The 144179-nt window shown below is 25.5% G+C and overlaps 28 protein-coding genes across 28 annotated transcripts; 10 read left to right on the forward strand and 18 right to left on the reverse strand.

The window, feature by feature from the left end:
- Window positions 1-2711: 2711 nt before the first annotated feature.
- Window positions 2712-3086, forward strand: OCT59_024299 (uncharacterized protein; the record flags this gene model as incomplete). The annotated part of the gene is made up of 2 exons (XM_025325230.1): window positions 2712-2724; window positions 2797-3086. 2 exons carry the CDS (start codon window positions 2712-2714, stop codon window positions 3084-3086), a joined length of 303 nt encoding a protein of 100 aa, XP_025182173.1.
- A 6386-nt stretch (window positions 3087-9472) lies between these two features.
- Window positions 9473-11428, reverse strand: OCT59_024300 (uncharacterized protein; the record flags this gene model as incomplete). The annotated part of the gene is made up of 5 exons (XM_025331799.2): window positions 9473-10296; window positions 10371-10728; window positions 10803-10975; window positions 11060-11123; window positions 11201-11428. 5 exons carry the CDS (start codon window positions 11426-11428, stop codon window positions 9473-9475), a joined length of 1647 nt encoding a protein of 548 aa, XP_025182174.2.
- A 1874-nt stretch (window positions 11429-13302) lies between these two features.
- Window positions 13303-15313, reverse strand: OCT59_024301 (uncharacterized protein; the record flags this gene model as incomplete). Its single annotated transcript, XM_025331800.2, has 5 exons — window positions 13303-14111; window positions 14190-14550; window positions 14636-14820; window positions 14921-14984; window positions 15068-15313. The coding sequence occupies 5 exons, from the start codon at window positions 15311-15313 to the stop codon at window positions 13303-13305; spliced, it is 1665 nt and encodes a 554-aa protein (XP_025182175.1).
- Window positions 15314-17405: 2092 nt separating this feature from the next.
- OCT59_024302 (uncharacterized protein) lies at window positions 17406-19314 on the reverse strand (the record flags this gene model as incomplete). Its single annotated transcript, XM_066135333.1, has 5 exons — window positions 17406-18124; window positions 18219-18579; window positions 18662-18846; window positions 18921-18984; window positions 19069-19314. 5 exons carry the CDS (start codon window positions 19312-19314, stop codon window positions 17406-17408), a joined length of 1575 nt encoding a protein of 524 aa, XP_065991365.1.
- Window positions 19315-20791: 1477 nt separating this feature from the next.
- On the reverse strand, window positions 20792-22991 carry OCT59_024303 (uncharacterized protein; the record flags this gene model as incomplete). Its single annotated transcript, XM_025325231.2, has 5 exons — window positions 20792-21806; window positions 21878-22229; window positions 22317-22504; window positions 22591-22654; window positions 22746-22991. 5 exons carry the CDS (start codon window positions 22989-22991, stop codon window positions 21001-21003), a joined length of 1656 nt encoding a protein of 551 aa, XP_025182177.1. The 3' UTR covers window positions 20792-21000.
- A 3856-nt stretch (window positions 22992-26847) lies between these two features.
- OCT59_024304 (uncharacterized protein) lies at window positions 26848-27925 on the reverse strand (the record flags this gene model as incomplete). Its single annotated transcript, XM_066135334.1, has 1 exon — window positions 26848-27925. The coding sequence occupies one exon, from the start codon at window positions 27923-27925 to the stop codon at window positions 26909-26911; it is 1017 nt and encodes a 338-aa protein (XP_065991366.1). The 3' UTR covers window positions 26848-26908.
- Window positions 27926-32572: 4647 nt separating this feature from the next.
- On the reverse strand, window positions 32573-32906 carry OCT59_024305 (uncharacterized protein; the record flags this gene model as incomplete). The annotated part of the gene is made up of 2 exons (XM_066135335.1): window positions 32573-32632; window positions 32718-32906. The coding sequence occupies 2 exons, from the start codon at window positions 32904-32906 to the stop codon at window positions 32573-32575; spliced, it is 249 nt and encodes an 82-aa protein (XP_065991367.1).
- Window positions 32907-33747: 841 nt separating this feature from the next.
- On the reverse strand, window positions 33748-34913 carry OCT59_024306 (uncharacterized protein). The gene has a single exon (XM_066135336.1). The coding sequence runs from the start codon at window positions 34869-34871 to the stop codon at window positions 33879-33881; it is 993 nt and encodes a 330-aa protein (XP_065991368.1). The 5' UTR covers window positions 34872-34913; the 3' UTR covers window positions 33748-33878.
- Window positions 34914-37944: 3031 nt separating this feature from the next.
- OCT59_024307 (uncharacterized protein) lies at window positions 37945-40462 on the reverse strand (the record flags this gene model as incomplete). The annotated part of the gene is made up of 5 exons (XM_025325232.2): window positions 37945-39277; window positions 39358-39709; window positions 39803-39984; window positions 40064-40136; window positions 40217-40462. The coding sequence occupies 5 exons, from the start codon at window positions 40460-40462 to the stop codon at window positions 38187-38189; spliced, it is 1944 nt and encodes a 647-aa protein (XP_025182178.1). The 3' UTR covers window positions 37945-38186.
- A 4430-nt stretch (window positions 40463-44892) lies between these two features.
- Window positions 44893-47198, reverse strand: OCT59_024308 (uncharacterized protein; the record flags this gene model as incomplete). The annotated part of the gene is made up of 5 exons (XM_025334386.2): window positions 44893-46022; window positions 46104-46458; window positions 46537-46721; window positions 46798-46870; window positions 46953-47198. The coding sequence occupies 5 exons, from the start codon at window positions 47196-47198 to the stop codon at window positions 44893-44895; spliced, it is 1989 nt and encodes a 662-aa protein (XP_025182179.1).
- A 4379-nt stretch (window positions 47199-51577) lies between these two features.
- On the forward strand, window positions 51578-53858 carry OCT59_024309 (uncharacterized protein; the record flags this gene model as incomplete). Its single annotated transcript, XM_066135338.1, has 5 exons — window positions 51578-51805; window positions 51889-51964; window positions 52052-52230; window positions 52309-52669; window positions 52738-53858. The coding sequence occupies 5 exons, from the start codon at window positions 51578-51580 to the stop codon at window positions 53856-53858; spliced, it is 1965 nt and encodes a 654-aa protein (XP_065991369.1).
- Window positions 53859-59994: 6136 nt separating this feature from the next.
- OCT59_024310 (uncharacterized protein) lies at window positions 59995-61103 on the reverse strand (the record flags this gene model as incomplete). Its single annotated transcript, XM_066135339.1, has 1 exon — window positions 59995-61103. The coding sequence occupies one exon, from the start codon at window positions 61101-61103 to the stop codon at window positions 60003-60005; it is 1101 nt and encodes a 366-aa protein (XP_065991370.1). The 3' UTR covers window positions 59995-60002.
- A 1152-nt stretch (window positions 61104-62255) lies between these two features.
- Window positions 62256-64569, reverse strand: OCT59_024311 (uncharacterized protein; the record flags this gene model as incomplete). The annotated part of the gene is made up of 6 exons (XM_066135340.1): window positions 62256-62380; window positions 62705-63388; window positions 63474-63825; window positions 63904-64085; window positions 64164-64236; window positions 64324-64569. The coding sequence occupies 6 exons, from the start codon at window positions 64567-64569 to the stop codon at window positions 62256-62258; spliced, it is 1662 nt and encodes a 553-aa protein (XP_065991371.1).
- Window positions 64570-72191: 7622 nt separating this feature from the next.
- OCT59_024312 (uncharacterized protein) lies at window positions 72192-73319 on the forward strand (the record flags this gene model as incomplete). Its single annotated transcript, XM_066135341.1, has 1 exon — window positions 72192-73319. The coding sequence occupies one exon, from the start codon at window positions 72192-72194 to the stop codon at window positions 73317-73319; it is 1128 nt and encodes a 375-aa protein (XP_065991372.1).
- A 2268-nt stretch (window positions 73320-75587) lies between these two features.
- Window positions 75588-76697, forward strand: OCT59_024313 (uncharacterized protein; the record flags this gene model as incomplete). The annotated part of the gene is made up of 1 exon (XM_066135342.1): window positions 75588-76697. One exon carries the CDS (start codon window positions 75588-75590, stop codon window positions 76695-76697), a length of 1110 nt encoding a protein of 369 aa, XP_065991373.1.
- Window positions 76698-80829: 4132 nt separating this feature from the next.
- On the reverse strand, window positions 80830-81057 carry OCT59_024314 (uncharacterized protein; the record flags this gene model as incomplete). Its single annotated transcript, XM_025331801.2, has 1 exon — window positions 80830-81057. The coding sequence occupies one exon, from the start codon at window positions 81055-81057 to the stop codon at window positions 80830-80832; it is 228 nt and encodes a 75-aa protein (XP_025182183.2).
- Window positions 81058-84867: 3810 nt separating this feature from the next.
- Window positions 84868-86985, forward strand: OCT59_024315 (uncharacterized protein; the record flags this gene model as incomplete). The annotated part of the gene is made up of 4 exons (XM_066135343.1): window positions 84868-84892; window positions 84975-85077; window positions 86292-86549; window positions 86880-86985. The coding sequence occupies 4 exons, from the start codon at window positions 84868-84870 to the stop codon at window positions 86983-86985; spliced, it is 492 nt and encodes a 163-aa protein (XP_065991374.1).
- Window positions 86986-87083: 98 nt separating this feature from the next.
- Window positions 87084-87464, forward strand: OCT59_024316 (uncharacterized protein; the record flags this gene model as incomplete). Its single annotated transcript, XM_066135344.1, has 1 exon — window positions 87084-87464. One exon carries the CDS (start codon window positions 87084-87086, stop codon window positions 87462-87464), a length of 381 nt encoding a protein of 126 aa, XP_065991375.1.
- A 1416-nt stretch (window positions 87465-88880) lies between these two features.
- OCT59_024317 (uncharacterized protein) lies at window positions 88881-89990 on the reverse strand (the record flags this gene model as incomplete). Its single annotated transcript, XM_066135346.1, has 1 exon — window positions 88881-89990. The coding sequence occupies one exon, from the start codon at window positions 89988-89990 to the stop codon at window positions 88881-88883; it is 1110 nt and encodes a 369-aa protein (XP_065991376.1).
- A 5578-nt stretch (window positions 89991-95568) lies between these two features.
- On the forward strand, window positions 95569-96612 carry OCT59_024318 (uncharacterized protein; the record flags this gene model as incomplete). Its single annotated transcript, XM_066135347.1, has 9 exons — window positions 95569-95665; window positions 95747-95758; window positions 95830-95871; window positions 95945-95992; window positions 96078-96132; window positions 96238-96257; window positions 96331-96390; window positions 96458-96526; window positions 96602-96612. The coding sequence occupies 9 exons, from the start codon at window positions 95569-95571 to the stop codon at window positions 96610-96612; spliced, it is 414 nt and encodes a 137-aa protein (XP_065991377.1).
- A 2015-nt stretch (window positions 96613-98627) lies between these two features.
- Window positions 98628-99728, reverse strand: OCT59_024319 (uncharacterized protein; the record flags this gene model as incomplete). The annotated part of the gene is made up of 1 exon (XM_066135348.1): window positions 98628-99728. The coding sequence occupies one exon, from the start codon at window positions 99726-99728 to the stop codon at window positions 98628-98630; it is 1101 nt and encodes a 366-aa protein (XP_065991378.1).
- Window positions 99729-104624: 4896 nt separating this feature from the next.
- Window positions 104625-108114, forward strand: OCT59_024320 (uncharacterized protein; the record flags this gene model as incomplete). The annotated part of the gene is made up of 19 exons (XM_066135349.1): window positions 104625-104654; window positions 104831-104951; window positions 105023-105048; window positions 105197-105228; window positions 105988-106021; window positions 106101-106134; window positions 106214-106225; window positions 106341-106360; window positions 106439-106461; window positions 106553-106588; window positions 106667-106700; window positions 106782-106801; window positions 106999-107032; window positions 107534-107569; window positions 107650-107658; window positions 107762-107796; window positions 107867-107897; window positions 107976-108008; window positions 108085-108114. 19 exons carry the CDS (start codon window positions 104625-104627, stop codon window positions 108112-108114), a joined length of 630 nt encoding a protein of 209 aa, XP_065991379.1.
- Window positions 108115-111815: 3701 nt separating this feature from the next.
- Window positions 111816-112163, forward strand: OCT59_024321 (uncharacterized protein; the record flags this gene model as incomplete). The annotated part of the gene is made up of 2 exons (XM_066135350.1): window positions 111816-112019; window positions 112140-112163. 2 exons carry the CDS (start codon window positions 111816-111818, stop codon window positions 112161-112163), a joined length of 228 nt encoding a protein of 75 aa, XP_065991380.1.
- Window positions 112164-113410: 1247 nt separating this feature from the next.
- On the reverse strand, window positions 113411-113915 carry OCT59_024322 (uncharacterized protein; the record flags this gene model as incomplete). Its single annotated transcript, XM_066135351.1, has 3 exons — window positions 113411-113544; window positions 113678-113719; window positions 113861-113915. The coding sequence occupies 3 exons, from the start codon at window positions 113913-113915 to the stop codon at window positions 113411-113413; spliced, it is 231 nt and encodes a 76-aa protein (XP_065991381.1).
- Window positions 113916-119019: 5104 nt separating this feature from the next.
- On the reverse strand, window positions 119020-120103 carry OCT59_024323 (uncharacterized protein; the record flags this gene model as incomplete). The annotated part of the gene is made up of 9 exons (XM_025315750.2): window positions 119020-119030; window positions 119105-119173; window positions 119235-119294; window positions 119368-119412; window positions 119505-119555; window positions 119656-119688; window positions 119759-119800; window positions 119875-119886; window positions 119965-120103. The coding sequence occupies 9 exons, from the start codon at window positions 120101-120103 to the stop codon at window positions 119020-119022; spliced, it is 462 nt and encodes a 153-aa protein (XP_025182188.2).
- Window positions 120104-129525: 9422 nt separating this feature from the next.
- Window positions 129526-130086, reverse strand: OCT59_024324 (uncharacterized protein; the record flags this gene model as incomplete). The annotated part of the gene is made up of 2 exons (XM_066135352.1): window positions 129526-129827; window positions 129993-130086. 2 exons carry the CDS (start codon window positions 130084-130086, stop codon window positions 129526-129528), a joined length of 396 nt encoding a protein of 131 aa, XP_065991382.1.
- Window positions 130087-134155: 4069 nt separating this feature from the next.
- OCT59_024325 (uncharacterized protein) lies at window positions 134156-136298 on the forward strand (the record flags this gene model as incomplete). Its single annotated transcript, XM_066135353.1, has 8 exons — window positions 134156-134377; window positions 134510-134590; window positions 134828-134982; window positions 135052-135217; window positions 135293-135363; window positions 135437-135556; window positions 135629-135921; window positions 135997-136298. 8 exons carry the CDS (start codon window positions 134156-134158, stop codon window positions 136296-136298), a joined length of 1410 nt encoding a protein of 469 aa, XP_065991383.1.
- Window positions 136299-140648: 4350 nt separating this feature from the next.
- OCT59_024326 (uncharacterized protein) lies at window positions 140649-142285 on the reverse strand (the record flags this gene model as incomplete). The annotated part of the gene is made up of 3 exons (XM_066135354.1): window positions 140649-140857; window positions 140934-142187; window positions 142246-142285. The coding sequence occupies 3 exons, from the start codon at window positions 142283-142285 to the stop codon at window positions 140649-140651; spliced, it is 1503 nt and encodes a 500-aa protein (XP_065991384.1).
- Window positions 142286-144179: the final 1894 nt, after the last annotated feature.

Raw genomic sequence — 144179 nt, forward strand, 5'->3', positions numbered from 1 at the left:
ACACTGATTGACAAAAGATCTAACCTTATACTCCATGGGGTCCATAGGGTGATGGGGTGTCATGGGGTACGGAATTGATAAAAAAAAAGGAACGATTTTTTATGGAAAATTGTACAACTATGAAAATTATCCCGGGTTACACATGTAAATATGTAATATAATATAATAAACTAACTCTAGTAAACTATTTCTTAACTAAAAATGTAATTTCTCAAATTCTAAACTAAATCATATCTAATCTATGAATCATTAATTAAAATAATTAATGAGGCACTTTTTCATCATAAAAAAAGGCAAAAAGAATCGAATAAGAAAATTATGTATGGAATTACGTGGGTAATTTTCTAAAAAGTATTCGCTTCTTATTTAAATATTTTCCCTATGCCTTCGAGATCTTAATTGAATATCTCATTGTTGGAACCAATAAAATTACGTTACCCAAAATTATAACCAACTTAAAATAACACATAAATTAAAATTCACAAACACATTTACAAAAGAATAGTTTAACGTCAAATTTCGAACGTTCTACCCCAATTGTTGATCATTCCGGACCGCAGTAAATAAAAATACTATAACTAAATATAATACTGCGCCTTATATTTTCGCAAACTAAATTTAAAACGGGTACAACCGGTTTGACCCGTTTCAACCGATTTTTACAAAGCAACCATTATTTCAGCCAAATTCATAATTCTGGGTCAATTTTTTTTATACGTCAATTTAACAAATTCCGAATTAGGAATTTTCATGTCGATCACAAATGATCACGTGATACTGGTTCAAAAAAAAAAAAAAAAAAAAATATGAACACGGTTCAAACCGAATCATTGTTGGACCGAATTTACAACCGGTTTGTGCAACCGGTTCAAACTCCAGTTCCTTCGCCGGAATGGCTTTGGCGAAATGTCCTTCGGTAAAATGTTTATTCGGGAAAATAGCATTTCGATGAAACATCCTTTCGGCGAAATTTGCTTCAGCAAAATGGGCTTCTGCGAATTGGACTTCAGCGAAAAGTCCGGATACTCCTAACAGCCTAACCCTAATTCGTTTCATATTTATGATTATGTGTACAAAACGTCTAAAAAGGCACCATTTTGTCCGATTTATGAAACAAAAATTAAGAGAATGGTGCTTTTTTAGACATTTATTACATGAGCACAAATATACATTTCGTTTTTACTGTTATCACTTTTTAAACCGTTTTTGATAAGATTTCTGATCATTAACCGGAACATATTTTATTAATGTTTTTACAGCTGATTTCATAATATTATACTACACTCCAAAATTAGCGTATAATTTTTATTTTATATCAAGCTTTACCGAATATTTCTGAGTTCTTTAAGCGTCCCGTACATTATGAAATCAGCTGTAAATTCGGAAACACTGCTGCATATTTACTTTATACGGAATGTACAAAATAAATTGGTTTTAATAAATGCTTTTTTCGGAAAGGGTAAATTAACAACAGCTAACAAATATACACCATATTTCTTAAAAATAAGAGAAAATCTGATTATCAATAATAAATAGTTAAAAACTGATTTCTTTGTAATGTATCGGTTATGTTATATTTTGCTAATTAACAGATTATATTTTCATTTGTTGATATGGTATGAATTATATGATAATTAGGCGTAAACTGTATTTTTGTTTAAATCGTGTTTAACTATTCACAAAAAAAAACTAACTTCGAAATCACGAAGTGAAATATGCATATTTGTGGGAACGTTTCTTAATTGTAATCAAATAATTTAGTAAGGAACTATTAAGGTAATATTAATGTCGGTAAAATGCTGTCAGTTATCGTAAAACTAAAATCATTTAAATGAGTATAAAAAAATTTTGATATCCTAAATATAGTAAAATTCATAAATAATTGAGTAAAATAAATAATAAGATATTTGGGAGACTATCAATAGGCAATAGATAAGGAGTAGATTTATTTTTAATATTTTCGGTTATTAGGCTAACTTTATTCACGTGGCAAGATTGACCACCTCCTATTTCTTAAAAAAAGACAATAATAAATAATAATAAGAATAGATTATTAAATTAAATTTAATTATTTGATAGGTAATAGTTATTTCACGGGAGTCATGAATATCAATGATTTTCACGGCTTGCGCCGTGAAATCATGATATTTATACGACACGTGAAATAACTCTTATCTCGTGGAGACTAACGTCCAGTGATGGGAAAGAGTGGGAAAGGTATAAACAAACTATAAAAACACGTGAGCATGAAAAATATAATCAGAAAAATTACAGGCATGAATATATCATCAAAAAATCACTGGCGACCAATTAGTAAACATGAGATAGTTATTATTTAACTAATATATTACTATGATAAATATATTTTTTTAAAATGAACCCTATACTCCTTTGATCGGATGTGCGAATTTTTTTGTCAATTAAAGATTGATTTAAACGAACAAATCGAATCAAGTCAAGTCATAGCTCTTGGCAGAAAATCATTGAAAATCTAGGTTTTGAGATTATATATAACCACTGCCACCAAAATTTTGTTTTACAGAATCAACTTACTACGCTTAGAAAAAGAAGCAGAGATTAAATAAAACTTTAAAGTCCCAAATTGACAACTACCCAAACTACTACTCTCTCAGGTCTATCGAACAACATTAACTAATATGAAACTTAAAAGCTTTTACCTTCTTACTGTCCTTTTCATGTGTTTCTATATAATGGACATTAAAGGTAAAGTCCTTACATTCAATATGTTTTCCATTTTCTTTTCTAATGATTCAACTTTTTTGGTTTAATGTATAGCATATAATTCCATCACGGGTTTGGAAATGTTTCTCTGCAGTTGTAGAATTTGGATAGAGGATACAAATGGTTATCGCATAGCCGGTGACTCAAACTACCATGATTGTACTTACAATACCCACGGCGAAGAATATACAAATATTAATTTTCCAAACCAAACGTACTCAGTTCATGCTAAAGTTCAAGGTAGTCTCAGGAAACAGAAAATACGAGGACCTTTTAATGAAAATACCTGTTTTAGTATACATGGCAGTGTTGATAAGTGGGGATTTGATCAAAAATCTTGTTAATCGTTTATTTGGATATTATCTCAGTATGTTGAAGATGTGAACCAATTAAATCTGTTTCTCTAGTTGTATAATTAATTATTTTCTAGAAATATGACATCATTAATAATTAATACAAAAATTTTTAATTTTTCGGAAAATTATTTACCAAAAAATTTTACCGAAATTTCTCTGTGGCAAATTTAATGTAATGTAATTCAAAACTATAATCAAATTACTCATAATCATAACTTACATATTTTTTATTATTATTTGCGAAAAACATATACCCGAATATTCAACTTTAGTAAAAATGTAAAATTTTCATTGATGAAAGATATGAACTTGGGTTTGCTACTGACAATAATATGTGATAAATTGAAGACTTCTTTATTATGTTAAATGTTACAACAAAAGGTATTATATTCGATAAGATATAATATATTATTTACAGATAGACTATATACTTTTAAATTTAAAGAACTAAAAATAGGTATTAGAAATAGCAGGATTCATCTGATTCATCTTAGTTATTATTGAAAATATTTTTTTTTTCTACTATTAAAATGTTATTGCAATGGTCACGAATATCCTAAAAATATTTATTATACTGGCGTGACGAATCAGATACTTATGAAAAATCGAAAAACGGAGGTGAGTAGAAATAAGACACGTGATTTTTCGTGCTTTTTTTTTCAGGTTTACGCTAAGAAATTAATATACAGTATACGTTATTATTTAAAGTCAATTGTGCTTTTACTAGAGGTAAAATTTTAAATTTCCAGTGTAGTTTATTTAAAATACAAATTCAAAAAAAATTCCATAATTTATCCTTAATTTATTTAGTTAACGATTGACTTTTGGCGAAACAACACACAAAATCTTAATTGATGCCCTATAAAAAAAGAAAATTCGGAATTTGTCCTGAAAAGTATGGAAAATGTCCGGAAATTTTCCGTGCGTCCGGAAAACATTTGGAAACGGTCACGTTTTGGAACACTTTCCGGACGCACAAATTCCAGACATTTTCTTGACACTCCAGAATTTGTCCAGAATTTGTCCAGAATCGAGCGTCCGGAAAATGTTCCAAAACGTGACCGTTTCCGAATGTTTTCCGGACGCACGGAAAATTTCCGGACATTTTCCATACTTTTCAGGACAAATTCCGAATTTTCTTTTTTTATAGGGATGACGCAGTAATTTAACTATCATTCACGTGTTTCGATTTTTAATATATGAACAATTTTTAAAATTCGATTCCAGTAATTATCGATTGAGATTAAACAATAGATCAGGTATATACGGCGACGAAGTCGCCGCTAGACTGTCTAAAACTTTTATAAGTTATTGTTTATAGTAACAAAGTTTTATAGCTTTTTTAATATAATTTATTAATCAGCAATCTAAGAAAATTACAAAAAAAATTGTTTAACAATAGTAAGTTTCAAAATTAATGAAAAATCGGAAAAAATATTATTAATTAGGTTGTTTTTTTTTAAAAAAAAAAATTGGTAAATCCGCCTAAAATTGGTTACGAATTGGAAAGAGTCGGGTTGGTTAGTTAAAAAAATCTGGTAAAATCGGTAAAATCCGTCTGAGTTATAAGAATTGGAAAAAGTTGGATTGTTTAAGCTCAAATTTGGTAAAATCCACCTAAAACTGAATAAAATTCGGATAAAATTGCTATTAGTTAGCAATAATAGTCTATACTGCTGTATGTCTGAACTATCATAATGCTTGATCCATTACAACCATTCATTTCGAGCTAATATCTATCCAAGTTTTATTTAGTAAAACATTTCATTAGTAATTAAAAATAAATTAGTTAATTCAATGTTTGTTATTTACCAAATTGCCGCAGTTATAACATCTATCTGTTGTTAGCTGTCCATTTCGAGATAAGTATTCTGATCCAAGTTCTTATTTAGCTAGATAATAAATATTTCATTAGTAATTAGTAAATTAATTCAGGACTTAATCCTAACCTAATCTAATCCTAAACTATAAAAGTCTGTTTGTGTTCTAATAAACTCAAATTTATTTATTACGTCACTTACTAAAATAACGCAGTATAAGATTCTTTCCGTTCAATCAGTACCTTCCTTATTCCTTCCGTTCCAAAGCTTCAAGTCCAAACCTAAAATAGCAGATAAAGAAAAGGAGGGTATCGATTGATTAGTAATATTCAAAATGAAAAAAATAAATAAATAATAAAAAAGGTTAAACAGAACATTTGTCACCTACCCGTATTATTCCATTTTGATCAGTACCTTCCATTTCTGAAGCTACAAGTCTGAACCTAAAATAGCAATGAAGAAAAGAAATGGGTCAATTAGTATTAATATTCGAAATAGAAAAAAAATAATTATTAAACGGAACAATTGTAATCTATCCGTATTGTTCTATTTTGATCAGTACCTTCTATTCCGAAGCTCCAAGACTGAACCTAAAATAGAAATGAATAAAAAGATAGGGAAATTAGTTCAAAATGAAAAAAAAACAACAAAAAAAGTTGATTAGTAATATTCAAAATGGAAAGAGACTAATATTTTTAATCAACATATATAGTGATATATATGATAAATTATGATCATAAAGTATATTATATAAATAAGTAGAGATATGAATAAAAAATCTATAGTTTATTTTAGTAAAACAATGAATAGCGACTATATGTTGAATAAATTTTTTTTACATTTAAACGCTTTTATTGTAGTATAACTTGTACTTTTATAAAAACAGTAATATCATATGACTTATACTGTTATCTAATACAAAAAATGATCAACATACGCGTAATGGATATGGCGCGTAAACAATCTACTAATCACAATGACTCACAGTAAAATATCTATAAAAACCTCATATTTATTTTTCAGAAGTTTTTTTCTCCTTATAATATTTATTATCTTTTTAGTTTTCAAAAGTTTTCTCCTTTTAATATTTATTATTATCTTTAAATATTATACAACCACCCTCCATCAACGCTTGTTACTACATAACTCTCATAACTCTCATAATTAAATATTTTCGCGTCGCTTTGTCACCTATCACGCGTTTTTTATTTACAGCTACTGTCCAATAGTTATTATAACTTTCTTGAACTTATCAGTTATTATATTTATGTAAGATTTCATTCTTATCCTTTCTACAAAAGCCTTGGAAGATTTCTACTTAAATGTCAATAAAGATAATTTTATTGGGCTTTTTTTGTTATTTTGGTAAGTGGAAATGACTAAGCTGGGATGTATAAGGGATTTGTGCACCTAGAGTGCTCTGGTTATCCTCCTCTTCTAGAAGTCTGGTTACCTTAAATGAGAAAAATAATACTCAAGCTATGTCGCAGACTTCTGTATGTGGGGCCCTTCCCTTTGGTGGTGGGTCTCATGTCTTATTATCAATGTGATAGTACCTCTGCACGAGTTTGATCACTCACGATATATCGTTAATGTCAGTTGATAGTGGGCGTGGGGGCTTGAATCTGTCTTTTCTACAAAGCTTACTTAGAGTACTCGAGTCTTCTAATATATTTTTATTATTTATTTTTAGGTAATAAATAACTTATTCTAACAAGAAAGTTTGGAAATCTTCTTAAAATCTGGACGCCCAGATGATTAATTTCGTTTTTGTATTTTATTTTCAAATAATGTGAGATTTTTATTTTCACAATTTATGCATGATATTTTAGAAAATTAATTTCTCGTGAGTTATTAATTTCTCTAGTTTGATAGAAAGATTGCAAGCTTCTCTTTTGAATGAAAACGTGAAATCAGGTTGCTGCCTGCGGTAATTATAGTAGCCAAAAAATTTATAATCATTTGCTGGTGTATTTAAAAATTAATCAGATATTTTTGTCATAATTGTAAAAAAAAAGAATATTACGTGTAAGAAAAAAAAGACAATAGATTATACTTATAATAAAACTGTTGTACTATCAAAATTATGATTTTTGCATTAATAAAATGTAGTTACCTTTGTTAAGAAATAATAATGGCAATATTGCGTCAAAGTGGATGTTCAAACTGTATTATATCGATCAAAATCATTCGTATTCTTCTCATCAATCATAATTATTAATATTTTTTTTTTTTTAAAAAAAAACTGTAACGCATCTTTATTAAGAAATCACGTGATAACCTATAACAGAGTACATCGAGCTAAAAGACACATTACAAAAATTATAAATTATTTGGCTGTCCGGCTTCACATAAAATAAAATAAAATAAAATACAAAAATTATAAAATAAATACTAAACCTGTCCTAAGTTGACCTAACTAATGCTAAAACTAATTGAATAAAGAGCTACATAAGATCTACTAATGTAAAGAATACTTGTTAAAAACTTCGTCGTTCTCCAGACTTGGTTTGTATAATTATTAATATAAAAATTATATTGAGACATTTGATTTTATATTACATGTTCATCATCGGGATTAGTTAAGTCATATTTCGGTCAACTGTACAACCGAAAAATTGATTTAAATATGTTTAATTCTATTATTATTACAATATTTATAATATTTACAATCTAAACTAGCTAAATTCTTTATTTAAAAACTATTTAATAATACAGGTTGTTATTGTTACATATTTATGTAATATTTGCATATAATTCAAATAAAAATATTAATATTATTAAAAAAAAGATTGAAAAAAAACCGAAAAAAAAAATTAATAATATTATAAAAAATTATTAGGTTTGAAAAAAAAAAAATTAAAAAAATTAATATTAAGGAAAAAGGTTTCAACCTTATGCTGCGGTCGATTGCATCATTTCAAAAGGATGAAAAAATAATGTGATTAATAAGAAAAAATCAAACTTTATTCGATAAAATAACGCTAAATTTTCTGTTTAATAGAATTTGCTTATAGTTGAAATATTAGTGACAAATTCTTTAAATTTCACATGAAAAATTGCAGAATTTTTGTCTTATTCAAAGAATGAAATTAGTGAATTCACTCATCACTCTAAAGAAGGAATTTTAAAAGTGACAAATTCTATTTGATCTTTAGTGGATATTTTTGACAATTCACTATTGTAAGTAAAAATTTCATTATATTGATTAGCTGATAATATTTAAATACCAACAATAACGATAATTATTATTTTAATACAATAAAAAGAAATTGGATATTTTTGACTCCAGTATTACTATTGATGCAATTTGGAATAGTAATATTTGTATTAGACTATTAGGTAATGATTAAAGTAAAATTTAATACAATAAATTTTAAATTAACACGAACTGATCATTGTATGCTTAATTTTCTATAATAATAAAATATTATATAAATATTAGATATGGATTTGAAATCTTTAGTATTAACATATCATAGAAATAAAATGCGTAAAGAGTACAACGTTTTAATACCGTATATATAGCATTATTAATGTTAATTTATTTTTAATTTAATAATCCATAGGAATTGTATTGTCTCAATACTTCTACAGTACATTCAGAAAAATTTTGCTTCAATGAGAAAATATATAGTGATTTAAAATTTATTTTTCATATATATGAGAAATAAAAGAATGCATAATGAATAAAATAAAAAATTGTCACAAGATAGTATCGATTAAAAGGTGTCAATTAATAACTTGTAACTTAAAAGTGTACATGTACAATGTGTATATACAGAGGGATAAATTAATTAAATTATGGTTTAGATGTACCATTTTTTTCCAAGGTTCTGAAAAATATAAAAATAATTTTTCAAAAGGCTGATATAATACTAATAATTCCATGTTTCCAGGGGAATCTCCTTATAAAAAGTTAGCTCATAAAAATACTGCATGTTAAAAATCGTTAATTTCTTACCGTTTACATTTACTACACACTGTATTTTTAATTTAATTATTTGATTATAACGTAATTGATTATAATATGGACGCTCAAGAATGAAATTACTCATTAAAAAAATTAAACTGTCATATACAATACTTTAAAATTTCATTAAATTAGATATTCTATTAACGATATTGCATAAAGGTAAAAAAATTAACTAATTAAAATTACATTAATTATTTATTCAGAATTAGCGATAATCTTATATTGCGATGGTAAACTTATTCAACTCTCGTATAAATTATTAGCTTTGTCTGAATTAAAACCTGTCTAATGGAACGGTAATCAAATATATTGATCTAAGCATTGGTTTGATAGACCGTTCATGTAATTTATCTTGTTACTATTCAATAATTTAGTTATTATTCACCTTTTTAAATAACATGGATCTAATTAACCATATTTAAAATCAGTGTAATGAAGTAAAAAAAGTGAGTCATGATATCACAATTACTAAAATTTTAAAATTTTGGATTTATTTTTAACTAACGTTAAGCATGATATAATAACTATTAAGATATATATCAATTATATGCTTAAAAAGCTATATATATATCGTTTTTTTAATTTTTGAAAAATTTTGCTAATTTATCTTGAGAATATTTGTCTCCTTGTTCAGCAGATTTTTTATACCAATGAATTGCTTGATCTATATCTTTCACAACTCCATCTCCAATTTCATACACTACACCAAGATTATATTGAGCTATACTACTACCTAAATTTGCAGCATTTTTATAATATTCATATGCCATTTGTTTATCGATACTAGTTCCAATTCCAAAATAATAACAAACTCCTACATTAAGTATTCCAATTGTATCTCCTAAATTTGCAATCTTTTGATGTAGTTCAAATGCTTTTTTCTTATCAACATCAATCCCAATTCCACCTTCATAACAATAACCTAACCAAGTTATTCCGTATACATCACCCAAATTTGCTGCTTTTTGATATAATTCAAATGCTTTTTTTTCATTAACATTGACTTCGATTCCAAACAGAGTAAATATTCCAAGTAAAACAATAGAGTTCGAATTATTCTGATTATTTAATAACCAATTATAAATTTTTTGTGATGTCACATCATGATTATAAAAACAATTAAAAATTTCCTGCTTTACACTATCTTTCAAATCTAAAGTGGTGGCTAGAATGATAATCTTATCAACTAGTATACTAAAATCATTATCAATCAATGACATCGGAGGTCCTATTTCTTTTATATTTATCTTATTAAAATTTTGAATTATTTGAGATAATTCTCCATGTGACGAATTATTAAGTGGTTGACAAAAATTTGACAATTGATTTGAAACAATTGATTGTAGTCTAACAATAACCTCATTTATAATTGGACGATTATCTGGTTCATTATTCCAACAATCTAAAAAGTATTGTAAATATGCAATTTAGTTAACCAAAATAATATTGTTTGTTATAAATTTAAATTATATTTACCAATATAAATTTTTACATAATCCACAGGGGTATTAGCAACAGGTTTTTCTCTAAGGCCTTGCAAAATTCTCAAATCCAAACTAATATTGGATGTATCAGTTGGTTCATTACAAAAAGGTGGCTGACCACTTGATATTTCCCATAAGAGTACACCAATACTATAAATATTGCTCAGTTTATTTAATGTGTACGAATGTATTAGGTTATTATTGTTTCTTTTTTGTTCAAGTATTTTTGGATCAAAATAAGCAACCATATCAAATAATTCCAATTGATTAAATGATTTCTCAATTCGTTTTAATAACCCAAAATCTGCTAATTTTATGATACCTTGATGAACTAATACATTTTTGGAATGCTACAATACATGTGATAAATAATTAAAAAATTAAATTAATATCTCATAATAATTATAATATTCATAACAATTACCAAATCGTGATGTAGAATTCCTTCATCATGTAAATACGATACAGCTCGAGCCAATTGAAGTGCTAAATTTAATTTATCATTCCAAGTAAGATTAATAAAATGTTCTTTCATATAATTTCGAAGGGTACCATTATTAGCATATTCCATTACTAATAAGTACTTTTTCGAATTATCTAAAAGTAATAAAAATAATTATTTTAAGCTTCTAATATTTTTTTTCCTTTTTCTTTTGAAAAGATATTAAATATTCATCATACCTGTTGTTACACCATAAAAACGAGTAATATTCTCATGAGATTTCACTTGGCACTGAAATTTAAACTAAACCATACAGTAAATTAAGTAAATTAGTATTTTAAATTAAAAACATGAATCAATATTTCATATAAAATATTTACTTCATTAATAATTTCATTGACTGTGACACTGTTGAAATTAAAAAAAGATTTCAATGTTAAATGATTGTGAGAATCCTTCCAGTTTGCACGATAGACTTTGCAGGAACTATCAGAACTAACTTGTTGAATATTACTAAAATGGTTATATTCATAATATTTAATAAAATTTTTTGCGAAAGCTTTATCAATCCATTCAGAACTATTTATAACATCGATGTTATTAGACATTTTTGAATGTAAAAAAATTTTCATTTGTAGAAGTGTGGCGTTACCACATTACTAAACCTAGAGTTATTGTTGATCATTTAAAGTTACCTGTATAATTGTGAGCTTGTGACACGTTGTACAAGTTGTACAATGATTTTTTACGTCACATCAAATTAGCATAACATTACAACCAACGACTATAACTTATGAAACTATTGGTCTATGTGAATTTAGTGTTTTAATGGAATTTTATCCAACAGATTTGGCAATTTTTCACCTTTAAGGAAATATATTTTGAGTAACAAAATAATTACACCTACACTAGTTTATATAACTAGATGGGCAATTTGAGTAGAGTTTAAAGAATAATGTTTTGGTTCTAAACTAATTTCTTCTTACTTTTTTCATAGACAGTATATTGCTAATATGGTTATATAAATTTAATAAAAATAAAAGCAATAATTTTTTATTAAACTCAAATAACGAACCTTGTTTTAAATTATGATTTGAAAGAAAAAAGCTTAAAAAATTCAAACTCAAATAATATCTTTTTTTTTTCAAGTATGTAGCAATTGTAGCATATACAGATATTATATTGAGATGGTTAATCAGAAAATAGATGACCCGTTAAGCGGCATATTCGTTAGATAGCGTGACCATCATGACCATCATGATAATCGAAGGAAAAACAATATAAATAAGTATAAATATAATTTAAATCGAGGATTGGGTGATAAGGAATATTTTGAATTACAAGATTAAGCGATACTCAATAAGTTTAGTACATCATTTTAAAAGTATTAAAATCTTTAAAGAACTTTTGTGGGTGATATAACTATAAAAATACACTACTATAATATTTATTAGTAAAAGCAGAAATGTACTAGAGAAGGTAGTAGTTTATAATGGGATCACCCAAGAATCCTGACGTTCATAATATCGACAGTCTATAATCTCGATACCAAAATCCCGATAAGTGCAAATCCCGATTGAATCAAAATCCTGACAGTCACAGAATTCCGATGATCTAAAATCTTGACAGCCAAAATCCTGTTGAGATTCGATCAGATGAATTTGAGATTACTTAATTTTTTTAATGCAATTATTTCTAATTTTAGAAGATAAGGAATAGTTTAGTAATCTAGTAATATACTGTACAGTACATAATCCTTTTAACTAAGTTTTTTCTTTAAATTTCATTAATAATATAGTAACGTTAGTTAATTTGCATTAATATTAAATAAAATTTGCAAATAATTTACATTGGTATTAATAAAATTTACAGATTATATTTTAATTATATTGATAAATTAACCCGTTACTGCGTCACTGCATTTTTAAAATTATGGAAAATTTATATAATTTTTTTTTTTTAAAAAAAAAAACTGTCAGAATTTGTGACTCGGGATTTTATTTCAACGGGATTTGGGTTTGTCAGGATTTTGGTGTCGGGATTGTAGACTGTCGATTTTATGGATGTCAGGAAAACCCGATTATCATAACATTAGTGTTCGCATTTACAAATATTCAAAAACTAAAATAGTCAAATAAAAAATTTCGCTAGTAAACAAATATGCAATGGGAATTGTTTGAATAAACTTTATCTGGAATGAGTTATACCACATACAGTCTATACAGTCTGACATTTTACTCTGATAAATAATTTTATATTTTTCTATCATTAGATTACATGGAAATAAACTAATTTATGCGAAAATATATTTATTTGAAAATCAATTTTCTATGTACATACAGTGTATAATTAAAAAAATGGTTTATATTCTATTATTTATTAATTAATCCGGATGAAATTTCTATTTTACTTGTATGTCAATAAAGTCAATAAAATATATCCTAATAAAAAATCAATAAAATATTAATTATACATATAAACATTATAAAATTTCTGCTAATTTATTTTGAGCATCTTGATCTCCTTGTTCTGCACATTTTTCATACCAGTAAATTGCTTGATTAATATCTTTCACATCTTCTTCATTTTCATACATAAAAGCAAGATTATATTGAGCTATTCTATATCCTAAATTTGCTGACTCTTTATATAATTCAAATGCTTTTTGTTTATTAATAATAGTTCCAATTCCAATATCATAACAATAACCTAGATTATTTATTCCACTTGCACTACCGAAATCTGCAGCCTTCTGATATAATTCAAATGCCTTGTGTTTATCAAAACTAGTTCCAATTCCATCTTCATAACAATTTGCTAAACCATTTATTCCGTATGGATTATCTAAATTTGCAGCCTTTTGATATGATTCAAATGCTTTTTGTTTATTATTGATTTCAATCCCTAAACGACTAAAATCTCCAAGTAAAACAAGAGAATTTGAATTAGTTTGATTATTTAACAACCAATAATAAATTTCTTGTGAATTAATATTACAATAATTAAGATAATTGAGGACTTCCTGCTTTTCTCTTTCTCTTTCTATATTATCAATAAGAACAACTATTTCGTCAACCACTATACTAAAATCATCTTCGTTCAATAACATTGGAGGTTCTATTTCTTTATTATTTATTCTAATAAAATTTTGAATAATTTGAGATAATTTGATACCATGTGACAAATTATTGAGTGCTTGTTCACTTGATAATTGATTTGAAATAATTGATTTTAATTTAACAATAACTTCATTGATAATTGGACGATTATTCGGTTCGTCATTCCAACAATCTAAAAAAATAAATACATATACGGTTCATAATAAATCAATATAGTAAAATTATGTATGTGAGATTAAATTATATTTACCAGTATAAATTTTTATATAATCTTCAGGGGTATTAACGACAGGTTTTTCTCTAAGTCCCTGTAAAATTCTCAAATCCAAACCAATATTTGATATATCGGTTGGTTCATTACAAAAAGGTGGTTGACCACTAGATATTTCCCATAACAGTACGCCAATGCTATAAATATTGCTCTTTTTATTTAATGAGTATGATTGTGTTTGGTGATTATTGATTCTTTTTTGTTCAATTAATTTTGGATCAACATAAGCAATCATATCAAATAATTTTGATTGAATATTAGATAATTCTTCGCTTCTTTTTGATAATCTAAAGTCTGTTAATTTGGCAATACCTTGATGAACTAAAACATTGTTCGAGTGCTATAATTATATATGTGATAAATAAAACAATTAAGTTAATAATGTGTGACAGATAGTGGCTCATTATATGAGATAAGTTAATTACCAGATTATGATGTACAATTCCTTTATCATGTAAATATGATACAGCACTAGCTAGTTGAAGTGCAATATTTAATTTATTGCTCCAATCTAGACTATCAAAATGTTCTTTTAAATAGTTTCGTAGGGTACCACTGTCAGCGTATTCCATTACTAACAAATATTTTTTTGAATTATCATCTTGGTTTTCTTTTAAGAAAGAAAAAAAAAATAATGGAATAATGGATATTAGAAATATAAAATAATATGAATTCTCTTAAGAAAAACAATAACTAAATATTTTTCATACTTATAGTAATACCACAAAAGCGAATAATATTTTCATGAAAATTCATTTCATATAGAAGTTTAAGCTAAACCACGAATAGAATTTTTAAATTAGGAAAATAAAATATCATAAAGGACTAAATTTATTTTATACAAATAATATAATTACTTCATTAACAGTTTCTTTGACTGTGACATTGTTTATATTAGAAAAAGATTTCAACGTTAAATATTTATTAGAACCTTTCCAGTTTGCACGACAAACTTTTTCAAAACTTCCAAAACCAATTTCTTGAATATTTCTAAAATGGTTGTATTCGTAATATTTAAAGTAATTTTTTGAAATAGCATCCTCAATCCAATTAATCTGCTCATCTGAATTTTTAGTGACTTTAATTTCAATGTTATTAGACATTGTTAAGTACAAAAAAAAAAGAAAAAGAATTTGCAAGTAACGCCATTCTTATAAATGTAATGCAGTAACCTGTCGATCATTTGTCATTGAACAATCGGATCACAAAAGATCGGCACTAATGTTACTTCAGCAGGCCAGAATTATATAAATTACCCACTATATAAATGACTTTATACAGTACAAAAGTATTATCATAATTGATTAAATCCGTTAAATTTATACTACTTATACAAAGAACCTGTTTTTTAAAAATATCTAATCGTCTGATTAAAATTTATATTTATTATTTTTTTCCTCGTAATAAATCTTTTTCTATTAGATCAACATAAATTTTATCTTTACTTGACCTTCCGTCAATTTTACTTTTCTTAATAAAGGAATAAAATATGTAAAAATCAAAAGACTTAAAAATAATAATTTACTTTAGCTATTCTCAACGGCCTCTTTTTATTTGATATAAGAAATATCATCTAAAATTTCGAAAAAAATTAGTTTAAATTCTAGAACAAATATAAAGTACATAAATATCTCATAATTAATATTTAAATTTTGGTACAATTTAACCATTTAATAAATTTAATGAAAATTGAAATAATCAAATTACAATTATGCCAATGGTGAGCATCCTTTAAAATTATTTAATTGCCAATCCATCTAAGATCAGCACTTGATGATTACATAATGCAAGCTATCTTTTTAATATACCAAGTACACAACTTTATTACATATTCATTACATACTAACTATCAACTGATCGCATTTATTTTTATGCCCTATACTATACGTCACCATTCAATTCGAGTTTTCCAACATTTTATAAGTAAAAACTTTTTAAAAAATTCAATGACTATTTTATTATAGTTTTCTGTATGTGTTTATGAATTTTTTTGGTATAAAGACGTTTTAATAATTTTAGTGTTTCTTAATCATGCAAAAAACGCAAACATTTGATCACGTGTCTGAGTTTTTTCGGAATAAAAAATCATTTATCGGAATTTTATCCAGAATTTTTTTTACAGGGAAAATAAGGCCACATTTGACGCAAGTACAATGTAACCAACTTTTTTCAATAGTAGGTTTTTCATATAATTATGATACGATTTTTACAGAATATAACGTTTGTGCATATGCATGCAAAACACCCATTTTTAGTATGTACACAGGAAATCTCGATAAATCAGATTAGTTGGTTCCAGTAAAAATATCCGATATATCAAGACATCCGATATATCGAAAAAATCTCGCTAAACCGGATTTATATAAAATATACGAAAAATCCGAAATATTAAGATATCACGTGATTTTTCGTTCAAAATTTTAAAATTCGAAAACGAGCGAAAGATATCCGATATATCAAAAAAGCTTCTTATACCGGATTTTATATGAAAAAGTATGTTAGGATCCGGCATATCAAAATATATATACAGCTATTTCCAAACTTTGATTAAAATATTAAAAAAAAAAGAATGGTAAAATTGTATGCAATATTTGTAAAGAATTTCGGTATAAAATGATTAATTTTGATTATGGTCAAAATTAACCATTTCAGCTGGAATTAAGCATTTTTTTAAAATTACAATAATATAAAGCTATACTAAAATAAAAAGGATACATTAACGCCAAATTTGGAAAGTTCAATATATCAAGATTTTTTTGACATAACTAATATAGAATCAAATCCGACTTATGAAATATCGCGACTTTACTAATAAAATCCGGTATATCGCGATTGTTTTAATATGACAGATTTGGTTCTGGGAGAAAAATCCGAAATAATACCAAATCCGGTTTATCGAAGATCGATTTATCGCGATCGCCTGTGTATAATGATAGTGACGATCTTAGACGATCGGTGATTAAAGAAAACTGTTATTTTTACTTGAATGATAAATACAACTTGGTATACCAGTTATTATAAAGAGTATTTTCTTTATATCTGATAAATTATTTGGCAATTGAATACTAACAAATAATTGTTTATTAATTATAATGCATATTATTTTAGTAAATGTTAAAACATTCAGTTATAATAATCAGAGTATAAATCAATGAAACTATTTAATAAGAATTCCAAAAATTATCAAATATATCATTATTCCTCTAATAGTGCTTCCAACTTATATTGAGCGTCTTGATCTCCTTGTTCTGCACATTTTTTATACCAATATACTGCTTGGTTTATATCTTTTACGCTACCATATCCATTTTCATACATATAAGCAAGATTATATTGAGCTATTTTATAACCTAATTTTGCAGCCTTTCGATATAATTCAAATGCCTTTTGTTTATTGAGATTTGTCCCATTTCCGACTTCATAACAATATGCTAAACTACTAATTCCATATGCATTTCCTAAATTTGAAGCCTTTTGATATAATTCAAATGCCTTTTGTTTATCAATATTTACTTCAATTTTTAAACTAATAAAATCTCCAAGTAAAACAATAGAATTTGAACTAGTCTGATTATATAATAACCAATTATAAATTTGTCGTGGAGTAATGTCATGATTATTAAGGTATTTAAGAATTTCTTCCTTACCACTTTCTTGTTCTATAAAATTATTATAAAGAAGAATAATCAAATCATCAACTATTAAGTGAAAATCATCCTCATTCAATGACATTGATGGTTCTATTTCCTTTATACTTATCTTACTAAAATTTTTATTAAGTTGAAATAATTCTTCATGTAATGAATTATTATTAAGCGGTTGTTCATCTGATAATTTATTTAAAATAAGCGCATTTAATTTAGCAATAACTTCATTGATAATCGAACGATTATCTGGTTCATGATTCCAACAATCTAGAAATATATAAAGTACATACAGTATATAAATAAATAATTAATCAATACCATAATATTGTATATAAATTTAAATTATATTAATTATATTTACCAATATAAATTTTTACATAATCTTCAGGGGTATTAGCGACAGGTTTTTCTCTAAGCCCCTGTAAAATTTTCAAATCCAAACCAATATTTGATATATCAGATGGTTCATTACAAAAAGGTGGTCGACCACTAGATATTTCCCATAAGAGTACACCAACGCTATAAATATTACTCTTTTTATTTAATGAGTATGATTGTGTTTGGTGATTATTGCTTCTTTTTTGTTCAAATAATTTTGGATCAATATAAGCAACCATGCCAAAGAAATTTGATTGAAGATTGGATGATTCTTCAATTCTTTTTGATAATCCAAAATCTGTTAATTTGATGATCCCTTGATGAACTAATACATTGTTCGAGTGCTTTAATTACATGTGAAAAATAAAAAAAAAAATTAAAGCAAATAAATTATACACTATTCATAATAGAAAATAAATTAATTACCAGATTATGATGCACAATTCCTTTATCATGTAAATATGATACGGCACGAGCTAATTGAAGTGCAAGGCTTAACTTATTGTTCCAATCTAGACTATCAAAATTTTCTTTTAAATAGTTTCGAAGTGTACCATTATCGGCATATTCCATCACTAACAAACAATTTTTTGAATCATCATCTTGATTTTCTTTTAAAAGAAAAAGAAAAAATAATATTAGAAATATAAAATAATATTTTTATTTTATTTAAAAAAAGTCATACCTATAGTAATACCATAAAAGAGAATAATATTTTCATGAAAATCCATTTCATATTGATGTTTAACCTAAATTATGAATAAGAATTTCAAATTAAAAATGCAAAATATTATAAATATAAAAATTAATATTGTAAATAAAAAAATGATTACTTCATTAACTATTTCTTTGACTGTTACATTGTTGATATTAGAAAAAGATTTCAACACTAAATATTTATGAGAATCATTCCAGTTTGCACGATAAACTTTTTTAAAACTTCCGAAGCCAATTTCTTGAATATTTCTGAAATGGTTGTATTCGTAATATTTAAAGTAACTTTTTGAAATAGTATCTTCAATCCAATTAACCTGCTCATCTGAATTTTCAGTAACTTTAGGTTCGATGTTATTAGACATTGTTAAGTACAAAAAAAAAAGAAAAAAAAATTGCAAATGGTAACGCCATTCTTGCAGTAATAGTACTTTAAATAGTAACCGTCGATCATTTTTCATTGCACAAAAGACACAGAAGATCGGCACTATTGTTATTATCTCGTCAGGCCAGAGTTATAATTGACATTATACAGATATATATGTTGTGCGTCAGGTGTCGATTTGCGTCAGATGACAGCTGACGCACAACATATATACAAATTTATACCATACATTGTTATACGAATAACCTGTTTCTAAACGTTAACCATCTGTTTGCTGATTCGCTTATTATTTTTTTTTAATGGATCTTTTTCTGCTTGATCACCTCTTTATTAATGATTTTCATTATCTTTTGATTTTTTACATAATCTTTTATATTTTACTCCTCTATTGATATTCATTTTATGTTCTGAGAAGAAAAGTAAAGTCTAAATAACAAAAATCTACTTTAACTGCGAAACCTTAAGGATTTTAAAATTACCAATAAAGAATCCTTAAAGGATTTTTTATATTATATTTTAAAAAATTATAAACCTATATTTTTATTATTATTTTAATGAATAAATAAATAACCAAAATAAAACGGGAACGGAAGTGACTAGCAATTCGCCACATTAAAGTTTGGCAGCATTAAGGGTTTCAACACTACAATAGTGTTAGAGCATAGGAACAGAAGTGACTGGAGACGAAGTAAATAGAATATTAATGTTCACTACTTTATTTTCTATGTTCTAGAATTTAAATTAGAAATAATTGATGTCAATGACTGTCTCATTATGGAATCCTTATGGGTGTTAAAAAAATTAGTGTCATATTAATGCACACTTTGTATACCAATCAAAATATTAAATTTAATAGACAAACATTCTTTTATGTATGAAGCATTCAAATTAGATCATAACATAAAAATCACTGAAATATTATACACTTACAATGGAAGTACCGAAGTACTATGAATATCCAATAATTACTAATATTTAAATTTTGTTACAGTTTATTCATTTAATAAATTTATTATAATAATTTAGAAAATTTAAAGTAACCAAATGAAAATTTAAAGTTATTTTACTATAGTTATGGAATATGCAAATGGGTTTCTTTTTGAAACTATTCATCTAAAATCTGCAGCACTATTACGAAATTTGTATGATTATACAGTGTAAACTCTCTTTTTGCTATATCAAATGTACAATTTTTTTGCTTATTCTATTTATGAATTTTATGATATTTAAATGTTTTAGTAATTTAATGTTACCAATCATGAAAAAACACAATTATGTCTGGACGCGAGTACAATGTAAACAATTTTTTTACAATAGCAAATTTTCGATTTTTTTAGTTTATTCTTTTTCCTTAGATTTTTATATATACGGTATGATTTTTACATAATATAAACAAGTTTATACAGTTATAGTGTTTGTGTATTTGCATGCAAAACATTAAATTTCACTCATTTTTAATATAATGTCTTTGTTTATCAAAGTAAAGTAAAAATTTTCTTTAATCATTGATCCGTCTAACTTGGTATATCAGTTATTATAAAGAGTTTGATAGTTATTTAATATACAATTGTTATTAATTATAATGCATATTACTTTAAATAGTAAATGTCAAAACATTAGTTATTATAATCAAAGTATGGCAAAAAATCAGCATTAAATATATGCATTATTCTAATAGTTCTTCTAACTTAAATTGAGCATCATAATCTCCTTGTTCTGCACATTTTTTATACCAATAAATTGCTTGGTTTATATCTTCTACAACTCCATCTCCATTTTCATACATAAAAGCAAGATTATATTGAGCTATTTTATAACCTAAATTTGCAGCTTTTTGATATAATTCAAATGCCTTTTGTTTATTAACACTAGTTCCATTTCCGACTTCATAACAATATGCCAAGTTATTTATTCCACTTAAAATACCAAAATTTCCAGCTTTTTGATATAATTCAAATGCTTTTTGTTTATCAACATAAGTTCCAGCTCCAACTTCATAACAACTTGCTAAACTACTAATTCCAAATGCATTTCCTAAATTTGCAGCCTTTTGATATATCTCAAATGCCTTTTGTTTATCAACATTTACTTCAATTCCTAAACTAAGAAAATCTCCTAGTAAAACAACAGAATTTGAATTAGTCTGATTATATAACAACCAATTATAAATTTGTTGTGGAGTAATGTCATGATCACTAAGGTAATCAAGAACTTCTTCCTTTCCACTTTCTTGTTCTACATTATCAAGAAGAATAACTAAATCATCAACCACTATTTGAAAATCATTCTCATTCAATGACATTGATGGTTCTATTTCTTTTATACTTATTTTATTAAATTTTTGAATAAGTTGAAATAATTCTTCATGTAATGAAGGTTGTTTACTTGACAATTTATTTAAAATTATTACATTTAATTTAGCAATAACTTCACTAATAATCGGACGATTGTCTGGTTCATGATTCCAACAATCTGAAAAGACATGAAGTACATATATAAATAAATAATTAAAAAATACAATAAATAATTTAAATAATATTTACCAATATAAATTTTTGCATAATCTATAGGAGTATTAGCGACGGGTTTTTCTCTAAGACCATGTAAAATTTTCAAATCCAAACATGTATCAGATGGTTCATTGCAAAAAGGTGACTGACCACTAGATATTTCCCACAAGAGTACACCAATGCTATAAATATTACTCTTTTTGTTTAATAAGTATAATGATGCTTGGTGATTATTGATTCTTTTTTGTTCGAATAATTTTGGATCAATATAAGCAACCATGTCAAAGAAATTTGATTGAAGATTGGATGATTCTTTAATTCTTTTTGATAATCCAAAATCTGTTAATTTGATAATCCCTTGATGAACTAATACATTGTTCGAGTGCTTTAATTAAATGTGAAAATTAAAAAGAAAAAATTAAATTAAAGTAATAAATTATACACTACTTATGATATAATATAAATTAATTACCAAATTATGATGCACAATTTCTTTTTCATGTAAATATGATACGGCACGAGCTAATTGAAGTGCAATATTTAACTTATTGTCCCAATTTAAACTATCAAAATGTTCTTTTAAATAGTTTCGAAGTGTACCATTATCGGCATATTCCATTACTAACAAATAATTTTTTGAATCATCATCTTGGTTTTCTACTAAAAGAAAAAAAAGAATAACATTAGAGATATGAAATAAATTTTTTTTTTCTTAAAAAAAAGTCAATAACTAATAATTATCATACTTATAGTAATACCACAAAAGCGAATAATATTTTCATGGAAATCCATTTCATATTGACGTTTAAGCTAAATCATGAATAAGAATTTTTAAATTAGGGAACGCAATATATCATAAATATAAAAATTAATATTGAAAATACAGTATAAAAATGATTACTTCATTAACGATTTCTTTGGTTGTGACATTATTGATATTAGAAAAAGATTTTAACGTTAAAGGATTACGAGAATCTTTCCAGTTTGCACGATAAACTTTTTTAAAATTCCCGAAACCAATTTCTTGGATATTTCTGAAATGGTTGTATTCGTAATATTTAAAGTAATTTTTTAAAATAGCATCTTCAATCCAATTAACCCGTTCGTCTGAATTTTCAGTGACTTTAATTTCGATGTTATTAGACATTGTATAGCGTAAAAAAGAAAAAAAAAAAAAATTTTTGCAAAAATGGTAACGCCATCCCTTATAAACGTAAATATCCGTCGATCATTTCACAAAGGACACAGAAGATCGACACTAATGTTACTTTCTTTGTCGTCAGCCGGAACTATACAAATAACATAATTATTAGTTAAAATCTACAGATCTTTACATTACTACATTGTATATAGATTTGTTATCCTAATTATTATCGCCGAAGGGCGAAGGTATGATTTCTGAAAAAAATTAACTAAATGTTCGTTCTTATTTTTGTAGGTCCAGAATTTATTATTACTAGATCTGTCAAATTTATACCATATGATATTGTTATGTAACGACCTGTTTCTAAAAGAGTATCTAACCATCTTTCTGTTTAATATTTATTATTCCTCTTTGTAATAAATCTTTTTCGACTAGATCAGCAGAATTTATTAATAAGTTATGCAATATCTGTTTTACACTTTTACATATAAAAATGACATCATGAAACAAATAAAATGTAATAAGATTACCATAGAAATATTATACACAAGTCATTCATTATCTTATAACTAATGAATGTAATTAATTATTTGATAAATTTTTTCATATCAGTTAGAAAATTTAAATAATCAAATTGAATGAAAAGCTATTTTAATTAATGAATAAATCAATTATGGTATCCTTTAAACTATTTAAAGAAAACTTCCAATTGATGTGAATATTTTGATAATTATTTTATTTTGTCTGACAAACTATTTACATATAATTGTTAATACATAGTATTCCAGTAAATATCTAAACGTCATTATAACTCAAGTATAGTACATTAATGAAACTATTATTAACATTCTAATAAGAACTCCAAAATCATTAAGCATATTATTACTCCAATTATATTTAGCGCATTTTTTAAAACAATAAATTGCTTGTTTTATATCTTTTACAGCTTCTTCTTGTTCATACATATTATAAAATAAAGTATTTATTTTTATACTTTTCTTTGTACATAATTAATTAATATGGTTATTAGTAATAATAGTATGCAAGGCAAAGAAGGGAAATAAGCAAGATTTATATTGGGCTATATACATCACCTAAATTTTCACTTTCTGATATACAGTAATTCAAAGTACAATAATTTTCTGAATTATTGATTTGAAATTAATATGAATTTTTCTCATACTTATCTAAAAAAATAAATAATTTACTTGTGAGATTTCATTTGGTGCTGAAGTTTAAGTTAGAATTTTAAATCAGAAACGTGTAAATACAAATGATATAATTACTTTATCTAACGATAATTTTCCAGTTCACAAAAGACTTTTCCGAAACCTCTGTAACCAACTTTTTGAATGATCGAATTTGTAAATTTTAAATGGGTGATATAGATAGACGAGAATTCTATAGATATGTGTGGAAATTTTGACCAAAGAAATCATCTCGAAATAAGTAATAGTGGTAAAAATAAATTAGTAATATTTTTTTAAGCAAAGAAACTCGCATTTTATAGTCTAGAATCCTATCTTCATATATTTCATTTATTACTCTGACCACTCGCCAATGGCAATAATAGATCCGATAGTAAAATTATATCTTATGTTCTAATGCCACGAAAATTTGCCAGATACGAGATTTTAACATCATCATTCGCTTCATACATTTCATCAAAATCATCAATGATACTATTCCAATTGCTTTTCATAAATACCGTAAGGAAATCGGCAGAAGTTATTATACAGTTAGTAAAAAAATTAATTTATCAGTAAAAAATTTATGCGAAAGAAATGTGTGCTACGAAAAAAAAAAGATGATTATCTCAAGCAAATGTGATATGACTATTTTTTTTTTGTTGTACAATATAATATATCCCAAGTCATTGGCTGAGTTTACAGTCACATTATTAAATTAAAAAAAAAAAGTAAATTAATATTGGTAAAAGAACATATATTGCTATATTTCTATATTTTTGCTTTGGACAGTTAGCTACATGATGTAATCAAGCTTTTCCAGTCATTGGATATAGTGACACAGATTTACAGATAATAGAGGTATCATAATAAGTGGATAAATGGATAAACTATAATAAACTATATACTGTGTACATTATTTATTATTTAAAAATAATTAATATTACTTTTAATATGAATCAATAAAATGTATTTTTTCAAATTTTGGCACGTCAGTGGCAAAATTTATAGCCGATAACCTATTATATTTCCCATATTATTACGCGTGTCAGTTATCATCTGATGATATATTTATCGTTATACTATTCAAATGAATATTGCATAAGTAATTTTGTGGTCGTTATCCGACTACGTGTTGAATGGAAGCTGTGCAGGAAGCGACTTACTAATATCCATTTTGACAACATTTATTTTTGTCACTGCATGTCCGTCAGTCCGTGTAATAGTTGATCATTTTTATTCTATCTAGAATATCAATGTAAGCCGAGTATAGATATAAATAAACTGACGATTGACTCGTTTGCACATATATTTTTTTTGATTTATCATATTGTATGGACATAGATAACAGGGTCTTTCACATGAACAAAGATGATTTATGAAAAATAAGATGTAAACAAAATTCGAAACAAAACTTTTCTTAATATCTTAACATCAAAGGTAGGATAGAATAGCGTGAATCAGAGGATCATTATTTCGCATGTATTTTTTCCTTACTAATTTATTTCAAAATCTTGCAATAAATTCGATATTTATACATTTTATGAAAAAATGTTTGAATACATACTGTATTCTCCAAGTATAATTCGTGTTGTCCGTTTCTTTCTTAATATAAAGAAGTCATCAAAAATTTTTTTCATGGGATCACTGTTGTGAAACAAATTAAGATGTGGAACCCGTCAGATGATGAAACTCAAAAATATTGAGTCAATCATTGAAAGTGAAAGCATTTGTGAATCAGTTGTCAAGTGAAGGTTTAGACCTTAAAGGCGTGTACTGATGAAAATAGAGATCATGTGTAAAGAGATATGATATTGATATGACTTTAAACTACAGTAAATCTTTTATTATTTATTTTTTTAGCTAATAATAGACTATTGCATAGCTTATTCTAATATAGAAAAGTTAATACTTAATTTGAGCTTATTACAGTATCGCAAATAATGAAGAATCATGATAGTAAAAGAAATATATTTTAACATACTGTATGTTTACATAAAATCCAAGATTGCAGTTTGCTGTCATAATTTAAGTTTAGCGTTAAATGACTCATTAGTCGATTATCCAGCTAACGCACTTTATTCCAATAATCTTATTAAATGTCTAACGATACTGAAATTTTGCCAATAATAAAGAATCGTGAATTGGTACTTTATTACTTTATCGCAATATTTATCGGAGAATGCTATTGGTCGATATGAGATCATTCTTATAATGATAATAAATTAGTATATTAACATGTTGAAAGTATCTGATTTAAAAAAAAGCATGCATCAATTGAATAATATTCACAATCAATATCGTAAATAATTCTTATTAAAAGACTCTTATTTTTTATAATTTATTAAAATAATTTCTTCTACATAAAAGTTTGAATTTTTTTCGTTTAGATAAAAAAAATGTTCCTCAACATTATCATCTTTCACAAGCTTTATCTTTCAAATATACGGTGACTATTTCGTAAGGTAGCACTAAGAGATAAATGTTAATTATTTAAGCCCAATTGATTTTCAGAAAAAAAAAAAAAATTTTAAATCTTCGAGTTTTATAGTCTTGGCATAACATTATAAAATAAATGGAAATCATATATATAGTTAATTTAATGACCTGCAGAAAAATAACTTAAAGTTTTATTTAATAAGAGATTATATAGAGAACTATATTTACTATTTCGTAAAAATAATAAAAAATAATTTAGCGAATTTAATTGATTTATATTTTACAATTTGTTAATTACAAATTATCAATTTTTTTAAATTTATCTAATTTATGTTGTGCATTTTGAGATCCTTGTTTGGCAGATTTTTTATACCAATAAATTGCATTATCTACATCTTTTGTAATTCCTTTTCCGTACTCATACATAATACCAAGATTATATTGTGCTATCATATTTCCCAAATTTGCTGACTTTTGATAAAATTCAAATGCTTTTTGCTCATCAATATTAGTTCCAATACCTTTTTCATAACAATATCCTAACATTGTTATTCCACCCGAGTATCCTCCTTCAGCTGATTGCTTACACAATTCAAAAGCTTTTTCATAATCTTTTTCAACACCAATTCCATCTTCATAACATAGTCCAAGATTACACATAGCTTTTATATTTCCATTATTTGCAGCTTTTTCATACCAATAAATAGCTTTTTTTAAATCATTTTTAATTCCTATCCCACTATAATATAAGTAACCAATTTTTAATTGTCCATTAGCAAAATCTTCATTAGCCACTTTATCATAATATTTAAACGCTAATTTTTTATTTTTTTTAGTTCCATATCCATATTGATAACATTCACCAACATAAGTTTGTGCTAATATATGATCTTTTTCTGATGCGCTAATAAATAAATTAAATGCTTTCTCATTATTTTTATTTATTTCAATTCCATGATAATTAAAATATCCAAGTAAAAAAATTGGATTTGACCCATTTTGATTATTTATTAACCAATTATAAATTTCTTGTGAATTAGTATTTGAGTTATTAAAATATTCAATAACTTGTTCATTAATTAATTTTCCTTCAATTCCTTTATTTGTCAATTTAAAAATTAAATCATTTACTTTATCAACTATTATATCAAATCCTTTTTCAAACGAAAGTTTTTCTCGTTCATTTGTAGTTGTTATAGGATCAATTTCTTTTATATTCATTTTGTCAAAATATTGAAAAAAATGAGATAATTTTTCTTGTAATTCTGAATTATTGGTACTTAAAATTTGCATTTTCTTATTATTAGACATATTGTAATTGAAAAAGAGTTTTTTTAAAAAAATGATACGATTGAATGTGAGAATGTCAAATGTTAAAAAAAAAATTTTTTTTTTTTTTTTTTTTTTCTGAAACGCCTTTTACGTATTTTATGCGGGTTTTTCTCCGATTGTCACACAGCGCCATCAGTATCACCAAACAAAAATGGTCTATCATCCGACATTAAACACCGCAATTTTGGGAAAAATTATAAATGATCAGAGCTGTGGATTTCCATATTAAGTAATTCCGGCCCATTGCGAAATTTTTCGGACGCTATTAATGACACTGGGTACTCGCTCTGAAACTTTTTAATAATTAAATTTCTTGAAAATATTATAATTTAAATATTTTAAATAGAAACGTTTTCATATGACAAAAGTTTGAAATTTAATCAGCAGCTCACGAATAGTGAATTTGATTTTTTAAATTCTTACAGTATAAATACATAATTATTTTATCAGAAACTGCAGAAACTGTGATCCTATCATTTAATGATGACATCAAATTTGTCATACTTGCGATTTTTGTGATCTAATAAACAACTTAAGATGAGCGATATTTTGATTGTGTTTCACGAACTTTAAATTTGTGTTGCCAACTGCCAAGTATGGATTTTCTATAAACAAAATTTGAAATTTAAACCTTTAAGGTAATCATCGCTGAAATATTTAATAAATATTTTGATTACAAGGATACAATGTACATCGGTAATTATGAATATACTGTAAAATTTGTTAAGTCTTCTTCGATCCTATAAAAAAATGTTCAGAAATAATACAAAATAGAGTACAGTATACATAAAATGTCTATAGAATGTCTATATTGGACTCGGATTTTTTTTGTACATTTTTATATAGTGAGCCCTTTTTGCATATTTTCTATATATTTTATAAACATGATATTTTACATTTAATGATACTGTATATTTTACATTTATTTTACGTAAAAAATCATATCACCTTTAAATAAATCTTAATATTTATATAAATGTTATTAAAATAAATTTATGTAAGCTTTTTATTTTTAATAGTATTCGATGAAAAAATATGAAAAAAATTGATGCCAGTTAACGATCCTTAAAATTGAGATTGATTTAATGAATTCGTTCAGAGTTATCATCAAATGAATTATAACTCAAACTTGATATTTTATATGGCTTAATAAGACCCCGGAAAAGTCTCATATAGGTGAGAATTTACCATTAGATTTAAGCGTCTCTTTCAGGGCCAGAATTATAATAATGTCAGTCAGTATCTAAAGAAGGAATAGTTTTCTGACTAGAATTGTCAAAATTATCCATAAAAAAGAATGATCTACATAATTATTATCTACGCGAAGATTTTTTTTTACATACTAGGCGTAACCCGTCGCTTTGCGCCGGGGATTATACTTGCCCACCAAGTAAGAGACTAATAATAACACACTTACATTTTAATTGTCATGCAGTGTGAATAGGTTTATTAGTTTTTACTATAATAATAATGGCATTAGTAGGGAATAAATGTAATAAATCACATAATTTATATGATTATACAAATAACAATGAATTATGTGTAAGTGTTATACAGTATATGAAATATTATTATTAAATGCAAATTTTATTTATCACACGGAATAAAATGTTGCAGTGCTGTGAAATTTACAAATTCATTACAAAAACAATTTTGTATAAGTAGTTTATTGTTATATTGTTATAAAAAAAATCATTTTTTTTTATCTTAAAAAATTCTATTGTAGCATTAAAAAAAATTACATCCTCTGTTAAAAAAAAATACATATATATTGTTACTATATCTCAAAGAAATTCATTATAGCAATCTATTGTTATAAAAAAAAAAATATCTCACTAATTAATATGAAAAAAAAAAATTCCCAGAAAAAAAATTAATGACGATCTAATGTCATGAAAAAAAAATTCCCCATAAAAATTAATATAGTGATCTATCATCACGAAAAAAAAATATTTGTACAAAAAGTAAATAAATAAGTAATATGTTAGCCTATTATTGAGCTTGATACAACTTAAAAAATAACAATATTATTGATAATAAGAATCGGGGGCGCCGCAACATCGATCCGATCACCGATCCAAACCTAAATGGCGAAAGAATGCATTCGGGAAAAGAAAAATGCAGTTTGAGAGAAAAAAGCCAAACCGAAAAAAGAAAAAGGGAAAAAATTTTTTTTGGATTTGAAAAAAGGCCAACCGAAAAAAAAATAATAAAAATTCGAAAAAATAAAAAACGAAAAAAAAAATTGAAGGAACAAGGAGAAAAATCGGGTTGAAAAAAGAAACCGAAAAGGAATAAGAAAAGAAAAAAGAAAGAAAAAATAAAAAAAAAATTCGAAAGAAAAAGAAAGAAAAATTGGGGTTAAAAGAAAAAGGATAAAGAAAGAAATCGGTTTAGAAAGGGAAATTTTCGAAAAAAAGGACGATAATTCGGTCCAAAATGACCGAAAAAAAAATTCAAAAAAAATTATTAATACGGTCTAAAAAAAGACCAAAAAAAAAAAATAATATAAAAAGAAATCGGTCTTAAAAGACCGAAACAATATTTCGGTTTTGGAAAAAAAACCAAATCTAAATGGGGAAAAAAAAAGACAAAAAAAAATTTCGGTTTAGAAAAAAAAACCAAACCGAAAAAGAAAGAGAAAAAAAAAGGAAAAGAAAAAGGTGTTTCGAAAGAAAAAAAAGAAATTTGAAAAAAAGGAAACAACCGAAAGTAAAGATCGGTTCAAGAAAAAAAAACGAAAATTAAAAAAAGGGGAGCCAAATGATTTAGATCGGTCGGAAAAAATAAATATTTGAAAAAAAAAATTTCATTGGATTAGATGTATAACATGACTTGCCGATCAAGTTGGTCTTAACTATGGATCAACAATTCAAAATTAATTTATACAGGCTAATCTAAACGTTAGTCACACCATTATATGGATTGGGGTAGTATCGATAGTTTATCGTTTCAAGCATATAGTGTATTTATTGTAAATTCACCAATTTATCTTCAAATTAAAGGCGAGTTATTGATTTTTATCAGTTAGTTATGCTTTCAGATCCTAGGTTTCTGAGTTCTGAATTTTCAGTTTCAGTTTTTAGTTAAATTCATTTCAGTATCAAATGTATTTATTATTACTGTTTCACTTAATCGAACAATAATGAATTAATTAAAATATTAAAAAAACGTGTGCTGTTGCTTCTGTTGATGCTTAAATTTTTTTATAACAAAAATATGTTATGTGCAGGTGATGTGTAGATGTTCATTGATACTTATATATAAATTTACTATATATAATAATGTTGACAAAATTTAATGTAGAATAAAATATTGAAAGTAATGAATTTAATACAAAATTTACATATCTGTAAAAACTTAAAATTTCTAAGAAAATTTATTTGATAATAAAATATTTGGAACCTTTATATATAAATCCGAATAAATATAAAATCAAATATAATTATACTTGATAACCTAACTCATTTGTCTCCTTTGAATTTATTAAATCAAAGGAAATCTTAATAAATTTTAGATCTGTAAATTTAAAGTATTTGAAGATATTAGATATATTATATAACAATCCACTTCCATTTTAAGATCTAAATTTAACTAATTTCAATCCATAAGATTAATAATTACGAACCTAGTAGAAAATCTGAGGAGTACGCAATGGAAGCAGGTTATCGTAAGTTTAAAAAAGTATAATTCATATTGTAATTAATATTATTCTGGAAATCATTTGAAGATTAAAATTAGACTTTCCTGATTGTGATACTATTGTGATAAAATAAAAAAATATAATCAGACAAAACAAACTGTCCAAATATAAATTAAAAATATGCAACAGCAGTATTTTCAAAAAAATATGAAGCTCGGGAGAAATTAGAAAATATTTTCATCGGGTGTCAATACTTGGAAGCAATAGATATAGATGGGAAAATTATGGATATACTGTATATTGTGATAAATTCCTGGATTTGTTGATTAAATTAACACCACTCACTCTTTATACAACATTCACATTAATCGATTTAGGTATTTTAATAAGAATCTTTAAAACGTTTTTAATAATTAGAATAGTAAAGATGAAATTCATATCATCGTTTTTATGGAAGTGCATAATTTTATTGAAGAATACAAAATAGAAGGTATAATTTAGTTTAATTATTATGATTATGATTTTGGAATCATGAAATTACATGGCTAGAGTGTATGAAATATATAGATAATTTTACTTGATATAATTCCATATTTTCCATATTCCATCCACTGTTTTATACTTTAGAAATTTAATATCTAAAATTGCTTGTGATCATTTCAATTTTCAATTTAATGATTCACAGCACGTTTTTTATGATGTATGTATGGACTTAAATATTATTTATTCGTATGATAATAAATAAATTTATTATAATTATAAAATAAAAAATAATTATATTGTCAATAAAAAGAAAAAATTTTTTTTACAGATAATAATAAAACATTGCAAGTTGAAATTTTACGTAAGTCAAAATTTAGACTTTATTTTTCACCTATAAAGGGGAATTGAGATATAGTAAAAAATCATAGTATTTATTGTGCAATTAGCATAATCTCTTTTTTATATAAACAGTTATATCACATAACAAATCCTTTCCGAAATTATTCCTCACGTCTTCTTGTACTACTACCTCTTCTTGTGTTGAAGTAAACGTACTCTATCTAAAAAAATTGAAAACATTAGAATTAATCTGATAAAGAAACCAAAGAACTCTTTGGTCTTTTGAACTACACTTCTGCACCTTACTGTCCAAATCAGTTTTCTTAAGGACCTCAACAAAGCGAGATCAATGTTAAATTGAATGTGACTCAAAACTAAATTGTTGATATGAAAGATATTCATGCTACTCCAATAGGAATTTAAGCATATTAGTAATTTTCTATTTTCCAGTTGTGCAACATCAATATCTATAGGCATTGGACCTAAATAGCCCATAGATGTCACTTCGAATTGTCCTCAGTCATTATAAAAGTAATATAAATTGTTTAATTAGCGAGACTTCACCTATAAAAATTTTTGGTACAATTTCATTGGTAATTATGAAAACAATATTAATTAAAAAATTAGTTAAAAAAATTTCTTTGTTAATATTAGGCAGCTATTATAATTTTTCACATGATTTCGTATTTTGTAAGATATTGTATATAACTTTTTTTTTTTATTAAATAAAATTAAAAATGTTAGAGTAAATAGTCATTTATAATAAAATCAACAGCGTATAATAAGAGAAAATATTAAGTAATTATTATTTTCTTTATCTCTTACCATTTTCGACTAATTATTCATAATGACAAAGAATCGATAAACAAGTAATAATTTTTAGGTACTTATTAATAAAAGCATTAAGTAAAGTTAATATTTCAACAAATTGAGGTAATAAAAAGACTATTAACGGATAATTAAAATAATTAAGAAAATTCGTAAAATACTTTTACAGTCACGGAAAACTATTAGCTGTGATGATAAATCAAAATGATATTTAATAATCAATATTGTAAAACAAAAATTCTAATTTCTAGTCTTTATAATTTCATCATTGAAATATTTCTTTTACATAAATTTTAAAATTTTTTGCTTTAGATAAAGTATTATATTAGTACTATCCTCTTTCATGATCTTTTCTTATATATGATTACTATTTCGTAAGGTAGTAGTACTGAGAGGAAGAGTTAATTGTTTTAAGTCCAATTAATTTTTGAAAAAAAAAAATATTTCAATCTCTGAGTTCATAGTCCCAGGATGACATTTTAAAAACTAAAAGGAAAATTATATATGGTTAATTTAATCATAACAAAAAAAATGCTTACTATAAAAATCATTAAAATTTTATTTAATAAGTCATTTTATTTATTATATAGAGTAGTATATTTATTATTTTATAAATTAAAAAATGTTGCAATTTATTGATTACAAATTATTAATTTTTTTGAAGTAATTTAACTTATGTCGTGCATTTTGATATCCTTGTTCGGCAGATTTTTCATACCAATAAATTGCTTTATCAATATCTTTTGTAATTCCTCTTCCAAATTCATACATAATACCAAAATTGTATTGTGCTAACATATTTCCCAAATTTGCTGATTTTTGATATAATTCAAATGCTCTTTCCTGATCAATTTTAGTTCCAATACCTTTTTCATAACAATATCCTAACATTGTTATTCCACCTGAATATCCTGCTTCAGCTGATTTCTTACACAATTCAAAAGCTTTATTATAATCTATTTCAACACCAATTCCTTTTAAATAACACTTGCCAAGATTTGACATTGCCATCATATTTCCATTATTTGCAGCTTTTTCATAATAATAAATAGCCATTTTTATATCCCTTTTAATGCCTATTCCATTATAATATAAGTAACCAATTTTTAATTGTCCATTTGCAAAATTTTTATTAACCACTTTTTCATAATATTTAAAAGCTAATTTTTCATTTCTTATAATTCCATATCCATATTGATAACATTCACCAACATAAGTTTGTGCTAATACATGATCTTTTTCTGATGCATCAATAAATAAATTAAATGCTTTCTTATTATTTTTACTTGTTTCAATTCCAAAATAATTAAAATATCCAAGTAAAAAAATGGAATTTGAACTATTTTGATTATTTGATAACCAATAATAAATTTCTTGTGAATTAGTATTATAACTATTAAAACATTCAATAACTAGTTCATTTATTAATTTTCTTTCAATACCTCTATTTGATAAATTAAAAATTAAATCATTTACTTTATCAATTACTATGTCTAATCCTTTTTCAAACAAAAGTTTCTCTCGTTCATTTGACACTGTTATAGGATCAATTTCTTTTATATTTATTTTGTCAAAATAAGTATTCCATTCATTCGTATTTTCGGTATTTTGCATTTTCTTATTATCAAACATATTGAATAATAATAATAATTGACGATTAAACGTCAAAGTTGTAAAAAAAAAATTTTTTTTTTCATAACCCCTTTTTAAGATCGTCCTCCGACTGTTACACAGCGCCATCAATATCACCAAAACAAAAAAGCCGTCCATCATAAGCCGCAGTACCACAGTAATGCCTTCGCGATCATGTGATTTTTGGAAGTTACACATGCCGGTTACATGTGATTTCGGATAATCATTTCCTGTAGAATTGTAAGATCTTTAAAATTTTATTTGTAAAAAAAAATAAAGTTTTGAACCAATATTCGGTGCAATATTTTGAATTTATGTTCTTTATATTTTTAATATACGGTAATTATTCCCAATGCATCATATTTTTATTACGAGTTATTGGCAATTTGGCATAACTTGACAATTGCACTATAATATCATTCATTTTAATATTTGAAAGAACATTCTTTAACCACAAATGTTGTAACGTCGTATTAGCTTACTATTATGTGACTCTTCTTTTAAATGAGTTTATAAAAAAGGATATAGTGAAGAGAAAGAAAAAAAAAATATAATTGATAATTTGTCTAATTTGATTAAAATGAGATCGATTAGCGGCGTTTATTCACTAACACGTGCGTGAAAGTGTTCGGAGACAAATAATGCGTGACAATTAAGATTTCACATACTCAAAAAAAATTCGTCAATATCATAAACAGTGAAATTCGAAGGGAGTGACATGTGATGAATTAAACCATGATCATGTATGTAATCACAATTTTTGTCGGTGCGACTGGCCCAATAAATTTTTTTTAGCATTGAAAAATTGTCAAAAAGTTATATTTTAAGAAATAATTCGGTGTTTTCAGCTCTTATGAAAATGGTTTTATGGAAATGGTATCTATTATTACTATGTAAAACCTCCCTAATTTTTACAATGTATGTGATTTTTTTTAATTCACTTAGAACTGCGCATACACAATTAAAAATTATCGATATCTAAATTAAGAAAATTCAATTTTATTAGAATTTAGCGAACTTTATGAATTAGTTTTTTGTTTGGCTAATAACAAGAAGTAAAAATTAAGATTCATTGATATAAAAAGTTTTTTTTATTACAATTACTTTTCAAAAATAATATGATAATACTCTTATTATTATAAGAATATGGCAACAGTTTAATTATCTTTATAAATTCCTAATACTTACTTTCCTTTTTTTTAAATATAAATATTTCTTTAAACTAAATCATAGATAGAATTTAATTTAGAAACATGATATGTCATAAAAAATATACTGTGCATGTAATAGTTATTTCACAAGGAACTGTGATTCTGACTCTAGAGTTTGGAATCGATTAAGACGGTTAATCGATTAAGGTATCTCAAAAATCGGTTAATCGATTAAAATTATTCAAACCATAATTCTGGTCAAATTATCTAATGCGGCCCAGAGCTGTAAATTTTTGGTCACGTGTTCTCTGAACTTGGACGAATTTGTATTAATTTTTTAATAATCATAATAATAAAATAAGACTTTCCTAAAACTAAATGTATGATCAAAAGTAATTTGGTGCAATCTGCGGCCAAAAAAAAAAAAATTTAATGTATTTAATATTAATCGATTATTAATCGATTAGGGCCCTTGGTTAATCGATTTAAGGTTTTTTTGGTCGGTTCCAATCTCTAGCTGACTCAATAACTTATATCATGATTCCGTACCATAAAGCCTTTTAATATACTTATTTGAACTAATAATGATAAAATTTATTCCAATATTGATAGACTACTTACCCATCTTTTTAAATAAATAGTATCACCCGTAAGAATATATCTAGAAAAAAAATCAAGAATTTTAATTAGGAACCGTGTGGAATAAAAATTATATAATTACTCCATCAATAATCTATAGCTGAAGTTAAAAAGATTTTAATGCCTAGCTTTCATAATAGACTTCTCCAGAACAATTTTTTTGAATATTGCTAAAATGACTTTGAATTACTTATGATTTTAGGTTTATTGACAATAACCTATAAAAACCAGTTGTAGAAGCATTCGAATGTAAAGAGATTTTTTGCAAGAAACAATTTTTTTGTTAAGACGTCTTATGGTTTATTTATTTATAAATAATGATGTCATTAAATTATAATGATGCATGAACAGTAGTTTTCAATCATATCATAGTATTTATAAACTCTATGCTATATTTTACGAAAGTTTTATTTCATTTCATTTTACTGATTTTTGATTTTTTTTTAACTAAAAATAGAATATTGTATAATTTATTCAGATTTCAGATATAGAAACTTTACAACCTTAATTTGTACTCAGTTGTTGCAATATCACTTATAATAAAAGAAAAACAATGAATATTGAATTTTAATGCATGGTTTATAAAATTTTCGGTATCCAAAGTTTGTGGTTATTAACTTTAAGTGATTATAATTTAGGTTAACATTAAACTGAAGTCTATTAGTCGATTATCTCATTATCTATTTATTCAGTAATTTATGATGAGCGAATAAAAATGCCCAACGATATTATGTTCGCTGAAATTTTGCCAATGGTAAAGACTTGTTAAAAAATATCATATGTTATTTCAATATCATGTTGTAGAATGCTATTAACTTGTATTTAAGATAGAGAAAAATGAAAATTTACATCTAAATATTTTGTAATTTAGACTACTAGCAAAGATAATAAAGTATAGTGGATAATATTAGCGATTTGAAATTACAATTTAAGGAAAAGTGTCATTTTTGAATAATGTTTACAATTAGTAAATATAATACACATAATTTATGATAAAAATATTTTCAACTTGATAATAAATTTCATATTTTATTTAAAGAAAAAGAGTTGCCTTAATACTATTATCTCTCATGTTCTTTTCTTACATATATACAATAATTTCATAAGACAATATTGAGAAATAATCTAGTATTTTTTAAGTTCAATTAATTTTTCAGAAAGAAAATAAGTAATTTCAAATCCTCGTGAATTTTATAATCTTAGAATAACATTTTAATTTAAAAGGAAACAAATATATCAAGTTAATAATAAAAAAAATGTCTATCTATAAAAAGGATAAGAATAAATTTCAATTAGATATTTATTTAAATCATATTTTGCTACAATTAATTTTTTTTTGTTACATTAATTCATCATTGTTTCACATGTAAATTTATGAATTTTTAATATATAAATTGTTACAAAAAATGATGAAATTTTATATATTTTTAGAGTACTATTTTTTACTAATAAACTTAACAAAAGTAATTGATTTAATTGAATTACATTTTATAACGTAATAAAATGAGAATTTATAACTTAGTTATCATATATTTTTTCGAAGTATTTCTAATCTATTCTTTGCATCTTGACCTCCTTGTTCGGCAGATTTTTCATACCAATAAATTGCTTTGTCTATATCTTTTGTAATTCCACTTCCATTTTCATACGTAACACCAAGATTATATTGTGCTACCATATTTCCTAAATCTGCTGATTTTTGGTATAATTCAAATGTTTTTCGCACATCAATTTCAATTCCAATACCATTAAAATAACAATATCCTAACATTGTTATTCCATTTGAATATCCTCCTTCAGCTGATTGCTTGAACAATTTAAAAGCTTTATTATAGTCTTTTTTAACATCATCGCCGTCTTTATAATAATGACCAAGATTATACATAGCTACTATATTTCCATTATTTGCAGCTTTTTCATACCAGTAAAAAGCCTTTTTTACATCTTTTTTAATACCTATTCCAATGCCATAAAAACGACCAATCTCTAATTGCCCTTGTGACAAATTTTTATTAGCCAATTTTTTATAATATTCAAAAGCTAATTTTTTATTTTTTGTAGTTCCATTACCATATTCATAACAATTCCCAACAAAATATTGCGCAAGTATATGATTTTTTTCTGATGCATTAATAAATAACTTAAATGATTTCTCAGCATATATACTTGTCCCAATTCCCCTAAGATTGAAATATGCAAGTAAAAAAATGGAATTTGAACTATTTTGATTATTAGATAACCAATTATAAATTTCTTGCAAATTAGTATTACTATTGTTAAAATATTCAATAAATTGCTTTTCAACTAATTTCCATTCAAACCCTTTATTTAATAATTTAAAAATTAAATCATTTGTTTCATTAACTATACTGTTGAAATCTATTTCAGTTGAAAGTTTCTCTTGCTTATTTGACTCTGCTATAGTATCAATTTCTTTTGTATCCATTTTATTAAAATTATGAATAAGTCGAGATAATTCTCCCTGTGATTCTGAATTATTAATACTTGAAGGGACCTCATTAAATTCATGATTGTTAGATAATTGAGGAGTTTCTTTTAACCAATCAACTACTTGAAATATAGTTGGACGATTATTTGGCTCACCATCCCAACATTCTAAAAGAAGACAAAATACAACTTAAGATTGACTAAAATAACTTCAAATATATAATTAAAATTAAAAATTTTTTACTTACTAGTATAAATTTTTATATATTTATCGGGTGTATCAGGAACAACTGTTTCTCTAAGACCTTGTGAAATTTCCAAAATTAAACTAACATCATAATGTTCACCATCAGCATAAAAAGGAGGCTGTCCACTTGATAATTCCCATAATAATACTCCAATACTGTAAACATCACTTTTTTCGTTTAATGAATACATTTGGTTATTGTTATTTCTTCTCCTGCTAAAACTTTTTGGATCAACATAAGGAATCATCCCAAATAATTTGGATTGAACATTAGATGATGCCCCGATTCTTTTTGATAACCCAAAATCTGCTAATTTGATCGTGTTTTGATGGACTAATATATTGCCAGAGTGCTATTAAAAATGTAAGTAAAGCAAATATATAATTGATGTGAATAATAAAAATAGATTACTACCAACGATGTAAAATAATAATAAATAGATTACCAAGTCACGATGGACAACGCCCTCAATATGTAAGTATGATACAGCGCTGGATAACTGGTACGCCATAAGGTGCTTATCATTCCAAGTAAGTGTACTAAAGGTATTCTTCAAATAGTTTCGAAGACTACCACCGTCTGCATATTCCATTACTAGCATATAATTAATACCGTTATCATGGTTTTCTGAAAATAAAAAAAAAAACATTAAAAATGTACTTTATGAAGAAAATTCAAAATATTACATTTAAAATTATTATAATACCTGATTCAAATTTAGTTATTCCATGACAACGTATTATATTATCATGAAGGTCAACTTCACGTTGAATTTTTAACTAAATAAAAAAATTCAAATTTTAAATAAATTAGACTAATAAAACAAAGAATAAAAAAAAATTATTATATAATAAGTTACCTCACGAACAATTTCTTTCACAGTGATGTTGTCAAGACTAAAAAAAGATTTTAATGCTAAATGTTTTTCTAAATTTTTCCAATTTGCACGGTATACTTTTCCAAAACCTCCAACACCAATTTGTTGAAAGTTACTAAATTGGTTGTATTCGTAAAATTTTAAGTGCTCTTTGGCGATAGCTTCATCAATCCAATTAATCCATTCATTCGAATTTTCAGAGTTTTGCATTTGCTTATTATCAGACATATTGAATAATAATAATAATTGACGATTAAACGTCAAAGCTGTAAAAAAATTTTTTTTTATAACGAAAATGATGACCCCTTTTTTTAAGACCATCCTTTGATTGTCACACAGCGCCATCAGTATCACCAAACAGAAAGGCTGTCCATCATAAGCCGCAGTACCACAGTAACGCCTTCGCGATCATGTGATTTTTGGAAGTTACACAGGCCGGTTACATGTAATTTCGGATAATCATTTTCGGTAGAATTTTGAACCAATATTCGGTGCATTATTTTAACTTCATGTTCTTTATATTTTTAATATAATTACTAGCTGTCATCCGTTGCTTCGCACCGGGACCAATGAGTTTTTTTAAATAGAAAGATTTAGTATTATAATGTAATACTAAGTAATTAAAGAAGTTTTTTGTTTATAATAATTAGGAATTTAATATTGTAATAATTACGTAACAAAAAGTATGTATTAAATTATATTTATAATATTAGAATGATATAAATAATAAATTATTTTTAGAATAATGTAGCTATTTATATTAATGATTTGATGTTTGAGTGTAGAGTGAAATTCGGATTAATTAGGAATTGTGAAAAAATAATTATCAATAAAAATTGATTAATTTTTTAGAAGTATTTTTGAAAAAACTTTAATATTATGAAAATACTACAAATATTAATTAATTATTTCTTATTATTTTTAAACTTATAATCAACTTAGGAAAAATATTTGAACATTTAAATGTATTAGAAATCTGTTCATTTCATTTATTATCATTCTTTTGATACTCATTTTATTCGATAAATTATTAATTTAACTAAACCATTTGAATTAAAATTTTTAATCAAAAATCTGGTGATTATTTAGAGAATTTTGGGTATGGATTTGGTTATAATAGTCTATTATTAAATCAACAATTTCTTCAATTTATTTAATTATAAAATATAGCAAAAATATCAATTTTTTTTTGATTTTTATGAATTTGAAAATCAAACTATTTATCCAGCGTTCAATTTAATTGAAAATCTTAATCATCTTTCTACATGTTATTATTGATTTTTTTAGAAAAAATTAAAAGAAAAAAAAAATTAAAAATAAATTTGGGGGAAAGAAAAAGGATACGAAAAAAAAAATATTTTTAGTTTAGGAAAAAAAATTAAACCTAAACAGGAAAAGAATGAGAAAAAACAAATTTTCGGTTTGAAAAAAAAACTAAACCGAAAGAAGAAAGGAAGAAAAATTTTTTTTCAGTTTGAAGGTAAAATGAAATTGTATTAGTTAATGGATTGGAATGTACACGGATAAATAGATCAGGTGGAGGTATGTCACGGGTTTTAATTATATGGCATGGATTTCAAATTACACAATTCAAATTATTATGCAGAGACTAATCCAAACGTCAGACAAATTTTTAAGTCATATAGTTTTTTAGTTATATAGATTTATCAAAAAATTTATTGATTTAATTACAAAATATCTATATAATTGAAAACAATCTCACAAAAAAAATTCGTTAATATTAAAAAAATTTCACAAATTTATTAGTCGGAAATAATATTGAAAAAATCAAACAAAAAAAGTTCTCACTAAATCGAAAAAAAAATCTCAATAATCAAAAAAAGTTCTCTAAAAAAAAATTTTCACACGAATTTATTAGTTAGAAACAATATCATTGACTAAAAAAAATCTCACAAAAAGCCATAGGACATAGTTCTATAGTCTTGACCAAACCAAAAAAAAAGAATAGACTATTTTTTGGGTTAAAAAAAAATCCAAAATTTTGATAAATTCCGATTAAAAAAAAAATCCCCTGAAAAAAAATCCAATAAGAATAAAAAAATTTTGGTTAAGTTAACCAAAAGAAACAATAATGATAAAAAGAGGGATAAAAAAATTAATAAAAAAAAGACTAAAAAGGTAGTTTCGGTTTTTTGGTATAAACTGAAAAAAATTATTATTATAGAAATGGTTCGTGGTAACTAAAATAGCGGAAATGACCACAAATAATTGCATATACTTTTTTTTGTTAGTATTAATCCATCAGAATAAAAAAAAAAAAATACAGTTAAAATTTTAATTAACTGTAAATGTATTAGTTTAAAGATTTGTTATCGTACTCAGTTAATTATGATATAATTATGATATGATAATTACGAAATAGATCGAACGCACACTTTTCAATGTTACACAATTCAAATTATTTATACAGGGTAATCTAAATATGACAAAATTTTTTTAATATAATTAACAATTCTAATTATTTATACAGGGTAATCTAAATATGACAAAATTTTTTTAATATAATTATTCCCAATACATCGTATTTTTATTACGAGTTATTGGCAATTTGGCATATCTTGACGATTTTTTAGCACTATAATAGGACCCCGAGCTATATATATAGAGGTAAGGTGCAGCCAAAAAAAAATTACTATTAGCTCTACGCATTTTTTCAGGGCCGGAATTATGATAATGCCAGTCAGCGTCTAAAAAAGGAAATAAAATCCGGCCGGAATTATCTATAAAAGGAAAGATCTACATGATTATTTTGGTCAATTCTACGCAAACCCTTACCCTACCTTTTTATGTATAGCTCGGGTCCTACTATAATATCATTACTCATTTTAAAATTTGAAAGAACATTCTTTAACCACAAATGTAGTAACGTCGTATTGGCTTATTATGTGACTCTTCTTTTAAATATGAGTTTATAAAAAAGGATATAGTGAAAAGAAAGGAAAATAAACATAATTGAAAATTTATCTAATTTGATTAAAATAAGATCGATTACCGACACATGTAACCGATCGCTCCCGCGTTATTCACTAACACGTGAAAGTGTTCGGAGACAAATAATGCGTGACAATTAAGATTCACCTACCCAAAAAAAAATTCGTCAATATCATAACAATGAAATTCGAAGGGGAGTGACGCATGATAACTGTAAGTCACGAAAATGGTTGAAAAAGTTCACTTATTGTTTTACTAGTTTACTATATCAAAATTAACATATAATAGACAAATTTCTTTGGCAGATTAACCGAATAAAGCAAATTTTAATCTTAAAGTTTGTAAGTGTTCTTAAGAACCAGTCTATAATTGTTAAAATTAATGTTACATTGTGTTACATATAACTGAAATTTTCGATTTTGACAAAATTTAGGTCGACATTATGAATTTGAATTTCTTTTTTTTAAAAATAATTTAATATCAAATATTTCTTTAAACTAAATCATAGATAAAATTTAATTTAGGAACATGATATGTCATAAAAGATATACTGTGTATGTAATAGTTATTTCACAAGCAACTGTGAATATCAATGGTACATAACTCTGTGAAATGACTTTATATCGTGGTTTCGTAATATAATAATATACTTATTTGACTAATAATGATAGAATTTATTCCAATATTGATAGACTATTTACCTATCTTTTTAAATAAATATCACCCGTGAGAATATCAAGAAAAAAAAATCAAGAATTTTAATTAGGAACCGTGGAATAAAAATAATTTATTTACTCCATCAATAATCTAAGTATAGTTGAAGTGTAAAAGATTTTAATGCCTAATTTTCATAATAGATTCTCTGAAACCTCCAGAATATTTTTTTGAATATTGCTAAAATGACTGTATTCATAATACAGTACTAATAAAGTAATCCTTTGTACTAGTTTCATCAATACTCAAATTAATACACCCATCCGAACTGAATTACCTATGATTTTAGGTTTAGTATTATTGTCAATAACCTACTATAAAAACCAGTTGTAGCAGACATCATTCGAATGTAAACAGATTTTTTGCAAGAAACAATTTTTTGTTAAGATGTCTTATGGTTTATTTATTTATAAAGAATGATGTCATTAAATTGTAATGATGCATGAACAGTATCAGAGTATTTATAATGTGATTTTAATATAACCTTATGTTATATTTTACGAAAGTTTCATTTCATTTCAATTTTACTGATTTTTATTTTATTTTTATTTTTTAACTAAAAATAGAATATTGTATAGCTTATTCAGATTTCAGATATAGAAATTTTGCATGTACTTGTTACAACATCGCAAACAATACCACTTATAATAAAAGAAAACCAAAAAATATTGAATTATAATGCATGTTTTATAAAATATTCATTATCCAAAGATTGTGGTTATTAACTTTAGTGATTATAATTTAGGTTAACATTAAAACTGTAGTCTTATTAGTCGATTATCAGATAATCAATTTATTCAGTAATTTATGATTAGCGAATAAAAATGCCCAACGATATTGTGTTCGCTGAATCATTGTTTCACAAGTAAATTTATGAATTTTTAATATATAAAAATGATGAAATTTTATATATTTTAGAGTGTTTTTTTTTAACAAAAGTACTGCTGATTTACATTTTACAACTTAATAAATGAGAATTTATACTTTAGTTATCATGATTTATTTTTTCGAAGTAATTCTAATTTATTCTTTGCATTTTGATATCCTTGTTTGGCAGATTTTTTATACCAATAATTTGCTTTATCCTTATTTTTTATAATTCCTTTTCCAAATTCATACATAAGACCAAGATTATATTGTGCTAACATATCTCCCAAATTTGCTGATTTTTGATAAAACTCAAATGCTTTTTGCATATTAATTTTAGTTCCAATACCATTTTCATAACAATATCCTAACATCATTATTCCATCTAAATATTCTCCCTCAGCTGATTGTTTAAACAATTCAAAAGCTTTATTTTCATCTTCTTTAACACCCATTCCATTTCTATAACAATTACCAAGATTATGCATAGCTATTATATTTCCATTATTTTTAGCTTTTTCATACCAATAAAAAGCCTTTTTTAGACTTTTTTTAACGCCTATTCCATTTTCATAAAAATAACCAATTTGTGTTTGTCCACGCGAAAGACTTTTATTAGCTGACTTTTTATAATATTCAAAAGCTAATTTTTCATTTTTTGCAGTTCCATTACCATATTCATAACAATTCCCAACAAAATATTGTGCAAGTATATGATTTTTTTCTGACGCATTAATAAATAAATTAAATGCTTTCTCATTATTTTTGCTAATTTCAATTCCCTTATAATCGAAATATCCAAGTAAAAAAATGGAATCTAAATTATTTTGATTTTGATTATTTAATAACCAATTATAAATTTCTTGCAAATTAATATTGTGATTATTAAAATAATCAATAACATTATCTTCTAATAACTGCCAGTCAACTCCTTTATTTAATAATTTAAAAATTAAATCATTTACTTCATAAACTATACTATTAAAATCTATTTCAGTTGATAGTTTCTCTTGCTTATATGACTCTGCTATAGCATAAATTTCTTTTGTACTCATTTTATTAAAATAATTAATAAGTCGGGATAATTCTCCTTGGGATTCTGAATTATTAATACTTGAAGGGATCTTATCAAATTCTTTATTGTTTGATAATTGAGGATTTTCTATTATTATATCGGTTTTTGTAACGATTACTTTTAACCAATCAACCACTTGAAATATAGTTGGACGATTATTTGGCTCACCATCCCAACATTCTAAAAAGAAGACAAAATACAACTTAAGATTAACTAAAATAACTTCAAATATATAATTAAAATTAAAAATTTTTTACTTACTAGTATAAATTTTTATATATTCATCGGGTGTATCAGGAACAACTGTTTCTCTAAGACCTTGTGAAATTTCCAAAATTAAACTAACATCATAATGTTCACCATCAGCATAAAAAGGAGGCTGTCCACTTGATAATTCCCATAATAATACTCCAATACTGTAAACATCACTTTTTTCGTTTAATGAATACATTTGGTTATTATTACTATTTCTTCTTCTGTTAAAACTTTTTGGATCAACATAAGGAACCATACCAAATAATTTGGATTGAAAATTGGATGATGCCCCAATTCTTTTTGATAACCCAAAATCTGCCAATTTGATCGTGTTTTGATGGACTAATATATTGCTTGAATGCTATTAAAAATGTAAAAATTAAATAAGTAAAGTAAATATAACACTACAAACAATAAAAAATAATAATAAATAGATTACCAAGTCACGATGGACAACCCCCTCAACATGCAAGTATGATACAGCGCTGGATAACTGGTACGCCATAAGGTACTTATCATTCCAAGTAAGTTTACTAAAGTTATTCTTCAAATAGTTTCGAAGACTGCCACCGTCTGCATATTCCATTACCAGCATATAATTAATAACGTTACCATGATGGTTTTCTGAAAATAAAAAAAAACATTAAAAATGTACTTTATGAGGAAATTAAAAATATCACATTTAAAATTATTATAATACCTGGTTCAAGTTTTGTTATTCCATGACAACGTATAATATTATCATGAAGGTCAACTTTACGTTGAATTTTCAACTAAATAAATAAATTTAAATTTTTAAATATAATACGCTAATAAAATCAGAGAATAAAAAAAAATTATTATATATTAAGTTACCTCACGAACAATTTCTTTCACAGTGATGTTGTCAAGACTAAAAAAAGATTTTAATGCTAAATGTTTTTCTAAGTTTTTCCAATTTGCACGGTATACTATTCCAAAACTTCCAACACCAATTTGTTGAAAGTTACTAAATTGGTTGTATTCGTAAAATTTTAAGTGCTCTTTGACGATAGCTTCTTCAACCCAGTTAATCCATTCATTCGTATTTTCGGAGTTTTGCTTTTGCTTATTATCAGACATATTGAATAATAATTGACAGAAAAGTTTTTAAAACAAAACGATTGAACGTTAAAGTTGCAAAAAATTTTATTTGTGTAACCAAGTAACGCCTTTTTATGCAGATTATTCACCACAGTATCACCAAACAAAATTACAAAAAATGTCTATCATTAGCCGCAGTACCGCAGTAATGAAATAATATTAATATTGAAACAAGTTATATTTTTAACAAATGAATATATATATTTTCAGTTTTTATGAAAGTTGTTATATTAAACGTTATTCGGCACTTAATAAAATTTTACAACGTACAGTATGTGAATTTTTCATTACACATCCCTTCTGAATGTTGAACCTACAAAAAAAGAATAAAAAGAACGTTAAAATTAAGTATACTGACGACAATCTCAAATTATTAATCATAAACGCCCTATTTGCTTATTAAAAGTAATATGGCAAAGGATCTAAGTCATGATCAAAAATATTCAATAAATTATATAACAATAAATTATAAAATCAACATTATTTTTACTAACATGTTACTAGTACGATGGGCTTAGTTGGCTTTTTCTTTTTTTTTTGTTTTTATATAGTACTTTTTCACAATATAATATATAGAGTTTTTTTTTTTGCAAGTAACGCGCATTTTAGTAATTATAGTGATTTTACAGGTAAATTACAACTATCCATGAAAATAACACTACTATGAATTAATAGGTTGTTCTATCTACTAACCCGTCAAAAGACGGAAGTAGGCACCTACTAATTTGTTCTATCTATTTACTATCTATTTGCTAATCTAAACCGATGCTATGTCTACTTCGTCGATTGAGATACAAATGTTAAAAAGGAAAAATAAATTACATTTTTGAAAACTATAAAAAACAAAACTAAATCATATTCCAATCTATTTCGATACTAGTAAACTATAATTTATATGAATATTTAAATCCTATACCTGTTCCCAAAATTAAAATAAAATCCAATTTTACTTTTCCCAGAAAGGTTTGTTTTATTAAATGATATCGCTATCGTTATCCCTCGTTTTGTATAGGCGGATTTTTTCTCGGACGGTTTTACTTATACCGACGTTTGATAAATAGTTTTTCTGATAAAATGTAATATCACGTGTTGTTTCGGATAAACATTGATCCGGGCAGTTCAAAGATCTTTCCATTTCGTGATTGTGTTGCCGCCGATTTTTTCGGTTTTGATTTTTTCTTTGTTTGAGTTGAAACATCCTAACTAATTTTGTTAAAGATTCTTTTCCAAATTAATAATAGTTTCCTCATTCATTTTTTTGGCACAATTTTATTCGTTCTTTTTCTATTACTTCAGTTTCCAAATGCATAATTTTTCTTTCAGCTCACATGATACCGAATCATCGTTGCTGCGGCGTTCGCTAGGAAGAAAATTTGTGAGAAACTTCGGAATAAGAAGGTGCCAACAAAATATGATTCTAAATTTCGTGTTATTCCTGCTTTGTGGTACATAAGCTTTGGGTCCCAGTATTTTGGCTTCTAGTTCTGTATAATCATCTACGTTAAATTATTTACATTAAAAACTTTTCTTTCAGACCTGTAAACTCATTATAGAGAAGTCGTATATCCTTTCCTTCATTAAAACCATGTCTGATGACATTTTTGTATATAGTTTTGTATATAGTTTTTATATAAAAAATTGTTTTTCTTCCGCTAAAAATTTTGTTCAGAAGATCGGCAGGAAAAGATTTTTTTTTATATCTAGAGTTCCAATCCGCGGATTAATTGATAGACACGTTTCGGCAATTACTATATACGTGTTTAATCAATCATAGAAATCCTTAGCCTATATCCCGATACACGATATAGTAAATTTAAAATTTCTTCAAATATAGAAAAAGAGATAAATTTAATTCGGATTGAAAATCCATCCGACGCAATGAAAATTCAAATTAGATTTCCTCTTTTTTAATTTTAAGCAAACTTTCTAATTTTGTTATTACTCATATATATATTAAGATATAGTCTTAGTATATCTCAAAAAAAATCTTTGCCATCATTATATATAATTTCCGAAATATATCCGTCAATCTACGAATTGGAACTCTAATAATATCGCCTGTTTCCTTCACTATCTTGAACTTTTCTGATCTTCCTTTACAAATATAGAGTCATGCTGATGTGCTCATTTTTTAATATTCAAATGCAGTTATGCAGATTACCGACTTTCAATTTTATATTAATTCAGTATTAAAAAAGAGTACTAGTACTTTGATCACCATTAAAATAACTATATAGGAATATTTACAAGAAATCCTTTTTAAAAAATTTCATTATCAAAAATTTGAAATTTTCCATGCTACTTAGACTTTTGCAGAATAATATTGAAATATAGATTTTATAATTTAGTGGCTCTTTAATTTTTACGATAAATTCTTTTTAGCTATACTTTAGGATTATAAAAAAGGGTTCAACACTAGTGTTAATGCCATATCATTGCAAAAGAGCTGAAATCATTCGAAAGTAATTTATTTACGAAAATGGTCAATTTATGCAGCAATCTTTATTTACTTAATTGTTAAGTTTGAACTTGTGGTTTCGTAGTAATGTTGCTCATTTCTAAAGACAAGTATGATTACGTATATATTATGTGAATTCCAAAAAAGAAATATTTATTCTTTAATAGAAAAATTGCTTATTAGTGATCGAATATGCTAACAACGATGCCCTTCAAGTAAAATATTTAGGACTTTGCTTAAAATCACAAATAATTTAGCGTACAAGTTCGTTGGCTTTTACCCACACCTCTACATCCACACTCATGTACCCACACATACCGCAACATCAAAACCTGTACACCAGTACCTCCACACTAAGAAAGCTTCCGTGAAATATTTAAAAATAATAGATGATGTAAAATGATTTCATTTTATAAATGTTAATTTAAGGTGTAATATGTAAAACTTGTTGATTTGATGCAATTTTTAATTGCTGTAAACCTAGTAAGAAGAAAGTTTGTCTGAGAGGGTAGGATAGACCTTTAACATTAAGTAAATTTAAAAGTTCATGATAAGGCAGGAAAAAAAGCTAAGTTATGAATCAGAAGGAACAATAATTATGATATTTAGCATTTAATAAATTTTTGATCAATTTTAATCAACTGGAAAGTCTAAAAATTACGTACACGTGTTAAAAAAGCCTTTTTTCAGCCAAACAAATTTTACAAGAATTGAGATGAAATAATAATATTTCTAATTCATAAAATTGCTAATACAACATTAAATTGTATTATGGTATATAATAAGTGGTTTAAATTTTAGTAAATAAATTAGTATATAATTGACACCATAATAATTTTAAATGAAATAATATTAGGTTTACGATCATAAAATAAATTATGATAAATTTAAAAAATTACAAAATTAAACAGTAAAGGTGAATTAGTTGTTAAAAAAAACACCTCAGAATATAAAATTCAAGCATAAAACAAGAATAATGAAATTAATATACGGGCAAAGTGATATAATTTCATAATCAATATTGAGATTGAATGAAAATGTATATTACATAATAAGTAAAGCATTTGTATATAATCTTGATTTTTTATATGATATATAAAACAATTAGCAATAGAGTTAGTTAATCATAAAAATATAAGTAATTAGTAATTTCTAAGTGTTAAAAGGATGAATGAAAATAAAGAGATAAACGTAATAAATACGATCATTGATAGACGGTTTGAAATATAAAAACTAGTATCATGCGAAAAGTAATAAGACAGGAATTAGAAGAAAATAAAATAACAATATAAAAAAATATATAGATAACACAATGATTTAAACGGGTAGCAATAGTAAAAATATGTAATCAAAAATGTATTATAAAATATAGTAAGATAAAACCATAATGAAATTTAGCATTGCACATAGGTCATAGAAGATATAGTTAAATTAATTATGATATTTCTCCAATTATATAATTTCTTATAAGTCAATATATAAAAAAATACGTCATTAATATGGGTGGCAAGTATAGATAGGCCAGTTTAAAATTACTTTGAATAATTTTGTCAATATCTACTAAAATATTCATGTTAATAAATCATGTGATGACAAATTCAACAACTAACTGATCTGGGCTTATATATATTATTTCTCCATCTTCATTAAGTATGGATTATGGTTCTATTTTCTAAATAAGTTAACTTTCACTTTGTAACATATCATTACTGCGGCACTGCGGCTAAAAAAATCAAGTGGTTGACAACTTTTTGTTTGTGGCACTGTACGACTATCGGGAATTAAATTGCATAAAAAAATGCTAAAAATAGTTTTTTTTTTTTACAACTTTGAACGTTCAAACTCATCGTTTAAACACTTTTCTGTCAAATTATTACTATTCAATATGTCTGATATCAAAATGCAAGATATCGAGAATAAAAATGAATGGATTAATTGGATTGAAGAAGCCATTCACAAAGAACATATAAAATATTATGAATACAAGGAATTTAATAACTTTCAAGAAATTGGTACCGGAGGTTTTGGTAAAGTGTACCGTGCAAATTGGAAAAATTTAAATAAATGTTTTGCGGTAAAGTCTTTTTTTAGCCTTGACAATATCACCGTAGAAGAAATTATTCGTGAGGTAATTTTTAAATAAAAATTTTTCTTTTTATCATTATAACATTGTTTATTAAAATTTATTTATTAAAATTTGAATTTATTTAGTTAAAAAATCAACGTGAAGTTGATTATCATGATAATATTATTTGTTGTCATGGAATAACGAAATTTGAGTCAGCAGGTATTATAATGATACTTTAATTAATATAATATACGTATTTTATTCATAAAAAATGCATTTTAATTAATTATTTCTTTTGTTCTTTAGAATATCATGTTAGTAATAATTATATGTTAGTAATGGAATATGCTAATAATGGCAGTCTTCGAAGTTATTTGGAAAAAAACTTTGGTAAACTTACATGGGATGATAAATATATTATGGCATACCAGTTAGCTTGCGCTGTGTCATGCTTACATAATAAAGGGATTGTCCATCGTGACCTGGTAATTTATTTATTTTCTTCAATCATTGTCTATAATATAATATTTGCATTACTAAGTTTATATATAACTTTTTAATAGCATTCTGGTAATATATTAGTTCATCAAAACACGATCAAATTGGCGGATTTTGGATTATCAAAAAGAATCGGAGCGTCATCAAATGTTCAATCCAAAATATTTGGAATGGTTCCTTATGTTGATCCAAAAATTTTTAATAGACGAAGAAATATTAATAATCAAACATCTCAAATTTACTCATTAAATGAAAAAAGCGATGTTTACAGTGTTGGCGTATTGTTATGGGAAATATCCAATGGCCAACCTCCCTTTTATGTTGAAGGTGAACGATATGATGTTGGTTTAGCTTTGGAGATTTTACAAGGTCTTAGAGAAACAGTTGTTCCTGATACACCCGAAAATTATGTAGAAATTTATACTAGTAAGTAAATTTTAATTGTAATTACTTAAATATTATTTTTCTAATCTTAAATTACATTTGTTATTTAGAGTGCTGGGATGGTGAACCAGATAATCGTCCAAATATATATCAAGTAGTTGATCGTTTAAAAGAGATGATTACAAAAACAGATGCAATAGCAAATATTCTTCAATCATTAGACAAACATGAATTTAGCAAGGCTTCTTTAAGTATTAATGGTTTAGAATCACAAAGAGAATTATCTCAACTTATTCAAAATTTCAATAAAATTAATACAAAAGAAATTGATCCTATGATAGTTTTAAGTAAACAAGAAAATATTTCAGCTGAAGAAGATTTTAATAGAATAATTGATGAAATAAATGATTTTATTTATAATTTATCAAATAAAAGAATTGAATGGAAATTAATGAAAGGAAAAGTTATTGAATATTTTAATAATTATAACACTTATTCAGAAGAAATATATAATTGGTTATCAAATAATCAAAATAGTCCAAATTCAATTTTTTTATTTGGATATTTTAATCAGTTTGGAATTGCAACAAGTGAGGATTATAAAAAATCTTTCAATTTATTTATTAATGCATCGGATCAAGATCATATATTAGCACAACATTTTGTTGCTGATTGTTACCTAAGTGGAACTGGAACTACAAAAAATAAAAAATTAGGTTTTGAATACTATGAAAAAGTAGCCAATAAAAATTTTGCACGTGGACAATTAGAAATTGGTTATTGTTATGAAAATGGAATAGGTATTAACATAGATATAAAAAAGGCTATTTATTGGTATGAAAGAGCTGCAAATAATGGAAATATGATGGCTATTCATAATCTTTTTGTTCGTTATTTAAGTGGAAATGGTGTTGAAAAAGATCATAACAAAGCATTCGAATTGTCTAAGCAATTAGCTGAAGGAGGAGATTTGGGTGGAATAACTCTGTTAGGAAATTGTTATTATATTGGTATTGGAACTAAAATTGATAAGCAAAAAGCATTTGAATTATATCAAAATGCTGCAAATTTAGGACAAATGATAGCACAACATAATCTGGGTAAGATATATGAAAATGTAGGAGGAATTACAAAAGATATAAACAAAGCAATTTATTGGTATGAAAAAGCTGCCAAACAAGGACATAAACATTCACAAAATGTATTACTAGAAATACTTCAAAATAAATAAAATAAATAAATAATTCATTAAAATTCATTAAAAATACGAAAAATTAATCATTATTATTTTATTAAATTACAGGATTTTAAACGTGATGATAATGCTTTAAAAACGTAAATAAAAAGTTTATTAAATTAGTACCTATTACATAATCATTCTTACACATCATGATCTTTTTTACTTATTAATTTTTATAAATAAAAAATTTATATTTTGTATTTTTTTTTTAATTTTATATATTGTATCAACCTTATTTAAATTAGTCATTAAAAGAAAACTGTTAATAAAAAAAAGTGTAATAATTTTTTTTCTTATAAAAAAAAAAATCACAATTAAAGTCATCCCATTAACACAACATATATTAGTTATTCTGCAGCCGCCAATGAGCATCTTATAAATACAATAAACTATTGATCAAAAATATCAATAATAATTATGCAATGGTAGTTTATTTATACTAGCTTAATAAAAAAATATCAGCATGATGAAAAAAGCATGATCCTATTTGGCTGTAGAATAGCAGCAAATAAAATCCACGTTTATCATTTTTTGATTTATAGCATCTTTGACTTTTTCTATAACTGTATTCAAGTTATTTACCCTATTTCTCGTTCCTTTTTTTCATATTCTTTGATTTTGTTGTGCCTCCCGCTACCAGATTTCGAAGTTTGGAATTTTGTTTTCCCATTAAGTAAAATATCCTCTTTATATATTTCAAAAGCTATACTCTCACTTAGTCTTAAAAGAAGTTCTATTGTTTCCGAGTTTAAAATGTTTTTCGACCAGTACCACCTTTCTTTAGGAAACCAACCGTTTATTGCTCTTAATAACTCTGGCTTCGATTTCTTATTATGTCATTAAAGTTTTTCGAAAGAATATCTTTAACCTTTTGAAAGGTATTACTACGGTTATAGCAAGGCTCCATTTTTTATACTTTTGCATTAACTCTCTAACGCTATTATTGTCTGTCAAATGATAAATCATTGCTTCAAAGGTTACTAATTCCCATTGTCATATGGAGAGAAATCGAATACAAAAATTATAAATCTAAATGACATTTTTATATTAAATCAAAATTTGGGTAACCTATATCATACCTATCCTAATTAAGTAATTTACTAATAGCTTCGTGAAATAATTTTCCATAAACTTCGTCCTTAAAAACAAGCTTTTTTTGAGATCTTTAATTTTAATAACAATAAATATATGTAATTTTGCATGAGAAAAAAGCTTTTGTAAGGTTATCTTGATAGTTATTCAGATAGATTCTCTACAAAATACAAAAAAGCAGATTTTTAATAAAAAAATTTTTTATTTTGATTCAAGCTCCCTCAGCTAATAATAAATATTTTATTGTTTATGACATAATTTTGCAAAGTGAACAACTTTTATTAAGGTAATAGAGCTGGTTATCTAAATAGATTTTTTGGTTATCATTGAGTTCAACTAAAATTTCTCTAATTTTTATTAAAAGAACTAAAGATTTTTATTTACTTGTAGAAATCATATATATTTCGAGTAACACATTCGTTTTACACAAAAAAAACTACCAATTTCTTGCAAGTTTTTAAAAATTAATTTTGTCCAATAATTTAGTATATATTAATAAAATGTTAAAGCTTACTTAAAACGTTTAAATAAGTATTAATGTATTTTATTAAAATTTACTGCTTAAATAATATTTAGTGAATAGTAAAATTATTATGATTAACATATAAAAAAGTAAGTTTTTTTTTGCATTTTACAAAAAATTTATCTGAATAATCACCATTATATCCTTAGAAAATCTTTTTCTTTGTGTAAAAATTACATATATTTTCGTTTTTTAGTTATACTTTTGTTTCTACTTTTAAAAGGTTCTTCGAAAAAGGCGTGATTTTACTTAAAACGCAAAAGAATAAAATAATTATTAAGAAACCGACAAAATGTATAATGGTCTTATCAAATTAGTATGGGCGTAGACGCGTAGTATATTAGATTATGATTACACAATTTCGTTTAAATATCATATGATATGCGACAACTGCGACATCTGAACATTTCATGTGCCATAGTATTTTACGAGATGAAAAGAACATGAAATAGGAAAATTTAAACACCGAATAGGAAAAATTAAGAGGGTTAGAGATAAAAAGCTTTTAAATATCAAACAGCAAGAGCAGAAATATATTTTACAAGGGATGAAAAAAAAAAATTTAATAATGGCGATTTTTCTACAATACTTAGAGACCTCGAAATTAGATGTTACGATGGTACGTGGACTCTAAAATAAAGACGAGAAAGGGATAGATTGCAATTAATCAAAGATATAGAACCGGTTAAATTGTAGCCAAAACAAGTAAAATCATGCAAAGAAATGAAATCATTATGATCAGTATCATAAATATTGCCAAAAATATATGATAATTACATCTTTTCGTAATGAGAACTTATTGATAAAAGTGATAAAAAAAGTTCAAGTTTGAAAAATCAAAGCAATACTAGTTCAAGAAAAAAGAAAAGAAAAGTGTTTTAATTGTATATGTTGTCGAAACTCGGCAATTTTGGAATAATTTCAGGATTTGACCTTCGGCCAATCATTCCAAAACGAAACTCTAGCCGAAAGTTGAAAGTTGGGCCGAAATTTTCCGGCCGGCATTATGCATTTTGGCCCGCATTATAAATTTTGTGTAACATTTTTTCCGTGCTAAGCTTTTATCTGGTGTCACGTGATATATGATTTGGAAAATTGGGCCAGAATTATAAAATAGTTTCGGACATTGATCTCAAGTTTCTGCCAGAGTTTCGTTTCAGATTTTGGAACTTTCGGATTCAGCCATGTTTTCAGCAAGTTTTGGCTACATGTATAGTTTAGTAATATAAAATTCGATTCTCGTTTCAAAATTCAAGTCGTGGATCGAACAATGTTGCGGAATTAGATGATGAAATAGGAGACAACTAATTTTAATTCTTTCAAATAGTTTACAGGATCCAAATTAACGTATTCTCGTAAATGTAAAAGAGTAAAGTTAATGAAGGCATCAAAGAAGTTAGTGAGATAATATTACAAATACAGAGGAAGATATTCAAATATCGATGAAAGACTTAAATACCGTAACCTAAAAATGGGGAGATAGGCAGCCTACCTACAATACCGAACGAGGAAGAAACAAGAAAATGATCGCAAGAATTAGAAGATACGTTTGCAAGATAATACGGAAAAATCAAAAAAAAAAGAAAATTATGGACAAGGGAGGTAGAAAATTTGAAAAAAGTCAAAAACATCATAAAATTAAGAAATCAAAAAGTGTTAGCTAAAATAGTCAATAGAAAATTTATGACAATCGCAGTGTACAATAAGGTACTTCAATTTAAATAGGGTGTCCTCATTTAGTTAATTTAGGTGCATCGGTGGAGAAACCTTATGGCAAGCCGTTCAAGTCAAAAGTCCGCCGCTATTGCAGCAGGTACCTGTTGCTTTCGTGGCAGGTACCTGCTAGATTTGCAGCAGGTACCTGCTGAATTTGCGGCAGGTATCTGCTGGATTTACGGCAGATACCTGCTAGAATTGCGGCAGGTACCTGCTAGATTTGCGGCAGGTACCTGCTGAATTAGCGGCAGGTACCTGCTGAACTTGCAGCAGGTACCTGACAGGTTACAAATATGGTATTTTATTTTTTCTGGGTCAAAAAGATTTTTTTAATTTCCATTTATAGTAATCTACCGAATTATTGGATCCAAGTTAGTTTATTTCTTTTTTCAGAAGTGATCTTCATCTCATAATTCGGCCCATTACTTTAAATTTTGCTAAAATTAATGATATATAAGGAATCTATATTAATTATAAATAAATTTTTGAAAAGATCGTTTAATTGACATTTTACAATAAGCTTAAAAATCAAACTATAAAAGTTATATTATTTATTTTTTATATACTATTATTTTTATTGAAGTTTTGCTTTATATATCATTATTAGTTGAATTTATAAGAGTTATGACAATGGGATTGATATAAAATGAGTCTTTGTCATATTCACACATCTGCTCATAATTGTTTTAGATTTCCTGCCCAAATTCAAAATAAAAATAAATAGTTTATTTATGATTTTTAGCAAATCAACAGACATTTCTATAAAAAAAATATACATATAATTAGCTATCAATAAAGTTAAATTTACTGGAGTTGCTTTTTTTTTAAAAAAAAATATTCCCTATATGTAAATTTTTGTTCATTAATTCTTTTAATAGTTTTGCAAAGATTTCATAATTTAAAATTTTTTTTCTAAATGATCAGAGATTTCCAGCCATAATCCACATATAAGAAAGTTTTTGTGATATTGGTTTTAAAAGAATAATATTAATGATAGTGGCATCAATAAATTTAAACCAATATAGTTAAATTGGGTATATAAATAATAATATTCTGGTAGTGTATTTTGTTATACTAATCATTTAATCAAATTGTAAATTTTAAAATTATTTAAATTGATTTTTATATTGCTCATTTGAATTTAAAAATTTTATAATAATTTATTAGTATTAATTCTTTCATTTATAATTTTTTTATACTTAAAAGTTGAGTTTCAAGTTATTTTTTACATTAAACCTTATTTTAAAAAATACTTTGAATTTACAATATAAATTAAAACTATTAAAGATTTTAGTATTGATTATACGATTAATTCTAGCCAAATTTATAGTGATGGGCAGAATTATGAGATGAAAATCACTTCTGAAAAAAGAAATAAACTAACTTGGATCCAATAATTCGGTAGATTACTATAAATGGAAATCAAAAAAATTTTTTTGACCCAGAAAAAATAAAATACCATATTTGTAACCTGTCAGGTACCTGCTGCAAGTTCAGCAGGTACCTGCCGCAAATCTAGCAGGTACCTGCCGCAAATCTATCAGGTACCTGCCGCAATTCTAGCAGGTATCTGCTGCAATTCTAGCAGGTACCTGCCGTGAATCCAGCAGATACCTGCTGCAAATTCAGCAGGTACCTGCCGCAAATCTAGCAGGTACCTGCCGCAATAGCAGCGGACTTTTGACTTGAACGGCTTGCCATAAAACCTATACCATATAGCGTATAGTCATATAGAACATGTGGTTCGTCCAATTATATACTATATGTACTATGTAGGATTTGAGCTGTTTACGTGTGTCATGTCACAACGTCACAACGTCACATTCTTTGTATTAAATTTATTAAATTTTTCATTAATTTATACATGACACAGCTAATAAAAATTTAACTCAAATATATAAAAAGATTTACTCTTTAACTCAAATGTTTTTATAATAGTATCACTAACTTCTTTTATAGTTATCTGATAATATTATCAGCCCTTTATATTAACTATTGAAAGTAATTAAATACTAATTATTCAGATAATAAAATAAAATATACAAAATTATTTATATAGGAATTCAAAAAATTTTAAATTAGTATTTAAATTTTGTCTAGTGGGATTATGCAATGTATAACGGAAAATTGGTAATGGTTATGATATCTAAATAAGTATTAAAAAGATTTTTAAATTACTAGCCAGTTGAACATCTTATTAATAAATAATATGCAACATCATGTTAATAACATCGTAATAAATTATATTAGCATGTTGAAAGTATCAATTGGCTAAAATCTTAATAATGCTAATAATGTTTACATTATTAATATAGTAAAAAATTCTTTGAACACATGATTTCAATAAACAAAAAATTCTCATTTTGTTAATATTTATTTTGTAATTCAGTTATAAAAAGTATTTTTTTTTTACATAAAGTTTTAAATCTTTTTTTGCTTTAGATAAAAAAAGTATGCCTTAATACTACGATCTTATTTTTCATATATATGATTAGTATTTCATTATTTCTTAAAGTACTAGTACTGAAGTGTTAATTATTCGGTCCATTTAATTTTCAAGAAAAAATAATAACTTCAAATCTTCATGAATTTCATAGTTCTAGAATGACATTTTAAATTAAAAGGAAAATTATACATGTAGTTAATTTAATAATAATAAAAATGCTTGCAGTGAAAAGCTTTATTTGATCTTTTATTTATTATATAGTAGATTAATAGTATCTTATAAATTAAAAAATAATGTAGCAAATTTAATTGATTCACATTTCACAATTTAATTAATTTAATTAGAAATTATTAATTTTTTAAAGCGATTTTATTTTATGTAGTGCATTTTGACATCCTTGGTTGGCAGATTTTTCATACCAATAAATTGCTTGGTCTATATCTTTTGTAAGTCCTTTTCCATATTCATACATAAGACCAAGATTATATTGTGCTATCATACTTCCTAAATTTGCTGATTTTTGATATAATTCAAATGCTTTTTGATGATCAATTTCAATTCCAGTACCATTTTCATAACAATATCCTAACATTGTTGTTGCACGAAGATATCCTTCTTCAGCTGATCGTTTAAACAGTTCAAAAGCTTTATTATAGTCTTTCTCGACACCTTCTCCATTTAAATAACATTTACCTAAATTATGCATAGCCATTATATTTCCATTATTTGCAGCATTTTCATACCAATGAATAGATTTTTTTAAATCTTTTTTAATACCTATTCCATTATAATATAAGTAACCAATTCTTAATTGACCATTTGCAAAATCTTTATTAGCCACTTTTTCATAATATTCAAAAGCTAATTTTTCATTTTTTATAGTTCCATATCCATATTGATAACATTCACCAACATAAGTTTGTGCTAATATATGATCTTTTTCTGATGCATTAGTAAACAAATTAAATGCTTTCTTATTATTTCTGATTATTTCAATTCCATAATAATTAAGATATCCAAGTAAAAAAATGGAATTTGAAACATTTTGATTATTTGATAACCAGGTATAAATTTCTTGTGAATTAACATTATAACTATTAAAATATTCAATAACTCGCTCTTTTGCTACTTTTCCTTCAATTCCTTTATTTAATAATTTAAAAATTAAATCATTTACTTTATCAATTATTATATCAAAACCTTTTTCAAATGAAAGTTTTTCTCGTTCTTTTGATACTGTTATAGGATCAATTTCTTTTATATTTATTTTGTCAAAATGTTGAAAAATTTGAGATAATTTTCCTTGTAATTCTGAATTGTTGGTACTTAAAGTTTCCTCATTAAGTTTTTTATTGCTTGAAAATTGGGCATTTTCTGCTATATCTGTTTTTGTAATTATAGTTTTTTCTTCATTCCAATTAATCCATTCATTCGTATTCGCATTTTCGGTGTCTTGCATTTTCTTATTATCAGACATATAGTAATTTACAAGAAAGTTTTAAAAACAATACGATTGAACGTCAAAAGTTTATTTTTTTTTTGTAACGAAAACAATCCCTTTTAAGTATTTTATGCAGATTGTCACACAGCGCCATCAGTATCACCAAACAAAAAACCGTCTATCATTAGCCGTAGTACCGCAGTAATATTGAACAAGTTAAAGGAAAGATTGCTCTTATAAAAGTTGTTTTATGAAAATATTATCTATTATTATATGGTTTGCAGTAATAATTTAACAACACAAACAACACATGTGATTTTTATAATTCACTTAGAGCTGCTGCATCATAAGCATAACGCACAATTAATGTTATTATCCGAACCATCTTAACTAAACTTTTTATAGCTCTCATAAGCTTTATATTAAATTAATACTAGATCATAAACACGTAACTCCCATCTTTCTCTATAAATATATCAAAAAGTACAATATCTTAATAAACTAACATTATATATAATAATTTTTATAATAGTAATTCGCATATTTAATAGTATCTGATATTATAAGCAAGCTATATTAAGCTTAATGTGCTAGTAATTATTAGCATAACAAATATACAAATGGTGGACTTTAGGCATTATAATATTTGCAATAATTTTACTTACAATATTTCATATGTAATTAATACAATATAACTTGATTTCAAACATTTGGTTGATTATAATTATTATGTTCTACAATATTAGTAATAATTGGTTTTAAAGATATTTGAAAAATTGAAATTTTTAATGACAATATAAATTATCATATTTTTAAGTTAAAATTTATCACAGTACAAAATAAAACAATAAGGTATAAAAGCATTATTTTAAATCCATCTTTTACTTAGATAGCAAATAAAGATTACCAACAAAATATTATACAAGGCTGTCTCAAATTAATAAGTATTAATTTGCAAACCTATATTTTAAATAGTGGTTACGCAATTTATCTTTTTGAAGTTCAATTAATTTTTCAGAAAGAAAATAAGTAATTTTAAGTCCTCATGAATTTTATAACATTTTAAATTAATAGAAAATATCTATAGTGGAAGAATGATTGATAAATTTAATAAAATATTTATTTATTGTATTTTAGAGTACTATATTTACTATATTATAAATTAATAAATTAGAATTTATTATAAATTATAGACATTTTTTGAAGTATTTCTAATTTATTTTGTGCTATTTCATCTCCTTGTTCAGAAGATTTCTCATACCAATATATTGCTTTGTCTATATCTTTTGTAATTCCTATTCCATATTTATACATTTAGCTATACTATATTGTGCAGTTTCATCTCCTAAGTTTGCTGATTTTTGATATAATTCAAATGCTTTTTGTTTATTAATATTAGTTCCAATTCCATAACTATAGCAATACCCTAACATCGCTAATCCATCTAAATCTCCTTCTTCAGCTAATTGCTTATACAATTTAAAAGCTTCATTATAATCTTTTTCAACACCTATTCCATTTTCATAACAAAGGCCAAGATTCCATATAGCAATTATATTTCCATTACTTGCAGCTTTTTCATACCAATAAAAGGCCTTTTTCAAATCTTTTTTTAATACCTATTCCATGCCCATAAAAATAACCAATTTCTGATTGTCCTCGTGAGAAATTTTTATTAGCCGATTTTTCAAAATATTCAAAAGCTAATTTTTCATTTTTTATAGTTCCACTAAAATAACAATACCCAGCAAAATATTGTGCAATTATATGATCTTGTTCTGATGCAATAATAAATAAATTAAACGCTCTCTCCCTATTTTTACTTGTTTCAATTCCCCTATAATAGAAATATCCAAGTAAAAAAATGGAATTTGAATTATTTTGATTATTTAATAACCAATTATAAATTTCTTGCAAATTAATATTGTGATTATTAAAATAATCAATAACTTGATCTTTTGCTAGCTTCCATCCAATTCCTTTATTATATAATTTAAAAATTAAATCATTTATTTCATCAACTATACTATTAAAATTTATTTCACTTGAAAATTTCTCTTGCTTATCTGATTTTACTGTGGTATCAATTTCTTTAGTATTCATTTTATTAAAATTATTAATAAGTTGAGATAATTCTCCCTGTGATTCTGAATTATTAATACTTGAAGGGGCCTCTTTAAATTTTTGATTTTTTGATACTTGAGGATTTTCTATTATTATATCTGTTTTTGTAATGATTGCTTTTAACCAATCAACTACTTGAAATATAGTTGGACGATTATCTGGCTCACCATCCCAACATTCTGAAAAAAGAGAAATATAATTATGATTAATTAAAATATATTCAAATAAATTCGATTATGTAATTAAACTTAAAATTTTACTTACTAGTATAAATTTTTACATATTTATTGGGTGTATCAGGAACAGCTATTTCTCTATGACCTTGCGAAATGTCATAAATTAGACCAACATCATAATGTTCACCATCAGCATAAAAAGGAGGTTGTCCACTTGATAATTCCCATAATAATACTCCAATACTGTAAACATCACTTTTTTCATTTAATGAATACATTTGGTTATTATTATTTCTTCTCCTGCTAAAACTTTTTGGATCAACATAAGGAACCATACCAAATAATTTTGATTGAAAATTGGACGATGCCCCGATTCTTTTTGATAACCCAAAATCTGCCAATTTGATCACGTTTTGATGGACTAATATATTGCTAGAATGCTATTAAAAATGTATGTACAGTATTAAATAAGTAAATATAACACTACAAACAATATAAAATAATAATAAATAGATCACCAAATCACGATGGACAACGCCCTCAACATGTAAGCATGACACAGCACTGGCTAACTGGTACGCCATAAGGTACTTATTATTCCAAGTTAATTTACTAAAGTTATTCTTCAAATAATTTCGAAGACTACCACCGTCTGCATATTCCATTACTAGCATATAATTAATACCATTATCATGGTTTTCTGAAAATAAAAAAAAAGCCATTAAAAATGTTTTTATGAAAGGAACTTAATATATTATTTTTAAAATTTTTATAATACCTGATTCAAATTTTGTTATTCCATGACAACGTATAATATTATCATGAAAGTCAACTTCACGTTGAATTTTCAACTAAATAAATAAATTAAAATTTTGTAATAAATGTAATGGACCAATAAAACAGAATAAGAAAAAAAAATTTATCGTATATTTAATTACCTCACGAACAATTTCTTTCACAGTGATGTTGTCAAGATTAAAAAAAGATTTTAATGCTAATTGCTTTTCTAAATTTTTCCAATTTGCACGGTACACTTTTCCAAAACCTCCAGCACCAATTTTTAGAAAGTTACTAAATAGGTTGTATTCGTAAAATTTTAAGTGTTCTTTGACAATAGCTTCTTCAATCCAATTAATCCATTCATTCGTATTTTCGGAGGTTTGCATTTTCTCATTATCAGACATATTGAATAATTTACAGAAAGTTTTGATTGAACGCTAAGGTTGTAGAAATATTTCATTGAAATAACCCATTTTAAGTATTTCATGCAGAATATTGGCGCTCAGTGTTTTAGTATTACCAAACAAAAAAGTTGCTTATCAGTATCCGCAGTACCGCAGTAGTGAAATAAAATGTTTCAGCATTGGAGTATGATATAAAATATTATTTATATTTATCAGTTTTTATGAAAGTTTTATATTGAAGCGTTATCTGATACTTATTCGTTATGTGATTTGCAGTAAAATTATACAAAGTACAGTTTGTGAATTTTTTATAATCCCTTCTGAATTACATAATTTACATATTTTGAATTAAATATATTGACGACGGTCTCAAATTAATAATAATCTTAAACGCCTCATTTTCTTAAAAGTAATATGACAAAGAATTTATGTCATGATCACAAATATTCATTAAATAATATAGTAACGAAAATCATGTCATTATTTTACTTAGTCGCGAAAGATTGAATTTTTGCTGATGTGTTACTAATTTTCAATGTCCAAGTGTAATTGCAGAATTCCAAGTAGAAAGTTTTGATCCGATTTTCAAAGAAAGTATTCCACATAGTACTTTGATCATCACTAAAATAACTATATTCAGGAATACTATTACAAGTCAAAAGATTCATTATTAGAATCATTCATTACTGGGTATAAATTTGTAATCACTCATATTGATAAATAAAAGTAGGAAATGTAGTGCAATCAGTATTCCAATAAACAAATTTGCTTATTTATCTTGTTAATAAAAAAAATTTTGAAATCGCTACTTAGAATTTTTATTGATTAATATTTTGTTTTTAACAACAATGATACGTAGTGCTTCGATCCGGATGAAAACCGTCATCCGGATTACACAAAAAAAAATCCGGATTCTATCCGGATTGATCCGGATTAATATCCGGGTCAGATAATCCGGATGGAAACCGGAATCCGGATTGGATAAATTTTTTTTGACTGCGGACTAGTTGATGATCCATATAATAAACATCGAATAGCATTCCAACATATTTATTATCAAAAAATTTTAACAAATATTTTATGAAATTTGGATTAAATTAATATTAATATCAATTTAATTTTTAGAATTTATGGCTATACTTTGTAACTTTTACAACTTAATTAAACTTTATGTATTAATATTTAATAAAATACAGTATGTGGCTTTGTTAAATAAACACTATGGCTTTTATTTAATGAGAATCTGGGCTTTTTTTATGAACTTTATGGCTTTTATTTAATAAGGATCTAGGCTTTTTTAATAAATTTTAAGACTTTTATCTAATAAAAATCCAGACTTTTTTAATAAACTCTGGGCTTTTTTAAATAAACTTTATGGCTTTTATTTAATAAGAATCTGGGCTTTTTTAATAAACTTTAAGGAGAAGAATAGTAAATAATTAATTTTTTTATTTTGTATTTTTTTTTCAAATACTCTAACAATTTAGCAAAATTTTTTATTTTTTAAAATTTTTTTTTATCTTCATATTTGAATTGAAAAAGGTGTATTTTTTACATTTTTAAAGTTAATAAAATAAAGAACATTTAAATATATTTTACATTTAAAAAAAAACTATTTTACAGTTCTTTTCTAATTAGTCAGAACTGTTTTCGCGCAATAACTCGCTATCCAGTGATCATAAAAATATGATTAATGGATCATTAGAATCCACTCATAGAGAGCTTTCGAATGGTACCAAAATAACCTTTCTAGCATCAATAGATGGCGAGTTATTCATGTAAATATTTTAAAAATTATCTCATCATCTATCGAAGCTAGAAAGCTCAATTTAGTACCATTCGAAAGCTCTCGATGCGACGATTCCAATGAGCCATTAATCGTCTTTCTACGATTACTGGATGGCGATATATTGCGTGAATATAGTAAATATATATGAAAACTCATCCGGATTCCGGTTCAAACCGGATATTTTCCATCCGGATCAAAATCCGGGTCAAAATCCGGATATCCGGATAAAAAAAAAATCCGGATTCATCCGGATTCATCCGGATGAGACAGAAACGGATCGAAGCACTAATGATACGGATTTGGATTTTGTACTTTAGATTTTTATAACGCTCTTTAACTTTTACGATAAACTTTTTTAGCTATATATATTTGCATTAAAGTAAAAATATTAAGGAACCTGCTTGAAACTACAAATAATTTAGCGTATCAGTTGGCGTTACTAAATCTATACCTTCACACCCATACACCCACACATTCCACAATACCATGTTCACACATCTCCACCGTTACCTCTTTCTTCTTCACTCATATATTCTAAGAAAAAGTGAACATTAATGATTGCTAAACGTTGCTGCTTTATAGACACTTGGATGATTGGTACCTAAGAGCCAAATAACGAAGGTTAATCTTTCATAAAAAAATCAAGACGGAATTTTAGCCATATCTGTTCAATTAACTTGTGTTAATATATATGTTTTGCTCGGTGAAAAGAGCTATCCTAGTTCCTAGACTCATAGTAGGTCAACCACTTACATACCAAAAAATCCATACCTATAGTAGTACATCCATATTTTACACTTCCACACTACTTACCCTCGCTTTAAATTCTTGCAATAAATATAGCTTATATATAGATGTAATATAGGTGTAACATGTAAAATTTATAGGCTTTTGTCAGTTGCTATTTACGCATCTATGCAAGTTTTACTTCCGTAAAGTTAGTAAGAAAGAAGTTTAATAAACGTTATTGGCTGAGAGGGGAGGATATACCTTTAATATTAAATTGAGTAAGGTAGGTAAAAAATTGAGAATCAATAAGAATTACGGTATTTAGTCTTTTTTGTTAAATATGAATAAGTTTAATACGCACATATTAAAAGCACGTCATGGCTTTTTCAGCCAATTAAATTTGCGAGAATTGACAAACACATGAATAATTTAAAGCTTCAAAGAAGAATAGTAGAAACAATAATATTTTTGAGGCCCATTTAATTATAAATTACTAGTACAATGGACATTAAATTGTATTATTAATATTAAGATTGATTTGAATTTATAGAAAAATTAATATAGTTGGCACTAGAATTTACGGCTATGAAAAAAATTATGATAAATTTAAACATCACAAATTAAAGGTGAATTAGTTAAAAATATAATATAAAGCTTAAAGCATGAAACAAAGAATTAACAAAAATCTGAAATTAGTACAAAACATTGTAATTAATAGAATAATATGTTATTAGATGAAATTACGATAAGATATAATCAAATCAAGGAGTTAGATGATAAACATGTTTCACGTGACAAAAAAAACTTATGATGTACTTTGATTTTTAAGACATAGATTGGAAAGATACATTGGTATTTATCAAAAATGAGCGTTACTAACTTTATCTGGAATAAATATAGACATTTGAATCATGTTTGGTTTGTGGAGACAGAAGAAGAAATATAAATAGATACATTATTAGAATTAGTATCTTACGAAAAAGCAGTAGGACTCAGTAGAGTCAATCAAAAATTATCATAAACCTCTAGTGTCAAAAGGATGAATGGAAATTAAGAGCGATAAACGGAAGGCTTGGTGATTAGAGTATAATTAAATTATATGAAAATAAAGAAAAAAAGTAATAAACATGATTATTTATAATTGTTTCAAAAATATAAAAACTCGAATTTAAATAAAAGATGCGAAAAGTAGAAAAAAAGGAAAGGATTACCAGAAGGCAGGAAAAAGAACACGACCAAACAATTCAGTTTCAGATAAAGATCATGATGTAGAAGAAATAAAAATTAATTTAAAAAAAGAAATAAGAAGATTAATTAATAAAAAAGAAATTAAAATAAAAATAACTAATAGATAACACAATAGAAACGGTAGCAAAAGTAAATCATATGGATCTATAAAAAATAGTATAAGTATAGCATAAAATATTTAGCAAAAGCATAGTGAATTTTGGTAGAGAGGATATACAGTATATAGTTAAAATATTATATATATTTCTTGAATTTATAATTTATTATGGGTCAATATAATAAATTTAATAAAAAAATACGCGCTACCAAAAAAAGATCAAATAATTTTTTCTTTATAATAAACTCTATAAAGAGTAACTTTTTCCATCAACAAAATCAATAATTTATACTATTTTTAAGGTCAATTACACTCGGAATAATTTACCTCATTACAATAAGTCCAAATATGGTTAAATTATAATTTTATTTTCTATTAATTTTTTTCACACATAACATCCATTAACAGAATATTAAGAAGTTTTTAAATAGTTAGTTTGAACATCTGTCAGTAAATAAAATAAAACATCAGTTCATAAAAAAACACGTGTCATTATTGAGTAATGTTTAAATTAGTATCATAAAAAATTCCTTGATCGCACGATTTTTAAAGTTAATTATTAAATATTTCTTTTATACGGGGCTTAAAAATAAAAAAATATTTGTCTTAATATTGACATTCTATCGCGATCTTTTCTTTCATAGTTTATAACAATTAAAATTGCGTAGATGTGCGGATAACAACTGGAAAAAAAATAATAGTGTAGATCTTGCCTTTAATTCTGGTCAAAAGTTTATTCCCTTTTTTAGATACTGGCTGACATTATCTTAATGAAGAAAGGACTACTCCGACCTGATATTTCAGGGTTCTGTTAAATTTATAAGAAATCTTCTCACATCGGTTATTATTTTCAAATATATTGCGGAAAAAAAGTGTGTGGAAGTATCGACGAGTGTGCAAGGTTTGGGTGTTACGGGCAGATGTATGAGTGTAGAGGTAGAGGTGTAGGTAAAAGCCAACTAGCATAATAAATCGATGTTTCGTCACTAATAAATAATTTTTTCTTGAATAAAATGTACTACTAATTTTAATTTTTTTTGAAATTCACACAATATATACGTAATCATACTTTATTTGTCTTTAGAAATGAGTAACATCATTATGAAATTACAAGTTTAACCCTGAAAAAATTTTTATTATATATTAGTAATTAATTAAAAAAAAGATTGCAGAAATGGTCCATGTTCGTAATAAATTACTTTTCGAATGATTTCAATTTATTAATAATGGTGTGGTGTTAACATCAGGATTATATAAAAAGATTTTAATATGAAATATGCATGTATAGCTAAATTTATCGTAGAAATTAAAGAGCGTTATAATTTACAAATATCATTAAATGAAAGATCTAAATCCGTATCATTGTTCTTATAAACAAAATATTAATCAACAAAAATTCGGAAAATTTCAAATTTTTTTATTATAATAACAAGATAAATAACAAACTCCTTTACTGGAATACTGGGTAGTGTATTAACCTTCTTATAACAATGTTTACTTGTTACTCTTTTTCGTATTTCTTCTATCTCTTACTTTATTTATCAAATTGAGTGAGTGATTCCAAATCCATGTCCAGTAATGATTCTAACAATAAAACTTTTTCACGAAGAATTATTTGAAAATATAATCATTTTAGTGACGATTAAAGTACGTCGGTAGAGTACTTTTTAATATTAAATTAAACAAATTGTAAGTTGGATCAAATCTTTTACTTAAAAAAGCTGCATAGCTGCATTTTAATATTAAAAATAAGCACATCAGCAAGAATTTTATATTTGTAAAATTTGTGAAGGAAGGTCAGAAAAGTTTGAGATAAGTGTAAGAAAGAGATTGATATTTTGCAATTGTAAAAGAAATATATGAAAACAAAAAAAAAAGATAATTAAAAAAAAGTCAACTAGACCATCGTACTCGGCACCAATTTTTCACGAATAAATAATGACATGATTTTTGTTACTATACCATTTAATGACAATTTTGGATAATTACTTAGATCCTTTTTCATATTACTTTTAAGCAAATGAGGTTTTTAAGATTAAGCTGTCGTCAATATACTTGATTCAAAATATATAAATTATGTAATCCAAAAGGAAAAGAGATGTATAATAAAAAATTCACAACCGTACGTTGTAAAATTTACTGCTAATCAAATAATAATAGATAAGTATCAGATAACGTTTCAATATAAAAGCTTTAATAAAATATAGCTTGTTGACACTTTGATGTAAAACTATCAATATTATAGTTGTCAGGATTTTGTGGTAAACCCATTATTAATATGCAAACTACTATTTATTATAAAAATTATATATACAGTGAAATTCGATAAACAGGATCTTCGATAAACCAGATTTGGGCCTAAACCCAGACTTTTTTGCTGGAACAAAATCACATATATTAAAATAGTTTTGATATACCAAAGTTTACTAGTAAAAACTCAATATTCGCTATAATGGATCAATTTTCTAACCAGCAATAGTAAAATGATTCGATAAACTTGATCACGTGATCATTATCCAATAAAATTTAAGTAACGTGACGCGGTAAATCTTAAATCTTAATTCCGGCCGAAGTTATATATTACTTATATATTCCAATTAAAAATATTTTATATTTTCATGAACTCTATGACTTGAAACTAAGATGAAAAATTAAAATATAGTGTATAGTAATTTTATTAGCATGAATTTTTTAAAAAAATTCATATAATAGATTTTTATAAATATATCGAAATTTTGATATTTTTAGTGGAACCGATAGATCCGGTTTATCGAATTTCACTGTGTTGTTGGCTCATTAAGATATTGTAATTATTTATGTATTTATAAGTTACATACAGTATTAGAGAGAAAGATGGGAGTTAGTACGTGATGCAGTTCTATAGTTAACTTTTCCATAAGACAACCTTCATAAGAGCCAAAAATAAAAAATCTTTTCTTAAAAATATAACTTATTGATAATTCTTCAATATTACTGCAGATTTGCCCTGCGTACCCAAAAAATCCGAAATGGTCGGCATTACAAATTTGGCCGCCATTAAGTGCGCACATGTGACATATAGCATGTGACGAATAGGGGTTGATAATATCACGTGATTTTCGTGACGTTTTAAAAATCATTACTGCGGTACTGCGGCTAATGAAAACAGGGCGGACATGCTTTATATCACTTGCCGATCATTTGCCGATCATATAATTATTCGGTGATATGTTACTTTAAAGCTTCGGCCGAAACCACAGAAGTTAGACCGAAACTTGAAACTTTTATAGGTTATATATAGCTTAACTGTTTTAAAACTAATAGCTGAACTAATTTTAGGTAATCCACGAGTTATGGCCAAATTAATACTTGAAATTATATTGATTTAATTTATGTAATAAATATAAATTTTCAAAACATCATTTCTCAATCAATTCTGCATGAACATGGTTAAATAAAAATTATTTTGGTTTTATACGTTGTGGAATTTGCAAGAAAAATAGCCCAATAATCATATTTTTTTTATGAGATAATATCGAATAGATAATTGAAATGATCGGCAAAATGATCGGCGATAATGTGATAATATGAGGATGTCCGCTAATGATAGATGACTTTTTTGTTTGGTGATACTGATGGCGCTGTGTGACAATCAGAGAAAAATCTGCATAAAATACTTAAAAAGGGATTATTTTATTTAAAAAAAAAAAAATTTTTTTACTTTTGACGTTCATTTGTATTATTTAAAAGCATTCCTGTAAATTATTATTATTATTCAATATGTCTGATAATAAGAAAAAAATGCAAGACACTGAAAATACGAATACGAGTGAATGGATTAATTGGATTGAAGAAAAAACTATAATTACAAAACCAGATATAGCAGAAAATACCCAATTCTCAAGTGAGCAAGGATTTAATGAGGAAACTTTAACTACCAATAGTTCAGAATTACAAGGAAAATTATCTCAAATTTTTGACAAAATAAACATAGAAGAAATTGATCCTATAACAGTGTTAAAAGAAAGAGACAAACTTTTATTTGAAAAAGGGTTTGATATAATAGTTGATGAAGTAAATGATTTAATTTTTAAATTATCAACTAAAGGAATTGAATGGAAGTTAATTGAAAAGCAAGTTATTGAGTATTTTAATGAATATAATACCAATTCACAAGAAATTTATAATTGGTTATTAAATAATCAAAATAATTCGAATTCCATTTTTTTACTTGGATATTTTAACTACTTTGGAAATGAAATAAGCAAAAATTACGAGAAAGCATTTAATTTATTTATTAATGCATCAGAAAAAAATCATATATTAGCACAAATATTTGCTGGTGAATGTTATCAATGTGGAAATGGAACTATAAAAAACGAAGAATTAGCTTTTGAATATATTGAAAAAGTGGCTAATAAAAATTTTGCAAATGGACAATTAAGAATTGGTTATTTTTACGAAAATGGAATAGGTATTAAAAAAGATATAAATAATGCTTTTTATTGGTATGAAAAAGCTGCAAATAATGAAAATATAATGGCTATATATAATCTTGGCTATTGTTATAAAAATGGAAAAGGTGTTAAAGAAGATTATAATAAAGCTTTTGAATTTTTTAAACAATCAGCTGAAGGACAATATTCAAATGGAATATTGATGTTAGGATATTGTTATGAAAAAGGTATTGGAACTAAAATTGATATGCAAAAAGCATTTGAATTATATCAAAAAACAGCAAATTTAGGAGAAAAGATAGCACAATATAATCTTGGTCTTATGTATGAATATGGAAGTGGAATTACAAAAGATATAGACAAAGCAATTTATTGGTATGAAAAATCTGCCAAACAAGGACATCATAAAGCACAATATGGATTAGAAATTCTACTTCAAAATAATCAATAATCTATAATAAATTTTATTTTTATTAAATTGTAAAACGTAAATCACATTATTTTTTTTCATTTATAAGATAGTAAATATATTACTCTAAAATATAATAAATAAATATCTTATTAAATTTATCAATCAATCATTCTTTTATAGATATTTTTCTTTTAATTTTAAAATGTCATTCTAAGATTATAAATTCATGAGGATTTGAAATTACTTATTTTTTGTCTTAAAAATTATTTGGACTTCAAATAATTTCTTATGAAATAACGGATATCATGCAAATTAGTATTTATTAATTTGGGACAGCCTTATATAATATTTTGATAGTACACTTTGCTATCTAAGTAAAAGATAGATTTAAAATAATGATACTATAACATATTAGTAAAGAAATCTCGTCAATCTCATATATTACTTTTAAATACCGTATTGTTTTATTTTTACGCGGTGATAAGTTTTAACCTAAAAATATTATATTGTCATTAAGAATTTCAATCTTCAAATACTTTTAAATCGATTAATAATGTAATTGTTTAGAAGTATTATTGCAAATGCAATTACACCATCAGGAGATTAAATTATGCGGATGTTAATGTAGTTTTATCAAATATGGGTAATCCTGAAAATTTACACCTTGAAAAAACTCGTAAATACGCGATATTGTTTAATTTACACTTAAAATATAGTATTTGATCATTCGTGTCTAAAATAATTGCATAGATTTTTTATAAACAGAGAAAAATTGTATAAATACATATTTTGAGTATTCTAAATATAAAATAACAGTCTAAAATATTTCAACAAATTTTCATCCAAAAAAAAATTGTGTAAATTTACATAAACAAGTAGTTTCGGATATTCACATTCTAAAAAATTGTACAAACATATGATTTTAAGCAATCCATACATAAATACAACAATTCGAAATATTTTGATAAATTTGCGTTTAAAAAAGTAGTGTGGATTTATATAAATAGATAGTTACACTATTTTATGATATAAAAAAACATGTAAATATGCAATTTTGCGTAACTTACTCAAAAAGTATGATGATAAATATGAAATATAATAGTGTAAATCAAAAAAAAAGTTAAATAACATAGTGGTTAAGTTGCGAGATATGATATATAATAAAATAACTCAAGGTAATCAGTTCGATTCCTAATGTAAGCAAAAAAAATAAATTAATAAATATAAAAAAATTATGCCGAATAAATAAAAATATTAAGGAAAGAAATAACAAATAAAAGATGAAGGAAAGGAGAAGGGTGAGAAAGAAATAAAGGGAACAAGAAGAAAAAGAAGAGAATAGAAGAATTTTATTGTGTAATTCCCTTATATTTAATAATACAAAATTTTTTTTATTAAATTAATATAGGAATTCTCATTATTAAGAATATTTGTGATTTTACACGCCCGTATACCCACGTAGGTGTCGTGAATTTGCGTGATTTTTTACACACGTGTAATTTTGCAAATCTACACCCTTTTTAAACTCCTGATGACGTCCCACCATAAGACCATGATCACGTATATGTTATAAGCAAGCTATATGATTAAGCTTAATATTGTAATAATTGTTAGTATAATATTATTAAATATGTTAATTAATATTATGAAAACTATATATATAATGTTAATTTATTAGGATATTGCACTTGTTTATATATTTATAAGTTACATACTGGCGACATTTTGACATTCTTTAAATAATATGTACATTAATAATTTTGTATAATGGTAATTATAGCTGATATAATAGTACTAAAATCTGTATTAGAGAAAGATGAGAGTTACGTGTTTTGATCTATTAATTTAATATAAAGCTTATGAAGGATATAAAAAAGTTTAGTTAAGATAGTCATTCTGGCTCCGTTAGATAATAATATTAGTTGTGCGTTATGCATAATGATGCACATAATAATGGTCGCTTGTTCCGATGTAATATTAATACAATTTTTAAAATGTGTACACGCAGTTCTAAATAAATCATAAAAAATCATGTGCATTGTAAAATTAAGACATTACTACAGATCACATAATTGATTAACGTTTTCATAGAATACAAATCTTTTTTTTAAAATATGACTTGTTCAATATTACTGCGGTACTGCGGCTAATGATAGACAGCTATTTGTTTGGTGATACTGATGGCGCTGTGTGACAATCTGCATAAAATACTTAAAAAGGGATTATTCTCATTAAAAAAAATTTTTTTTTTACAACAATCGTATTATGTTAAAAACTTTCCCGTAAAAATTATTATTATTATTCAATATGTCTTCTGATAATAAGACGAATACGAACGAATGGATTAATCGGATTGAAGAAAAAACTATAATTACAAAAACAGATATAGCAGAAAATACCCAATTCTCAAGCGAGCGAGGACTTAATGAGGAAACTTTATTAACTACCAATATTTCAGAATTACAAGGAAAATTATCTCAAATTTTTGACAAAATAAATATAAAAGAGATTAATCCTATAACAGTATCAAAAGAAAGAGAGAAACTTTCATTTGAAAAAGGTTTTGACATAATAGTTGATGAAATAAATGATTTAATTTTTAAATCATTTAATGAAGGAATTGGAATTGAACCTAAATTATTAAAAAAAAAATTTATTGACCATTTTAATAATTATAATACTAATTCAAAAGAAATTTATAATTGGTTATTAAATAATCAAAATAATTCAAATTCCATTTTTTTACTTGGATATTTAAATCGCTTTGGAATTGGAACAAGTAAAAATAATAAGAAAGCATTTAATTTATTTATCAGTGCATCAGAAAAACATCATTTTTTAGCACAAACTTTTGCTGGTGAATGTTATCAATGTGGAAATGGAATTACAAAAAATGAAAAATTAGCTTTTGATTATTTAGAAAAACTTGCTAATAAAAATTTTGCACATGGACAATATAGAATTGGTTATTTTTATGAAAATGGAATAGGTATTAAAAAAGATTTAAAAAAGGCTTTTCATTATTATGAAAAATCTGCAAATAATGGGAACAAAATGGCTACATATATTCTTGGTTATTGTTATAAAAATGGAAAGGGTGTTGAAAAAGATTATAATAAAGCTTTTGAATTATTTAGACAATCAGCTACAGGAGAATATTCAAATGGAATAGTAATGTTAGGATATTGTTATGAAATTGGTATTGGAATTGAAATTGATATGCAAAAAGCATTTGAATTATATCAAAAATCAGCGGATTTAGAAAATATGGTAGCACAATATAATCTTGGTGTTATGTATGAAAATGGGAAAGAAATTACAAAAGATTTAAACAAAGCAATTTATTGGTATAAGAAATCTGCGCAACAAGGATATCAAAAAGCACATTATAGATTAAATTTACTTCAATACCAATAATTTGTAATAAATTCTATCTTTATTAAATTATAAAATGTAAAAATTAAATTTGCTACATTATTTTTTTTTTTAATTAACAAAATAGTAAATACAGTACTCTGATTATTTAATTTTAATAAGACTTTTATTTATTATATTTCAATTATTCTTATAAAAGGTATTTTTTTTTTATTATTAACTATATATATATATATTTCTTTTTTATAAAATTCATGAAGATTTGAAATTATTTATTTCTTTTTTCCTTTTGAAAACTTAATTGAACTTAAAAATAATTGATACTTATTTTTCAATACTGCAGTAGTACCTTATGGAATAATTGTATGTATAAAAGAAATGGTTATAAAAGATGATCAGTATAAATGCGATAGGTGTCTTTTTTGTAAAAATACATTGTACTCTCGTATCTCACTAATGTATCTGTCTTTCATAAGTAAAAATAAAAATAAAAATAAATAAATCAGTATTAATGCGATCCTTTTTTATCTAAAAACTGAATTACTTAAAGCTCCATCTAACCCGCTAAAGTAATAATGATTTATCAAATTTCACACAACATTAAATATCAATAGGAGTAGACTGAGGCAACTAAAATAGAGGCATTTTTTGATATTTTAATTAATTCATTTATTGATATAAACTATTTATGAATCTGATTATTAGTAAGTGATGAAACATTCAGTCTGTTGTTCTTTAAAAAGTAATAATAAATATCCGCAAGAGCTTAAATAAATTTAACTGAAAACTGAAACTGGAAATCCAGGATCGATCTGGGATTTGAAAACATCATTAACTGATAAAAAGCAAAATTTCGTCTTAAGCATGAAGATAAATTGGTGAATTTACTTGACTAACTCCATAATGTCATATTTAGTTTCCTCCATCAATGGTACTTTAAAAACCTATTGATATTTACAACTTGCTAGTGTGCATTAGTTTATAAAATGAAAAGCTTACGTAATTTTTTAAACAAATAATAATCTTAAAAGCTATTACCCAAGATTCACTTAAAGAATAATTGTTAACAAATTAAAGTAAATTTAGCTCGTGTAGCACAATTAAAAAAATCGCCTATTCTAATCGTTTTTTAAATTATAAGAATGCACAATAATCCAAAATTTGATGATAAGAAAATTTTATTAATGTACCATTAATATGCATCACAGTTGCTAATACATAATATTTTTGAGGTCCGTTTAATCATAAAGAATAATTCAAATGTTTTAATTAATTATATACGGTCAAAGCTCGTCATAGTGAACCTTTGGTTCTAGCCATTTTTGTTCACTATAACGAATATTCACAAAAACGAAAGATTTCTTAATAATGAACTTTATATTAATACAAAACAAAAAGTTTCTTTTAACCAAAATATTTTGAGTTTAAAGCCCTAAAATTAGAGTTCCGATCCTATTCTTAAAGAGTCATCCGGATTCAATCCGGATCTTGACAGCCCATCCGGATTATAATCCGGTTCAACGGATTCATCCTTTATTTAGGATCCATCCGGATTAATCCCATCCGATTTTAAGGATTCATCCTTAATTTTGGATCTATCCGGATTTATCCTAATCCGAATTTTAATGGTTGGGGACTTGTTAATACATATGGTTTATGAGAAAATTTTCGAAATGGCGAAAAACTGAAAATATATATATATATATATATATATATATATATATATAATCCAGATTGGCATCCTAGGATTACCATCCGGATTCACTAACGGATCCATCCGCCTAAAAATGTAGGATGCGGATATCCGAATTCAATCCGGATTACGGATCAGAACACTACCTAAAATTTCCCAATTCTATATCATTAAAACAATGAATTAATTTTCTAAATTCCTCGAAGCTTCTTTATTAATAATAATTTTATTTCTAAATTTTCATTCTCTTTTGTATTGTCATTTTCAGGATTTGTAATTATTATACCTATAATTTCTTTATCTGAAAATAACTGAATACTATTAGTATTTTATAACATGATTTTGTAAATTTAATTCCTTATACAAATAATTTCATTGTTGTCATTCAGTCATCAACAATGAGGTGAAGCATCAACTCCAATTTGTTGTTTAAAAGTGAATCGTGAACGATGTATCTAATGATTTACGTGGTATATAGTAAAATTATTAAAAAGTTCACTATATCTGATATATAATATCGAGATTTTATTAGTAAGTTTACTATAATGAGTAAAATTAATATAAGGTGAACTGGGAAAATAAAAAAAGTTTATTATAACTATAACGAGCTTCGCTGTAACGAACTTTGACTGTGATTAGTGAAAATAACATCAGGTTTTACGGTCATAAAACAAATTATGATAAATATAAAAGTCATAAAATTAAAGAAGGACTGTCAAAATATTTAAACCACTCAGTGTATAAAAATCAAAGTGCGAAACAAGAATTAACAAGAAATTTAAAATTATAATTTGAAATCAAATAGAATAAATTGTTATTAGATGAGTTGACGGTAAAGTGATGTAATTTAAGGTTGATAATAATCTTGATTGAACAATTTCATTTTGATAAATATTCATAAGTTTACGACAAAATAGTAAATACATATGTGAACGAAATTTCAAAAATTAAAAATGTCCTTCAAGCATTAACAATTTATAACATGTGATTTAATAGAATGTTTCGAAATTAATTCAGTTTTTTTGTCCTAATGAAACAATATAAAGAAAATTGTAATTGTACTACTTTGATATATGAAGACAATGACCTTACAGAAAAAATATTAATAGATACATTAGCCACGAAAATATTAAAATAGGATAGGTCCAGCCAAAAAAAAATTACTATTGGCTATACGCAATTGTTTCAGGGCCGGAACTATGATAGTGTCAGCCAGTTACTAAAACAAGAAATAATATTCTGGCCAACATAAAAAATTTGGTTATGTTTTAGATTACCGTATATAAATAATTTGAATTGTGTAATATGCAAATCCGTGTTGATTACTAATAAAAATATTTTAAATTATTTTTTAGTTTCTGGTAATTGAAGTTTTGCTAATATTAACTGTTAATAAGTAATAGACAATTAAACTTATTAAGTTAATAAATTGTAAAATTTTTAAAAACAATATCGCTCTTCTTTTTACGATTAGTAATTTTTTTTATTTTTATTTTTTTTTAACCGTAATCAAGATTTTTTTTTTTGTAACAATAGATCCTTTCTTTCGTTTAGTAATTTTTTTATTTTTTTATTTTTTTTTTGCAATCAGAATTTTTTTCATTTAGTAATTTTTTTTTTATTAAACAATTTATTTTTTTTAACGATAGATCATTTAGTAATTTTTTTAATTTTTTTTATCATTTTCTTTTAATAGATCATTTAGTAACTGTTTTTTATTTTCTTAATAGGTCATTTAGTTATTTTATTATTTTTTTTTTAAAAATTTTTTTAACAACAAGTCAGATTTTTTTTTCATTAAAATATTAATTAGTAATAGTTACTTCCCTTACTTTTTTTGCTTCCTGGTAACTGGCGTCATTCTAATACTATTAAATAATAGTTCTATCGATTCTTTTAGTAATAACAATAGGCTTTGGTGATAAGAATATTGTAACAATAGATTTGATAATGGAAATTTTTTTTTGACATAAATTTTTTTTAAGTAGATTACTATGATATAATCTCTGTAATAATACATTCGTATGATGTTATTCTTGGTGATGAGAAATTTTTTTTTTTTGTAACAATTAATTATTCAGGATTGATAGTGATGAGTCTGTAAACATATAAATAAACCATAAATTCTATAATACTGCAACATTTGTTTAATATTATAATATTTGTATTAAGTTATTGTTTAATCATATTGTAAATATACCTCACATTATTGTATTGTAAATATTGTAAATATAAATTACTGTATGTTCAGTATTATACAAAAATTAAATTGTTAGTCTAATATTAAATACAAATCTACATAACTACTTCAGTTTTTTTTTAAATTTTTCTTAACGACCTCTCGTCATTTTAAGAAGAAAGACATATGTTGATGATATGATTCTTGATATGTTGTTAAATCATTTGCCATGGCTTGTCGTCGGTTGAGTTTTTTAACGCTCTCGTCCCATGATATGCTGCTTTACGTTTGTATTTGTTTTCTTATTCGATTTGTTTGATTAGATCTGCTTTACGTTCTTGCTGATTAATGGCAGCTTTCGCTGCAGATTTTACTTTTTTTTCAAGATATTTGAACCAACCAGTAGAACTGGGAGCGTAATATATTGCATCTTCGGGTGAGTAAATAGGTTGTGATGGAATGTAAGGACGAAGACGGTTTGGTACAAAAATACTCAACTGTGTGAATCGGTGAAGAAGATCCGGTCTCATATTCTCATTAGGATTAAAGACAATAGCAATTATCTCAGATGTAGAAGCAGGTGTAGTGGTAGAAGCCTCAGGTGTAGCTATATTGAATGCGTTTACGCGCCTGTATGCTAAAAGAAAAAATAGGAACCAGGTATTGATAATCCTGAGCATCCGGTAACTAGTCTTTTTGGAATATTTCAGATGTTTAATGGGTTTATCTATATATTGTGATTCAAGGAAAAGGAAACGATGCATCTTCGCCATGATTAATTTATCTTCAAGAGTATCAGGTGCGTTAGGGTTCCCCGAGTTTAAAAATTCTTTTACACTGGCGTTGGAATCTTTGGTATTGTTTGCGTCGAGTACGTGCATTATTACTATAAATATGTTTAAAATTGATAAATTTCTTCCTATACATAAACCGGTTGCCATGAGTGAATACATTTTAATGACCATTCGCTTGATATTTGACACTATATTCCACGCCCAAGCGTCGCGAATAAATTCGTTTTTCAGTATGTGAGCGCCAAGTATTGAACAATTTGTTTGCATGAAAAATCTTGTTGTTCGGATGTGATTATGTAGTCGAAGTAACTTTGATATCTTTAAATATACGATACTTGAAAAAATGTTTTTGATGTTTAACGCAAGCACGTCTATCATGTGACATTATAAATGGGCTTGGGGTGGATATCATATAAGTGTTGCAAGGAACATAAATTCCGAAATAAAATCGATAACAATTGTAAGAGAAATTAAAAAAAAATTCACGTTGATATATTTCTATTTGAATCGCTGACTGCATGTGAGATGATACGGTCCAATAATTTTGAGCGTGTTAGGTTGAAATATTTTTGTTGGGTACGTCGTGGTAAAACTTTTTGTAAAGAAAAAAAGTGAGAGTCTGGTACTAATTTGGTATTTGTGATTGGAGTATTTGCTTGTTGATTTATAACGAATAGGTGAAGTGTTCATGTGTGTGTATCTTTAAGTGGTGTTTGTATTACGATCTGCTAACTCAATGAAGAAACTTCTTGAACGTCTAATTTCGTAGATCTTCCAGAGTGAAATGTTTTCAGGGATACGAGCAGAGGATTTTTCGAAGGAGGAAAAGTGATAGGTTTTGAAAAGGACATAATAATGAAAGTTTTGTATATAATAAAAGTACGGTTAATATTTATATATTAAAAATTTTAAAAATATGGTCAGAAATAAGAGTAAAACTCTTTTGTCCGCACTTGGGTAGTTGGTACTAGAAGTTTTAAAATTTCTACCGCGCCATTTTATAAATTTTGAAAAATTGTGGAAAGAGTTTTTTTTTTTCGGTAGCCCTACGTAAGATCTTTATGCAAATTCAACATGTGACTTTCATAAAATAAGCAATCATATGACTTCAGATCAACACAGTAATTTTTTTCATGCCCTATTAACTTTTGCATATTATCATCACTACGTTAGATGTTATATATTAATGCATTATTAGACAATCCCAATTATATGACTTTTTAAAAATTCTAACATGATATTAGCAAAAAATATCATTAATTTTACGTAAATCCAATCTCTAACTGTGGCTAAAACAGAATGTGATTAAGCAATATACAGTATTGCTTGGGGTCCTGAATGAATCTTCTACATTAATAAAACCGTTCCTATATATATGAATTATATGATGTAAATGATGTAAATGATGTAGATGATGTAATGATTTTAATGATTTTTAAACGACTTCATTTTAAATTGTGACGCAAATTTATATTAGTATCGTCATAAAAAAAATGTATATATATATAATAATTTTAATAATTTTATAAATGTCTATGATATAGTTAAAAGTATACCGTAACACAGTAATCACGCGTAAACTATATAAAATTATTCACCTCGTAATAACCGTATGCCTTCTAAAGACAATGCTGATCTTTATCACGTTTAAACAGGTAATCACTAATCAGCCGGATAATTTATAACTGACGGATTATCAAGTAATCATTAAATTAACCGTCAATCTGCGGATTATCATTCGTTCATTAAAATAAGATCAATAATAAAAATTTTTGATTGATCAACAAAATTTTTTGCCGGTTTTTTTGCTGTGAAACATTACTTGATTTATATATAACTAGGTGTAACCCGTCGCGCTGCGCCGGGGATAAAACTTCTTAGTATTTTGATAATAAATATTTACAATATGGTAAGGTTAGACTAATAAATTTATATAATTTATATAATTCACATATTTAATTCTATTTCATCATTTTAGGTCCTTTAGTTCTTCCAGTAAGGTTCAGTTGTTTTTCACTTTACATTTCGTTTCTTACTCATTTTTTTATTTTTTATTTTGTTTCTGTTTCATATTTCGTTTTTCACTAATTTATTTTATTTTTTTTCAGATATTTTAGTTCTTTCAGTTCTACAATTAATAAAGGTATTTTTTTTATTTTTTTATTTTTTTTATTTCGTTTTTATCTTATATTTCATTTCTTACTAACTTCATTTTTTGTTTACTTTATGGTTTATATTTTACTTTGTTTCCTCATGATCACTTTTTTATTTTTGTCTCTCATCATTTTTCACTTTATACTACTTCTCATTATTTGTCTCCCATTATTTTCTATTACATCTTCATTTTCCATTATTTCATTTTCTCTCCTATTTACTTCCCATCATTTCTTTTGTCTCTCAATCACTAGGACCCCGAAATATATATGTAGAGGTCAGGTCCAGAAGTGGTCCAAAATACGCATTCTTTCAGGGCCGGAATTACGATAATTTCAGCCATTATCTAAATTAGGAAATATTATTTTGGCTGGGATTATCCATAAAAGGAATGATCTACATGATTTTTTGACTCAGTATACGCAAACTCTGACCTAACCCTTTTATGTATATTTCGGGGTCCTCAATCACTTCTTTTCATTTCCATTACTTCTTTTCGTCTCTCATCACTCCTTTTTATCTTTCATCATTCCTCTTTGTCTTCCATCACTTCTTTTGTCTTCCATCACTTTTTTTCGTCTCTCATCACTTTTTTTCGTCTCCCATCACTTCTTTTCGTCTCCAATTACTTCTTTTGTCTTCTATCACTTTTTTTCGTCTCCCATCAATCCTTTTCGTCTCCCATCACTCCTCTTCATCCCTCATCACTCCATTTTGTCTCTAATCACTCCTATTTGTCTCCTATCACTCCTCTTTGTCATCCATTACTCCTTTCCATCACCCATCACTCCTCTTCGTCTCCCATCACTCCTCTTCGTCTTCCATCACTTCTTTTCGTCACCTATCACTTCTTTTCGTCACCCATCACTCCTATTCGTCTCCCATCACTCCTTTTCACTTCTCTTCGTCTACAATCACTCCTTTTAGTCTTCCATAACCCCTCTTCATCTTCCCATCACTCCTCTTCATCTTCCATCACTTCTTTTCGTCACCCATCACTCCTATTCGTCACCCATCACTCCTTTTCACTTCTCTTCGTCTACAATCACTCCTTTTAGTCTCCCATAACCCCTCTTCATCTTCCCATCACTCCTTTTCGTCTTCCATCACTCCTCTTCATCTTCCCATCACTCCTCTTCATCTTCTTATCACTCCTCTTCGTCTCCCATCACTCTTTTTCATCATCCATCATGTCCTATTTTTCCTTTTTGTTTCCTATCACTTCTCATTACTCTTTTTTACTCCCTTTCTTCTTCTATTACTTTCCATTACTCCATTGTTATTTCATTTTTTTTATTGGCATCTTTCTCCTTGATCATTGTCATTTACTTATCTTTTTTATTTATTTTATTCATTTTTTCAATTGCAGCTAAAGCATTGATATTTGCTTTAATGCGCGAAATTGCATTAATTGAAGGTAATGAACGTTCTTTGAAAGATAAAAAAAAAAAAGAATTAAATTTAACAAAATAATTTTTTACTTTTTACATAATTATTAGGACCACCTGGTACCGGTAAAACTGTAGTTGGTATTGAAATAATGGAAGTATTATTGGCCGAAAATAATCGAGCTAGTGCTCCTACCGGGTCAGATTCAGTCAGGTTTGGAGAATATATCCGACTCGACCCGGCAAAAATAGAAATGATCCGATTTTAACCCGACCTGAGTATATTTAATTCAAATAACCCGGGTTAGACCCGAAATTTTCATTGGATAATATACTGTATGCTTAGTAATATATCAAAAATATTTTTTCAAATATAATTTTTTCAATAACGCAAGGTAATTGATCTACAAGATGATCATAAAGGTCACACAACTTTTTGTTATTAAAACTAAAGCTAAGCACGAATTTAAAGATATCTTCAATTTCTGTTTATTTATTGCTTTATATTTGAACTATAAAATCGAAATTATATCACTTGCTTTAACAGAAATTTGACTATACTTTATATCTGCCAGGACTTTAAACACATGCATGCTCTAATTGTATCTGCTTTAAGACTACATCTTTTTGCAGCTATCAAATCGGTTCCACTGGAAACTACTGGAATGCTGGTTGCTTTATTAATCATCAAAATCAACTTATTAGTTAATGTAATGTTAATAATTAAAATAATAACATACCCAAAATTGCAAGGTGTCTTTAGCAATTTTCGCTAAGTGAGGATATACTACCTCATTCATCTAACAAAATTATATAACGTAATCAATATTAACGTGTAATCGATATGTGATCAGTGATTTTAATGATCATCCGGGTCTAATTCGGGTCAAAACTCGAGTCAAGGAAATGAATGACCCGACCCGACGGGTCGGGTCATGCGGGTCACGGGTTATTAAAATTGTTAGTACCGACCCGATTTAAAATTCACTCAGATTGAATTATCCGGATTAGACCCGAATTTTGCGGAGCACTAAATCGAGCAAATATTGGTCCTATCTCACCATTTGTTTTACTAATCATGCTCTTGACCAGTTCTTGGAGGTAGTTTATACTTATTTATCATTAAAAATTTTATTCATTTTATTTCATCTAATTTAATACGCATTTTTTTCTTTTTATGATTTATAGCATTTACTTGATAAAAATATAACAAAAAGTATAGTGAGATTGGGTACTCGAACAAAATCCGAAAAAATTAAAAATTTTATGCTAGGTAAAGTTAAACCTAAAAATAGTGACATCCCTATATAATTAGAAAATATTGAAGAAGAAGTTCGGGATATAAAAACATATTATAAAAGTCGCATAATATGGAATGACGTATCTGAATATCTAAAGGATACTCAGAGATTTTTATAATAAATTTAGTAATATAACTCATATTGATTTACCTAGTTGGGTCTTGGGAGCAAATATTATTGAAGAAATTGATGAAGATTCTGAAACTGAAGATCTTCAAGAGAGTTGTGATGAAGAATTTGATGATGAAGAAATTGATGACGAAGAAACTGATGATGAAGAAACTGATGATAAAGGTTTTCAAGATAGTAATAAAGAAAAAAATGAAGAATCTCAGAATAAATTTATTAAGGCTCAAGGAAGGAAGATGCACGAATTTGAAAAATGGTTAATTGGGAAGATATTAAAAAGATCGAAGAGAGAAAAGATCATTAGTTAAATAAAGAAGAAACGGATTCAGATGGTGGTGAATTTATCAATGAAGAATTACAATTTGCAAAAAATTATGAATAACCAAACACTGATCGTTCTTTGAATGAATTATTAGAGGATTGTTCAATTTGGAAAATGTCAAAAAAAGAAATACAAAAACTTCATGATTATTGGCGTGCAAAACTTGATGAAGAAAGATTATTGAATTTACAAACTAAGCATGAAGGATGTCATCAAGAGTTGAATGATATTTATGATGGAACGCCGTCAAATATTATTAAATAGTGATGTTATTGGTATGACAACAAGTGGTGCTGCTAAATTACAAAATTTAATTAAATATATTGATCCTAAAATCATTATTTGCGAAGAAGCTGGTGAAGTTTTATAAGCTCATATTCTTAGTGCGTTAACTCCTTCTACTCAACATTTAATATTAATAGGGGATCACAATCAGCTTCGACCTAGTGTTCAACATATTCTCTTAGTATGGAATCACAAATAGGAGAAAATTATCAATTGGATAAATCATTATTTGAAAGATTTGTTGATGGTAATATTGCAATTACAATTGAAAGAACTCGACTTTTAACTCAGAGACGTATGAGAAATGAAACTTCTGAATTAATCACACGTACAATTTATGAAGATTTAGTAGATGGAGAAAACACTGCTAAATATCCAAATATATGTGGAGCTCAGCATAATGTATATTTTATTGATCATAATCACCCAGAAGATAGTTTTGGTGATTCAGGGACACAATCTCATGTAAATATGCATGAAGTTAAAATGGTTGTAGAAATTGTTAAATATTTTGTTAAAAATGGATATACTGGACCTGAAGATATAGCAGTGCTTACTTCTTAATCAGGACAATTGGTCAAAATCAAGGATGCTTTATCTAAATCATTTTTCGTTGAAATTGATGAGAGAGATGCAGAGAAAATTGCTGATATGAGAGAGAAAAAAATATCAAAATAATACTTCAAAACCATTAAATCAACGAGTTACTTTTAGAACTGTTGATAACTTTCAGGGTGAAGAAGCAAAAATAGTTATCATTTCATTAGTTCGTAATTGTTCTGGTAAATATAGTTCTATCGGATTTCTTAAAAGCAAAAATAAAAGTAACGTATTATTGTCACGTGCTAAGGAAGGAATGTATCTTATTGGTAATTCTAAGTTGATGGCATCAATGCCATTTTCATCCCAGATGAATCCAGGGGGTTTACCCCAGACTTTTGATCAGTATGGCGGCTCATATTAAACTGATACATTTCCGGTTAATTAAAATTTTAACTGGATTTTTTTTATTCTAATAAATTAATACTAACAAAAAAGAGTATATTAATTGCGGTTATTACCACTCTCTTAGCTACCACAACTAACCATTTCTATTAGATAATTTTTTTTTATTTTCGGATTTTACATCTAGCCTAGCGTTACCCCAAAAAAAGCACTGGTCACGCAACCATGTAAAAAATCATCACATCCGTAATACTAATTAAATTTAAAATTTTACGTATGTATAAAACTTAGCAATACATGAGGGACTTAGTTTTTTTCGAGTTGATAAATTCGTCACACCTTATCTGTCACCGCACTGTTCACGTGACAGTGCATAATGCCGGCCACCAGTGCTTTTTTTTGGGGTAAACGCTAGGGTAGTTGGTAAAAACTGAAACTACCTTTTTAATCTTTTTTATTAATTTTTTTATCTCTTCGGCTAACTTTAACCAAAATTTTTTCTTATTCTTTTTTTATTATATTTTTATTGGGTTTTTTTAATCGGAATTTATCAAAATTTTTGTTAACCCAAAGAATATTATTATTCTTTTTTAGTTTAGATCGGATCAAAACTATAATCAAATTAGAACTATGTCCTACAAATTTTTTGATGTTCGATGAGATTTTTTTTAGTCAATGATATTGTTTCTGATTAATAAATTCGTGTAAAAATTTTTTTTTTAGTATCAACAAATTTTTTTTTAGTTAGTTTGTTTTTAATTATATAGATACATAACAATATTTACCTGCATATTATTTTATTTAAATTAATTTATATTTTATTACTCTCATAATCTAATTATTAATCAAAGTGAGCTTCTAATTGTGACTAAAAATTTAATATTATATAGTAATACTACTACTCCAGGTGCGAAGCAACGGGCAACTGCTAGTTTCAAATTAAAAGAATAAAATGATTGATAAATTTAATAAAATATTTATTTAGAGTAATGTATTTACTATTTTAAATAAAAAAAAATAATGTAAATTTACATTTTACAAATTATAAAAATTAAAAGATTTTAATTTATTTTGTGCTTTCTTAAATCCTTGTTTGGCAGATTTTTTATACCAATAAATTGCTTTGCCAATATCCTTTATAATTCCAAATTCATACATAATACCAAGCTTATATTGTGCCTCACTACTTCCTAAATTTGCTGACTTTTGATATAATTCAAATGCTTTTTGCTTATCAATTTTAGTTCCAATGCCATAATTATAACAATGTCCTAACATTGTTATTCCACCTGAACATCCTTCTTCAGCTGATTGCCTAAACAATTCAATAGCTTTATTATAATTTTTTTCAACACTAATTCCATCTTTATAAAAAAGACCAAGATTATATATAGCCATTTTGTTCCCATTATTTGCAGCTTTTTCATAATAATGAAAAGCCTTTTTTGTATCTTTTTTAATACCTATTCCATTTTCATAAAAATAACCAATTCTTAATTGTCCATGTGTAAAATTTTTATTAGCAAGTTTTTCTAAATAATCAAAAGCTAATTTTTCATTTTTTATAGTTCCATTTCCACATTGATAACATTCACCAGCAAAAGTTTGTGCTAAAAGATGATGTTTTTCTGATGCACTGATAAATAAATTAAATGCTTTCTTATTATTTTTACTTGTTCCAATTCCAAAGCGTTTTAAATATCCAAGTAAAAAAATGGAATTTGAATTATTTTGATTATTTATTAACCAATCATAAATTTCTTTTGAATTAGTATTATAATTATTAAAATGTTCAATAATTTTTTTTTTTAATAATTTAGATTCAATACCAATTCCTTCATTAAATGATTTAAAAATTAAATCATTTATTTCATCAATTATTATGTCAAAACCTTTTTCAAATAAAAGTTTCTCTCGTTCATTTGATATTGTTATAGGATTAATTTCTTTTAAATTTATTTTGTTATAACATCGGATAAGTTGAGATGACTCTTCTTGTTGTGATTCTGAATTATCATTAAATTTTTTATTACTTAAGAATTGGACATTTTCTGTTATATCTGTTGTTGTAATGATTTTTTCTTCAATCAAATTATTCCATTCATTCGTATTTTCGGTATATTGCATTTTCTTATTATCAGGCATATTGAAATATAATAATTGGCAAAAAGTTTTAAAATGATAGGAATGAAATATCAAAGTTGTAAAATTTGTACGGTAACGAAATCAAGCTCCTTTTAACCGAATATTGTCGCACAGCGTTAATAGTATCACCAAACAAAAAAGCTGACAATCATTAGCCGCAGTACCGCAGTATAACTTGCCGCAGAAATGTCATATACACGTGATTTGATACCGATCAATTCACACAACCGAATTAGGCCTAAATATTTTTTGGGTTTTTAGGTTGAACGCGAATAAAAGAAAAAAGGAGCATATTTAACTTTTTTTTTGTGCATTTCTTTTACGTATTTTTTTTTAACATGCCTTCTCAGCAAATTCAAAGTTCCAAAATAACTAAACAAAATCCAAGAACGAATAAAATGACAAAACCAAGTACTTCAAAACTAGAACATTTGGCCCAAAACCTTTAGCTCCAAAACCTTTAACACAATTAGTTCTAAATCCTGTACCTATTCCTCCACAAAACCAAATGTCCTCAGGCTTTAAAATGAGTTATAGAACGGATACTTTTACACTAAACTTTCAATATCCAGAAAATTAAAACAATGAAACTAACAAAGAATTTGAATATCCTTTACATAAAAATAGTGGAATTGATAATTCATTTCATGAAAAACTATATCAGTTGACATTTTGGACACGGAAACTTAAAGTTTTAATGAGAAAGATTCAACAGTTAGTTCAAAACCTTTAGCTCCAAAACCTTTAACACAATTAGTTCTAAATCCTGTACCTATTCCTCCACAAAACCAAATGTCCTCAGGCTTTAAAATGAGTTATAGAACGGATACTTTTACACTAAACTTTCAATATCCAGAAAATTAAAACAATGAAACTAACAAAGAATTTGAATATCCTTTACATAAAAATAGTGGAATTGATAATTCATTTCATGAAAAACTATATCAGTTGACATTTTGGACACGGAAACTTAAAGTTTTAATGAGAAAGATTCAACAGTTAGTTCATATTAACGTCATTATAGTGATGCATAATTAATTGCTTTTAGAATATTAAAGAAAATGAAAAAACGTATGATGGAAGAGAAAAAATGTTGAATCTCAAGTTGTAAAAAGATGGAGTGATGAAGAAATTGACATTTTATCGTCATATTTAGAAGACAATTACGAAAAACTTCAGCAAGGTAAAAATCCATTATGTACAATTTAATTTCTACTGAAGTTATTAAGACAAAATCAAGCAAAAGTATTAAAGGCAGGATTAAACGTTTATTGGAACATATGAAAAAGTGAAAAAACAAAATGATAAAATAGGTCTAAAAGAATTGGTATGACAAAATGAATAGAATTACAGGTATCATAAAGCATTAATCCTTCTTATATTTCAAATGTCTCTACAAGATATATCAGTGATAGTGATAAAGTAGAAAAAGGAAATTAAGTCAAAAGAGATACAAGAAAGTAAAAAAATTCTATCAAATCTTTGGTTAATGTTATGAATAATATTATTCAAGCAAAGCTCAGAATATCTGAACAAAAACTTCATTAGATCGCGAGAAAATGAAATGGAACGTGAAAGAATGAATAAAGAGTTTTAATTGCAAGTAGAAAATTTTGAAGTTGAAAAGAAAAAATGGTAATTTGTAAAAGAGTAATCATTAAAAAAATAGAATTACAGTTATCACAATGTAATAACTAATTGTTGTAGACAATTTAATCATTTTATTGATAAATTTAATCAAGAAGTACAATAAAATTTAATTTTAGAGTAGATACCTTACAATAAATTGATAAATATTACTTATTTTAACAAAGGAAGTTTTTGTAAAAGAAATATAATTTGAATAATAAAAATCATTATTTTCAATTTATAAATTTACAGTTATAATTTAATTTTATTCTTTTCAATCATAAAACTATATCTGATTAAAAGGTTGTGAACAATTTGCTCATTATCCAATTTCTCCCGCTCCTTTTCAAGCTTTCTTTATTATCATTTGTCTTTTTAATTATTGTTATTGTTTTCACAATCTATTCATATTTCATCGTGTGATTCTAAAAATAATAGAGCAAACTATCATATTTACAGCAGTTAAAATTTTAACAGACATTTCTTTAATTCCGCCAAACTTGTTTTTTATCCTACCAAATGAATGTTCAGCAATAATTCTGCGTGATGAAAAAATACGATTAACTCTTTATTTGGTTTACTAAAAGGTTTAATAAAGAATGGTGTTAAAGGATAAGCGCTATCTCCAATTAAGACTTTCGTTAATGACTAGCTGTAACCTGTTACGTTACAATAGGATTAATAAATTTAAATCAATATAATAATTGAACTTTTGAGTTAATTATAAATAAATAAAAACAATAAAAAACGAATAATAAAAAAACAAACTGTTATGAGTTATTTTTGTTAGCATTAATAATTAATGATAATTAATAATAAAAAAAAAACAATATTAAAATAAGTATTTTTTCGGCTGGATGATTTAAGAAATCTTATTAGTTATTTATTTAAACTAAAAAAAAATCAAACAAAATATATTTATTCAATAACACAACATTTATTCCGATTATATCTCAGCACTAACCGATCAAAACCTAAAAGGTAAAAGAATAGGAAAAAAGAAATATTAAAAAAAAATAGCCAAAAAAAAATTTTATTAAAAAAATCGAGAAAAAAGGTATTTATCATAGTACCACAGCATCGATCTAATTGCTGCTGATGAAATATCTGCCAAATAAGATTACGAATATGCACAAATAGGTTAGAAATACTTCAAAAAAAAAAAATAAATAATTTATAATAAATTCTTTCTTATTATTAAAATCGTAAAATTTAAATCAATTAAATCAATTAAATTCTCTAAATTATTTTTTTTTATAGTTGTATACTAAGATATAATAAATAAAAGTCTTACCAATTTTTATAATCATCCTCAACCTCAAGTATTGCAAGTATTTTTTATTATTATCAAGTTAACTGAATATTTATATTTTTTCTTATAAATTAAAATGTCGTTCTAGGATTTACAAAACTCATGATTCCGAAAATTTAATTGTTTAAAATAATTGATGCTTATTTGTTGACACTGTTTTTTTGAAATGATCTTATATACAAAAAAAGTACAATGAAGTAGAGGCCCTCTATTGCATAGTACCAATATTTTCCAAATACTCTGTGACGAAACACATGGTATTTTCGACGTAGATCCACGTAGGATATAGGGAGTATGGAATTCCACATATTTCTGGATAGTAAATGATTTTTTTCTGATGTAATAAAAAATTATTCGAATGCTTTTTTAAGGTTTAATTGAATGAATACTACCTAAATAATAATAAAGTGTTGAATCCAAATTAATCATCATTTGATTTTTTATTAAACAATTATATATTTCAATTTAAATTTATATCATGATTATTGAAATAATTTAAAATAAATTTTTTTCTTGATTTAGAACCTTTTCCTTGATACTATTTTATGTTAAAATACTATTCTCTTATTTAACACTTTGATGGTTGTATCTTTATTTTTTATAACTAAAAAATTTTGTCTGCCGTTTAGAATAGTCTCCATATAAATAATTTAACATAAAAACCCGTGCCATAGTATGAAAACCCGTAACATATTTGCGCCCGATCTATTCCTTATTTATTATTACACTAAATTACGTAATAATTTCTTTCATTCAAACTTATTAAACCATATATTTTTATTTAAACCTATATTTACGATCAATCATTACATCTTAAAAAAAAAAAAAAATAATTATAATTCTAGAAATTCTTCTCTTAGATATGACTTTTTTAGTAGACGGAAATAATAAATTGGATGGTTTCTTATAATTTTTCATGTTCATTATTCGCCACGTCGTTTATTTAAAATAAATTCAATTGAAAATAACTAAATTGACTTTTCATCAATCATGTTTTTATTGATTTTTTTAAATAATATTTAAAAATAATAACAAATTAATAATTTTGCTTATAAAATTATTTGAAAATTAATAAGGATTCATTAAGTATGACAATCAAATTTGTTACAGTAATATTTTTCTTTTTTTGGTTATGAGGCGTAAAATACTACGCCCTCAAGATTACAAAATTTATGTGGGCACAACATGAAGTTTTGATCAACAATTTGCATTTTACTAATTTATCTCGGAGTAACGAACTTAAAATAATTATTTCTTTCTTTCTTATTGATTGCATTATGTCCACTCTTCGATATGAGTTAATTAATGCAACACTTAATAGAGTAACAACATTAACAGATACTAATATTTACAATGATATACACAAACAATTTGAATTTCAAAAACAAACAGTCCTTGCTGATAAAATTCTTACAAATGATGAAAAAACTGAAGCGATGAGAGATTTAACTAAAAATTATGATCGAAATAAAATTTTGGATGATGATGGTACAAGAAGAATTTGTGAAAATTGTAACCAAGAATGCTTAGCTACATTATATTGTGAATATTGTGTCCGAAATTATTTACAAGAAAATTTTCCAAATTGGACATCCGGGAATGATGATATTGATAATTTAATACAGGAATGTCAAATGGAATCACTTAATCCACAAACGATTGTTGAATGGATCCCATATAGTAATTTAGAAAATATTAAATATTTAACAAAAGGTGGATTCTCAGAAATTTATTCAGCAGGCTGGATTAATGGAAATTATGAAGAATGGGATTTTGAAAAAAAACAATTAAAAAGATTTGAAGATTGCAAAGTAATATTAAAAAAATTAGAAAATGTCAAAAGTGCAAATCAAAGTTGGTTTGAAGAGGTTTGTATTATTGTATTCTATATTTCATAAAATTGTGATTTTTGTATTAGCACTAGTATTTTTACAAATTATTGTCTTTTAGGCTAAATCACATTTAACTATAAGTAATAAATGGGCAGATGTTGTTCGATGTTATGGTTTAACACAAAATCCATCAAATGGAAATTATATGCTTGTAATGAATAAAATGGATATAGATTTAAGAAAATATTTACAACAAAATCATAATCAACTTACATGGAAAAAGAGAATTAATATTACTTTTGAAATAATTCTCGCACTTTACTATATTCATTTTGAGGAAGCAATTCATAGAGATTTACATTCTGGAAATATATTATATTCACAATTAAATGATTCCTGGTATATTAGTGATCTTGGATTTTGTGGACCTGCTGATAAATCTTCAACAAGTATATATGGAAATCTTTCTTACATAGCACCCGAAGTTATTATTGGAAGAAAATATACTTTTGCATCTGATATTTATAGTATTGCAATGCTTATGTGGGAAATTTCATTTGGACAACCACCATTTATGGATTATGAAGATGAACATATTCTTGTATATAATATTATTGATGGTATAAGACCAAAAATTGTACCAGGAACTCCATTAGAATATAAAAATTTAATGAAAGAATGTTGGGATGCTGATCCATTAAAAAGACCTGACATTTGTGCACTTGAGGATAGAATGTTAAGAATTAATTTAGATTATCAAAATATGTCAGATGAATTATTCAAATCAGAAATAGATAATTTAGAAATGAATAAAGTAGAAGAAAATTATACGAGTAGCAGATTATTTACAAGTAAAATTCACAACTTTGGAAATCTACCTGAACCAAGAAATGCAACAGAAGGTATAAGTGTATAATATTTTATTAATGGATGTATTTATTTTAAAATACATTATTAATGTTATCTTTTTATTATAATAATAGAAGAACAAGAAGGTATAAACGTATATAGAATTTTTGGTTACTATAATTATATAGTTTTAAATACTTTATTTTACTGTTAATAGTGTTTCATAGTAAATTGTATGATTTTAACATTCCTAACAAAAGTAAGTATTTAATAACATTATAGCGTCGAATTATCATGTAATGATGTCTACTGATAATTAATTTTTATTTTAGTTAACGACTTTAATAAATCAAATGAGCAGTATAGTAAGAAATTATCAAGTATAATTAATAAATGTTTTTAAAGGTGATTTGTTTGAAATAATAGATTAAAGATTAAAATCTATTTCTATGTTCTTAATTTTAGGTGATAGTGAAAAATTACCCAAAGAATTTATAAATTTGCAAAATTCAAATAGTAAGTAAATAAGTAATATTCATCGTTTCAGTTTCATTTATTATATAACATGACTTTTATTTTAAAAATAATACGACGAAAAAGAAATTATTCAACAACAAATGTAAAGGAAAGATATTGATATTGATGGTAAGCAAAAAAAAGTAAAAATTATTTTGTCAATATATTTATTTAATGTATAAACTTTAATTTAAAAATTTAGATGATGAAAAAGAAATAATTCAACAAAAAACTAAAAGGCAAAATATTGGTGATATTGATGGTATGCGAATTTTTAATTTAATTTAATTTTTATATTATTTTTTAATTTAATTATTCATTTCTTACAGATGAAGATGAAGTATATAATAATCCAAACTTTCATTCAAAAGAACAAGATGAACTGGAAATTCCTGATGGTAAGTTCTTGAATAAATAAGATTTCTTTATAAAGCAAATAATTAATTTATAATTTGTCATTTTTTTAACTTTAGATGGATTTTGAATAATCATTTAACAATTTTATTTTTTATATTTTAAATTATTATCATTTATTTATTTATTTTTTTATCTTGGATTATTTAAACACTAATAAGACTAGAGTAGTAAATGTTTTACAAAATTCTTAGTTTGTAATTTAAATAATTTTAATAAATTTATTCAAATATTAAATGTATTTACTACCGTATATTGATCGTAAATTTATGTCATAAACTGATAAACGTTATAAAATCATGACAGATTATTCCATTCGTTATACGTGAATTTATTAAACAAGTTGAAAGAATAATCTTGTTAGGACTAAAAAAATTCTCAGTTAATTTATATATATATTGTAAATAATAACTAGGGATACTTTAATGAATTAAACAGGTTGCCATATCATTAAACACATCGCAGCCATTTGGTGATGAAGCTATAATTGTCTAATAACTAATATCCATACTATTACTAGTCCTAAACTAAAAATAGATAACATCCAAGGCACTAATCCTAAGTAACCAAATTGACTTAGTAGTAATCATAGCCCGACCCTGTAGAATTTAAATTATAATACACCTCACACTATATCAACCATTATTTACCAAGGACAACAAACATAATGAAACTACAACAAAAGGGAACTTGCAATCCACTAAATCCAGCCAATATTTTTTATTTTTATTTTTACTTTTTATTACTAGGCAGGAATGTAGAAGCAATATAATTAATATAATTTCTAAGAAAATACATAAACTTCTACACTGTACAATGTGTAAACGAAGAAACAACTAGTACATATACGAATGAATTAGATCAAAGTAAACTAGTAATGATTAATCTCTTCATGTAGCGCTACCGCCTGACTTGTTTGCTACCCCACGTGCACTTGCCCAAAACATTCACGTTATCGTAGAGAAATCCGTTGCTGGTAAGTGAGTCATAATTAGTCAATGTGAGTGAACGCTGATTTTTCTTCTACGATAATATCAAATATTCTGCTTTCTCATTTCTAACCAGTAATATTAAATTCTTATGTAGGTAATTTTCTTGATGTAGCTTCTCTGCAGAAAGGAATCGAGGATCTTGAAAAAAAAAAAAATTAGGAAGCAATATCAATATAGAATAAAAGGAAAAAAATAGCCGAAAAAGAAATAATATCGATAAGAAAAAACCAATATTTTATTCTTAGACATAAAATATCCATCGGGAACGTACACATGACCCAACAGGCCAACCAAATTATTTTAACTATAATAAACATGGAATAGATCGGCGCCAGACATACAGTACGCATTTCCATGTTACATAATTTAAATTATTTATACAGAGAGTAAACTAAATATTACCAAATTTTTTAATTATATAGATTACTCTACTTATAACGTAAATTAAATTCTAGATCCCGAATTTCCAGTTTCAGCTTCCAGTTAAATTCATTTCAATTCTTGCGGAACCATAGGTATTTTATCATTACTTTTTTTTAAAGACTACAGAATGGGGTTTCATCATTTAATAATTATTCATTAATTCATTTGCCAATAATAATTAATAATGTCAATAAATCCTCCGCTGCTGATATTTAATTTTATGTGAAATTAAATAAAACAATGAGTATTACTTTAGCGGGTTAGTTTGACCAACAGGAAATGTTTTAGACGTGACCTGCGACGGAGGAATTTCTTATGAAAAATTACGTGAACTTGTGTAAACTTACATAGAATTACGTCCAACGAATATTACATCTAAGATAGTTTCCGGATGATATTTCTTTCCCATAAAGCTTTAAGCAATTTTTTTAAAAAGGATCGCATTAATATTTATCTTTCATAATCATTTCTTTCACACATGCAATTATTCCATATGGTAGTATTGAAAAATAAGTACCAATTATTTTTTAAAAAAAAAAAAATTTCAAATCTTCATAAAATACTTGCTATAATAATATTGATTGTTAAATTTAATAAGACCTTTATTTATTATATTTCAGAGTATACAATTTAATAAAGATAGAATTTAATATATTTAATATAAATTACATTATTTTTTAAGTTTTTTCAATTTATTTTTTGCTTCCTGATAACCTTGTTTGGCAGATTTTTCATACCAATAAATTGCTTTGTCTATATCTTTTGTAATTCCATCTCCATGTTCATACATATTACCAAGATTAAATTGTGATGTAATACTTCCTAAATTTGCTGATTGTTGATATAACTCAAATGCTTTTAGCTTATCTTCTTCAGTTCCAATACCGTTATCATAACAATAACCTAATGAAGTCATTCCACTTGCATATCCTTCTATAGCTGATTGATTAAATAATTTAAAAGCTTTATTATAATCTTTTTTAACACCTTTTTTTCCATACTTATAGCAATTACCAAGATAATGCATAGCTATTACATTTCCATTATTTGAAGCTTTTTCATACCAATAAAAGGCCTTTTTTATATCTTTTTTAATACCTATTCCATTTTCATAAAAATAACCAATTCTTAATTGTGCATATGCAAAATTTTCATAAGCAAATTTTTCTAAATAATCAAAAGCTAATTTTTCATTTTTTATAGTACCATAACCAAATTGATAACATTCACCAACATAAGATTGTGCTAACATATGATTTTTTTTTAATGCATCAATAAATAAATTAAATGCTTTCTCATTATTTTCTTTTGTTTCAATTCCAAAATAATTAAAATATCCAAGTAAAAAAATGGAATTTGAATTATTTTGATTATTTAATAACCAATTATAAATTTCTTTTGAATTAGTATTATAATTATTAAAATGGTCAATAATTTGTTTTTTTAATAATTTAACATCAATTCCTTTATTAAATGATTTAAAAATTAAATCATTTATTTCATCAACTATTATATCAAAACCTTTTTCAAATGAAATTTTTTCTCGTTCATTTGATATTGTTATAGGATTAATTTCTTTTAAATTTATTTTGTTAAAATATTGATGATTAAGTTGAAATAATTCACCTTGTGATTCTGAATTATTATCAAATTTTTTATTGCTTAAATATTGAGTATTTACTGATATATTTGTTATTGTAATGATCATTTCTTCAATCCTATTATTACATTCATTCGTATTGGTATCTTGCATTTTCTTATTATCAGACATATTGAAATATAAATAATTGGCAAAAAGTTTCAAAATGATAGGATGACGGTAACAAAAGTAACTCCTTTTTAAGTAATTTATGCGTATTATTCTCCGAATATTGTCGCACAGCGCCATTAGCGGTCAATCATTAGCCGCAGTACCACAATTGCCATAGAAAAATGAGATGTTTGCGTGATTTTATGCCGATCATTTCTAAAAATGTTAAGTCAAATAAGTTAAATAAGTTAATTATATCAATATTGCGTAACTCTCCATTTACGTCGATTAATAAAAGTATTAAATTTTTGTCTTGTTGATAGATAATTCTTTTTGGGTAATGCAAATATTTGTAATTTTTATAAACTTGATAGATGATATTATTAAATTTAAACTTTTCAATTTTTTTTTTTAAGAATTTTATCTAATTTTAAAATTTTAATTGTTTCCACTAATAAAATTGGTTATATTACTTATTTTATAAAAATAAATTTTCATTTATAAAAAAAGAATCCATGGATAAAATTCACCAAATAATAGCGAACAATTGTGCAAATTATTATGAATAAAATAAAATTATCCAGATATGGTATTGTAAAAAAATTGGTGAACAATACTTTTCTTCTAATAATAGAAATAAATATCTTAAGATCGATCAATTTAAAACTTAAGAAATAAAACTGAGAAAAATTTTATTAGCAATACAACGACTTAAATAAGTCTTATACTATTCACATGTAATAGTAATTTTTAAATTGTTTACAAAAGTTCTTTTGTAAATGGTTGTTTAAGACCCACATTTACTAAAATTAATCATCCAAATATATTATTTTTTTCTTTATAGTACTCGACTCTGTATCTTCACCATTTTCATGTTTAAAAAAATAAATGATCTTATTCTCATCCTTATGATAAGCAAAGGATATTGCATTATCTAAGGGCATAAGGGATGAATACATTGACGCAAAAATATAACTTTAGTTATTGATAAATTCGCCTTAACCAAAAAAAGAAATAAATATCTTTTTTTCTAAAAAAAAAAAATTCGATATGTATATATTTTCTCATATATGCATTAAATTAGAATAAAAATACTTTAAAAAGAGATAAATCAATAATATTTTAATTAAAAACCTTTTTAAGTAAACAAAATAATTTTAATAGTGAATAGTGTGAATTAAAATCAATATTTGATAAATAATTAATTTATTAAAAGCTTTTATAAATCAACACTTTAACACTCAGTCATATTTTCATTAAAAAAAAAAATACATATTTACTTGCAATTTTTTTTTTAATAAATACAAAAAATAAATTTTTATAAAATAAATAATTTTTAATCATTAGCACATTTCATTTTCTTCTCATGCAATGGGAATCCTATTCCAACATCATTTTTTTTAATATATATATAATAACTTTTACAATGTTAAAAGATTATACTATTATAATTCTGGAAAGAAATACAGTTATATAATAAAAAAAAAAGAAATAATTTTTTTTTTAATATATATATCATATATTAAAATTTATTATATTATTTAGAAGGGAACCTTTTCATGGCGATATTAAGCGTTTTTGAAAAAAAAATTCATACTTTTATATTATAAAAAAGTTAATTACTAATCCCACATATATAAGGAATAGGTTATGCACCTTCCCTTATAGTAGTTAAAATTTTATAATATTAATATTTATATATAAATATATTAGCAATATATTGTTTATTTCAAAGTTAAATATTTTATAAAGTTAATGGAAAAGAAAACTATTCTTCCTACAGCAAGTAATATTTTATAATAGTAATTAAAAAATTAGTCCATGTGGAACAGTTCATATTAGTAATTAAAAAATTATTTATATAAATAATTTTTATACATATAAAAAATAAGCCTAAAGGAGAAATCAGTTATGTATACTTATACATAAAATAATTGAAAAAAGCTTGTATTTTTGTATAAACTATTAACTATTTAATTAGTATTTTTTATTTATTTTGAATATACATAAAATATTCAATTATATATTTTCCTATAGTAGTTGTAAAATACACTGACAAACATTTTTAATATCATATACTGTATACATTTTAATAAAATAATTCAACAGTTAACATCTGTCCGGTAATTACGATATATTAATTTATTTATAATTCTACTATTGTGATTTATTTAAAAAATTAAGACAGAATACATTTAACATTAACATCTAAAGTAACAAAAAGGCAACACTAGAAACTATATTCAAAGTTACTGGCTAAAAAAAAAATAATAATAATTATTGTGCAAATACAATATTAGTAAAGTTATATAATTTTATGATATCAAAAGTCAATGGTATATCTGACGATAACTATTGGATAATTATATATTTTGTAATATAAACAACCTACAAGTTTACTCTATTTACTTATCGTAAATAATTTTCTCCAATGTTTTTTTCCGTAGATTTTATTTATATTATAATATGTAATAAAAGTAAAGTATAGATAAATTATATATAGAATTTTGTTTTTTACAAAAAACTTTCATTACATAGTAGCATAACTAAAAACTATTCCAGTATAATTTCATTATCTATTACTTATTCTAAAATTTTTTTGACACATTATTTTTAGTCAGTACTGTAAAATCACAAATCCATTGCATTTATTTTGATACTATGACGAACTTAACCTATCACATGATTAAATCATTGTTTACCAAAATATTAAAAGACAATACTTTCATTCCCACCATTACCAGTGATTCGCGCAGTAGGCGCAGCGTACATTACTTTTCTTTACCACAAAACCTGAAATATAGTCTTCCTATCCTCAAAAATTGATCATTGAAAAAAAATAAAAATCCACAGTATAATGTAATCATATTTGATGATATTACAACCAACTTTATTAGAGCAATAGAGCAATAATAATGAGATACTTAGATAAGCAAATAGTTAAAACTAAATGATTGTTTTACTTAAATCATGAATAATAAAGTTAACTAATAATTAAACAACAAATTTAACATGTAAGTACTATTGCACAAAAGAAACAACAAACAATATAGACAAAATTAATAGTATAGGAGTATAGATTTAAATTTTAGAAATTCCTTTAAATAATAAGGAATATTAGAAAGATTTTGGTTATGATAGATAACAATAATGAAAAATCTTTAATAAATTTAATAAAACATCAATAACATCAAAGGAGTATATACAAGGATCAATTTACAGACTAAATAGTAAATAAACCGATCATTTTTATGCTCGATTAGTAAAGTTATTGAAAAATGTGGGATTTTAGAAATAGTTAAGAAAGAAAAATTATAAATTATGGTCTAACAAAATCAGTAAAAAAAAAAAATTTTTTATGCAAAATTTCACACAAAAATGGACAAGAAAGAATTCTATATTAGAAATAAAATTTTGAATATATTTATTATATTACATATATGATCAATTCTCAAAACTAATAGGATCGATGTGAGAATGGGATAGCGAATTCTCAACATTGGAAATCATTATCCTAACTACTAATTAGTCGATAAATCGATTTTTAAAAAAAAAATTAGCAATACAACTATAATTATATAAACAATCCCACAATTGCTATCTAAAAATAAAGATAAATATTCTTTACTTTGAATAAATTTTTTAGTGTGAATTTAAATTTTTAAAAAAATTTGTTTTGTTTACATAAAATCCTTTATGTTTTCTATTTTTATGTTGATCCCATATTTTGCAATCAGACCCTTCTAAAATTCAATTTAGTAAAGGCTAGATAATAGGCAATAAGTTTAAGCACAGCGCAGTACTATAATGAGCCATAATTATAAATGAGCCATAATTATGAACCATAATTATAAATCAGCATCAATAATATAAACTGACCAAAGAGAAATTTGTTTACATGCATGGCATAAAATGGAGATTAATATATAAAGCATTTTCACGTTATTTAAAGAAAAAATAATGTTAACTTACAGCTGACTGTTTAAAATTATCATTCTCACTTACCATATCACCCTTAACTGCTTAGTTTGCATTTTTAATCGATGAAGCTTTGAATGTAATCAAGGCAACGAATACAATACAATAACATAATTTCCTATCCTTGCTCCCGTCACGTTATTTATATTTATACATTAAATTTGGGAGTGAGAAATCACCCAAATGAGTAACAAATTTAATTCCATTTTTACATATTTAGCGATAGTATGCTTTTGGATGATAAATTTCTGACGATCATCTTCCATATTTATTCACTTTTTCGCTCAATATGGAATTTGTTATGCGATCTTCATACATTTTTTCATAGTTTCAGAAATGCACAACGTGAACTTTAATTGTTCAATTTTATATAGCTATGTTTTATAGTTATATAGCAATAGCAATTGCTATTGCTATTGCTATTGCTATTGCTATTGCTATTGCTATATAGCTATAGCTATAGACACTAAATAGCAAAAAATATTGCTTTTACCAAATTGCTTCTTTTGATATCATTAGAATAAAATTACAAATTAAGCATTCCTGTGCCACTTTCATTGCATGTTTAATTTAGTCATCAAATAATAGGATTTCACATCAAATTTGATTTAGATGATCTTCAAAGAAATAAAGCTACGAATATTTTTTTTTCTAAGCTAAAAAAAAAACCCCAAAATATTGTGTTACATCTTTTTTTTTTTGCAGGAAAAAAAAATTGGTTGGATAAAAAAAATATTGCGTCATAAATAGATCTTGGATTTTTTTAAAAAAAATCATTTTTCTTTCTTTTTTTAGAAAGAAACATCATTTTTTTTGATTATCATTATCCAATTACAATACTTATCATTATTTAACTCCCTTTTTTTTCATTTTACTAAAAAAAAAAAAAATTTTTTCTTGGAAGGAAACATTTTTATTAATATTTCCTTTTATTTTGTTATGTTCAAACAAGTTTGGATAGGTGGAAAGGTGAATTTTGTAATAGTTTACTTTGTTACGAAACTTAGTATTTTTTATTAGAGAAATTTCTAGAAAAAATTAATTTTTTAATTTTTTTATTTTTTTGTAGGGTATTTGACTCTAATAAAAATTATATAAACTTTTTAAAAATAAAAACATTAACGTTTTTTTCTTTTTTTGTAAAGAAATCAACTGGATATTGGAATCTCAATAAGTTTCAAAATTTGAAACTTTTAAAAAAAAATGATGTTTTTCTTTATTTTTGTAGAGAAATTGGTTCCGATTTGGATACCAGATCTCCAATAAGTAAGTTTCGATTTGAAACTTTTAAAAAAAAATATTTTTTTTTTTTAATTTTTTTTTCTTCTATTTTGTAGATTTTGGCTCCGCGTTGGATATATGGGTGAGTTTTGAGGTGAAAGCTTCAAAAAAAAATTATTTTTAATTGTTTTGGCTTCCAGTTCCTAAGTATTGAATATAATCAATATATAGATGATAACTATGAAATTTTTTTAAAAAATTATTTAATTTTTTTTTCTTCTACTTTGTAGGTTTCAGCTTCTAGTTCTTGGACGTTAGATGGGTAAGTTTTGACTTCGGAACTTAAAAAAATTTTTTTTAATTTACTTATATTTTTTATTTATTTTGTAGGTTCAGCTTTTAGTTTTTGAACTTTGAGTATATAGGTGAGTTTTAGAACGAAAGAATTGAACCTTTTTTTTAAAAAAAAAATTTTTTTTTAATTTTTTTTTCCCTCTATTTTCTCTATTTTGTAGATCTTGGCTTTTGGTTCTTGGGTGTTAAGTATATAGATGAGTTTCAGAGTGAAAGAATCGAAGCTTTTTTTTTAAAAAAAAAATCAAATTTTTTTAAATTTTTTTCTTCTATTTTTGGCTTTTGGTTCTTAGGTGTTGAATATATAGGTGAGTTTCGGAGTGAAAGAGATGAAACTTTTTTAAAATAAATTATTTATTTTGATTTTTTTTTTCTTCTATTTTGTAGGTTTGACTTTCGATTCTTGAGTGTTGAATATATAGGTGAGTTTCAGAGTGAAAGAGACGAAATTATTTTAAAATAAATTATTTATTTTGATTGTTTTTTTCTTCTATTTTGTAGGTTTGGCTTTCGGTTCTTGGGTGTTGAATATATAGGTGAGTTTCGAAGCAAAAGAGCCAAAACTTTTTTAAAATAAATTATTTATTTTGATTTTTTTTTTCTTCTATTTTGTAGGTTCGGCTTTCAGTTCCTGGTATTGAATATATAGGTGAGTTTCAGAGTGAAAAAGCCGAAACTTTTTTTAAAATAAATTATTTATTTTGATTTTTTTTCTTCTATTTTGTAGATTTTGGCTATCAGTTCTCGGGCGTTTGATATTGGTGAGTTTTGAAGCGAAACCTTCAAAACTTTTTAAAAATAAATTATTTATTTTGATTTTTTTTTTCTTCTATTTTGTAGATTTCGGCTATCAGTTCTTGGGCGTTTGATATTGGTGAGTTTTGAAGCGAAACCTTCAAAACTTTTTAAAAATAAATTATTTATTTTAATTTTTTTTTTCTTCTATTTTGTAGGTTCAGCTTTCGGTTCTTGGTGTTAAATATATAGGTGAGTTTCAGAGTGAAAGAGCCGAAACTTTTTTTAAAATAAATTATTTATTTTGATTTTTTTTTCTTCTATTTTGTAGATTTCGGCTATCAGTTTTTGGGCGTTTGATATTGGTGAGTTTTGAAGCGAAACCTTTGAAATTTTTTTAAAAAAAAATTTTTTAATTTACTTATTTTTTTTTTATTTTGTAGGTTTCGACTTTCGGTTCTTGGACGTTTGTTATTGGTGAGTTTCGAAGTGAAAAAGCCAAAACTTTTTTTAAAATAAATTAATTTATTTTAATTTTTTTTTCTTCTATTTTGTAGATTTCAGCTTTTGGTTCTTGGATGTTTGATATATAGGTGAGTTTTGGAGCGAAAGAGCCAAAATTTTTATTAAAATAAATTAATTTTTAATTTTTTTTTTCTTCTATTTTGTAGGTTTCGACTTTTGGTTCTTGGATGTTTGTTATTGGTGAGTTTCAAAGCGAAAAAGCCAAAACTTTTTTTAAAATAAATTAATTTTTTTTAATTTTTTTTTTCTTCTATTTTGTAGATTTCAGCTTTTGGTTCCTGGTGTTAAATATATAGGTGAGTTTCAGAACGAAAGAGCCAAAACTTTTTTTAAAATAAATTATTTATTTTGATTTTTTTTTCTTCTATTTTGTAGATTTCGGCTGGTGTTTGATATAGGTGAGTTTTGAAGCGAAACCTTTGAAATTTTTTAAAAAAAAAATTTTTTTTAATTTACTTATTTTTTTTTTATTTTGTAGGTTTCGACTTTCAGTTCTTGGACGTTTGTTATTGGTGAGTTTCGAAGCGAAAAAGCCAAAACTTTTTTTAAAATAAATTAATTTATTTTAATTTTTTTTTTCTTCTATTTTGTAGATTTCAGCTTTCGGTTCTTGGATGTTTGATATATAGGTGAGTTTTGAAGCGAAAGAGCCAAAATTTTTATTAAAATAAATTAATTTTAATTTTTTTTTTCTTCTATTTTGTAGGTTTCAGCTTTCGGTTCTTGGAAGTTTGATATATAAGTAAGTTTCAAAGCGAACGAGCTGAAACTTTTTTTAAAATAAATTATTTTAATTTTTTTTTCTTCTATTTTGTAGATTTCGGCTTTCAGTGAGTTTCAAAGCAAAAACTTTGAAAGTTTTTTTAAAAAAGTTTTTTAATTTACTTACTTTTTTTTATTTTGTAGATTTCAGCTTTTGGTTTAGATATATAGGTGAGTATCGGAATGAAAGAGCTGAAACTTTTTTTAAAATAAATTATTTATTTAATTTTTTTTTTCTTCTATTTTTGTAGATTTCAGCTTTCAGTTCTTATGCGTTTGATTTAAAGGTAAATTTCAAAGTTTTGTTTTCTTTTCAAAACTTTAAAAATTTTTTTTAATTTTATTTATTTGTTTTTTTATTTTGTAGTTATCGGTTGTAATATCCTTGGGCTTTGGATAGGTGAGTATTGAAGTTTTGCTTTCTTTTTGAAACTTTAAAAAAGATTTTTAATTTTATTTTATTTTATTTTATTTTATAGGTAATGGCTGCGACATCTCATTGGGCTTTGGATCGGTAAGTTTCATTTTCTTTTCAAAACTTTTTTAATAAAAATTATTTTTTAAAATTTTCTTTTATTCTGTAGGTTTCGACTGCAATATCTCCTTAAACTTTGGGTCAGTGAGTTTCAAAGTTTCGTTTTTTTCAAACTTTCAGAAAAATTTATAATTTTATTTATTTTTTTTATTTTGTAGGTATCGGTTGTGATATCTTTGGGCATTGAAATGGTAAGTTTTGAAGCAAATACTTCAAAACTTCTTAATAAAAATTGTTTTTTAATTTGACTCTTTCTTTATTTTGTAGGTTTCAGCTGCGATATCTTTGGATCTGTGAGATTCAAAGAATGCTCCAGAATTTTCTTTTTAAGGAAATTGACTCCGATTTGGATACCATAAGTAAGTTTTGATTCAAAACTTTAAAAAAAACTTTATTTTTATTATTTTTAATGTTACTTTTTCTTTTTGTAGGGAAATCGGCACCTGAATCCCAATAGTAGATCTTTTATAAATAATGCACGATTTTTATAGGACTTTAGCTTCTATGGAATTTCTTATCTTTATTTGTTGTCTGTTGGAATCGAACCAACTGGAACCAATATCCAAACCATTAACAACATGTAAATTTTTAGTAAAGGTGGAATTTTAATTATTAGCATACAGTAAATTATTATTTTTTTTTTGTAAATACTTTTAATAAATGCTTTTAATAAATATGATAATGTTAGTTGTCACTTATCATTAAATAATTTGAATCAAAAAAAAAAAAAAATTAAATTTTTTTTGTTAGAGCATTTTATAAACGCCAGTAAAATGCAATTTGATTTGATATTGACATTTCAATACACAAAATTAAACAATGGGGGACGAAGTCCCCCGCAAAACGCAATTTCTAGTTTAATATATAATATCTACGTATAATTTTAACTAACTCAATTCTTCATTTAAAAATTATTTCATAATATAGGATGTAAGTAATTTATTTAATTCTGTTATTTCATTTTTATATAAATTTACATATAATTTAAACTAACTAAATCTTATTTAAAAAATTGTTAATGATATAGGGGGTAAGTTAGTTATTTAATTCCATTATTATATATAAATAAATTTAAACTAACTAAATTCTTTATTTAAAAATTATTTAATAATATAGAGCGTAAGTTATTTATTTGATTCTATTATTACAGATTTATATGATATTTAAATATAACTTAAACTCACAAATTCTTTATTGGAAAAATTATTTAATAATATAGGGGGTAGTTATTTATTATTTATTTAATTCTATTATTACATATTTATATAATACATATTTACATATAACTTAAACTAACTAAAATTCTTTATTCTAAAAAAAACTTTTAATAATAGTATATAGACTATAGAGTGTAAGTTATTTATTTAATTCTATTATATATTTATATAATATTTGCATAACAATTTAAGCTATCTAAATTTGTTATTTAAAAAATTATTTTTGCAATTTCTTTCAGTTGGTAAGTTATAAGTTATTTATTCAATTCTATTATTACATATTTGTATAATATTTACATATAACTTAACTAATTCAATTCTGTATATTAAATAACATAGAACATAAGTTATTTAATTCAGTCTTTATTTATATATTTATATAATATTTATATATAATTTAACCAAACTAAATTAATTAATTATTTAATAATAGGAGGTAAAGCTATCTATTTAAATTTACTATTATATAAATTATGTAGTAATTTAAACTAATTAAATTCTTTATTCAAAAAATTATTTAATAATATAGAGAGTAAGTTATTTATTTAGTTATATATTTACATGATATTTACAATAATTTACATATAATTTGAACTAAATAAATTCTTTATTTAACAGTTAGTAAGTTATAAGTTATTTATTCAGAATCTATTATTATTATTACATATTTAAATAGCTAAATTCTTTATTTGAATAATTATTTAATCATTTATTTAATTCTATTATTACATATTTACATAACATCTACATTAATTTAAACTAACTTCTTTATTTAAAAATTATTTAATAATATACTAGAGAGTAAGTTATTATTTAATTCTGTCATTACATATCTATATGCATAATTTAAATAACTAAATTCTTTATTTAAAAAATTATTTTGTATTCACTTTTAGTTGGTAAGTTATAAAGTTATCTATTTTAATTCAATATTTACATATAATTTAATTTAAACTAACTAAATTCTTTATTTAAAATATTATTTAATAATATAGGGCGTAAGTTATTTAATTAATTCTATTATATAATATTTACATATAATTTAAAACTAATTAAAACCTTTATTAAATAATTATTTAATAATATAGGACGTAAGTTATTTAATTCTATTATTACATATTTATATAATATTTACATATAATTTAACTAACTAAATTCTTTATGTATAAAATTATTAATGATATAGGTCGTAAGTTATTTATTTATTGCACATTATAATATTTGTATATGATTTGAACTAACTAAATTCTTTATTTAAAAAATTATTTTGTAATTTCTTTTAGTTGGTAAGTTATAAGTTATTTATTTAATTCTATTATTATCACATATTTATATAATATTTACATATAATTTAAATTAATTAAATTCTTTATTTAAAAAATTTATTTGTTGTTTTATCATCATATATTTTATATAATATTTATTTGCTAACTGAATTTTTTCATTTGAAAAATATCTATTACATTTTCCCTATAAAAAATTTTTATCCGAATATTTCCATTATTTCTCTGTGTCTTCCGTAAAAATTCCGTGAAAATGATACATTCACGGATATCCGTGTTAGCGAGATGAAAATTTCCATGATTTAAGGCTATAAATTCCATGAAAATGATACATTCACGGAAAAAACATGGAAAGATAAAACACGGATCAGATTTTTTACAGGGTTTAGTTGTAAGTTTGTGAATAATATATAGGTTATTACATGTATTTATACAAAAAACTAAGACTTGCATTAATATTAAATTCCTATTTAAATTTTAGAATTTTAATTTTAAACTTTATTGTAATTTATAATAAAAACTTTATTAATAATTTTAATCATTTAAATTAACAGAAGAAGGAGTGGAAATGCAATTCTGGATGAATTTATCTTTAAAAAGGATTTAAAATGGATTTCTTATAATCAATTTATTAATGTTGAATATCTTAATCAAGGAGGATTTGGTATTATATACAAAGCTATTTGGTTAAATGATTATAAGGATGAAGAAGTAATTCTTAAATGTCATGATAAGTTAAATGAAAATTTAAATGAATTTTTACATGAAGTATGATATTAACATATTAGTATATTATTTTTTTTTTAATAATTATTTATACTGATTGATTATTATTTTTTTTTTTATAGTGGAAATACCATGAAAGATGTTTAGATTCAAATAATATCATTAATTTTTATAAATTTACAAAAAATCCAGATAATTTAAAATATATGGTAGTAATGGATTATGCAAACAAAGGTAATTTAAGAGAAAATTTAGCAAGAATAATCAAAAATAATTGGAAACAAAAATTATATATGTTGTATGAGATTATTTCTGGACTTAATGAGATACATCAGCAAGATCTTATTCATTGTGATTTTCATGATGGTAATATTTTAAGTCATAATGATAGGAATGAGGATAAAATTTATATTAGTGATTTGGGATTATGTCAACCTGCAAAATCATTTTTAAAAGAGTACGTTATTTTTGGTGTTATACCATTTATGGCACCTGAAATTTTAAGAGGCAAAGCTTATACTCCTGCTAGTGATATATATAGTTTTTCTATGATTATGTGAGAACTTACAGGATACCACCATTTAATAACAGGGCACATGATATTCAACTTAGTTTAAGTATTTGTAAGGGTGAACGTCCTGAAATTATTGAAAATACTCCACAATGTTATGTAGATTTGATGAAAAAATGTTGGAATGAAGATCCATTAAAAAGGCCATCATCTGAAAAAGTCTTAGATATTATTAAGAAATGGATTTATCTTCCTTATGAAATGAAATTTGAAGATATTGATGAGAACTTAAAATGCAGTGTTATGGAATTTATAAATACACCAATTAAGCATAACACTCTTGTTACTGAATCTCATTCGCAAGCATGTTATACAAGTCGCTTACTTGATTTTAGTAGTAAAAACTTAAATGAAATTCTTGAAAATGAAGATTTACAAGCTAGTATGAAAGTGAATGAAATGCTAGTAAGCGAAGATTTAAATAATTGTATAATTAAGATTTGAAATCATTAGGTATGTAATATAGTATATAAAAAACTAATCTTGTAAGTTAGTGTTTATGTGAATTAATTTTATTTAATTTAGATATTAAAACAAGATGAAAATTAACTAATTATTTGTAAAAGATTTATAATTTTTGATAGCCAACAAAAAATTGTTCTTTATTTATAGTAAAATATTTAAAAAGATTCTTAGTTTGTAATTTAAATAATTCCTTTTTTTTTATATGTTTTATCTAAATATTAAATGTGATTTTTTTTTTTAGAATTATTTAAACACTAAGGCTAGAGTAGTAAATATTTTACAAATTTCTTAGTTTGTAATTTATATAAATCTTTTTTTTTTTTTATAATTTTTCCAATTATTAAATATAAATTATCAAGAATAGTATAAGTATATAAAACCATTTCCAATGTATATATCAGCTGATCAATTATCCAATCATTAATTGTCAAATAAAAAAATTCTACACTAACCGTATAAATCTATTAGAGCGCAATAAAAAAACTGTTAATAAATATAATATAGTACAATAAAAAAAAACCAATATTGGATATTTCTCACCCACACTTTCCTTAAACAGTTTTTTTTAAACTAATACATATTTGAAAAATTTTGGATTAATTGGATTTTTGTATCTTTAAGTAAATTTCAATTAATCTTATAAACCAAAATTGTTATCTAACTTTTTAATTTAGAAGTAGGACATTAATATAATAATGTATATCTTTTTATCAAATAACTTTATTCATTAACTAATTTTATTCATATGACATACAAAAGAATTTTAGGAATTCATTGTGAAATGTACTTAAATAGCATTGATTTATTTAATTTCATAAGGAAGGTAACAATTTTTTTGGAATCTGATATGGACTAATGCACTTTAATAATATAGAAATAATAGAAATAATTGAGCTATTCTTTAACTACTAAAAAATTATTTCCTCTGATTACTAAGTTCCAACAAGTCGCAGCATTTGCTAATATTGAAATACCTTAAAAAAAGTCAAAATGACGTTATTTAGGCCATCTATCAGAACTTTCTGTAAAAAAAAAAATTATTCATATTTTCAAACAATTGTATTATGCAAATAAGATTACAAAGATATTATAGGATACTTGTGGATACTGATGCTATCATAATGATGCCACAGTTTACGAAAAGTCTATTTTATTGATCATGATCATATGATTTTTCCATTAGAATAATGATCATAGTTTTGCAAAAATTACATAATTTTCATAGTGTGAAACAGTAATTTAAATATTTCCAATAATATAAATATTTAAAATTTACTTAATCAAACTTGAATTTATATTATAGGGGTTACCAACTATAATGCTTGCCGTACCTATTGTAAGAAGGACGGCAAATTCATTGGAGAATGGTCACCTACCACTACGCCTAAGCCCGATCGTGAACCATGCAGTGCGCGCCATCCCTTCATACTTACCATACATAGTGTCTTTTCTTCATGAACGTTCCCTACAAATTAAAAAAGAGATTAGTTACAAAAATAACTAAGTAATATTCCGTTCAGGCTGTAACCTTGGATGCAATTGGGAAGAAACTAGCCCGATCGTGAACCCTGCAGTGCGCACCATCCCTTCATATTTACCATACATAGTGTCTTTTCTTCTTATTTTTCCTTGAGCGTTCTCTATAAATTTTAAAGAATTAAAAGAGATTAGTTACAAAAATAACTAAGTAAGACTCCGTTCAGGCTGTAACCTTGGATGCAATTGGGAAGAAACTAGCCCGATCGTGAACCCTGCAGTGCGCACCATCCCTTTGTACTTACCATACATAGTGGCTTCTCTAATCTTTCTTCTATGTTCGATAGCCCTTGCCCGCATTTGAATATCTTATTTGCTTGACTTAAAAATGATTTCTTATTATGATATTCAAGGTCGTTCCTCCACCTATTTTTCTGATGAAACTATCGTCAGAGCGATAGACGATCCTAAACTTCCACAGAGGTGCTCATTACACTCTTTTGTGAGTCACCATCTACACTTTTTAAACATTTCAACAACATTTCCGCAGCCGCTAACTGGGTTCGCCCTCCTACCTCTCAACCATCCTTCACCTCCGAATTCCCTTCATCCTCATTTAACATCCTTCCTAAGTTACCTCCTATGATACATGTTCCTCTCGACTGTCATGCCTAATACCTATGCATATCGTCAATACTATAACTTGGAACCGCGTACAGCAAAAAATCCAAAAATATGTAAAATAAAATATTGCTTGCTCTTGGCCAGTTGTTAACTTACAACCGTTTCTCCTGAACACCACGTAGAGGTGGCAAGCTTCGTTCAGGGAAAAAAGAAACCACTTACCCGTAATTTTATACAACCAGTTTATAATTAATAGGATTAAAAAAAATAATAATAATATTTGGGTTGTTAAGAATAAAAATTGAGCAGAGACGTTCGGACATATAGATATATAATATATAACATTCCCAACTTGACAAATTCTATATGTAAACTGTGTTTTTTTAGTTATGTTCTGGCCCCAGATTCAACTACTTATGCACACATGCATTAAAAACAATAAAGAAAATTATAAAAGAAAATTATTTACGTAAAAATCAAAACAAATAAAACAAATAATGCACATGTGCATCAGAACAAGAAAGAAATTATTTTTGTAAAATCAAAAATAAGCTTTCTCATCCCCCCATCTAATTATTTGGTTTACATATATACACAATACGTACTATGTACATACATACATAAAATACGTACGTATATATACGTAATGTGGGAAAGTCGATCGAGCAATAAACACAGGTTTCTCTACTCAACTTTATTAACAATTTGTTTAAGTATGGCTTTAACTTTTTAAAGTGTTTAACGTGGAGTTATTCGTACCTACGGTTTAAAATGAGTCGTGGAGTTGGTTGTACCTTACCTATTACCATACTTAACAAGAAAATAAAAATAAAAGAAAAAGAAAAGCGAGAAGGAATAAAAAGGAGAAAGGAGTTAAAGCGAATAAAAAGATAAAAGTGGCTATTTTATATATTTTAATCATGTATTACTTAACCATGATGAGTCATGTTATAAACATGTGAACTATGTAGTATAATTAATCGTAAACATGTGTTTGCAATAATTTCTCACGTAACCTTGTATATTGATGACGTCAAATTTAATATACTATTTCAGTATTTATTGTGGGCGTGTATCATTACATCATTAACACGATTTCCGCGTAACTTAAATTATTTCAAAAATAACATTTATTTTACTAGAGCGAGGTTGAATCGGACTTTCGGTGGTTGTAACGATTTGACCGCTGTTGGTAAATAAAGCCAATTTAAACACAAAATTATAAGAATTATAAGAATAATAAGTATAATATTTCGGGATATAATTTTGAGTACCCGTTTAATAATATTAAAACTTTTCTTAAAAATCTTTTGAACCCTAATTAATATCAAGGTAGATAATCTATTATCAATAATAACTTGAAATACTTCATATTCCTCTATTTTAAAAGTTTCTCTATTAATGATTTTCTTTTCATATGGGTGTTGCTTGCTTTTACCAACAATATTGTTAATAAAAGATCCTGATGATTTGATATACAAATCTTGTAAACCAAAATATGGTCTCTCCAAATGATTGCTTCCTTTTCAAAATTGACTCAACTTAATATAGGATTAAATCGACTTGTTAATGAAAATAAAAAACTATTTAACGTTTTACATTGATAATTTTTATGATTACGGGATCTTTCATCTGTTGGTACGACACCATTCTAATGGATTATATCCACCAATTATCTCTCTTGGGTGGCGAATTTTAAATTATAAGAATAGTTAGTCCAATGTTTATGAAATTTACCAATCCTAAAACAATCACGACTAGCACGATAAATAAGATTAAATTTCAATGGTAAATCTTTAAAATAATAAGGTGTTCCTTTTTTCTTATCGATCCAACTTGCTATTAATGCAACATCTGTAGCATTAATAATCTTGGAGTCAAATATAAATCTTGGAGGCAGAATTTGAAAAATATTGAGTAACTTCATCATCGAGATCATCAGGTAAAATATTTTTAAAATAAGTTCTAATCTTCGTGTATTCATCAGGTGACATTTGAAAAAATCGAATATGAGGGATACAACTTTGTAAAGTTTTTTTTAGATCTATGAAATTCAATGGTTTCCATGTTTTTATATCATTATTTAATATGGAATTGGTATTTTTGATTCCCTATTTAATTAAATATTCCCAAATTTTAATTTCTTCTAATTTAAGATAATCACATCTTAAAAATTGAATAAGTTTTTTCCATTTTTAAGAAATCATCTGATTCAAAAATAACTTCGGGACTATTACACAACAAATCTTTTGCAACTTTATGTAAATTAACGAAATTATCACATTGCAAAATTTTAACAATATCTTTTGTTTTCCATTCTAATATATTCCAAAACAAAACTTCTCAAATTGTTGATAAAGCTCAAGTAAATCAAGTTCATCAGCGGCAATTATAACATCAATAATAAGATTATAAGACTAATCTAATTATTTTCAACGGCCTGAATAAATATACCTATTCATAATAATTTGATTTTGAGGTAATTTTTTTTTCTTTTTTATTAATCATAATGGAAGTAAAATAATTACTTTATTAGAACTTGAAATATCAAAGGTGAAATGTTAGGCTTTTTAAAAATAATTATTCCATTTTCTTTTTTTGTCCATCGTAAAGATAAAGCATTTTTAAAATAATTGAATCTAGAAGCTGAGATTGCTGAATATAGGTTCAATTATTTAATATTCTGCTCTTCATCAATTATAATTTTTACATTATAATCAATAGGATCTTGGAGTAAATTTAAAAAAATCTACGGATAAGGTACGATTCATATTTTACAAATTTTGTAAAATAAAGGAGAAAAAAAAGGGAAATCTAGGTTTATGTAATAAAAAACCAATCATTATACATTTTAACTATTGAAATCACAAAAAAAAATCACAAAAAAAACACATGGAAGAAAATGAAGTTACCATAAATAATAAAATGGGAATTTAAAATGCGGGTTGTGTATTTGTTTAGAACAATATATTATTATAACAATTGATAATAAAATTTGTATACTGTATTTTAATAATAGAGACGAAAAACAATTCATATAAGATCATAGAAGTGAGTAACTGAAGGATTATTGGTGTATAATTCTTATATGTTTAATTCGACTCAATACATATGTTTTTGATTTATTTTAATATTATCATATATATATTTAATTTTTATATTTAAATCATATTTTACAAATACAGTGACACCTCTATAAGTGCACCCTCTATAAGTGCACGCACTATATAAATTCTCTTTAAGTGCACGGTGGGCCTGGTCCCAACTTATAAGAGCTCTTAATATTTTACTCTCTATAAATGCACACCCTCTCTAAGTGCACATTCTACTATTTTTTTACTATGGTCCCAAGGAGGGTGCACTTAGAGAGGTGTCACTGTATATATTATTAATTATTTAATAAAATTAATAAATAATCCTTGTTCTCTATTTATTGCATTATATAAAAATCACGTATTTGATCTGCAATCACATGACATATATCCAATCATTTGTGTGTTGTTAACGTCACAGATGAATTTCATGAATTTCAATAAAATGAAACAATTATTTGGTATTTTCAAAATCAGAGACTTTAAACGATAATTCCACGTGAGGAGGGGAAACTTGAATAAAATTATTTCAAGTAAATCTCTTGGAATTTAACGATCATAACTTATAGGAGAGGATTTTTTTAGTTTAAAAACATAAATACTGTATTACTGTAACATCTTTTTTTTTTGGACTTTTTTATAAGGATTGGTTTTTGACTCTTGTGTAAGTGAATATTATCCAGGGTGTGGATTCTTTTTTTTTCATATTAAGAATGTAACTAACATTCTTCAAATCGATGTCATTTTATTTGTATAAATAAATACAAGATCTATTTTGGAAGTTTCTTGATGGTCCCTTTTTATATATAGAAGTATTGTTTTAAAGAGAAATTGAAAGTACTTTTATATAAAAAAATATATTTATATTATCTCATTATTAATTAACGCCATACGTTAATTTTATAAACATCTCATTAATAAAAAATGAAGATAAAAAATTGAATCTATATAGATTTAATAGATTTTAACAATTTTTAATAATAACATAATAAATATAATTTGTTTCATCATATATCTTTTTTAATGATACATTTTTTAAATACTCAAATAAATTTTTTTTAAAAAATTAGCATTAATAGCATAATAAAATTTTATTTGATACTTTTTTTTTTGAACAACAATTTCATTTATAATGAAAGATAATTTTTTAAAAAATAATTTCATTTTTTTAAATTTTTTTGGGCCATACCACACATTTATATTTATTTATAAAAAATACAAATACAATATATTCAAAAAAAATGTACTAAACAGTTGATCCAACTCCCCTACGTACCCTTTCCATCTATTATCATCCACTGATCCACAACAGTTTTTGACCCAGCATAATTTCAATTAAACAGCAGTACCGCTTGATAAATCTGGAGCCAGATGTAAATATGATTTTACCAATAGTACTAAAATGAGTTAATTAATTTTGAAAAATTAAAACTAAATTTGGATGGCAAAATTCTGGTGGTGCGCTGCAGTAAATTGTGTTTTTTTTATTTTATAACAAGAGGTTATTGTAAAAAATTGAAAACAAATTTTTTAATATAGAACGTGTGCACAATATCATGTTATACTTTCATGAGGTCATTTAATAATTTGAATAAATTTATTAAATTATTTAAATTACAAACTAAGAATTTTGTAAAACATTTACTACTCTAGTCTTAGTGTTTAAATAATCCATGATAAATTAATAAGTGATAATAATTTAAAATATAAAAAAAAAATATTGTTAATTTAATCTATCAAAAGACAATTTAAAATCCATCTAAAGTTAAAAAATAACAAATTATAAATTAATTATTTGCTTTAAAAAGAAATTCAATTTATTTAAGAACTTACCATCAGGAATTTCCAGTTCATCTTGTTCTTCTGAATGAAGATTTGGATTATTATATACTTCGTCATCATCTGTAAGAAATAAATAATTAAATTAAAAAATAACATAAAATTAAATAAAAAATTCGCATACCATCAACATCACCAATATTTTGTCTTTTCGTTCTTTGTTGAATTATTTCTTTTTCATCATCTAAAATTTTTAAATTAAAGCTACATTAAATAAAATATATTGACAAAATAATTTTTACTTTTTTTTTGCTTACCATCAATATCAATATCTTTCCTTTTCATTTGTTGTTGAATTATTTCTTTTTCGTCATATTATTTTTAAAATAAAAGTCACGTTATTTAATAAATGAAACTGATACAATGAATATTATTATTTCACTTATTTACTTACTATTTGAATTTTGCAAATTTATAAATTCTTTGGGTAATTTTTCACTATCACCTAAAATTAAGAACATAGAAATAGATTTAATATTTAATTAATTATTTCAAATAAATAACCTTTAAAAAATATTTATTAATTATACTCGATAATTTCTTACTATACTGCTCATTTGATTTATTAAAGTCGTTAACTAAAATAAAAATTAATTATTAGACATCATTACATGATAATTCAACGCTATAATGTTATTAAAAACTTACTATTGTTAAAAACGTTAAAATCATACAATTTACTATGCAACACTATTAACAGTAAAATAAAGTATTTAAAACTAAATAATTATAGTAACCAAAAATGGTAGAAATTATTGTTATACCTTCTTGTTCTTCTATTATAATAAAAAGATAACATTAATAATGTATTTTAAAATAAATACATCCATTAATAAAATATTATACACTTATACCTTCTGTTGCATTTCTTGGTTCAGGTAGATTTTCAAAGTTGTGAATTTTACTTGTAAATAATCTGCTACTCGTATAATTTTCTTCTACTTTATTCACTTCTAAATTCTCTATTTCTGATTTGAATAATTCATCTGACATACTTTGATAATCTAAATTAATTCTTTCCATTCTATCCCAAAGTGCATAAGCGTCAGGTCTTTTTAATGGATCAGCATCCCAACATTCTTTCATTAAATTTTTATATTCTAACGGAGTTCCTGGCACAATTTTTGGTCTTATACCATCAATAATATTATATACAAGAATATGTTCATCTTCATAATCCATAAATGGTGGTTGTCCAAATGAAATTTCCCACATAAGCATTGCAATACTATAAATATCAGATGCAAAAGTATATCCTCTTCCAACAATAACTTCGGGTGCTATGTAAGGAAGATTTCCATATATACTTGTTGAAGATTTATTAGCAGGTCCACAAAATCCAAGATCACTAATATACCAATAATCATTTAATTGTGAATATAATATATTTCCAGAATGTAAATCTCTATGAATTGCTTTCTCATCATGAATATAACTAAGTGCAAGAATTATATCATAAATAATCTTAATTCTCTTTTTCCATGTAAGTTGATTATGATTTTGTTGTAAATATTTTCTTAAATCTATATCCATTTTCATCATTACGAGAAAATAATTTCCATTTGATAGATTTTGTGTTAAACCATAACATGGAACAACTTCTGCCCGTTTATTACTTATAGTTAAATGTGATTTAGCCTAAAAGACCATAATTTGTAAAAATACTAGTGCTAATACAAAAAATTACAACAATTTTATAAAATATAGGATACAATATACAAACCTCTTCAAACCAACTTTGATTTGCACTTCTAACATTTTCTAATTTTTTAAGCACTATAACATGATTTCCGCGTCTCTTTAATTGTTTTTTTTCAGAATCCCATTCTTCATATCTTCCATTAATCCAGACTGCTGAATAAATTTCTGAGAATCCACCTTTTGTTAAATATTCAATATTTTCTAAATTACTATATGGGATCCATTCAACTATATCCTTTGGCTCGAGTGATTTCATTTGACATTCCTGTATTAAATTATCAATATCATCATTCCCGGATGTCCAATTTGGAAAATTTTCTTGTAAATAATTTCGGACACAATATTCACAATATAATGTAGCTAAGCATTCTTGGTTACAATTTTCACAAATTCTTCTTGTTCCTGAATTATAATTAATTTTATCTCGATCATAATTGTCAATTAAATATCTTATTGCTTCAATTTTTTCATCATCTGTAAGAATTTTATCAGCAAGGACTGTTTGTTTTTGAAATTCAAATTGTTTGTGTATATCATTGTAAATATTAGTATCTGTTAATGTTGATACTCTATTAACTGTTGCATTAATTAACTCATATCGAAGAGTGGACATAATGCAATCAATAAGAAAGAAAGAAATAATTATTTTAAGTTCATTACTTCGTTACTCCGAGATAAATTAGTAAAATGCAAATTGTTGATCAAACTTCATGTTGTGCCCACATAAATTTTGTGACCTTGAGGCGTAGTATTTTACGCCTCATAACCAAAAAAAGAAAAATATTACTTTTTTTTTTTTTTTTCAAACAAAACTTTATTAATAACATGATGATCGCAGAAACTGCGCATCATGTTCTAGACGACGTGCATCTGCTAATAAAGTATCTATCTACTAAAAACAAAAACAAAAACAAAACATACAAAGAACACTACAACTAATCGCAACATAAAAGAAAAAAGAAATTTAACACTAACTATTTATACGCCTGATTTAACAATTTTTTTAACCAAGCGTTATCGCCAATGTTAAACCCCATCAAACTCCCCACTCATAGATACTTTATTACTAACTATCAATTTCCCTACGCATTTCACACTTCTCAACAAAAAAAGAAACAAAACAAAAAAAAACTACTCTATTTCTCCCTTTCACTCAAAACTTTCAAAAAGTTACCACAGAATTGGCTAGATCCCGCAGTGAAACGTCCATCCTTCCGAAAAGAGCGTTTTCCACCAAAGAGTTGGCTAGGCCCCGCAGTGGAGCGTCCATCTTCCCAAAAAGTGCGTTATCCATAGTTACCTTTTCCATTCACAATGACTTGCACAACGTTAGCTTTTTGTGTTTCTTTGAACAAAACAACTGTTTGTCTACATTTATTCACATTGCTACTGTCCAAGTCAAAAATGAAAATCCAAATCATCATCCAAACTTCTCTCACGTGATTACTGCAGATATGATGGCTGATCCCTTTCTCGGATAAATTTATTGCCGCAATTTGTCCCACAGTAAACCACCTCATTTCCCTGCGATCCAATTGGTTCCTCAAAGAACCTTTCATTACTGCTTTTGGATTCCATCTACGTGCTAAAATTTCTGCTGCGCCGACGAAAAAAAAATTTTTGCAATGAAAAATTCCCAAGAAACCAAAATTTTCAAGCTATCCAAAAAATCTCTTTACTATCCAAAGGCCGTTTTTATTTTAATTTTTTCAAGCCTCTATTATCACTTACTGACAAAACTTTATTTGGAGCAACACCTAGCTCTCCCTGGCTTTTTTTTTTGGGTCACTAACATTGAGTTGACAGTGAGAAATAAATTTTTGGTCGAAAAAATTTAAGACCTTCTAGCAGACTCATTTTAAAACTCATATCAAAATGTTCGGAAAAGACTAAATAAACAGTTGGTAATGTTGAAATGCGTAAAATAATAACTTTCTTTAAGCACTTTTGAACTCTTCCGCCTTTTTCTTTCATCCTAAAATTTTTTGGTCTGAATGATCGGCGGGAAGAGTTCCCCAAAAAGAAAAATATTACTACCATTTATTATTGTACTTTCTATACTTAGTATAATTTAAAATTAAAAATTTACTTTTTTTTTATTTTTATTTTTTTTTCAGCGAATACAATTTGTGTTTAACAAGTTGATTGTCATATTTAATGAATAGATATATAGTATCCTTGATTATTGATTAATTTGATAAACAAAATTATTAATCTATCTAATTAAAAAAATTTTGTCATATTTAGATTACCCTCTATGAACAACTTGAATGGTGTAACTTTGAAAGAGTGATATTCTTGCGTTCGATCTATTTCGTATTTATCATATCATAATTAACTGACTATGATAACCAATCTTTAAACTAATACATTTCCAGTTAATTAAAACTTTAACTTGATTTTTTTTTATTCTGATGGATTAATACTAATATAATTTTTCTTATTAATTGCATTTATTTGGGTCATTTCCGCTCTCTTAGTTACCACGAATCAATAATAATTTTTTTTATTTTTCAGTTTTTACCGTAAAAACTGAAACTACCTTTTTAGTCTTTTTTTTTATTAATTTTTTTATCCCTCTTTTTATCATTATTGTAACTTAACCAAAATTTTTTCTTATTCTTTTTGTTTTGTTTTATTTTTATTGGTTTTTTAATCGGAATTTATCAAATTTTTTTTAACCCATAGTTTATTCTTTTTTTTTTTGGTTTTGGTCAAGACTATAGAACTATGTCCTAGTGTCCTACGGCTTTTTCGATGTTTTGTGAGATTTTTTTTAGTCAATGATATTGTTTCTGACTAATAAATTCGTGTGAAATTTGATTTAGTAACTTAAATTTTTTTTTAAACTGATCACTGTCAAAATTATACGTTAATTAAATAAAAATAATTTATTGTATTTATTGTGAGAACTTTTTTGATTATTGAGATTTTTTTTTTCGATTTATATGTGAGAACTTTTTTTGTTTATGAGATTGTTTTTTTCAATATTATTTCCGACTAATAAATTTGTGAAAATTTTTTTTGATATTAACTGTTAACGAATATTTTTTTAGTGAGATTGGTTTTAATTATATAGATATTCTGTAATTAAATCTACAATAAATTTTTGATAAATCTATATATCTAAAAAAACTATATAACTAAAAAAATTTGTCTGACGTTTGGATTAGTCTCTGCATAATAATTTGAATTGTGTAACTTGAAATCCCATGCCATATAATTAAAACCGTGACATGCCTCCACCTGATCTATTTATCCGTGTACATTCCAATCAACTAATACAATTTCAGTTAATAAATTTTACCTTGATCGGAATTTTTTTAAGATTATTAATAAACTGAAAAAAAATTTTCTCCCTTTCTTCTTTCGGTTTAGTTTTTTTTTCAAACCCAAAAATTTGTTTTTTCTCAGTTTAGATTTATTTTTTTTTCCCAAACTGAAAAATATTTTTTTCGAATTATTGTCCTTTTTTTTTGGAAATTTCCCTTTTTTTGTACCGATTTTTTTATATCCTTTTTCTTTCCCCCAAATTTATTTTTAAATTTTTTTTTCTTTCAATTTTTTTTATAATAACATGTAGAAAAGATTTTCAATTAAATTGAACGATGGATAAATAGTTTGATTTTCAAATTCATAAAAATCAAAAAAAAATTGATATTTTTACAATATTTTACAATTAATTAATTAAAGAAATTGTTGATTTAATAATAGACTATTATAACCAAATCCATATCCAAAATTCTCTAAATAATCACCAGATTTTTGAATAAAAATTTTAATACAAATGGTTTAGTTAAATTCGAATAAAATGAGTTATCAAAAGAATAATAATAAATGAAATGAAATATTTAATTGTTCAAATATTTTTCCTTTTTTCCATGAATGTGTTCCAAGGCCAATAATCAAGTTGATTATAAGTTTAAAATTGACGTAATATAAAATAATAATAAGAAATAATTATAAAATTTATAATTAATTAATAAAAATATTTGTAGTATTTTCATAATATTAAAGTTTTTTCAAAAATACTTCTGAAAAATTAATCAACTTTTATTGATAATTGTTTTTTCACAATTCCTAATTAATCCGAATTTCACTCTACACTCAAACATCAAATCATTAATATAAATAGCTACATGATTCTAAAAATAATTTATTATTTATATCATTCTAATATTATAAATATAATTTAATACATATTTTTTGTTACCTAATTATTACCATATTAAATTCTAATTATAAACAAAAAACTTCTTTAACTTACTTAGTATCACATTATAATACTAAACCTTTCTATTTAAAAAACTCATTGGTCCCGGTGCGAAGCAACAGGTGACAGTTAGTTTGTTGTTATTTTTAAATCTTATTTAAAAAAATCAATTCGAGAATTTTGAAATGATTGTTTGATCACATTTTTAAGGAGTTGATCACACGGCAGCTGCTGTGTAATAAACAGTTAATAAACAATATTAACAATATTAAGCATCTTTTTTTTTTAATGAAGATGGAACTTTTTGAAAATGAAGCGCAACAGAAGGATATTTAGATAATTTCAGTTACAATTTACGTAAAATCAAAAAATTTTTATTTTTAAAAAATATAAAAAATATTCAAAATTACAAATAAAATTTTAAATTACATAAGATATTTTTTTTATGATACATATGATACATGTTGATATAAAGAAATTTATAGAAATAATAGCTCCAGGCCATTTCGTAACGAATAGTCATTAGGTATAATTTTTTGGTTAAAACTGATCTTCATGTAATAACCGAAGTCGTTAAGTCGTTTGTGCCGTCCCCATAGAAGAAATTTCCGTTTACATTATAGAGCATGAGTTTGTAGGATTACCATCAGGTTTTTCAGTTACTTCGGAAGTAATAATAACAATTGGTTTAGAGGTAATAATTGTTGGATTCATTTTTGATTAATTTACTAATTGAGAATTTAATATTTGTTTGATTTCTTTGATTAATTTGATTAGTTGATTATTTTTTTGTTCTTTGGACTTTTTCTTTTGATGAAATTTTACGAGGTGAAGCCAAGTGTATTTATAATAAACTAAACAAACAAAATTTTAGGCTTTTAAAATATCTATTATCATCGTAGAAAATTAGAATTTTACATAATTTACATTGTTTTATTATTATGTAATTTATTTTTCATTGTTATTTCCTTTCCTATGTATCGTATTGTTTTCTTTTTGATATTCTCCCTTTATGTTTCAAAATTGTCTAGATCATATCGGGTATATCCTTTTTTAGAAATTATTTAAAGATTGGTATAAAATCTATTATCTGATATAGCAATAATATTCATGCGTTACGTCGGCCATATTCCCAACAAGTAAATTGACTGTTGCACAGATTAATATTCTTGATTTGCTTACAGTCACTGTCACGATACATTTCCGTGTGATAACGATAATAATTTATTTATGATATATTTAATTAAACCTTGCAAAATGAAATCAAACCAATTATCATATATTATAATAATATGTTCAATATATTCAATAAATCTTTTTGTTAATTGATGTGTTGACACTATGTAAAAGTGAAAATCATAATATGTCTGTTTGAGAAGCTTAGCATAATATTTATTTATAAATTTGGATAAAAATGGAAAAGTAATTTTCTATCAGTGAATTATTCCAGCGGCAAGAGTTTTCACAATCATCTTATTAAAAAAAAAATGGGTAAATAATAGATAAATAATAATATTAAAAGCAACAATGATAACTGGCCTGACAGTGATGATTGTTTGATTAATTTTATTGTTTGAAAAATTTTTAAAAATGGGTTAATTGACTTATTTTTATTTTTTTAATTATTGAGAATGATTTGATTTATTATTATTATTCGATTACTTATTATCATAAATTCTTAGCAATGATTCTTATTATCTATAGCTTATTTGTCTCTTGTCTTAGTGTTTAGTGTTTCATTTTACGTAAGGTAGTATAATATCACGTGATTGATAATCATTTGTTTTTTATACCTTTTTAACACAAAAAAAGTGTGTTCTAGATCCAGGTTGTGTCACTCACGTGAGCACAATCTGATCCTGTCAAATGACCTCTATCGAAAACAGCTCGTTATTGATAATTCTTGTTATGGAGCCAAAAATAAATAATTTTTACAGAAAATTGTGTAGCAGGTAGTACTCAAATGGGTAGTACTCATATCAGGGATAAATCTTTACGAATGTAAAGTTATTTATAAATAAATAAATATTTAGTTTATATTTAGAACAAAAACATTATTATTCTTGAAAGTTTTTTATAGAATATTTACAAATTGAAAAAATGTTCGTAAAGAAATAAAAAAAAAAGACATGTAGTACTAGTTGCCTTTTCTAGAGCGAACTTTTCTTAGTGATCATCTAAAAAAAAAACCATGATCTTTGATCTGCAACATATAAAATGATCATACCAGTATCATACCTAAAAAATTTTTTAAAAACAAGTTAAGAATATTTTTTCTTTAACCTTTTTGCATCATTACATTCTTTTATTTATAAATTATTATTGATATGTTTTTCTATTGTAATGTATTTAAATTTTGTGGCTCTACATAATATTCTATGAACTGTTAACAACATCACTTACGTTTATTTTTAAAAAAATTTTAGTTAAAATATTAGCAATTTTTCATTTGTTACAAGCTTAATATATAATGTACACGCTTAACTGAAATACCTTCCTTTGAAAATTTCTCGTGATTGCTATCCAATAAATTTCGTGATCGTGACCTTTTTTTTATTAATTAATTACCGTAAGGAAAAAAATAAAAATTTTAATTAAAATATTGGCATTTTTTTCATTTGTTACAAACCTAATATATAATATAATCTTTGAAAATCACGCTTAAAATAACGACAAGATGTAATTATTCAATCAAATATACAAAAATATGTGGTGTGAAACAAAATTATTGTATTTTAACGAAAACGTTTTGCGACGTAATTTAATAAAACCGTTGCGAAAACGTTTTTTTAGATAGTTTAATTAAAAAAAAAACGTTCTTATTTATTTTTTATTTAAATATAAAAATATTATTTAAAATTTATATTGTATAAATACATTTTCTAAAGTAAACTGAATTTACAATTTATAATATTAAATAATACTTATTTAAAACTATATGAAATATATTTTAAATAAAAAAACTACATAGACATATTTTACACATTTACTCACTGCTGCACAAAAACTAACAATTCTGAAGGTATGATAAAATTATTAAGATACTAAAAAATTTGCATAATTAAACTCAATTATGGTTGAAAAATATTTATTATAAATTCAAATGTCATGATTTTATTAGAAATGAACAAGTTCAAAATAAATCACATTTCATATATTTTATATTTTATAGTCCTAACTCCCCTTTAAACATGAACTCTTGTTAAAACCTTAGTACTAAATTAGATTTAAGCAGTATCAAAAAAAATTCGCGAGAATATTCCTTGATACTGCTTAAATCTTTAAATTATACTAATTTAAAAATTAATTCGTAATTCGTGCAACAATCGGAGAAAATCAACCGAATTAATTAGTGTCGATCGGGGATAAGAACATATGTCGTTTTATATAATAATAAACTATCGTTTTATATAATAATAAACAGAAAAACGTTAGAATCTCTTGTTTAAAGCTCCGAACGGTTCTGGTTTAACCCGAAAACCGAACCGGATCCGGGCCGAAAATCCGGTTCAATTTTACATCTGTTTTTATATTATTCGGGACAAAGTAAAATTTTGAACCTGGCATCCGATTTGGTATTATTATTTGAAATAATTGAAAGTGAAATGAAATTTAAAAATTAAATTAAAAAAAAGCTAAACTAATACTAATTTACTACTTATACATTTAAAACTTTTAAATTACTAAAAAATTAAAGATACAATAAATTAATTGCCCGTTCGGAAATTAAGGAGATGGTCGGTTGATTCAGATTCATCATGAATTTTGGACTACCAAATATCAAAAACATGTTACATTTGACATTTCTGTTATTTCAGTTTCAACTAGTACAACTGGTTAAATTATAAAAAAAATGATCTTTTATTTTTTTTTTTAGATACAAATTGTTAATTTGAAAAATAAAAGTATAAAATTCATGTACTATTTATTTTCACTTTCAAAAAAGTACTAAATTAATAATTTTTTGAAAAAATCTGATTAACGGAAAGTTCAAAGTCAAATGAATCATGATCGCCAGCGAGATTTTTTTTTTAATTAGTAACACATTTTTATTAATTATTTAAACCTTAAAAGATTACATAATTTTTCAAAATACCTAGGGATGTTCACAAAAGATCATAAACGACCCTATAACTAACCATAATGACATAATCTATCTAAACTATCTAAACTAAAATTCTAATTGCTGAATCTAAAAGAAAATATTTGTTCGGTCGGTTACTAAACCAAAACATTTTATATATTTTTTGATTTTATAAAATTTTCCTATGTTTTTTACGTTTTCTAATTCATTAATCACTAAACTCTACTATTCTACCGTAATTTTGTGAAATCAAAGTACATCTAATTTACGTTTTTGTTGGAAACGTATTCGAAAATAGCCAAAAATTCTCCACTTGACTATGTGATCTGCAACCCTTTTCCAACGCAAATCAAAACAAACCTTATATTTTAATTTACTAATGTTGAATAACTTTGATTTATTTATGCAAATTCAAAGTCACCACGGCTCCCTTGAAATATTACGACGCTCCATACTTTTATCTCCACTTGAACTTGTCGTTGCCTCGTTGGCGTTGATTTTTCCAATTCTTTCACTAAATTCGCTATTCAACTTGTTGTAATCTTCATGTTTTTCTTTGATTCTAGGTAATGTCAAAACTGCTAGTAACTTGGGACTCGCCAGTGCGCCTTCAAATTGTTCGTCTTCCACTAAAGAAGTTGCACTATCACTTGTTGAGTTCCTATACCGCAGCTTTGTAAAGACTCGTTCCTTCCTATGATCTCGTCTTGTCCTTTCATCTGCAACCCTTTACCCATTATCATTGATTTGTATATAGCCTTTAACAAATCTCGCTCATTGTTAAAATATATTAAAATGTATTCATTTTGTTAATTTTGATAATTTTTGCAAAATGGCCCCGAATTTTTCTATATGGTCTTTAATGATTTTGAATTCTGACGCACCACATTCCTTATCATCCAACTTTTTAACGGCTTGCCAACTGTATCGTCTCTTGATATCTTTCGTAGCGATTGTTGCGTGATTTGCGTCAAACATCCTGAAAAAATACTGACGTTCGTTTTCGTTATTGTTATATTTGACCTCAATGAAAATTTTTTCCATTTCTTTTGTTAAACGGATATCAGCTCGAACAGTCTTGTACTTGTAGTTACGTTTGACCGCCAATCTTTCCACATATCCAACCTTCTTTAGAGTCTCGTATATAATATCTTCGTCCTTGGAAAATCGTAAAGCTTAATGTCACGTGACTTTCCAGCAAATGTTTTTCCAGAATTTTTCCATTTTGTGACTCTGAAAATCGATTTTTTTCCAGCTTTTTTCCGTCGATTTTGCCATTTAGTGTTACGTTTATCCTTGCTATATTTAGTTGCTTGACTCGTTTGAGGTTGCTCTTTTTCAGTTACATTGATCTCCAATCTTTTTTTAGATTAATAATCTACTCCTCTTGTAGCTTTATTAAACGTGGTTTTTCTGCCACATCTTCCTCTTGTAGTTTTATTAAACGTGCTTTATTGGCCACATCTGCTTCTAACTTCTTCCCACTCACGTGATATGGAATTGTTGCGTGGCAGGGATGAGGCTTGGTCCCCAAGAAACCTGCGAAAATTTTTCCTAACAATATGGCCACTCCAGTATAGCATAAAAAAACAAATAAACTCCACTGCCAGGTTCCTAGACTTATCAAACTTGGGACTCACATAGTCACATCATTGAGCTCATTGGTATTTTTTTCTCTGTCCGTATAAAACTCCACCATAAATTGTTCAGAAACCTCTTCCATCGCAGAATATATATATATTCTAATATTGTTGTATACAATGTAGTGACTTTGTATAATAAATTTTATTTTTTTCCTTCCGTAAAATTTTGGTTTGGAAGATCGGCGGGAAGAGTTATCAAATTCCATCGCCAGCGAGATTTTCCTTACAGTAATACTGACCTAAAGGCTGATTAAATTGACTACGCAGATATTTTACTATACATATCTAGATACAAACTAAGCATTTGTTCTTATAAAAATAATAATTAATTAACACGAAGTCTAACAAAGGACTTTTTTTAACGTGAAATGACACAATGTTCCATTTATCACAATATACAGCATTTTAGACTTACCCGTTTCCGTTTTTCCAGTTTCAAGAAATTTAAATTAACATTTAATAATATTATATGAGAGGACTAACTATTTTTTCTTATTAGTAATTAAAACGTTTCTTATAAATTAAGGCTATTTTATGAATTAAAAAAAAAAATGAAAAATCGAGTTATTTAATTTAGTGATCAAAAAATCACATTAGATGGTAGATTTCACTTGACTCGATTTCAGCCCATCATTATTTTATTTGAATTTTCGAATGTTAAGTCATTTGAATTTAATCAAAGGATATAATCTTTTGGACCATGTTATTAAATACATTTGCTAAAATTAAAAATTAAATAAATTAAAATAATACTTTTAGATGAGAATAAAAATTTTATTTTTAACTTATAGTTATGTATGATAATATATTTAATAAAAGTAAACAAATCGTTACTATTTATTGCTGACTTAACCAAGTCTTTAAAAAACTTGTTCTATATAAAAATTAATTATAATCGTTTCACCCCCCTCCCTATTGTCAAATTAATTCAAATTTTTTGTCGTGAACTCATAAATCTCGTTCACCTCCCATATCTCAATTATTCGTGATGACCGCTTTGTCCCCAGCTGCTAAACTTTTTCCTGAATTTTTGTTTTTGCCGAATTTTGTACCACCAAAATCACCTCAGTGAATTTAATTCGTTCCTTCGAAAAGCCTCCATTACCATTTTTGGAATCTGATCGCGTGCTAAACTTTTTGCTGCGCTGACCGAACAACTGTAGCAACGAAAAAAAAATTCCAAATTCAAAGAGCAAAACTATCAACACCTATGAAAATATGTTTAGTTCTTTATTTTTTGCCGAAGTTATTTATCGCTTGCCGAAGTCTTTTTGCGTGACGAAACCTTACTACCATGTAGCGCTCTGTGCTAACCAAGGAAAATAAAAATTTGTTTTCATCAAAAAAATTAGTGAACTAATATTAAAAGTCTAATAAAGTTTATATCATAATGTTCTTGAAAGAGTGAATAATCAGTTGGTCATGATAAAATAAGTTCAAACGAACTTTTCTATATGCGCACTTTTTGAACTCTTTCACCCTTTGTTCAGTCTTAAAATTTTTGCATGATGATCGGCGGAAAAAAGTTCTTCCCTCAGTCCATAATATCAGAAACTTTAATATGTAGTAGTACAGAATATTAATTAATGTATATGCATTAAATTTCTATTTCTAGTTTTTGTTTTATAAGAGAAAATTTAATCTTTAAAAACAGTAATGTATTTCCACCGACATTCTAATTTTACATAATAAAATACTTTAATTTTTAATACTCAATTGTATATTATCAATTTATGTACTTATTAGTTTAAAGGTAAATAAACAAAAATATTATTCTTCCGTGTGAAACTTATACAAGTAAAATATTATTCTACATATGTAAAAGTATTGTTTTTTCTTTTGTGTGAACTGTGAAATAACTTTACAACATAATCTCCTTCATATAATGTAAATCTTTTTTTAAAAAGAATTTGTTGTTTATATAAATATTTATTTTTTCTCACGATGAAATAATTTTTTTTTTCACTTTCCTATTTATCGTATCATTATTTTATCCCCTTCTGTATACAGATCACCAATAGGTGACGGATACTTAATAAAAAATAAAAAATTTCCGATTTAAAGATTCAAAACAAACTGACGTCAATATTATCTAAAAAGATGTGCTGATTGTGGCGGAAAGACACGATACGTTGATACGCCCAAAAAAATAAATAAACGAGTTTAGAATAATTTGTATTGCGTTTAATTTGCTTAATTTGCTCAAGCTTGACGTGACGCAACTCTGCTTGTACTACATTTTTTTGATCATAAAAAGTCGCGTAAATAAAAATCATTTTGTAAACTTCTTTTTCTCAAAAATTTAACTTGTCGTTTTTTTCTGACTAGTTATTTTTTATTTTTTACTGACTCGACTAACTCGTCGTTTTTTTTACTGACTCGTCGTTTTTTTACTGTTGAAAGCTACTGACTGTCGTACTGTTTCAAAAGTTACTAATCATTGATATTTTGTTCCAGAAAGTTACCGACTTGGCTGACTCGACATTACTGACTCTTCATTTCTTTCTCAAAAATTGCTGTACGTTATTTGTCATTTCTTTTCCAAAAATTACTAACACGCCATTTTTTCTCCTTACTGTACTAACTTGTCATTTATTTCCTGAAAGTTACCATACTAACTATACTAACTCGTCATTCTTTTTCAAGAAATTACTAATTCATCATGATAAATTTTAGAAACGCACGTAGTGAAATTAAAGAACGTGATGAAGATGAGCCACAGCAAGTAGGTATAACTTCTGATATTAAAGCCCTTCAAATTTTTAGATTGCGTTTTCAAGAATGACCTATACTGTGTCCTTGCCGCACTGTATTCAAGTATGCCATTTGAATAAGTTGTTTGTTCTTGCCATATTGTGTGTTAAGAATAACATTTCTCGCCACATTGTATTCAAGTATGCCATTTGAATAAGTTGTTTGTTCTTGCCATATTGTGTGTTAAGAATAACATTTCTCGCCACATTGTATTCAAGTATGCCATTTGAATAAGTTGTTTGTTCTTGCCATATTGTGTGTTAAGAATGACATTTCTTGCCACATTGTATTCAAGTATGCCATTTGAATAAGTTGTTTGTTCTTGCCATATTGTGTGAGATCACCTGCAAAGGTGATTTCAAGAATGATATATTCTTGTCACATGGTATGAGGTCACCTGCAAGGGTGACTTCAAGTTCAAACCATTTGGTATTCTTGCTATATCGTGTGAAACATGTGAGAATGCCGTTCTTGCCATGGTATGAGGTCACCTGCAAGGGTGACTTCAAGTTCAAACCATTTGGTATTCTTGCTATATCGTGTGAAACATGTGAGAATGCCGTTCTTGCCATGGTATGAGGTCACCTGCAAGGGTGACTTCAAGTTCAAACCATTTGGTATTCTTGCTATATCGTGTGAAACATGTGAGAATGCCGTTCTTGCCATGGTATGAGGCCGCCTGCAAGGGTGACTTCAAGTTCAAACCATTTGGTATTCTTGCTATATCGTGTGAGACATGTGAGAATGCCGTTCTTGCCACATGGTATGAGGCCGCCTGCAAGGGTGACTTCAAGTTCAAACCATTTGGTATTCTTGCTATATCGTGTAAGAGAATGCCATTCTTGTCACATGATATGATGTCACCTGCAAGGGTGATTCATAAAATCAATCTAATGAAGTTTCTTTAAGTACTTTTCTTATTGTAAAGAAACTCGGGCTTTGTTATATATATACTGATATTACTCTTAATGCATATTATCATTAACTATCCTTTCTATTAATAGTTTCCATTATTACCAGAATATGAATCTGAGGATGAAATGATAATGATTGAAACAAATGGTGAATCTGAAGATGATAGAGAGGTAATTATTAAACTTTATAAGTGTCAAAAGGTGAAGTTTGATGAGGTGATGTACAATATAACCCTAAAAATATATGAAAGTCATAATAAAATTCAGATATTCGAAAATTTTTAAATTCAGCATGTTTGATTATCTAATTTTATATGATTTACAAATGAATATTTGAATATTAGCTAATTTTTAATGGAAATTCTAGTAGCATCAATTGAGCCTCACTAATTCCTTAACTCCATTCAGACTCAAGATTTACCGGTTGAAGAAGAAGATCTTTATGAGCCATCTGTAATTCGTATTAATGAAGACAGTTCAGAAGAAACTTTGAACTGGAATACGATAAAGGAAAAAGTAGACACATATCGAAAGCAATTGAAAAAGGGAAAATATGCTGTCGAGTAAGCTTTATTTTTGTATAATTATTGTATTTATAGCATTTTCTAACTTTTATATAACTTCATTTTTAGTACGCTATATTATTTTTTAATTGACTACTCTGGTTTTCATGGTCCAACATCAAATCTATTATCTGGCTATTTTCCAAAAATGTTGAATGCACTTCCAAAAAATATGCGGTTTTGTGTTTCAACACTTTCTGAAGAAGAAACAAAATTTTTCGATCTACTTTTGAGGGTAATCATTATTTTTTTATCGCTTGAAAACAATAAGTCAATAAAACATAATTTTTACAGAGTTTTTTATTTGTAGACTGAAGATATTGCTGATATTAAAACGGTAACAGAAGAAGAGAAAATTCTTAAAAGGCTTGCCAATAATATGTGAGTAAAAAAAATATGAAAGATATTTATTTTCCTTTTGAATAAATCATAACTAATGATGCATTTTTTCCAGTTTTGACGCTATTACAATGCATGGGAGGGATGATTTATTTGAAGTTGAACATATGTTTCGCAATATCGTCCCTCTACTTGATGCAACAATAAGGAAGGACAACCATTATCGGGTAAAATAGTAAGTAATGCATGTGTCAATTAACTTATTATATATCATGAGAATTATATTACATTAACATTTATTGCCCAGCGGCGAAACATTACTGGAAGCAACCGCAAATCGCCGAAATAAAGGAACTGATCCCAATGATCGTGCGCGAATTGGATATAAAGTTGATGTGATATTTGAATACCGAATCAGCTGGGCCCCCGTTATTGGATGTATGGAGGTGTCTGGTGGTCTCCCACGGTGTTCACGTTCCAAGGAATGGGATGACACCCGAAAATTAGGCTTGGAACTCCGAGACTTATGGCTGGATGCTATGGAAAAATTAGCAGGTGCAAATGCAAATGAAATAGTCTGGTGGGGTCTTACTGTAGTTGGTAAGTACTGCAATTTACAATTCATGGTATGCTACCTGTAAATAAATAAATGCTAAATCAAAAATGGAAAACTAGGCCTAAAGATTAGAGTATATGCACTTGCTGCCGCCGGTGGACTATTCCATTTAGTCCTAATGTATGAATGTCTTCTCCCAAGTTCTCCGGTAGATCTTGTTAATCTAGAACTTGCATATCTTGTATTGAAAGAATACAAGAAAAAACTAGATGAAACAAGAGACATTCTATGTAAACTCAATCAGGAAAGAATAAAACTGATTACTAGGGGAAAAAGAGGATCAGACGAATTGCTCAGAGAAGTTGGAAAAAAGCCAGAAATTATAAATACGCCGGAACCAAGAAAGCGAAGTAGACAGTAATGGTGATTATATTATTATTTATTAATCTGTTATTTTTATGTATTTATTATTGTATTAAGATATACAACATTTTCCCGCTCTCTAGAACTCCTACGGCATATGATTTCATACATGGCTTCATTCTTCTGGAATTGGTCCTCATACTTTCCCACGTTTACATGCATCATGAAGCCAAGTCTTAAGGTAAGGCGTCAAGGGATTTGTCTGTAGAAAATGCGAGAAGAAAGAACCAGGCTCTTTTGGACTTAGATTTTAGAATTTTAAGAAGTAATTTTTAATACAGTTTTAGATTAGTTTATTTAGAATTTAACATGTAATTTTTAGATTTAAGTAGTAATTTTTAGATATAGTTTTTAGATTAGTTTATTTATATTTAAGTAGTAATTTTTAGATATAGTTTTTAGATTAGTTTATTACTTTGTAGTTTATTTCTTTTTTTCACTGTATTGTTACTAGTTTATGTTTGTTTATTATTATGTAATTGTATCATTTATCTAATAAAATTGAGCGTAAAGCTATTTTGCCCCCCAAACACGCTAAATAATTTGCAAATAATTAATAATGGTTATTATATTTAGATAGTAATTTTAATTTAACTGTTAATATTTTTTTTTTTATTAATATTAACAAAAAAATATTAATTTTTAACTCATTTTAGTACTATTGGTAAAATCATATTTATGTCAACGCGTTTTTTTATTTAGGGTGCATTTTACCATGTCTATACGTAAAGTATTATAAATAGTGTATTTATTAATCAATTATTATATTGGTGAGGGGGTTTGCATCCATCCAAGACGTTCATATCATCTGGTTACTGATTTATCAAGCGGTATTGACTAATTAAAACTGCTGGTTGAAAGTATGCCGGGTAAAAACTGTTATGAATGATAATAGATGGAAAGGAGAATAAATTTGTATTTGTATTTTTTATAAATAAATATAATTGTGTGGTATGGTCCAAAAAAAAAAATGAAATTATTATTTAAAAAATTATCTTTCATTAAAAAAAGATATTAAATAAAATTGTTGTTTTAAAAAGTACCAAATAAAATTTTATTATGCTGTTAATGCTAATTTTTTTAAATGTAAATTTTTATTTATCACAAGAAACAGATGTTGCAGTACTGTGAAATTTACAAATTCATTACAAAAACAATTTTGTATAAGTCGTTTATTGTTACATTGTTACAAAAAAGTCCTTTTTTTTTTTATCTTAAAAAATCCCATTTAGCATTAAAAAAAAAAATACATTCTCTAGAAAAATATATATATATATGTATCTCACTAATTATTAATATGAAAAAAAAAATCCCAGAAAAATTAATTATAATGATCTATTGGTACAAAAAATAAAATAAATAAGTAATTAATTATGTTAGTCTATTTTATTGATTTTATTGAGCTTGATACAAAAAAATATTATTATTATTATTATTAATAAGCGAATCGGGAAAAAAGGCAATTGCCGTGGCGCTGCAACATCGATCTGATCACCGATCCAAACCTAAATGGTGAAAGAATGTATTCGGGAAAAAAAATTCGATTTGAAAGAAATAAAGCCAAAAAATTTTCGGATTGGAGAAAAAGCCAACCGGAAAAAAAAATCGAAAAAATAAAAACGAAAAAAAAAATTTGTTGACCAAAAAGGAAAAGAAAGAAAAAATAAAAAAAAATTGAAAGAAAAAAAAAGGATAAAGAAAGAAAATCGGGTTAAAAAAAAATAAGTACCGAAAAAAATTCCGAAAAAAAAATGTCAATAATTCGGTCCAAAAAAATTCAAAAAAAAAATTAATAATATGGTCTAAAAAAAAAGGACCGATAAAAATAATATAAGTTTTAAAAGATTATTTAATAAAAAAAATATTATTAATTTTTCGGTTTTGGAAAAAAAACCAAATCTAAGCGGGAAAAGAATGAAAAAAAAACAAAAAGAAAAGAAAGAGGAAAAAAACGAAAAATTTTTAAAAAAGAAAAAAAAAGGAAAAGAAAAAGGTGTTTCGAAAGAGAAAAGAGGAAATTTTTTAAAAAAAGAAAGCACTATTTGTAAAAGATCAGTTCAAGAAAAAAAAATGATTAAAAAAATGGGGACCGAAAAAATTTAGACCGGTTAGACGATTAAAAATTTCATTAACCGGAATTGGATTACATGTACAACATGACTTGCCGATCAAGCGGGTCTTAACTATAAAGAATACGGACCAGCAATTCAAAATTAATTTATACAGGCTAATCTAAACGTTAGTCACACAAACACCATTTTTTTTAATTATATAGGTAGATAGGTAGATTGATCTTATTTTAAAATACAAACTTCGATATACCGGTTCAAAATCTTACATTGTCCCGAATAATATGAAAACAGCTGTAAAACTGAACCAGATTTTCGGCCCGGATCTGGTTCGGCTTTCGGGTTAAACCAGAACCGTTCGGAGCTTTAAACAAGATATTCTAACGTTTTTCTTTTATTATATAAAACGATATATGTTCTTATCCCCGATCGACACTAATTAATTCAGATGATTTTCTCCTATTGTTACACAAATTACGAATTAATTTTTTAAATTAACAGTTAGTATAATTTAAAAATTAAGGAAAATTCTCGCGAATTTTTCTTGATACTGCTTAATCAAATTTAGTATTAAGTTTAATTTAAAGATTAAGCAGTATCAAAGAAATTTTCGTGAATTTTCTTAATATCATACTGCTTAATTTTAGTTTAGTACTAACCGTCACCTGTTGCTTTTCACCAATAAAATAAAAATAATTGTTTGATATTGTTTATAGTGCAGAATTGTGATCCTGAAGATCGTGATTTTTTAATATATTATTATTTATAAAGGTAAAAAAAAAATACACTTTTCATTCCTCTTCATCAATTTCTTCTTCCCCTTCAATTTCATCCTTTTCAATTTCACCTGGTATTTGCATACCTGCATTTATATATATGTTCTTAAACATTTCTAATTTTGGTTTTTTCTGGTACAATTGTTTTCCATTATCTACACTAATTAGATGTTACTTTTTTTTCTTTAGCTAGTATGAATACAGCCAACTATGAACGTTGGCTCAAACTAGTCGAAACAAACAATCTAAATCGGGAAATGCATAGATAATATTTAGATTATTACGAGAGGTAATATTAGTAGTCATCGTAGTATTTATTGTACTTTGTTCCGGAAGTTGTTCTTTATCAATATTCTGAATATCATGTAGAAATTTAATTATATTAATAACTTTATATTAAAATTATTAGATTATTATTTGATAACTTTAATAACTTTTCCGCACGTATAGCCCTTCTTATTGTTAACGAAATATTGCTGCTTTTTATGTTTGAATGAAGTTTGTGTTCTTTGTTTGTTTGAATTATTTTTTCCAACACTACGTGACAAGTGTCACGTACGACTTTATCACGCACCCTTTTTTCGTCTCTGATTTAGTTTACAGTAAATTTCTAAATCTCTGTAATATTTTAACATTTTTAAGTGATTTAGAAATTTACATCTTCGTATAAATTCTGCTTAAAAGCTATACTGTACCGATTCATCATAAGTTTTTATAATTTTTGTTGCTAGATTTTTTATCTATTGTTCGAGTTCTTGAGGGCATTTCAATAAAGAAGCATAATCTGAATAACAAACATTTAATCAAATGAACAATTATTATTACTATTTTATTCGAAAAGAAAATTACATATAATAATAAATCATTTGCATTTGCATTCATTACATTGAATTACTTCGCTTTGCTTGTTTTTTTCTCTGTTTTCCTTTTTCCCCTCATTATAATTATTCATAATGTATCCAATGGAATTTCTTCCTAAATAAATAACAACTTTGAAAAGGTATTAATTAAATAAACAATCAAACATTTGAAATGTATAGTTTATATAATATGAATTTTTGATCAACATCATCACTCGCTTGTTCTAATTGAGTAGTTATTTCATTACTTAATTCACTGATGTCGAGTGAGTGAAATATCGTATTTTGCTTTAAGAATGCATTAGAATTAAAAAAATTCGCTAATTTTTAGATGATAAATAACGAAATAGCACTTCCCAATAATGATCATAACTATTAAAATGTTGAAAATTAACTACGGGAAAAGGAATGGGTAATTTTTATATGTGAGATAAAAGTTTAAACATTAACTCCGCCATTTTAATTGAATTAAAGCTCAATTCTGAAAAAAAGTAAAATGGATTTAATAAATGTTTCTAGTAATATAAAATTTTCAAAAATTTTTTCTTACCTTTAATTAATAACAGCTAATTTTTCAATATTCGCATATTTGCTAGTAGTAGTATTTGAAGAAATACGTCTTTCCCATCTTTCTTGCGAAGAGTCATTTTCTTGAGCAATATTTGCTATCATGGATAATAATATCTCGTCCAACATTCTTCAAATCAATGTTAATAGCACCAGTGTTTTTTCTGAGACGAATATTGTCAGAATTACAGTTTATAATTAAACTGTTGTAACCAAGCTCCTTGAGTTTGTTATTCGTTTGAATAACTAGAGCAAGGAGCTCATTGTCAACTTCACGCGGTGCTTCTGTGCAAGAAAGAAAAATATCATGTAACTTTAACAAATTAACGCGATAATTGTAAAACCGCAAATTTTTAATTACCTTTTCCATCATCATCATCATCTTCTTCTTCTTCTTCGCCATCATTATTATCATCTTTTTCTTCTTCGTCATCATCATCATCATCTTCTTCTTCTTCGCCATCATCATCATCATTTTTTTCTTCTTCGTCATCATTATCATCATCATCTTCTTCTTCGCCATCATCATCATCATTTTCTTCTTCTTCGCTATCATTATCAATATCTTCTTCTTCGCCATCATCATCATCATTTTCTTCTTCTTCACTATCATTATCAACATCTTCTTTTTTGCCATCATTATCATCATCATCTTCTTCTTCACTATCATTATCGTCACCTTCTTCTTCTTCGTCTACATTATCATCATCTTTTTCTTCTTCGTTATCATTATCATCAACTTTTTCTTCTTCGCTATCATCATCATCATTTTTTTCTTTTTCGCTATCATTATCAACATCTTGTTTTTCGCCATCATTATCGTTATCTTCATCTTCTTCTTCGCCATCATTATCATCATCTTTTTCTTCTTCGCCATCATTATCATCATCTTCACCATCTTCTTCTTCTTCGTCATCATTATCATCTTCTTCTTCTTCTTCGCCATCATTATCATCATCTTCTTCTTCTTCTTCGCCATCATTATCATCATCTTCTTTTTCGCCATTATCATCATCTTCACCATCTTCTTCTTCTTCGTCATCATTATCATCATCTTCTTCTTCTTCGCCATCATTATCATCATCATCTTCTTCTTCTTCGCCATCATTATCATCATCTTCTTTTTCGCCATTATTATCATCATCATCTTCTTCTTCTTCTTCGCCATCATTATCATCATCTTTTTCTTCTTCGCCATCATTATCATCATCTTCACCATCTTCTTCTTCTTCGTCATCATTATCATCATCATCTTCTTCTTCGCCATCATTATCATCATCATCATCTTCTTCTTCGCCATCATTATCATCATCTTCTTTTTCGCCATCATTATCATCATCTTCTTCTTCTTCTTCGCCATCATTATCATCATCTTCTTTTTCGCCATCATTATCATCATCATCTTCTTCTTCTTCGCCATCATTATCATCATCTTTTTCTTCTTCGCCATCATTATCATTATCATCATCTTCTTCTTCTTCTTCGTCATCATCATCATCATCATCATCATCTTCTTCTTCATTATCATAATTATCATTGTTAACATCATAATCATCATTATTATTAGTATCTTTTTCGTTAACTTTTTTAGTTTTATCATCATACGTAGATGTTACTATAAAAAAGAAATGTCAGGTATCTTTTTAAAATTACTAAACTGATTTTTTACATACATTTTTCTTCGTGTATACTATGTTCTTCAGTTGAATCCATATTGTTTGTAAAATAGTAGTATAAAGAAATCAAAAGATTTATAATTATATATTACAATAATATATGGAAAGAAAAATTTTGTACAAGTATGAAAAAAAATTTGTGTCTATATATAAATTTTAAGATTGATGATTAATCATGATTCTAAAATTTTTTTTTAAGGGTTAAAATCAGGCTATTAATTAGATTGATTAATCAGTAAAATTTTTTTTTAAAACCGGGTGCATCAAGTAATCAGTAGGTATCAAATGATTATTTTAATTATTTTTATTTAAATTAATGCCAAAAAAAAAAATTGTTTTTGAATACAAATAAATGAAATACAAATAAATGAAATATTGTTCAAACTTACTAAAGTATAAATAAAATATATATATATTTTTTTTTTTATTAAATTCTTCTATCATAGAAACGTCAAGAAGATATATATTTTATACTACACATTACCAATATTATAAAATTATACCGCTCAATAAATTTTAAGGTACATTATTAAATTTTAGTATACATTTAATTAATTAAATAAATTTTGATTATCATCATTCATTTTTTTCATTTCGTTAATTTTTTCATTAATTTTTTCTTAAAAAAATTCTTGAGAATTTTCTTAAGAATTTAATGGAATATTTTCTTGATAACCTTATTAGAATCAGTATACCTTTGATATCAGATGAATCATCATCAAAATTCTTAATTTTTTTAGATTGATTATTTTGGTTCGGGTTCATCAGGCCAAAAATGAAAATGTTCTAATGCTTCATAATCTTGTTATTTGATTTACTCTAAATCTTAATAAAACTCACTTGTTAACCGTTCCACTTAATGTATCTGATTTTTACATTAATTTTAGGATTATTAAACCTAGATACAAATAAAAAATTAAAATTAAATAAAATAAATTACCACGACATTAAGCTGACGAATATTTTTATAGCCCTTAAATATATCAAAAAAAAAAAAAAAAAATTTAAAATGATTATACATTGTGTGTGCAAAACCAAATATTACAACGAAATAAATGATATGTTTTTAACGAAATATATAACATAATAAATATATATATGTCTATTTTTAATCAATTAAAAAAAACTAATAATCAATAATTTAATTTGATCATGAATTCTTTTTAAAAATAAAGTTAAATTTTATATTTACTTAATACTAGGCTTATCAGGCGAAGACATAAAACTTAAATTATTATAAATCATCGTTAATGTTAAATGATATGTAAAAGAAAAAAAAATTGTAAAACAAACCTACAACCAGTTCTGATACAACTGTATTATTAATTCAAAAATAATGTAACTAAAAAATTTCGAAATTTACTTCATGATTAAAATATTCCCAACTAATAAATATGAAACAAAAGGTAAAAATAAGAAATCGAAGAAAAGGGAGAAAAAGAAATTTCTCGCTTGTTGTCAACGAAAATCAATAACCGCTTCGGTTGCCAAAACATTCTTTATGAAGTAGTTTTCTAGCGTAATCATCTATGTTATAAAATAAGAATCGTAAATATCATAAATCATTTTGAAGTTAAATAAAAATTAGAAATGAAAAAAAGAACTATAGTTATATTTAAATAATAAAGGTAATGCCTTGCATAATCTAGAATAATGTTCCAGAAAATACGCAACAACAACAGTATATTTGTTGAGTACACGGCCATCCAATTTTATAACTTGTTGATTTGTCAATTTTAATGAATGACGTTATGGCGCAGTATTTGATAACGTGCTTGATTTTTCGAAATTACTCTCCCGAGAAGTTTTTAGAATTATTCTTGTCTCATTGCCGAGACTACATAAGCAAACAAAATTTTGGATTAATGCTATTTATTTCTTCTTATTATTATTTCATTCTCATTTTTGATTACATACCAATATAATATTTG

This window comes from Rhizophagus irregularis, chromosome 4 (assembly GCF_026210795.1).
Source record: "Rhizophagus irregularis chromosome 4, complete sequence".
Classification (NCBI taxonomy): Eukaryota; Fungi; Glomeromycota; class Glomeromycetes; order Glomerales; family Glomeraceae; genus Rhizophagus; species Rhizophagus irregularis.

Bases quoted from the DNA above. Each gene is read 5' to 3' on its own strand.
- OCT59_024306 (XM_066135336.1), bottom strand. From the start codon at position 34,871: ATGTTTGATAATAAGAAAATGCAAAATACCGAAAATACGAATGAATGG.